Below are 144179 nucleotides of genomic sequence, written 5' to 3'. Positions count from 1 at the left end.
GACAGGGCGAGTTTCCTGCAGGATATCTAGCCTAGGACTCTCCCACCCTGCACAGCTCAGTGTTAGCTCAGCAGAGCATTTTGCTGACAGCACATCCTCCCAGAAGCTGTGCGTCTCCCAACCAGCAGCTCAGTGTCGGGCGGTCCTGCTCCTGAACTTGCCGAGGCAGCAGAAGCGCCTGGAGATCTGGTGGTCCATCACGGGAGACTTGCAGGGGCGGATGATCCAGTAAAAGCCAGTGTTGTGAGACGTAGCAAATGCTCTCCGCTTTCTGATGCAGCAGAACACCGCCTTCAGTGACCCCTACGGGCTGACACATGCCAGGCAAACTTACCGTCCCTCCCATCTGACTCATCTCAAATATCAGCTGGAGAACAGAAACTCATTCTCCACGTATTCAAACCCATCTGCCCATATCTATAGGGCCGTTGAGGACACTCTAGCACAGTGGCTGATTGACGTGAGGAAGGCTGCAGTGCCTGCTTGGAATAAATGGATGCCAGAGATCAGACCACTTCCCATCTATGGCAGCGGCACAGCATTAGTGGGGAAAGGAGGGGAGAGCCCCATCCTGTGTGTGTCACTCAGATCCCCCAGCCCCAGGACCTGCTCCCAAGTCCTGGCTGGTGGGGGTGGGGAGAGGGAATGGGACTGGGAAGCAGTGAGTGACAGCTGCTCACTGAGCTCTGTGCTGGAGGCATGGACTGCTGAAGTCGGCTTCCCGGTCAAGGTGACCTTTGAAATGTTTAAAGGCAGGGGTAGAAGCTGTGCCTGGAGCTGCAGGAGGAAGAGGGGAGAACCAGGAGCGGGCCTGGAGATTGTGGGCTCCAGTGGCATTTGAGGACAGCAGCAGTGGGATCTGAGCATTCGCTGCCAGGACAGATTCTTCGAGCACAGGAAGTATTTTGGGAACTCTCACCACCACCGTGCGCCTTGGTGGAACAATTTCCTCCTAGAACATGTGGAGACAGGGCTCCTGGAAGGACCAGCTTTTGTGTGCATGTGTGTGCCCTGTCTAACTGTTATATGTATTATCCAGATTTGTCCCAAGTCCTGAGGAAATGGGATTGTAATTATTCCCACAGCACCCCACGTTCAAACCCCGTGCCACCACTTACTAACTGCGGGCGGTTTGCCTGAGCAGTTTACCTACGTTCTTTGAGTCTTCGTTTTCTAAGGCAATTGTGACAATTAAGTAGATTAATGCCTGCAAAGTGCTTTGAGTGGGACACGGTAAACACTGTCAGCTGCATCTCCACCACCGCTGTCATCATCCAGAGAGAAAAAGAATGGCAGAAGGGACCTGCACCCAGACTGTCAGGGTTGGAATTCCGGCCCCACCCCTTAGAGACTGTGAGACCCTGGGAATCTAGTTACTCTATCCTCTCTTCTATGCATGAGGTTAATGCTGATGCCCATCCCTCAGGGCTGTTGTCCCACAGAGTCAGTGGATCAGGTAAAGGCCTCAGACCTGGGTCCCAGGGAGCACTCTTAGACGTGTCCAAACGAATAGCTGTTATTCAGCACCTGGGCGGTCTGGCCAATGTCCTTCACTGTCTTCAGCCCACCCCACCGTGGGACAAGGCTCAGCCTCACCTCACGGCCGCACGTTAACCAACCCCCACTGCGCCCTGCATGGAATACCCTGGTCTCTTTCCTTTTGTGTTTTAAGACCTGATTCAAGTCCTACCTCTTCCAGGAAGTCTCTCTCCGACCTAATGAGCTCCCACACAGAGAAGCACCCAGATGTTCTCTGCCACAGGCACCTACTGCTGAGAACCTACAGGGTACTGGATCCCATGAAGATATAGGGGACAAGGTTCTGGATTGGAAAGGTCCCTTCCCTCAGGCTCAGATTAAGGGGAAGATAGATAGATGAGGGGACATTCGCGTCCAATGGACAAATGCTAAGACAGGAATAAACTCAGAGGGTGATGGGACATGGAGAGGGAAACTAGCAGAAATTCCCAGAGAATCAGACAGCTGTGCTGAGTCCTGGAGGGTGAAGGGTGGCAGGCTGAGGTAGAGGGATAGAGAAGAAGGGCTCCCCAGGCTGGACTGCTTTTCTAAGAAGTGCTGTAAAAGCACCACATGTCCGTGGCTAAATGGCAGAGTATGTCACTCCCCTTTCTAGAGGCCTGAAGTTTGAACTCAAGGTGTTGGTGGGGACATACTCCCTATAAAAAATGCAGGAGAGAATCCTTCCTTCCTCTCCTAGCTCCCAAGGGCTCCAATCTTTCCAGTCTTCACATGGCTTTCTCCTCCTCTTCTCTCTCCTGTGTGTGTGCCTGGCAAGAATGCTCAGCATTGGATTTAAGCTAGAATAGTTGCATTTCAAGAACTTGAACTTAGTTTTATTAGCAATGACAGTTTTTCCAAATAAGATCACATCCACAGGTCCCTGAAGTTAGAATGCAGACCTGTCTCTGTGGAGAGCCCTGCGCAGATGTTGGGTCAGCGTGAGTAGGGGGTGGAGCCAGGCAGTGAGTTTGTTTTTCACTCTCCCACATGCCCTCGGGGACTTGGAGTCCAAGATGCCAACAATGACTATGGACCCTTCTTGCCTCCACAGCATCCTCAAACTCACCACTCCTCTCACAATTGCCAACCTGTGCAGTCCTCCCTGTCTTTGTTCTCCCATCAGCACTGCTATCTCTCACCTGCCCCCAGCATGCACATGCTGGTGGTGGTGGTGGTGGGGGGGGTAGCAGGTAGCAGATAGGGGGTGGGGCCAGGCCAGGCCAGGCCAGGCCAGGAGAGCCCCTGCGAAGTGGGCCTTGAGGCTGGGATGGATCAGCTGTGCTGGACTGGATGCTTCTTGTCAAGACAAGGTTATCATTCCAGCTCCTGAGTCTGGCCCTGACCAGGCTGGCGTGTTCCATGGCCAGGAAGGCACATTCCTTCCCTCCCTCTACGTGGGGCTCCAAGCCGCCTCCCCAAAGCCAGCCCTGGTAGGCCCACCTGGAGTGGGAACGTGTGAGCAGTCAGGGTTGGTTGGAAGTTCCAGCTTGGCCACTTACCTGTGGAGAGACTTCAGATCAGGGACTTAACTTCTCTGAATTTCTGTTTCCTTGGCCATAAGCACAGACCGTACATCCTTAATGTGCTGGTCTCAGAAAGCACCTTGTAAAGATACGCAGCATAATGGGTGTGAAAAGCACTTGGCACATTGAACTGAATCACCCTGAGTCTGTTTTGGCACAAGTCACACATGCAAACATATGCACACACAGCACACGCATTCACTTTATCATTGATTGACATCATTGCTCCATGGTTGCCTTCTTTCCTAGTTACCCGCTTGCCATGATTTTAGCCTGTGCTTGTGGATCTACATGTGTAATAACGGTTCCTGGGCTCTTCCCGCACAAGGCAGAGTTCCTCGGCGCGGGGACACCGCCGCTTCTCCAGAGTAATGGGGTTCACTGCAGGTGATGGCTGGCTGACAGACCGCTGTCCCCAGAACGAGGGGTGCTTCCAGGCCTGGTCCTCATACAGCTGCCTCTGCTGACAGCTCAGTGACTTCCGCTCATGCCACCTCAGGTGTGGGAACATGCGTGTGCAGCCCTCCACCCCATCCTGCAGGCCACCCTTGGTGAGGACGCTGGCTCCCTAGGAATGAGAGTGACACAGCCCTGGTCACTCCCTGGGAGCGGAGTGTCTGTCTCTCTGCGGCCACAGTTTCTTTACCCCTCGTAGTGCGGGGCCTGTTGACAGCAGCCGTCTTCACAGACAGGTTTTTCCACGGCCATCCTGCTCCCCGCCTGGTGGTTGAGACCTTCGGGACTCTGCTAGATTGTTTGCCCCAAGTTCGGGAAGAAATCTTACCCCACGAGGAAGGAAGACACTTGCCTCCTTGGCCTGGGAGGAATGTAATATTTTTCTCACCTTTTAAAGCTGAGAGGGTTTAGCGGCCACTGGAACTGCTGAAATCATAGCCTGGGAGCAAGGAACCCGGCTTCCACTGGGCTCCTGGTTGGCTGTGTGATTCTGGGCAGGTTGCTTCACCTCTCTGGGCTTTAGTGCCCCCTGCTGCACACAGGTGGGCTTAGCTCTGATGATTCCTTCAGCCTCTCCTGCTGAGGTTCGGAATCGCTTGTTATCCCGGGGCCTACACTGATCTCGGCGTGTCTGCTGGGTGTTGGGCTCCATTTTGCCGCATCGCCTCCCAGAATTCTCTGCTGGCCTGGAGCGTCCACTAGGAGAGCCAGAGAGGAAACCTCCCAGGATGCTTACACCGTGGCCCACTTTGTTCTTTTTCATTCATTTATTCAACAAATATTAAAACATGTCAGCCCTGGCCTGGGCACAGAGGAATTTGTTGTGACAAAGGAAATGAAATCCCTATCCTCACGGAGCTTATGTCAGGAGACAGATAATAAACAAGGAATGGAAAGATACTGGTATGCCAGCTGGTGGTAGACATTAGCAAGGAGGGGGACAAGAGGTGCCAAGAAAGGGAAGATGGCAATTTCAAATATAGGGGCCAGGAAGCCCCCTCCTCCCGAAAGTGAATACTGATAACGAACGTGGGGGTATCACAGAGATAAAATTCAGAGGAGGGTGTCCCAAGGCTCTAGGCTTCCGTGGAGCCTGATATAACAGGCACAGAGGGCACTGTGAGCTTGGCCTAGGTCATGGGCAGGTAATGGTGGAGAGGCTGTGAGGGGGGGAATGTGAGGGGCTTGTGGGGGGCACAGAGAGCTCTGGCCCTTGTACCCTGCTGATGGAGCCAGGAAGGCAGCCATGCTGAGCTGTGGGCAGCCATGCTGGGCTGTGGGCAGGCCAGGCCTCAGCTCCCACCCCAAGAGAGCAACCTTTCCCAGGGGGCCTACCAGACCCAGGCAGACTGCTCAGCAGCATCCCCACCGGCACTTGTGGGGACTATCATGTGATCATGTGCTAGTGAGCTGGATGAGAGACTCCCTGCTTCTCTGCCTCTTTCCTCCTCTTCCCTCTCCCCTTGCACAGCTGGAGATGAGGGGAAGGGGTCTGGGGGCAAGCAGGCACCAAGAACCCTGATCATCTGCAGGGCAGTGCCAGGCTCCACCTAAGTGCGAGGAGGGAAGGGCAAGGAGGAATGCGATCATCTAAGCTGGTGGAGATGCTCAGGCCGCCCACAAGGAGGCCCTCTGCCGATTCCCTGTGTGGAGAGCGGAGGTAGGAAAGCCTTGGTTGAGTTTCGGGGCATATGCACCAACTCTGTCTGGAATTTTCCACTCATGCCTCCAGCCCCACCTGCTCCATCCAGATCTTGTGTCCTCCCCCACCTTCTCAGTCCCAGAGGCCTTAAGGTGGAAGGCTAAGTGCCAGGAATGGGGCTGGGTGGAAAGCAGCATATATGGGGGCTCTTCAGGATGCCATAGTACCCCACCTGGTTAGCTCTGCCCTCTGAGCCCTCCTTTTCTCTTTTCTTCCCCTTCTTCTCCATCTTGTGGAGCCTGTAGCCACCAGAACTCTGCCTGCTGCCTTCTCTCCACCAAGATTGGAGGCAGCCCTCTAACCCCAGTGATAGTCTGTGCACACCTGGGCTCTTCTCCTCCCTCAGAACTGGCCTCTGGCCCAACCCACTGTCCAGAACCTTCCCCAACTCAGCTTGCCTCTGCAAGGTGCTAAGGTGGAAAGGGAGGTGGAGCGAGACAAGAGACGTGAGTGTGGAAATTCTGGAAAAGTAAAAGCAAATTCAGTAAACCAAATCAATTGCTAGTTGGAAGGCAATGTCATTGCAGGGGCTGGATGACAGAGTCCGACTGCCTGGTCCCGAACCCTGGGTGGTAAGAAGGAGGGGCATGGTGGGTCTTTGGGCTCCCCCTGCCTGGGATCTGGCTCTGCCAACACTCCATAGGCCTCTCCTGAGCACCTCCATCTACAGGAAGAAGCCCACCCTCACGCCCTGGTCTCTCCCACCTCCAAGTCCCATGAGGAGCACTGCAATATTTGGGCTCTGTGAGGGCTTTATAAATAGACTGTGGATCCCCTGAAAAAAAAAAAATCCCTGGCTAAAAATAGCTCTCAGCATCTAGGGAAGGAAAAAAGAAACTGCAGCAAAATTCAACGGGACCAGTGACTTTCCTGCCTCTGATGTTCCGGGTCAGTTACAGCACCAAGAGGGTGGAGGGGATGACAGGCGGGTCCTTCAAGGACAGAGACGGACCTGACAGCGATCCAGAGCAGATGCTGTCTCTGTTGCCTGGCTTTGAGTCATTGGACCCCACTGGTCCCAGCAACCAGGCAGCACTCAAAAGAGCATCAGGGAGCTAGCCATTGCGGCCTGAATAGGACGCTGTGCAGGGTGACCAGGGTACCAGGGGCAGGCACAAGAGTGTCCCCCAAAACGAGAGTTTAGGGGAGCGGTAGGTCAGGCTAGGATCTCATGCTGAAAGTACCTGCCATCCAGACAGCTGCAGAATGGCTGAGGGTGCGATGTCTCAAAGAGCTACTGCTTTTGCACTCAGCAAGGGGCAAAAAAACCCTTTTGAAAAATGTCATTAGGGAAGTCAGAATGTATGCCCAGGACCTCAATGCAGGGGAAGGGAAAGCTTGTGATCTCATGTAAGACCCTCTCTGTGCTGGCAGTAAGAAGAGCTGTGTGGGACTGGCAGCATAGCACAGAGATGTGGATTTGCTTACTGAGAACACTTTAAAAAGAGTGTTCAGGGTGAGAGCTTATAGCGTCACACACACACACACACACACACACACACACACACACACACCTCCTTTGCTAATGCCAAAAAGCCAGCACAAGGGAGTTGGAGAAAGCTCGTGCTGCAGCCTGAGAAGAAAGAGTCTGGCCCTCCAATGTGGTTGTAACGGGGGCGTATCTGACCCACTGGCTTGCCTGTGTCGGCCACAGGCACAGAAGAAAGTTGATAAGCTAACTAGTGAGTTATTGAGGGCCAGGGGAGCACACCTGAAGAGAGGTATGGGTGGACCTAGGAAATACACACCATGTCCCCAAACTAAACTTTTACCACTGATCTGCCATCACCGTGGAGGCTATACACTGGCATGCACACTTATATACACAGAAACATGTAGAAATGTGTTTCTCAGGTGAATCAGGTTTCAGAACACACACCAAGCCCACCGATGATTCCACATGTCCCAATGTTCCCTGGAATCGTATTTTTTCTTCTAAACCACTAGGTGGCCACTTTCATGTCCAGAAAAGAAAGAAAAGGCTTTTTGATGACTAAAATGCAAACCACTTCCAAATAATTTGGAGGAGATTAAGCTCTTTCCAAAGCTCATTCACACTTTAGATGAAGAAGACGTAAGGAGTGAGGAGGAAGAGGCAGGGATGCCACAGAAATGGTAGGTGGCGAGTTTGTGGTCAGAGGTTCTAACATGCATGTCCCCAGATGAGATCAGCTAACAGGGCATGAAAAGGGGACACCCAAGAGCGCCTACACCACACTTCTGTGCCAGAGCAGGGTAAGTAAAGGGCCCTCTTGGTCATGTTATTTCTTAGCTTCTAGGACTGCCTTCCTCAGTCTTTTTCTCCCTGAAGAACTTTCCCCACCCCAAGATCACAACCTGATCAGCATTAGGGCATTGGGATCAACAGAGGCCTCAGAGCTGGCCAGCCCGCCCCAGGCTGTCATTCCCTCCACAACACACCTGGGCAGGAAACATTTTGATCCAGCCAACCCAGCCCGAGTTTACTGTGATCATGTACAAGCTCTTTTCTCTCGCTTCTTCCCTTGTTCTGTCTACAAAACTGGGATGGCAATCTTCATTCCATCTCATACCTACAAGTCATCTATTGCATAACGGGATTAACGTAAATGCATTTTGAGACAGCGAGAGGGAAACCAAATAAGATGAAACAGAAACGACCCCTTCCCCGCTGAACCCTAGTACTTGATGGTGCCTGTGCACATGGAGATTGCAGTGTGCGGAGAGTTGCAGCATTCTCTGAAGGCTCTGCTCACCCTCTCCAGTACTTTTCCTCTTCTCAGTCCCTCAGTCCTGGCTCCCCCTAGTGGCCAGCAGCCCAGAGCACTAACCTGGGATGTTTCCCGCCAAGGTGGTAATTAGCCAATAGTTTAGTTAACAACCACACTCTCTGGTCACTGAGAAGGGGCCATCCCTGCTTCCTTGGAGACTCAGCTATGCATGCACCTATTGCACTGACTGCCCCCTATCAGCTCAAAAACCCCAGGTCATTGTCTGCATGCTGCTCACTGCACTGGATGTAGATGACAGCCTGGTGTCATCACTGTGTCCTAGGCCAGTGCCCTGACCTGCAGCATCAGCATTACCTGGGAGCCTGATAGAGATGCACATTTTAGGGCTCCTTCTCCGACCTACTGAATCAGTAACTCTGGGGTTTGAAGCCCAGGAGTCTGTATTTTAACAAGTTCTCCAGATGTTTCTGAAAAAAGGTCTGGCTTAGACCAAACAAGCCCTCATATTTTTTCCTATAAATGTCCAGAACCTTTTCTTCACTACTGAGGCATTGGACAAAAAGGAAACTGAAAGATACTTCTTCCTTATTCTAACCAATAATGCATTGATTGAAGTAACGTATTGATTGAATAAGGAATACCTCTCCCAGGTTTGCAACTAAGGAAACTCTTCATCCCCTTCCTATTGTCACCCCGCCCCTTTATTTATTTATTTATTTATTTATTTATTTATTTATCAAAACCCAGTTTGGAATGAAGTCTTAGTCATTGAAGCATCTTTGAGCAATGCTTGGAAATTAAGAGCAATGAGGACCCTGTCACCAGAATGTGAGGCAACCTCACAGAATCCCAAGCTGGCTGCAGCCGTCAAAAGTAAGCAGGACTGAGAAAGAAACCAGACAGTAGGCAAGTGATTGCTGACACAGAAAATGTAAACCTTAGCCCTGTTTTTGGACTTTTCTAGTCCTTTGCTGTGAAATGTACCAATTACTGTTGACACGGTTAAGCACAGAGGGCTCCGAATCATTTTGATGAGTTGACTGGTTCTAGGAGGTCAATCTAATTTTATTTTTACTGGTATTTTTAAAAAATGCTTATGCAGGAAAGAAAATGACTTTTAACATGCTTCAAGCATTGAAAAGAAAAGAGTTCGTGACAAATGAGCCACAGTGCAGGACACCACACTGAACTGGCCACTGTCCCTTTCAGGAGGGATCTTGGAGGTCATTGAAATCAACCCCCTGTTTGACTGAGGAGGAAACTGAGGTCGAGAGTTGAAGGCTTATCCTGGAGGCAAAAAAGGTTATGCACAAAGTCCCCTAACCACCTACTCCCTCTTAACCCTGGGTCCAATTAGCAGGCAGGAGTTCAAGATCACTCAGCTGGATTCTTAGCCTGGCGAGATTCTGGAAAGTCTCTTTGGGTGGGTGGTATTTGAATTTGGAAAACATTTTATCAAAAGAACCTGATCTCTTGTCATGTCAGGTCCCAGCCTCAGTGGATAATTTCCCTCCACAGAGAGCAAATTGGGAAATGAGTTCCCAGGATTTCAGGCTTCGGTGTGGAATGTCTAGGACAGTTGCCTGCTGCTTCCCACTGCTCTGTTGCCTCTTCTGGGTGGTTGAGGACACCTCACAGGCAAGGGTTGTCCACTAGACTTCAGAGACCAGGAGACCGGGGAGTCTTTGAAGCCTGGGCTTCCCTTACATCCACCCAGGATCTCTGAGCAGCATGTTTACTACTGTACATGGCACCTCCTCTTTGTCCTCGAGTATGAATAATGGGTCAGGCATCAACCAGTTCGCTGGACACCCAGCCACATCAGGGCTGCTGGGGAAGAGACCGTGGTGGGCCCAGAGGAAGGGCAGTGAGGACTCATGGCCCTGAATGAATTCACACAGTAAGTGTGGTTGGTCATGCAAAGACTTCATGGGATGACCCAAGTGTTGCCTCAGGAGCTCTTCCAACCAGGAGGTGCCATGGACCCCCAAGGGCAGCTCTGAGGGCCTTTGTTTCCCATCAGGCCTGTGGGAGAAATAAAAGTGACAGTGCTCCTTCTAGTGGAGTTGTCAGAAATGGAAGGTGACTCTGAATCTTAAATGAAGAAGGCACCTGCTGGAACTTACTGAGCTGGGAAGGTGGCCCAAAGATTCTCATGCATGTCATTTTAAGTAATAGCTAAAGCTTTTGGAGGAAGTCATTTTGTTTGTCTTTTATCACCTCCAGCATGGAAGGCTGTGGCTGCTGGGACAAGCAGTCTTGAGCTCTGGCTGTAGGTCTCAGGGGCAGTAACAAGCCAGCAGCCAGTGGGCCAGGAGCACTAGTCTCCTACACAGGAAGTCTCTTCCAGCCTTCATAGCACTGGGGACAAATCCCTTTCACGTCTCTGGGGCTTGTTTTTTCTCCATATGTTTATGGTGGTGGTGTGCAGGTCAACCAGCCTCTCTCCCATATCTGAGATGCTCTAAAAGGCCGTGACTCTCCAATGAGCTCACAGTCATTGCTTATCCAGGAGGAAGCTGCAGCTTGACCGCCTCTGCTTGGAGAGAGCTTGACGGTCACCACATACCTTCACAAACATCACTGCACTTTGCTCTCATAATGACCATTGAATGCACAAATTTCATGCACTGGGCCTCTAGTAGTTAAATAGTGATGATGACTGATGATGATTAATACACATATATTTACTATAGATCAGGTATAGTTCTAATCATTGCATTTGTATATTCACTCTTTTAATCATCACAACAAGCTTATGTCATAAGTAATCCATAAATGTGCTATTCTTGCCTGAATATCAGAATAATTTTAACAAGAGCCAAAGTCACCTGGTTATTTTAACTGCCTGCCACCTAGGTTTTTCTTTTCCATCATAAACCTGGAAATCAGTTTGCCCTCAGTTACCCACGTGATGGAGTTAAAAATATCAGAATTACTAGGTGGGAAGAGACATTGGAGATTACTATTTGGCCAAATTCTCTATTTCTCAGATGAAACAGTGAAACATCTTGATGCTTCTCACACAGTGGGTGTAGTGGCGAGGCCAGGACTGGTCCCCAGGTCTCCAGACTTTCACCCCAAAGCTCTTTCTGCTGTTCCATGATGTGGCCACACATGTGAGCTAATACACAGCTGCAAGACATCCCTGCTGTGGCCCTATGAGATCCCTGGTCTTCAGCAAGCACAACTGAGCTCAGGAAGTACAGTCATTCTGATACCAGCATAGGGTACCTAGGCCACCTCACCTAAAACAAAGACAATGTCACCCTGAAATGGTGAATTCCAAAGGCAGACAGATGGGAGAACAGAGACAGACTGAGGGCAGCCTAGACATCAGGCCTTCTGCTCACAGCATGAGGAGTGACCTTTACCCATCTACTTTGTATGAGGCCTCCATGGTCCCACCTAAGGGTTATGATTTTGTTGGCGGTCCCCTGGTCTGAGGGTGCTTGAGAGTTCTCTAGGCACTTTGCTCTGGGTGATCTGACACTTGGTGGAGAAGCAGACTCCTTCTGCTCTAGTTTGAGGGGAAGATGAGAAACATCTTCAGAGGGTAGTGAACAAAATCAGAGGATGGATGTGTGGAGGGAAGGAAGAGTGAGAGCCTGAGCATGAATCACAAGCTCAGATCAGCCCATCCTAAAAGTGGAGTCAGAAAATAAGACAGGGCAGTGACAACTGCCCATGTCCACTGGCTTCAGAGAGAAGGTTGAGGGGGAGGTCACACTTTGCTGGGCCGGCTGAGGTCAGGGAGGAGAGCCTGCTCAGTTGGAGGAGGCCAGCCCGCAGGCCAGCTTGTGGGGGCATCACCAACAACAGCCAGAAAGGGTTCAGCCTCAGGTCTTTCCTTTTTCCACAGAGCTCTCAAACCCACACCCCGGAGTCATCCTTGCCTCACTCTCCCTCACTTACATCCAATTCATTCTGCTGGCTCTCTCTTCACATTCTCCGGAATCTGCCCACTTCTCACCACCTCCACTGTGGACAGACTGGCTCATACCTCCATCCACTCTCACCTAGATTGTTGAAACAGCTTCCTAACTGGTCATTCTCTTAAAATTCATGCCCAATTATGTCATTTTTCTGATCAGACCTGAAGGAATGGCTTCCACTCCAAATCCAAGTACAAGCACAGCCCTTTTAGGCACCTATAAGGCCCTGGGTGGCCAGCCCCACCCTCCACCACCCAGCTGTCATGGGCCTCATCTCCAGCTCCTAAACAAGCATATGAAAGATACAGCTTAGAATATAGATCTTCACACAGGAAATGTAATGTCAGAGTAATGTCGATTCTTCAGTAAGAAGAGAATCCTAGGACAGAAAAGTGTGTGTGTGTGTGTGTGTGTGTGTGTGTGTGTGTGTGTGTGTTTTGCTGGGGTGTTTGACAACCACCTTCATTTGTAGTAAAAAATGTGTGAGTTCTTGGTGATTTGTACATCTGATACTATGATTTATAATAAGGAACACATATTTGGTCCTTGTCCCTATTTCTAGCATAAAGCTCCTAAATCTCTTGGAATTTCCTAAGTGATGAGAGAGATAGAGCTGTCCTATTAAGTGAATGATGTGACATTTGGAAAGCACCTATGGATGGGGGCTGGTGGTCTAGACTAGAGGGTTAGAACTTCCAGGCCCACCCCCTGACATCCAGGCCTATGTGCAAAGCCTCCACAAAAACTCATGAGGTTCAGAAAGGTTATGGTTGGCGAACATTTGGAGGTTGGGAGAGTGGCTCCAAGAGAGGTCATGGAGGCTCCACACCCTTTCCCACACACCTTGCCCCGTGCCTCTCTGCCATCTGGCTGTTGCTGGCTCATATCTGTACTGATACACCAGTGATCGAGTAAATAAAATGTGTCTCTGAGCTCTGTTAGCCACTCTAGCGAATTAATTGAACCCCAGGAGAAGGTTATGGGAACCTTTTATTTATAGCCAGTCATCAGAAGCACTGGACTTGTGCTTGGCATCCAAAAGGGAGTGGGGGGAGCAGTGTCTGAGAATTACTTGTTGGTGTGGAGAAACTCCTCTCCCGGCATTGAAATAGGGTGCAGGTATGAAAGTGTCTTAACTGTATCTACTAACCAGAGTCAATGCTTCAGCCAGTCATGTCCTCACCAGACACTTTGTGAGTGATGACCCCGTGTCAGGAGCTCTGCTGGACATCAGGCAGACATGTGGCTAAGACTCAGGTCCCTGCTGCTGAGACTTCTGTAGCACGGTAACAAAGCCAGGCACTCAGAAGGAATCTGGGGGATTCTTGACATGAAAGTGTACCATAACTCCAGCAACACCACGAGGAAAGTAAATTCAGGGCAGGAAAATCAACCTGTGTTTTGTCACAAAGAAGAAAAGCTACTTGGATGAAAGTCTACTAATGGGAGCAGCCTGGGAGGACCTGAGGGGAGGTAAGTGGGTGAGAAGGAGAAACTTCCCAAAAGTGACCTTGCTGTTCTTCCCTGAGGACCTGCCAGGAGGGAAGGGCTGTCGATGACAAGAAGAGCAATGTGGGTCACACGCTAGGAAGCAGGCCCACCTGCTACTGGGAGACCTGCACACAGTACCTCTGGGCCCTGGGAGAGCCATGGGGAATGGAACTCTGACCTTGACATTTGCCTGCAGTCTTGTGCATATTAAAGGCAGACAACTCCTAGACCAGTGTTTCCCAAACTTTTGACATATGTGTATCCCTTCTATAATTTTCGTAACCAGTACTCATGAGAATGTAGAATTAGGCGCAGCTAAGCACGATGCAGTGCATATCCCCACCAAACTCTGGTGTAACGCGTACCCCCAGCAAATTCTTCCCATACCCCTGGGGGTACACGTACCACACTTTGGGAAACACTGTACCATGGGTTACACATTTTGCCTTCTTGGAGTACCCCCTGTCCGGGCGGGAGCTGCTGCCCAAGGCAATTAAGCACCTATTCTGATGATCTGTAGGCGGCGCCCGGGAAGCTGGCCAGGTGTCCTGGCATGCTGGAGACCTGCCTGATTTTGTCATTCCTACTTAATGTGTCTGCCTAACTTAGCTGTCGATGTGTTCATACAGCAAAACACATAGCCTCTGAGACTTTGCCATATGTTTATTTGTTAGCCTTCCATGGCCACTTTTTTTCCTGGACGGGTCTGTGGCATGCACGTTCTGGCATCCCTTGACCTCTGACCTCCCCGTACCTGGTCTCTTGCCCACACCACCAGCTTTCACTTCCCCATACAACCTCACTCCAGCTTTCTCGGCCCATCTTTAACTCTGGAGGGCTCGGTCTCAGCTTCTCGTAGTCTGTCACTGCAGTGGGAGGTCACGGAGGGGTGCCAGGCCAGATCGCCTAAGGTGGGATCCCGTCTTCTGAAGAGTGAAGGGCCCAGGCCCTCTGTCCAGCTGCTATCAGACCTATGTGTAGGTGTCCTTGCTTGGACCACTGTGCCAGCCTTTTCCCTGTCGGGAGGAATCAGAACATAAGGAATGTAGTTAGTGACAGGAGGGTGAGCTGCAAGAGGAATGGCACCAAGAAACCTGGGAACGCCTCTGGCCTTTCCCTCAGCTGCCCTGGCTTTTGAACAGTGATCCCTCACTCAGCCCCTATTCTTGTTTGCTCAAACCATACCTCCCACCCCACGGGCCCCACAAGGGCCCCTGCAACCCATTGGGCCCTGCTGAGTACATGCAGCCAGAAATTGTCTTTGTATACTGTGTCTTTGGCTATCCTCCGTTAGTGGCCCCTTCATCCTCCAGAGATAGCACTCAGCTTAACTCCAGGCCCTGGGAAGTAAGGCTCCATACAATCTATCCAGCTGGGGCCCCTGCTATCTAACACCCAGCACCATCCACCCTGGCCCAGGACCCATCTCTGACCCTCAGTGTTTGTCAGGCATAACCTCCCTCAGGGAAGCGTTCTCCCCATGGCCACAGCCTGGCTCCTCCCTCAGCCCTCCCACCAGAATGCATGTTTCTCCCTCCCACGCTGCCTCTTCCCACCATCCTCCAGTCCAGCTCCATCCACCACTTCCGTGAGCTCCTTTGGCCATCCCAACATGATCGACCTCTCTCTTTCCAGATATCCCCGATATCCTGCCGCCTTCACAGTCTGCCCCCAAGACATTATACACCACTGTTTTCCATTAGAAAGTATGTGGGATGTGGGACCTAGTGTCCTGCCCTCAAGGGTCCCAGATCCTGGACCAAGAAAGTTGGGCCCCTCGCTTGCCCATCTGCATGTGATGTATGTGACTCTGTATCCACCCTTTCAGCCTTCAAGAGCAGGCCAGGGTTTGGCTAAAAACAAGTAAAACCAATACTTGCTTGCAATTCTGTTCCCGCACGTGTAAGACCGGGATGACAATGTGAGGGGTGTCCCCAGATTCTTAGGGCTACCACAAGAACCAGATGTTTGTGAAACCACTTTAGAAAAGGTAAAGATTTACAATAGGTATTATTGTGCCTGTGCAGTAAACTCCTGTGGAATGAAAAGATTTAGCATTTGTAATATCAATTATGTGAGAGCAAGGCCCAAGATCTGTCACAGGGAGTTAGTAATGGGTGATTTTACTTATGCACAAAGATGACCCAGACACGTACTGAAAGCCTAGAGTTCCGGGGAAGCAGCCTGCTTGCAGCCAAGTGTCACTGACCATCCGGCGTGAGAGTCACAAGGACATCACCCAGTGCTTTCCTCTGCTTTGTCCATATGCAGTCACTTCTGCAAAGCAGTTAAAAACACAAACAAAACAAAAACCCTTGTTTGTTTGTGAGATTCCACTGGTCATCAAGTGGAAGGTAAGGTAACACTGTAGCAAGTGGTACAAATGCAGTTTTTTGTTGTATCAGAGGAGAGTGAAGAGAAATCTGATTGCTTTTCTCGCACGCTCATGTTTGGAAGAAGCCTTACAAGCACATCTGCATTCAAATGTGGGGCTGTGTCAGGTGTCTGCACAACTTCCCAGTGCCAAAGGCCTGTGTTAGGCCCCGCTCTCAGGATGTGGGTGTAAACACGGTGGCCTTTAGCCCAGGCTGCCCTGATGGTCCCACCACAGTGGGTTGAGAAGCTCGTAGAGAGTAATGGTGGATGGTGTAAGAAAACGAAATCCTTATCTTCTATGAAAGATGTCAACTTTTCTAAGATTTGATAGGTAATGGAAAAAGAAGGAATGTAAGTGTATCATTGGAAAACAGCTAAACCATTTAAAGAAATTGTTTCTGAGAAGCGAAGATAGGGATGGGAAGGGTGGAGCCAGGGACTTTAAAAAAATTAATAATATATAACTTGGCTTACTAGCCTTACTGAATATGTATCTTTCTAAGCTCAGACCAATATTTTAATTTAAAAAAAAAAAAAGAAATAAATAATACATGAAAATATCCCTAAACTAAAAGACACAAGTCTTTGGATTAAAAGGTCCAAGTTCCACCCTGGCCAGTGCTGCTCAGTGGTTAGAATCCCAAAGGATTGCAGGCTCAATTTCTGGTCAAGGGCATGTACCTGGGTTGCAGGGCAAATCAATGTGTCTCTCTCACATTGATGTTTCTCTCTCATTCACTTTCTTTCTCTCTCTCCCTTTCACTCTCTCTCTCCTTCTCTCTCTCTTTCACTCTCTCTCTAAAATAAATAAATGGAAATAAAAATAAGAAAAATAAAAGGCCCAAGTTCTAAGTTTGCTGGATTTAGCAAAAACAAATCAAACAGAAGCAAATATCCAGTTAACTTTGAATTGCATAAACAGTGAGTAAACTTGTGGTAAAAATATGTTCCAAAAATACTCATAGTTTATTTGAAATCTATCTAATAATAAAGGAATATGCAAATTGTCCAGGACACAGTAAAGTCCAGCAAGCTGCCTGGGGTGACCAGGCCAGCAGGGGGTTAGTGAGGGATGATCAAAAGACTGAACAGCAGGCTGTGTGGGGAGACCAGACCGGTGGGGGGAAGAGAGGGGGGGTAGTCGGGGGGGAGGAGAGGGGGGGCAGTTAGGGACAATCAGGCAGGAAGGCAGGTAAGCAGTTAGGAACCAGTGGTCCTGGATTATGAGAGGGATTGGGCCTAAACTGGCAGTCAAAGATCCCCTGAGGAGTTCCAGATTGGAGAGGGTGCAGGCTGGGCTGAGGGGACTCCCTCCCTATGCACGAATTTTATGCACTGGGCTTCTAGTTTAATATAATAGGCATCCTCTATGCCAAATAAATGCAGACCAAGATACAAAGTCATGATATTGCAACACATCAAGGATAAAGAGAAGATGTTAACTCTCAGTTGGGGAAAAAAAAAAGGTCACATACAAAGAAATTAGAAAAGTATCAACTTCTCATGGCAAGGCCTGGTGTTCAGAAGCAATAAAGCAATGCCTTCAAAATTCTGAAGAAAAATGACATCTATTCTGAAATTTTACACTGTTTAATCATTAATGAAGTTTGAGAATTAAATAAAGGAGTACAAAGTTTCAAAAATGTACCTGCCCTTTACCCTTCCCTATAAAATTTGTGGAAGGTTTGCCCCACCAAAGAAGAAACACCACGAAAGAAGAAAAGGTGTGCAGGGAAATGGAGACTCAACACAGGAGAGAAGGCAGTGAATCACAGGACACAGCTGTGCTGAGGCTGACACAGCAGGCAAGACTGGAGAGGGAGAATGGGAGGCTCCGGAACGCAAGACTCCAGGGAAAAGGAACCCAGAGAAAGCCCGACACTTCAATCACATGGACAATGGCGTTTAGTTGGGTTTTCCAACTCTGTTGGGGAGTTTGGAAAGAGTTATAAATAGGTACACAGAAAATTAAGCAGGTGAAGAAAATTAGGGAATTATCAACAAAGTGTTTACAAGAGATTAAGTGAACATTGTCATAGTACACTGCTTGGCAATGCAGAAAATAATATTTGATAGTAATGATAAATATATTCATTGACTTAACCAATCAATTATGTTGTAAGCAGAGGAAGTGGGCATATAGTTTCATACAAAGATAAAAGGTAATGTTCCACACCAGAGTAAAGTCAGTCCTTACAGTTGCCCCCAAGGCCCTACACAACAGTGTTGCTCCAACTTTGCATTCTAACCTTATTTCTTATAGCTGTCCCCTTGGCACCTGGCTCCAGCAACAGGGGCTACTTTGCTGTTCTGTTCCTCAGTTACACCATCTGTCCTCCCACCGCAGGGCCTTGGCATTTGCTATTCCCTTTGCTTAGAATCCCCTCCCTTCACACACCCACAGGGCTCTTCCTCCCATCCTTCACCTTAGAGATAAAGCACTAGCCCTTCCACCTTGGGCTCTCCTTGCCATGTCCCATGTCACCCCAGTCTCACCCTCACCATGTTTCCCCATCACAAGGTCTTCGGACACGCTGTTCTCTCTGCCTGAAATGCTGTTTCTAGAACTGTTCCCTATTTACCTCCTGTTCATCATTCAAATATCAGCTAAAGAGCAATTAAGTCAAAGCCCTCTATCTTAGGTTCTTATAGTACAGTTATGTGGATCTCTGTATTTTGTAACACTTGCCACAATTGCAATTTTACTCTTGGGCTTATTGAATTAACATCTGTTCCACCCCCACCACCGACACTAACACCCCCACACAATCATAAGCTCCATTAAAGCAGGAAATTATTTGTTTTATTTATCACTAGAGGGTGGGTCCCTTAGCCTGGCCTGCCTCCTCTCACAGTCCGGGAATCCTTAGGGGAGAAGGCAACCTGGCAATCAGGGGAAGGTGACACACCATCACACCTCTGCTGCTGCCACTGCTGGCAGTGCAAACCTCAGCTGGCCCTCGCTACCTGAGTCTCTGGCTGCTGGGAAGCTGCCAGGTGAGGCTTGCCTGCGCCTTAGGCCAGCCCTGGGAGGCTGAGGGGCTGGGGGGACTGGGGGACTCTGTAGGCAGGTGCACAGAGTGAGAGGGCCCACCTGAGGGTGGGTCTGGCCTTGCTGCACGCCTGCCACTCTGGCAGGACTGAGGGGACTGGGCATCACCATCTTGTGGCTGTGGAAACCACCATCTTTGAGGGTGTGGTAGTAAATTAGCATATTCCCTCCTTATTGGTTGTGGGCACCACCATCTTTGAGGGCATGACATTCAATTAGCATATTCCCTCCTAATTGGCTGTGGGTGCCATTTTTTGGACAGTGTGAGGGACAATAAGCATATTCCCTCTTTATTGGATAGGATTACATCCTTATTGTCTATACATAGTAGAGGTTCAATAAATACACATGGAATAATTTGTTGAAATATTTCCTTTTATTACTGCAACAACCAATATGCACTGCTTGGTTATAACAATTAGTCACCTGTCTCATCTCTACCCTACAATTCTAGGACTAGGAGACTACATGCTTTTTCTCTAAAGCCCTGCAACTCACTCTCTCTAGACATCCAGTCCCGTCTTCACACATAAATTCTGGAAATGTGTATTCACATAAAAGACACAAAAGACTATGTGTTGTACGGGGTTTCTATCCTGGTGAGGTAACATATTATAAACCCTTCCTCACATTTTGCCTTTTAAACACAATCATTCACCATATATCTCCTGCACTTCACATATGATCTTCAAATATATAATCTTCCTTCATACTTCAGCTCAGACTCCATTGGCTGAATTCCAGTACACAACTGATTGAGACTGAAGATTCCCCATTATAAGTAAAACTGATTATTTTTATCTTGTCTCAGTGCTTTTAAGTTTAACACCTATGCTCTGTTTCCCCTTATTTTTATAAATTAAGGGCACAAATGCAACAAAAAGAGAAAAGATGGTGACACTGACTGGCTGACAGGGCCACCATAAGAATGACCATTTGTCAGCAAATGAGCAAAATTCTGAATCCATCATAAAATAGAGGACTCAGGGGTTCTAAATGTGAGCATCTAATGTTGAGCTCACTTGTTTACATTACATGATAATCCAGTACTAATACAAGCCTTTCCTGAGTAAAACAAGTTTGAATCCATCTAATTTTACTTCTACTTATTTAGAACTAGAGACCCATTGCACAAAATTCGCGCACTAGGGGTGTGTCCTTCAGCCCAGTCTGCACCCTCTCCAATCTGGGACCCCTTGAGGGATGTCCAACTGCCTGTTTAGGTCTGATCCTACCAGGTATGATCAGGTAGAATCCCGCCTAAATGAGCAGTTGGACATTCCTCTCGCAATCCAGGACTGCTGGTTCCCAACTGCTCGCTTACCTGCCTTCCTGATTGCCCCTAACCACCCCCTGCCAGCCTGATTGTTGCCTAACTGCTCTCCTGCCAGCCTGATTGCTCCTAACTGCAGATCTGGTCCCCCAAACTGTTCTCCTCTGCAAACCTGGGTTCCCCCACAACTGCCCTTCCCTGCAGACCCGGTCACCCTCAACTTCCCTCCTCTGATGATCCGGTCACTCCTAACTGCCCTCCCCTGCAGGCTTGATTGCCCCCAACTGACCACCCTTGCAGACCTGGTCTCTCCCAACTGTCTTCCCCTGCTGGCCATCTTGTGGTGGCTATCTTGTGTCCACATGGGGGCAGCCATCTTGTGTGTTGGAGTGATGGTTAATTTATATATTACCCTTTAATAGATAGGATTGAGGCCTGGTGCACAGGTGGAGGCCAGCTGGTTTGCCCTGAAGGGTGTCCCAGATCAGGATGGGGGTTCCCTTGGGGTATGGGGTGGCCTGAGCCAGGGGCCTGTGGTGGTTTGCAGGCCAGCCATGCCCCCTGCTCCCCAACAACCCAAGCGGAGGCCCTGGTATCTGAGATCTATCTTCTATAATTGAAATTTTGTAGCCTTGAGCAGAGGCCAGGGCCAGCCAGGGTGTGCAGGAAGCTTGGTTTCCTCCATCTCCAGGAAAACCAAAGCCTCCCTCCTGCTCTTCGTGGCCTCAGCCATCTTGGTTGGGTTTATTTGCATATTCCCTGCCAGTGGGAGTGTCCGAGGAAGTGGCTCGTGCTATCAACAGCAGCATTTGCCAGCCATGAGCCCAGATTCTGGTATCCATTGGTCAGCTGAGTGCCACTCCCACTGTGGAAGTGCACTGACCACCAGGAGGCAGCTCCTGTGTTGAGCATCTGCTCCCTGGTGGTCAGTGCACATCATAACTACCAGTCAACTGATAGAATGGTCAAATGGTCAACTGGTCAAATGGTCACTCAGGCTTTTATATATAAAGATAAGACTATCAGGTGTCTTCCTTTATATTAACTCCCCTCAGACACAAGATAGCCATGGAGAATCTTAATTTTTTTATGCCTGCATTATAATACAATTACACAATAAAGCTGAGAGTTTTCATTCGTGCATTATTAAAATATTCCTTCATTTGCCCCCAGTGCAGTCTCTGACAATAGCTATGAGGGGTCATATCTTCCATTGGGCTGCAGTCCCAGAGCATAGACCTTCCACATCAGCAGGGGAAAGCTGGGACCACGATCTGGACGCTCTTCCCTCCTGCTGGACCCAATGTGAATCACTGGCCCCTTCAATCTCCTGTATATACTTGATGCTCTTGTCACTGTTTTCAGAGTTGGGCTCAACAGCTATTTCACAAGCACTTTTGCCATTTCTATGAGTGATATGGAATCTGGCATTCCTTGAAACCTTGAGCTTGATAAAATTTTACTCCCCTCAGGTACATCACCAAATCCCTGTGCATCCAAGAGAGGTAGAGAGGTGTCGTGCAGCATATTGGGGGACTATGGTTTATATGCAGACACCCACAGGAAAATTGTCAGGATATTGTGTCCACTACTATATATTTTTTACAATTTTATTGATCTAGTAGAGGCCTGGTGCATGGATTCGTGCACTGGTGGGGTCCCTCAATCTGGCCTGCAGGGTTTAAGCTGAAACTGGCTCAAGGTGTCCCGGATTGCAAGAGGGTGCAGGCTGAGGGACCCCACCAGTGTACAATCAGGGCTGGGAGGGACCGTGGGAGGGCTCCAGGGCATGTCCAGCCCATCTAGCTCAGTCCCAATTGGTTGGATCCCAGCAGCAAGCTAACCTACTGGTCAGAGCATCTGCTCCCTGGTGGTCATTGTGCATCACAGCAATTGGTCAAACAATCAAATGGTTGGACACTTAGCATATTAGGCCTTTATGATATAGGACAATTGACATACAGTACAATATAATTTTAAGGTTGACTAACATATATTGTGAAATGATCATCACATAAGTTTAGTTAACATTCATCATCTCATATAGCTACAAAAGAAAAAATTGCTTTCTTCCTTTTGTTGAGCACTCTTAGGATCTACTCTCTTCGCAGCATTCAATATACTATACAGCAGTTTCAGCTATAGTCAGCATGTTGTACATTACATCCTATTATTTACTTATTAAAAACTATCAATAGAAATTTTTACCTTCACCCAATCCCCCTACCTTGCTTCTGATAACCATCAATCTGATCTATTTTTCTGTGAGTTTGGAGTTATTTATTTACTTATTTTTCTATTCCACATGTAAGTGAGATCATACAGTATTTATCTTTCTCTGTGTTACTTACTTCACTTAACATAATGCCCTCAATGTCCATCCCTGTTGTCACAAATGGCAAGATTTCCTTCTTTTTATAGCCAAATAATATTCCACCATTATTTTTCAATTCAAATTTTATATATATCACTCACTATGACATGCTCTGACCCCCAGTGGGCGGTGCTGAATGAAGGCCCCAGCCACCAGCAGAAACCCCCAATTGACTCTGATCACCAGCCAGGCCTAGAGACCCTACCTGTGCACAAATTTCATGCACTGGGCCTCCAGTTGTCAATAAAAATGCAAATTAAACAAGATACTATTTCATGCTCATCAAATTAACAGCCCCCTTCCACAACTAACTTAGATTATTCAGAACTGGTTGGGTAACATAAAACTCATTCAGAGCTGGTGATTTATTTGGTCTGTTTGTCTCTCAGTTTCTATAACCAGCATTATCCTTTTTCAAGATGGAAATAATTATTTCTGGTCCTAAAAGATACACTCTCATTGCAAACAATTCAGGCACTGCATAAAATGTTAAAAAGAAACTGAAAATCATGTATATCCTTTTAACCCAGAAAATTACACATTGATTTTGCAGTTGCACAGAGCTGGTCTTAGCCCAGTCACTTACTTGGTGCCTCATCTGATAAATGGAAATAATGATTGAAGCTGCTCACAGTGCGAAGATTTAAGATAATATTTGTAATTGCTAGTTGTGACCATTACTATTACTGATAGACTTCCAGTCTTTTTATGCATAAATACATATATGTCATGTGCATTTCTTATGTTCCCACAAAGTAGTTTTTCTGTGACAAAATGATTATTTTGCCAATACATTACTTTGATAAATAAATAAATAATATACTAAGGTCCTAAATCTTCAAATCAAGTTCTTCCTGAAGTTTTGAGTTCAACTGACAAATTTTATGACTATTCATAAGCAGGGGTTGCCTGTTTTGTTTTTCAAAAGCCTGCGCTCCTGGAGAGAGTTTGAAAGCAACAATGAGAGAACTCCTTGAAGGGTATGTGTTATGAATTGAATGTTTGTGGCCCCCAAATTCATATGCTGAAGCCCTAACCCTCAGTGTGGCTCTATTTGGAGATGGGGTCTTTAAGAAAGTGGTTAAGCTTAAGTGTGGTCATAGAGTGAGGCTGGTCCCATGGGATTGGTGTCCTTATAGAAGAGTGAGACACTGGAGCTTGCACAGAGGAAAGGTCATGTGAGGGCACAGCACATAGGTCAGAGGTCGGCAGTAAGAAAAGAACAGGGATCCAAACACCACTAGATGGTTAACATCCTGGAGATGGGCAGAATTTGGAGGGTTGACTTTTGGGTGCATACATATGTCCAAACCTAAGGCTCAGACTCCCCACCAGGCAATGAAGCTGCATAGTCACTGCTGAGTTTGTGAACTGAGATCTACCCAGTCTTAGAGTTCTCAGATTTAGCAAATGGAAGTATAAGTGCTGCAGCTAAATTTCAGTTTCAGATCATTTTGGAATATTTGCAAGGTTCTTATACAAAAAATGGGTCACTCTTTTCTGGAATTCAACTTAACTAGGCATCCTGTATTTTATCTGGCCACCCTACCCAGTATGGGAACAATGATCTGAAGGGCATGTTAGTAGTGCACATCCAAACATTTAAGCCATATAAAATTGTTAGCATGACAATTCCACTTCTAAGAACTTAGTCACAAAAAATCATTAGATAATAGGTAAACACACACAGGTAAACATATTATTACCATATTGCTTATACTGAATGAGTAAATAGTTATGGTATTTTTGTTCAAATTTATATAGCATTAAAATTTTATTTTTTAAATCTATATTTATTAATATGAAAAGATATCTAGGATTTAACATTAAATTTAAAAAGCTAATAATGTAATTTTAAGTTTGATTTTATTTTTAACTAAATCTTTTATATGTGCAACTCACATACATGAAAAAATCTGAGTAATTATACCAACATGTTAACGGGAGTCACCTCTGGATCGTGGAATTATTGGTGACTTTTACTTTGCTCTGTATGCCTTCATGCATACATTATTTTAATAATCAAAACAAAACAATTATGCTATTATAATTTTGAAACTAAAAGTACTAGTAACTCTTCAAAGAGAATTATGCAAAAGTATTCTTTGATATTTATATAATCTTATGATCTGAAGCAGCGAGTCCATGTGTAGATAGATTCAGGACCTTCTTACCTAAAGTCTTGGGTATGTTCCTCTTCCTATTTTGGTGTTGATTTACCTAAGCTATGTCATCTTTCTCTTGCCTAAGCCTCAGAAGAACCTGAATGTATATTTGCTATTTTTGTTTATTTGTGCTTTAGGTGGAGGTATTTCTTCTTTTTCTTTTGGCTACCCTATATCTGTTTTATCCCTTCTTTTCATTAAGAGCACCAATATTCCTCTGGAGAAACCATCTCCACACCTCATGCTCAGTCCATGTGATTTGGGTAAAACTAAGTCCAACCTTGGCTCCCAGGGTGTACATGTAACCCAGATAATTCCAATCAGAGCATACCATTCCCCTGACCTAATAATCTGCCCAGATAAGAGAATGAGGTGGAATTCTGAATGATGGAAATCGGGTCATGGATTTTTGGGGGAGCAAGAGAAGTGAACTCTTTCTATTGGACCAGAAAGTGAGAGGATGTATGTCTGTAATTGCTAGCCATCTTACCACCATCAGAAGACAACACACATAGCAGAATTGCATTAATAGAGAGGGGAAAAGTTTACCTCCTGGATCACCCTGTACCTGAAGCTCAATTTTATTTCATTTCTTAAGAAGTTCATTATTTCAAGTAACTTAGCATGGACCTTAGATTTATCACGAATTCTCCAACAAAGATTATCATTAATTTATAGGTACGAGTAGAAATTTATAGGTGGAAATACACTTAGGAGTAGGATTGGTAAGCATCTTGTATGTACAAAACAAGTCTTGTATTTAATGTTTTTGCCTTGTTTTCTGTATTGGCTTTCTCAGGACACCCTAAATGTCCTGTATTCAGCTTTTTTCAATAAATTACAAAAATTCAGTCGTTAGAGCTATATCTCAAATTAATCTGGGCACTTACTAAGTTTAGTGGCTTTACTAAGCAGTCATTCAATTCCTACAACCTCACATGCTTCATCCTGCTCTATAGATGTCTGCCAACTGAAACCCAAGTTTAGACAGTTATATGAGTTAATAAATTGCCCTTTTTTGATTAAGTTGTTTTAAATCATATTTAGTCTCATATAACCAAAAGAAAGCTAACTGGACCCAATTAATTATAGGATCATCAACAACTAAAATCTATCATCTATAATAATAAAAGAGTAATATGTTAATTAGACTGGATGACAAAGCCTGGGCCAGGGGGATGCCAGCCTGGGTCCCTGGTGCCTGCGGGTAAGCCGGAAGGAAGCAGCCCAGGTCCCAGGAGCCTGCCAGCAGCTGGAGGAGAGAAGCCTGGGTTCCAGGTGCCGGAGGGAAGCTGGTGCCAACAGCCGGAGGAAGGAAGGCCTGCTCTCACACGAATTTTTGTGCATCGGGCCTCTAGTCTAATTATAATAATAGCTACATTTATTAATCACTTACTGTATCTGAGACATTTTAAATAGATTATCTTATGCATAAGGACACCCATTCTTTGAAATAGACATTATTTTCTCTATTTCACAGATAAAGAACATGAGGCTCCATGAGGTTAAATAATTCACCCAAAATCACTCATCTAGATAGATGGAACCAGGATGTCAGACTCCAATCTACATTCTTCCACTGCACCATCTAGTCTAGACTTTGGATTCTGCACTCGGATCTCACACCACAGAAAGAATCCTTTTGTTGGGTTTGGGTTCACTACCAATTGAGCTAAAATAACTACCAGAAAATCTAACTTCTCACAATAGCTCTGATTTGAAGCCAACTATATGAAAACTGCATGAACAGAGCCTCAGTTTAAAGTGGGCGAAGGACATCACCCTATTACTACCATTTTCTCTAATTTCCAAACAAGGATCAGGATCCTAAAGCAGCATATTCCCATTTTCTTGGGGGGAAGGCAACCTAATTTTTGGAGGCCTTGTTTTGGCAAGGCTGAAAAAAAAACAGAAAAAACAAAAACAAAAAAAGAATCAAAAGCAACTATTTGGCTCATATGAGTCATGTCAAATATCGATCAGCATCATTGCAATCTCAAAGCATTAATTAAAGTTTAATTTAGGTCAACTCCATTGTTGAAGTTAACTGGATAACTGCAAATTTTCCGCTTTATATGAACACTGCCTAAAACTGTACAAGTTGGACGTGAACATATGCATGCAGACCTGAGACAAGGAAATCACTTGATTCCCAAAAAAATAATTTGTTTCTTATAAATATCTAAAATTCCTATATAATAAAAGCCTAATATGTTAAGTGTCTGATGACTGGTCAACTGTTCAACCATTTTAAGTATAATATGCAAATGATATGCTGTCCTCTCAACCATTCACTATGACGTGCACTGACCACCAGGGGGCAGATGCTCTGACTGGTAGGTTAGTTTGCTGCTGGGATCCGACCCATTGGGATTGAGTGAGATGGGCCAGGCATGCCTTAGAGCCCCTCCCTTGGTCCCTCCCTGGTTGGCCAACCTCCTGCGTCAATCCCCAGCCGGCCGACCCCAATTGCCCTGATCAGGACTGGGTGAGACAGGGCTGCACACGCCCAGGAGCCCTCCTGCAGTTCCTCACTGGCCTTGATCATGCACTGGTGGGGTCCCTCGGCCTGGCCTGTGCCCTCTCACAATTTGGGACCCCTCAGGGGATGTTGGAGAGCTGGTTTGCCCAATCCGATAGGCCACACCCCTTGGGAGAGCACCAGACACAGGGCTCACAGCTGGTGTGAGCCTCTCCCATTGGGACTAATTAGGCCTGAGTCCATGGCAGTCCCAGTGGAATCAGGATGAGCTGAAACTGCAGGCGGCCTTGGACTGTGAGGTTCAGCCTGATCCCTTCAGCCCACCCTGAAGGACCCCACCCATGCACAAATTCGTGCACCAGGCCTCTAGTTTAGAAATGAAATTATTGCCAAAACGGGTTTGGCTCAGTGGTAGAGCTTCAGTCTGCGGACTGAAAGGTCCCGGGTTCGATTCTGGTCAAGGGCATGTACCTTGGTTGCGGGCACATCCCTGGTGGGGGGTGTGCAAGAGGCAGCTGGTCAATGTTTCTCTCTCATCGATGTTTCTAGCTCTCTATCTCTCTCCCTTCCTCTCTGTAAAATATCAATAAAAAAAAAAAAGAAAGAAATGAAATTATTCACACACATTAACCTGTAACATGACATTCTATGTGCAATCATCCTGTGTTAGTTATTTCTCACAGTAACCCAACACACCTCTCAAGAAATTTAGGTACAGCAGATGGAAGATTAGTTCTGCTCAAAGTCACATGGTCAACAGCAAACACATACAATCAAGTTGCTCACTTTCCAGAAGTGACTGAGTTTTTTGGGGTTATCATTTCACAGTTCATTGTGCTCTTGCCCTCCACAGCCTCTGCTCTCCAGCAACAGCACCCACAATCCTCGTTTGCAACCTGGGGCGTCAGTAGCATAACGCTCCTACTTCCCCTGAAAGAACAAAGGTGGAGGCCAGGGGCTACGATAGAAGCCTGTAAAGGTGGGAGGGCGGGGGGGAGAAGGGGAATGGAGGCTGGCAGGCCAAGCTTTTTGGTTTGTTTCTGAATAAACCTATTTGTCAAACATCTCCACTTGCCAGTTTCCTGGCAGCCCTGAATATTTTATGGAGGAAGTTCCAGGAACAAAAGAGACGCTGTTCCTTGCAGCCCCATCCCAGAGGGCTGGGAGAACTGCAGCCTCCCAGAGAGGGTCAACAGGCGACCCCTGTGGATGAAGGGGATGGAACTGGTGACACCACACCCCCAAGGTCAACAAGATGATGACAAGCACCCCACCCCACCTCCACTCCACACCCTCCTTGTGCATATGCTTGCTCTTCTCTGTTGAGAAATGAAGAGAACATTTCTGCAGCCTGGCCTAGCAATACCCCAAATACAAAGGTTCTTTTCAAATCCACCTCTGAACTTCAGGGCCCAACTCATCCCGTCCACCCAGGAGCTCCTGGCAGAGGCTCAATGAGTGACTATAACCTCTTCTGCCTTGATTCCTGCAAGAACCTCTCGTCAGTGGCACGGCAAGGTCAGTGTGCTGAGAGAGGTCTGCCCCATACAGGCAATAAAGGGACGCATTGTCCGCAGAGAATTTAAAGACGAGAATAAAACTGCCTTTTTTCACACATCCCAGCAATCATAAACAATGTCGGCGATACAGTATGCCTCCAGACTAGAATGGACCACCTCTCCCTGCCATGGCGATGCCAGCCACTATTCCCGCTGTCTCCATCCTCTCCTTTCCACTCCTGTTCTTGCTTCATCCAGAGGGATCACTTCGAAATGGGGTCTGGGCAGGCAATGCCCGGGATTTAACACTCTTTCTTTCTCCCACGGACTTCAGAAGGAATCCAGCCTCTCACAGCTCCCGACTCTTCCCAATCTGAGTCCAACCGATTTTTCTAGCCTCCCCTGCATCCTGTCTCCCTCCCCATGTGTCTGAAATCCCTGGTTCATTGGACACATCAGCCCATTTTCAGGCTCCCATGCTTTTTGTTGTTGTTGTTGTTCAAGCCACTCCTTCTATTCAGAATTTTCCTTTGAGTAATCTTCCAAACCCCAAACCCATCTTACAAGGCGTGACTGGTATGTCTACTTCCCCGGAGAACCTCCCTGACTGCCTCACCTGGAGCCCTGCTCCATGCTCCACTGTCACCTACAGCCTAGTCCACCCCCTCTGCTTCCATCGACTACAGCCCCCACGAAACCCCATGCAGTGCCTGGCTACTGAGATTTTCCCCAAGTCTGAGCTGAGTGAAGGCTTTCCTAGGAGATTATTTGTACAGGTGTCCCATCTCAGTCAAGAGAATGAGTGAGCTAACTTTTGAGACTTCAGAACCAACTCTGTCATAAAAGAGCCATGGTGGTCACATGGCCTTGAGCCAATCAAATGATTTCTCAGGACCACAATGATTATTTTTCATTTATAAAATTAGAAAATGAAGCTGGATGGCGGAGCAGACCTCTTTCAACTCCCAGGCCTGGGAGGTTTTCCACAGAGAGACTAGCCCAGGCTGAACCAGAACCTTCTGTCCTAAGTCAGGGCTTCTAGGAAACAGGCTCAGATCACCTCAGCCTCGGCCCTCCACCACGTCAGAGGACAGGTCAACAGTGCCTGCTTGGCTGCTAGAGACCCAGCCTCGTGGGTGATAGGGCAGTAAGGAAGTGACTGCGAAGGGCTCTTGGACCCTTTGGAAACCATTCTAGCTGATGACATCAACCAGAATGCTAAAATTTCACCAAGCCAGCCATTCTGAGCCATGGAAAACTACACCACTGCATCCTTTTCTTTGGGGAAAAGAACTTGTCATTCCCATCCTCTTCTTCCCTTCTCCCAATCCTCCCACCTGGCAGAAAAGCCACACAGGGGTGGGGGGCAGCCTACTAGCAGGTGTTTCTCCAGTAAGTCATTGGGGGTGGGGTGTCAAAAGTCACCAAGGACATTGATTGATCCTGTGCACTAACCCAGCAAATTAACCAACAACCCACGGTGGGCAGGCTCTGGGAGAAAGAGAAAATGCTATTCAGTGCTGCAGGAATCTCTGGTGGTAGCTCTGTCTCAGTCAGGGGGCTGCTAGATGGGTACATAGGGGAAGTCAGGGGTATGGTGTTTGACCTCTTCTCTCCTGGTGCAGCTTGCAGCACTGCTGCCTGCATTGCCTGAGGCAAAGCCCCGCCTCTTCCCATCCCTCCTCCCAGCACCCCAGGGAGAGAATCTGCAGGATTCTGACACTAAGTGCCTGCAGTCGCTGGGAGCCTCTCCAGGACTGGTCTGTGCGAAGGAAAAGGTTTGAACAAAGAGAAGAAGAAAGAGTAAAGGGAAACAGTCGTTGGTTTGAGTCAGGAGAGAGTTTGAACCAATCGTTGGCTGCTGGTGCAGAGGACAGCAGAGGGGTGCATGCAGTGACCTGGTTAGGTTTTTCTTTGCCTAGTTAAGCTCAAATCCATTCCAGATGTCCTGGCTGGGGACGCAGTCCTGCAGGGGCCTCCAGCACTCAGAGCCGCCTCACAGCACGGACACAGGTGGGCTTTCAGACTACTTGGGGGCAGGGCGGGCAGGGCAGTGGGTGCAGGGGAGAGAAGTTTCGGTGGTGAATAAGAGAAATTATTCGGAATGGGAGGCGACAGTTGAGGAAACTGAACTTGGCCCTGAGCAGCTGCTGCTGGAGATAACCCTCTTTGCTTCTGCAATGGCGGTGCTTTCTACAGAGGACAGCAGTGAAGCTCTAGATCTGGGGCTGCAGGTCAGACAGCCATGGGTGCCGTGCCCCGTCCAGGTGCCCAGTCCTCCCGTCCTTAGGTGCCATTATCTCACTGTGAAGTGGGATGGCTGGGATGGTGTTTGGGAGGAAAATCTGACTGCACTTTGCAAGCGGCTCCCTGCAGTAGAAGGGATGTGGATGAGAATGAACAGAAAGCACTAGGAGAGGCAGCTGATGGGAGCTAAATGATTTCATCCTGAAAATCTTCAGGGGGTGGGAGACGGTTCTTTTCCAAAGGGCCTGGCAGGACTGGTCTGGGTTGGGCAGAGAACAGCTGCTGCTGACTGAGGGAGAAGCTGTGCAACCTTGGGTAACTCAGTCAACCTCTCTGGGCCCAAGGCAAACATCGTAATGACTGCTCTACTGACCTTAGTGGATTGTTATGGTGTTCAACCATGAAAGAGATTTGTAAAATATGAAGTGCAAACTCTTTTATCATCCTCCTCAGAATTTCTTAGACTAGTGGTCCCCATATGTGGCTAGACACTGAAATCCCTCCCTTGGGAGCTTTTATTAAAAATGGGATACCTGGGCCCCACCCTAGATCAATTATTCAAATTGGGAGAGGAGTAAGATAAGACAGCAGAGGGGATAGGAAGTGGTATTTAAAAAAAAAAAATTGGGGGGGGATTCTGATACCCTGGGATAGTTCAGACTGGCTGCCCAGACTCCCCAAGCCTCCTGAAGACAAAGCGCTGGGAGCACATCTTTAAAAAACAGCTTCTTGGCTTTCCTCAGATCCCGTGAGTGAGAATTCCCAGGAGGCCTGGCAATCTGAAAACAGTGGGGACGTGTCATCCAGGGGCAAGTCTGTGGGCTCCCCCCTTCCCTGCAGGATGAGCAGTGATGCCCAGCAATGCTCCTGACCGCACCGCCGGGGGCAGAGCAGCAGCTCAGGGGAGGGGTCCTCCTTACATGGTGTGTGCAGGCCTGTGCTTCCAGGATAGGGTGGCACACATGGCCACATCCAATCCCACTCCTACTCCACTGCGGACAGTCCAATTATAATGTGACAAATTTCCCAGCCAAAGAGCCTTAAGATAAAAGAGAAACCATGATGGGTGTTCTATAAGTAACAGCACAGGTTACCAGTGTTTTATTGATTAGCCCAGTGTTTCCCAACCTTCTCTCATGATGAGAATCACCTGGTGGAGTTGTTAAAACACAGATTCCTGAATCCCAACTAAGAAGTGCTAAACTAGAATTTTTGAGAACATATAGGTAAAATTGCATACCTAACTTAGTGCTCTGTATATAACATCTGTGTTAGAGCACTAGTTAAGTATACAATTTTACCTATATGTTCCCAAAAATTCTAGTTTAGCACTTCTTAGTTGGGATTCAGGAATCTGTGTTTTAACAACTCCACCAGGTGATTCTCATCATGAGAGAAGGTTGGGAAACACTGGATTAGCCCATGGATTGTGCAGGCTTTCCTGCCTCACACTCTCTCTGCTGACTCTGTCCCATTCATAAGATTATATAAACACACACACACACACACACACACACACACACACACACGCTGCAACCTCATTAAACACACAAACGGGGGAATGAAGAGGAATAAAGGAGCCGGAGAACTGATACCAGGCAAGTGTGTTACTTGGAAACATCACAATTGTAGAAGTGAAAAAGGCAGATATGTTAGGACCGAGAGGGACCCTGGGGATTATGTTCAATTTCGTTCTCTCCTCTCATAGGGGCAGTATTAGCACAGCAGCTAAGAGTAAGGGTTCCAAAGCCAGAGGCCTGGGCTGAATCCCACCACCTCCCCCCTGGCTGTGTGACTTGGGGTGAGAGGAAATGCCCCCAGGGCTGCAGGAAGAAGACATGAGCTAGGAGATGCAGAGGCCCCAGCAGTGAGCCTGGTACATCTCTGCCGAGATGTGATGGCTGCTCTCATTGTTATTGCTCCTGTTATTTTATGGTAGGTGAGGAAGCTGAAGTCTAGAAAATGATTCATTCAGTTCATACTTTTGATTCTCATAAGAATACAGCCTAAGGAAATAGTCATAAATGTGAACAAGTACCTATGCTAACAATGGTCACTGTAGCATCATTTCGTTTTAGAAAAATAAACTGAATGTCTAATAAGGGGGATAGGTTACCAAACTAATGGTGTGTTTATAGGATGATTATGTAATAAATAAATGCATGAGAAAGAGACATAATGTAAAGTTTCTATAATAAAATCCAATATGATCTTTCGAGAGACATAGATATACTAAGACAGAGCTAGTCCAGAAGAAAAACCTAATAATGCGAACACTGAGTGTCTCTGGTTGTGGGGTCGTGGGGACTTTCATTGTTTGTCCTTATACTGTCCTACAGTATGATAACTTTTTAAAAAATATATATATTTTATTGATTTTTTACAGAGTTAGATAGAGGGATAGAGAGTTAGAAATGTCGATGCGAGAGAATCATAGATCAGCTGCCTCTTACACACCCCCTACTGGGGATGTGCCCGAAACCAAGGTACATGCCCTTGACCGGAATCGAACCTGGGACCCTTCAGTCCGCAGGCCGACGCTCTATCCACTGAGCCAAACCAGTTTCAGTGAGTGTGCTAACTTTTTATGAAAGTCAGAAAATAACATGTTTCTTTCAGGCATTCTGCTCCAAGGTGGGGCAGTGCCTCAGCAGCCCACAGGGCTCTCCATCCCCTCCAGGGCCTGCTGCCTCAGCAGCCTGCGCTGCCAGGAGGCAGGGATGCTGAGTGGGTGTGGGGTGACCAAACACCAAAAAGCACTGGGACCTGGTGTAGCCGGGCAGGACTGGGACCAGCTCAGAGGGCATCCTGGCCTGGGCCTGTAGAGCCAGATGCTTTCTATCCAGCTGAGCCTTCTTTTAGGGCCACTGCGGGTCACCAAGGAGCATTAATTCAATGCCTGCCCCCTGTGTGGCTGAGGGAGGGGAGTCACTGCTTTTCCGCAGAAATGGACAGAGCCAGCTTCTACTCTATCTGAGGATACCAACGAACTGCACCAATTCTCTTACCCTTTGTCTGTTAACAGATTCCATTGCAGTGGGGAGCCAGAGCCTCGGGGGATACTGGTTAGCACCCCTACTGGTCTGCATTCTCTGGCTTCTTTAATATAAAATAGCAATGCCTTTCCTTTCTGTGCCCAACATTTTTCCAATCACGAGGCCAAGGTGCTGACACAGCCGAAAGGAAGGAATGTTTATTTTGCAACTTTAAAGTAAAGAGAGATCTGGAATCGCTTAATAACTAAGATGGACCTCGTCAAAGAAAAATAGGCAGGAGGGAGGGGATGTCAGAGCAGAGCAAAGCAAAGCAAAGCAGTGTATTATACTTGGTATGACATAAAAAAAAAATATTACATTTCTTTCAAAATGGCGCTAAAACTGCTTAGTATATTTTTAAGTGTTAAGTTCTGATCTTTGTCTAAAAAATAAGAGGCTGCAGAAAATGAGCTCTGAAATTCAGCGATTCTGTGTAAAGTTGGAATTTTAGTAACTTCAATGTTCTTTTTAAAAGATTGTTCTGGCTCTGACCGGTATCAGCTCACAGACTGAAGGGTCACAGATTCGATTCCTGGTCAAGGACATGTACCTGGGTTGTAAGTCCAATGCCCGGCCCAGTAGGATAAGTGCAAGAGCCAACCAATCGGCGTGTCTTTCTCATATCGCTATTTCTCTCTCTCTCGTCCTCCATTCCTTCCTTCCAGTCTCTCCGAAATCCATGGGGGGAAAAATATCCTCAAGGTGAGGATTAACAACAAAAAACAGATCGTTCTGGTGGCAAAAACCAAATAATCAAGTGTGCCAAGTTATCAAGGGACCCAGCTATACATTTAATGAATAAGCTGAGCATCCATAGACTTATTTGAGCAGAAGTACAAAAGCTGTCTGACCCGATCATCTCACTTTACAGATGAAGACAAAGCCGGAGAATGATACTGAAGCTAACACTGCTGAGTGCCAGGCAGGCAGCTTGCTCAGACTCATGCAGCAGGTTAGCGATGGACCCAGAATTAGATGCTGTTCCCACCTTCCCCACAGTCCACCCGCTCTGACTTTTAGTGGATTTAATGATGAAAGAAGCAATCATGCATCAGAAACTCCTCCTCAGCCCAAGATGTCCAGAAAAGGATCAGGTACAAAGGCAACAGCAGGCCAAGAATAGCTACATCCTCTCTCCTTTCATCTCTGAGCACAGTAGGGAAGCCCAGGAAGAAAAAACAAGTCCTGGGTCAGCTGGTGGAGGAGCAGACAAGAGCATCAGACCCTTCCTTCGGGGAGCAGACCACCCGCAGGTGCAGGGCGGTGGCTGGGAGGAGACCCATTGGCAGGGAGAGCCACAGCATCCCACCTGTGAATGCCGCTCTGCTCTCTCCCCTCCCTACGGGCAGGAACAGAGGGACATCTCATTATATGGCATCACTCAAGTAGGAGGTCATCCTCAAAGAGGAAATACCCAAACACCACAAAGGTTGCCTGTTTCTCATTTTAATCACTTTAAGTGGAAATCCTTATTTGCATCACACATCTTCCTTCCTCCTTCGGCAGGCAGAGAGCACAACTAAGCAAGTGCCATTCCCGTGAGGCCCCTGCTTTCCAGGCCATCTATAAGTCTGTCCCTCAGGAGCTGTGACTGTGTCTCCACAGGCTGCCAGCCCTCACTCTGCTCTCACTGTCTGTCTCTAACAGTCACTCTTGCTTCCACCCATTTAACAGTCCACTGTGACTCTGTTAACTGGCATCACCCAGCAAGGTCTTGGCGAGCAGGTTCATGCACGGGGTCCACCGAGTCACCAACTGAGGCAGGCTGGGTGCCACTGCCCTAAACATGGCGCCCTTTGGTCTGACTTTCTAACCTGCAGGAGACATACACAGAGGGAAGTGTCTCACACCCACAGGAAAACAACTGTGGACACATGAAATGACAGATGGCCAGGCCTTCGTGGGCGCGGGGCAAAGGACAGCCCACTCCCCACTGAAGGGGCAGCTGCACTCAGCTCCTGCTGTCTGGTGTTGCAAAGTCAAAATGCAAGAACAATGAGACCAGACCTTTAGTTTTCCCAAAACAATAAACATAAAAATCCAGCACTGCATGTGAAGTAGTCCAACACATATTGTATGTTTTCCCAGATTGAGTGAAACGTAATTGTGATATTCAGTATTTATAATGTTGTGTCGCATTGGGCCAGGAGTCAGTGACTCCAGCCCTGGTGTCAGGAGCAGCCGGCACAGTTTTAGGCTATGCACTCTGTCTGCAGCATGTAGAAGTATGAATCAGAGGTTGCAGGTGCAGATAAAATAAAATACAACAAAAAAAGAAATACACTTCCAGATGGGAGAGGGTGACCACCAGGAGCGGAGCCCGGCTGGGTGTGGGTGAGGGCCTGGCTCCCCATGAGCCCAAGTGGACAAGTGGAACCCCTGCGCTGAGCGCACAGAGCAGTCCTGGGGGGCAGAGCACGCCGGACTTCTCTCTTCCCAGCCACCCCAGCCTGCCCCCACAGCGCGGGGGAGCGCCTGTTTGATTCATAGCTCAGCTACCACGGCTTCTGGAAACTTTGCTCTCCCTGTGATTTATAACAGAGAGCTGTAACCCAACAGTAACTTCTGTTTTTCTACCAGGACAACAAAGGGCAGGGAAGAGCCTCGAAGCTGATTCTGCTCCCCGGGCATCAGAAGCCGGTGCTCATGGGTAAGATGCTAACTTTCTGCATTCCTTCCTTCCTCTCTAAAGCAGAGAAGTCTGAGTCGCCTCTGTGTCCCCGGTTTCCAACCTATGACAGTGTCCTGCAGCCCCGCCAGGACATTTAGCAGAAAGAGGAAAGACCCAGAAGGTTGGAGGCCCCTCCCTCAGTGAGGCTGGGAGCTGAGGCCTTAGCCCAGGCCCAGCCTCTCTGCACAGGGTAGACACCGCGGGTACCCTCTGTAGCGACAGCTACTAATCCTTCCTTCCATATCCAGCAGCTGCTTATCTGATCAAGGATTCCTCTAGCCAGGCCTGCTGCCTCTGCACCCAGGAAAGTCAGGGAGGAGAGATGAATTACAAAAGCACTGAATACCCTGTGGACAGCACAGGCAAGGAGTTGGGTTGGGTAGGAAATGAATGAAGTTGGTTTAAAAAATAGTTAAATAATCCCTAGGTTTCTGTTTTCTATGGAAAAATAGACTGAAGTCAGAGTCAGAAAACAGCGTCCTAGACAGCCTTGCCCAGCTATCTTGAGTTGAATTCTTATGTCATATTTCATTTCAATGTGTGTTGGAGAGAACAAAACTTGCCCAGCACCTGTGTGAGGGGAGGCTAGCATCCCACTTCCTGGCCTCAGATTCTGCTTCCATGAGGCAGGCATTTACAGACTCCATACTCTGTCCCTCTGTGGCCTCAGCACTGCCTTTCCCAATGCTCTGGTGCTCCTGGGAAGGAGCAATTGAATCTCTCTTGAGTTAAAAACTGTTGGAAAAACAAATCTATATATATAAAAGCCTAAGCAATCGTAGGACCAAACAAGCAGTACGACCAAAACTAGTCGACCAGTTGCTATAACATGCACTGGCCACCAGGGGGCAGACGCTCAATGCAGGAGCTGCCCCCTGGTGGTTAGTGCGCTCTTACAGCGAACCTCCCACAGCCCCTCCCCCAGGTCCCCTATCCCCCATCAGCCCCTGGTGCTAAACCATTCGTAGAGACCTGCTTCTGGGTTGGAGTTTCGTACATAGCATAGCAGCTCCTTCACAGAGATCTATTGAAAGTCAGCCCTTGGCACAAGGGTTTGTCTCGATCCTGTCCTCTCCCTTCCCTGGGGCCGCCTGCCTGCCTGCCCTGGTGGTAGTGCAGCTCGAGGAAGAAGAAAGGGGGAGGCAGGAAATGGCACGGTGGTGGGAAGCTGATGGTAGCATTGGCGTCTGGTGTCCGTTCCTTCCACACCCAGTCTGGCGACCATCACCTCCTGTCCTGACCCCACCAGAGCCTTTATGCCTGGTCTGGGACAGGGAGCCAGGGGTGGTGACAGTGAACACTGTCCCTTTCCCAAGGGGGCCGAGGGCCAGCTCCCTCCTTGGGGTGAGGCCAACCTCCAGCGGCCGCCCCCTCCTCCTCTCCCTCCTTCCTCCCCCCTTCATGATTTTGTGCTCCAGGCCTCTAGTTACGAATATATCATTCTATCCTTACAAGATATATTTAGATTGCATTTCTATATATCACATCACATGGTAAGTGCAATTATTTAAGGAGATGCTGTTGTGAATCCTTTAGGCCAGTGGTCGGCAAACTCGTTAGTCAACAGAGCCAAATATCAACAGTACAACGATTGAAATTTCTTTTGAGAGCCAATTTTTTTAAACTTAAACTTCTTCTAACACCACTTCTTCAAAATAGACTCACCCAGGCCGTGGTATTTTTTGGAAGAGCCACACTTAAGGGGCCAAAGAGTAGCATGTGGCTTGGGAGCTGCAGTTTACCGACCACGGCTTTGGCCAAAGAGCCTTCTGATAAAATAGCTAGCTATCTTGAGTTGTCGTATTTTGTTTCAATGTGTGTTTGAGAAAACAAAACTGAAGTCGTGGGGACCCTGCCCAGCCCCACCCCGGTGGCTATTCAGCCTCCTGAGCCTCTCCAGCTGCCTGGCCGAGGGAAGAGCCTGCTCAGCCGAGAGTTTATTTCCTGCTAAGCCCGTTCCCTGCAGCCTGGTATAAGCCTCACAACCTCACAGAAACCAAATGGAATTAGTTTTCTTATTTTGCAGATGACAAAACTGAAGCTTGGAAAGGTTAAATGAGGTGCAACTACTAAGCGGTGATTCAGACCAGACCCCTAAGCAAGCCAGCCAAGAGGCTCTGAGCTGAAATGGGAGGCAGTCTCTCCTGGACTGCTCCTCGTGGGAAGCTGTGGGGACCAGGTGAGCATCAGCAGAGCCTTCTGGCCTCGGTGAGACCCCCGATGAGGCTAACGAAGCAATCTAGTCACAGTGGAATCAAAGGGACACAGGGGAGTAGGGGGAGCTGGCTTCTTCTGACCCCGGAGTCTCCAGTCTCCTCCGCCTGAAAGGAGGAAAGGGAACCTGGAACACACCTGAGGCATGTCACAGGTGCCCCCACCTGCAGTGGGGGGGGGGGGGGGCGGTGTGTGCAGTGGATGTGAATGTGACTGGGAATAGATGCGAGAGGGGTATAGGGGAGTGCTGAGGATGAGAACCAGGGGAGGTGGGATTTTGAAAGCTCCTGAGACAGTCTACAAAAAGTCTGAGCTGGGAGTCTGGCTTACGGATTCTGTCCCCAGGGCTAACTGTGAGGCCTTGAATTTGTCCCCAGGAGGAAGATGCCAGGAAATGGGCGAGGAAGGCTCTAGTGGAGTGCCAACCCACTAACTTGTTAGGTGAGGGGAGAGAGAGGGTAGTGAGGAGAGCCCATGGAAAGATATACAGACAGCTATGTGCTCTCAGAGCCCACAGAGAAAGAGGCAGAGCACACACACTGGCTTTCCGTGGGAGAGAAATTGGCATGTAAATAAAAGCTCATGTATACTTCCAGGAACCACAAGTCCATTATGCCTTCTCGCTTGCTGCCAACCAGAACCTCATTGCATTCTGTTCTATTATGTCTCTCCCGAGGACGATGGACCACACATGAGCTACTGCCCTTGATTATGCCCTCTAAGCCTCCATTGTCCTACCTGCTGAAGAGAAAAACAGTGTCTCACCTACCCACCTCATCTGGTTGTTGTGAGATGACAATGATAACAACAGCCAATCTTCCTACAGTGCTTACACATGGTGACATATTACACTATGTACCTAGTGTTACGTATTACATAAACATTATACATATACTAACTCCTTAAATCCTCATAATAGCTCTGTGAAATTGATACTCTTATACCCCCCCCCCCCCCACCTGACAGAGAAGGAAACAGGTGAGATTTCAGAACTTGTCCAATGTCACCCAGCAGGGTGAGTGGCAGAGCTGGGATGTGAACCCAAAAATCTGGCCCGAGTCCATGCCCTTAACCTCTTCGTTGCATGACATGCTGTGCATTTTACTAGTTAATGAATGGTGCATTGTCATTCCTGTTCAAACTACTCCCGCTAGGGAGGGAAGCAGGGTGAGAATTCCCGGGGAGAGAACCACACCTCCAGCCTTAGAACAGGCCGGCTCCCCAGGGCTGGGCCTCCCTGGGAGAAGGGAGGAATGGCAGGTCTCTGGCCCTCCCAGTGCAGGCTGTCTTCCTATGCTCCTTTTCAAAGCAAACTGTCTCTGCTGCCAAGAGCGGGTTTGTCCGTCTCTTGGAGACAGCGGTTGTCAAGCCCAGAACGGCAAGCATGTCAAAAATAGCAGCGCCAGCAGACTGCGTGGCTGCAATTTCCTTTTGAAATGTCGGCTTTGCCCTCGCCAAGAGAGCCAGGGTCTGTCTGTGCTCCCTGCAGCCTGCAGCGGAGGCTGCTGAAGGTTCCAAGACGTTTGCTAGGTGCTGGTGGAGAGTGTCTGCCAGGGAAACCCTCTCCATAGTAACCATGATGAGCTTGGAGTTGTGTTTAAAAGTGTTTTTGTTGTTATAAATGCCACCAAGGGTAGGCCCAGATAGGTTACGTGGTAGCCACGGTGAGATCAGTATGGATGATGCTGACTATGGTGAAGGCCCCTTTTCTCTTCTGTTCTGGAAATAAGGGAGTTGCTGTTCTGCTGGGATCAGTCACTGCTAGGTTTAAACCACTCCCCTTAGGGCCCCAAGGAGATGAGGATCAAGAAGGGATGGAGAAGCAGGGTGAACGCCTCTCTCTGGGAGTTCAGAGCTAATGGACCTGACACGCCCCAACCCCACAGAGTCCTGGAGTCCAGAAGGGGGAAGTGGTTTGTCATGAGGCAGGGTAACTTGAGGCAGGGTAACATGAGAACCAAGAGCTCATCTGCCATTATTCCCCTGACCTGATCCGGGCGCTCCGTCTCTGCTAAGCCCAAGATCCAGGCCCGAGCATCTGTGCAACCTCGGGCAGCGATGTGAGTGAGATGGAGGGAGGCAATTCTACAGCTTAAAGAATGCCTTTCTTTCCCTCCCCTAAGAGACCTTGACAAGCTGGAGTGAGACCACAGTTTGCTTCCTGGGGCAACAACAAGCAGTCAAAACCAATCAGAGCCGGACACCCGTTCCAGCCAGACTGTCCCAGGAGGACAAAATCCTCTACTTGGCATTTACATTTAGGTGCCGTGACAGAAATACTGCCAAGAAACAAGGAAAGATAAGCACAGGACTAGGTGTCATGTGAGGAAAAGCACCAAGGGGAGGAAAGCGGGAATTCACGAGCCAAACGCAAGTAAAGCAAGAGAAGAGAACTGGCTTCCCCACTTCTGTGTGCAGGCAGCACCTCACTGCGGCGGAGGGCGGGGGGGGGGGGGGGGGGGGGGGGAGACACACACACACACACACACACACACACACACATTCCCCCCTGCCCCCCGCCCCGGGGGCTATGAAAGGGATTAGGTGGGGTTTTGGTTTGTTTGTGGAGGTTTTGTAGTTTTTATTTTTGTTTTGCCAGCAAAGTATAAATCCCTTGGGCAAACGCACTGCCTTAGTCCCATGTAATAAACAATGTGCAACATACTTGTAGTTTAATAATGCTAATTATGCTCTGTATCTTCCAAAGGCAGTTTGACCTATCTTTAGAGCAAAAGCAAGCAAAAATGTAAAATCCCACCATGTTTGAATATATATATATATATATATATATATATATATATATATATTCAGTCCTTGGTGCTGTACATGAGTAGCAAGGAGCAACTGTATAGAAGGATCTAAAGTGTCCCCCTGTGGCAGAAGAAAAAAACTACTATTCCATTCTGGATAATCAGTCTGGTCCATCTTTTAAAATGCTGCACTTCTAGATTTAAAAATCCAAATCATTTCCCCTAGCCACGCTGTGACTCTCACAGGTATTAGCTTTGTCACTTTATTTTTTCAAAATCAATGATTTTTTTTCTTTTAAATTTATAGAGTTGTACAACTCATACCACAATCCTGGTTTAGAAAACCTCCAGTTGCCCTCAGTGGATAGAGCACTGGCCTGTGGACTGAAGGGTCCCAGGTTTCATTAAGGTCAAGGGCACATGCCCAAGTTTCAGGCTCCATCCCAAGTAGGGGCTGTGCAGGAGGCAGTGGATCAGTGATTCTCTCCCATCATTGATATTTCTCTCTCCCTCTCCCTTCCTCTATGAAATCAATAAAAATATATATTTAAAAATAGAAAACCTCCAATCCCACCCCCCAAAGCTCCCCCATGTCCTGCTGCAGGCGGGACTTACCCTATGCCCTCCGACCTCCAGCAAGGCGAGTGCACAGCTCTCTCTCAGGCTGTTTGGGGAATCTTAATTCAGCTTGTCAAGGAGGGTCCCCTGCACCTCGCACCATGGGATTCATGTCCTAGCTTCTGTTCTGCCTCCAGTGCACGAGAGACTGCTGGGTACTGTGAGAACCTTCCAGAGGACTAAGGCAATTAGAGGGTCACCCCTGAGCTAAGGCTTTCTCTAGGCTAATTCCCACCTTACACCTTCCTAAGTCATCTTTTCTCTGAGTATTTTACTATTTCTACTGTTCCTTTGTCTTAAACATCTCTGTAAGCTTATCAAGGTTGGGGGACCCTAAGGTGAATATATTTCAGTGCAACATGGCAGAGTATTTTTATCAGACACTTATAAGATTCTCTCAGTGTGTCTCTTTCCCTTCCTTGCAGGATCAGGAAATTCTGGGAGACACCTTTCTGACCCCACAGCAATCTCATTTTGCTTCATAAGTTCAGGACTTCCCTGCACAGAGGTGAGCGTGGTAAGAAAAGGTGGTTCACTGAGATGCCAGGAAAAAGGTTTCCTCCGGCTGGAAAACAACAGTCTCAGCAAACACCGCTAGTTCTAGAGTCCAAAGTGTGAGCTACACAGAAACTCCAGAGGGATTCCCAGCCACAAAAAGGTGAAGAGGGGGAGAAAGACAGACAGATACACACAGAGGGAAGAAGAGATTAAAACAACACAGGAGAGATGTGAGCCGAAAAAATGCAGAGCGAGAATGAAAGAAGGGAAAACGTAGAGAAAAAGAGATGCTTGGAAAGGGCGGGGCACAGCAGCAGCAGGGGGAAATGGAGAAGAAGAAAGGAAAGCGGTGGAATAAAAGACACACAGACTGAGAGCGAGGTGCTGCTGATGTTCGGAAATCCAAATCCTGATTTTGCTCAAATGCAAAATGTACCCTCTCTCTGATCCCCTCCCACCCCACCTCCCATTCTAATTTGGCCCAAAGGACTGAGCACACGCAACATTCCCCAACAGTAGAACCTACCTCAGATGCACAGACGGCCAGCTGCACCTTCCTGTCATCCTGGGGTAGTCAGGCGGGAGGACTAGCCTGCGTTTCTGTGGAGCCTCATGGGTCCAGGACAGCCTCCGGGAGCTGCTGCGGGCCGAGTCCTGGCCTGTGCCAGCAGCTGTGAGATCACATCCCAGCTGTCACAGCAACACGGGGTGCTGTTCTCTTGGTGCTCAGAGCACAAAATCCACGCAGAGAGGCTCAGTCAGAGAGGGATCACTTGGCAAAATCCTCCACAGAAACTAGGGCAGGTCACAGCCTCTCGGTTTTTCTTCGACATCTTAAGAAGAACCACCTCTGAAGTTCCTCCCAGGAGCTAGACTGTTCCCTAGTGGGGAAGGAATATCACTTCCCTCCATTTCTCAGCAGAGAGGAGCCTCTCTCAGAGGAGATGGAGCCTTCCTGATGCTGGGATGGGCTGATACCACTAGGACTCTCGTCAAGGCCCAGGTGGCTGCCTGAGGATCAAGTCCCCTGCAAGGCTCCCCTTGCCATTTTGAAAAAGATCATATTGACATTGGCTTAACTGGCAGTTACTTAGTATTCAAGTTTCTTCGAAGAATCGGAGGTGAGATGAGGCAGCTTCCATGTCTGGGCAGGGAGACCGGGAAGAAAGCTCCAGGTGGAAGTCGTAGGGACCTGCTTTTTCAAAGGTCACACATCCCTGTGCTGGCGCTCCCAGTCCCTGGCCCGGGGTGGGGGAGGTGCTCCCACTTCAGAAGCTGGGGATATGTAGTCTCCCAGTCTCTCTTGCTGCCCAAATCAGAAAATAGAGAGAACAGTCTGGAAGGTTGCTACGGCAACCAGAGTCCCTGGAGAGCCCAATGCTCCACAAACCCTTTACTTCCGGGCATGCTCGGACTTGGAGAAGAAATTCATTAGGAATGATGATGAAGGTGATCACATACACACACGTGGAGATACACACCTACGTGGTCCAACATTTACCCTCAGCGGGGCCCTTCTCCTTTCCCCAGATACCCAGGGGAACCTGAAGAGATTTGGAAAAGTAGCACTTCATGGCTTCAGAGCAGGTGTCTGCATCATGAACTCCTCTGTCTCCCGCTGTATTTCAGGTTCAGAGAAGCTGAGCTCCAACCCAAGTGGCCTCCAGTCCTAAGGATCACAGTGAACCTGCCTAAAGAGCACCCTCCTTTCTGAAGGGTAAGAAGAAAGACTGCAGCCCCGTTCAAGAGGCTGAGAGGGGATTTAAGGAGCTAATGGCCTATTCTTGGGCTTTGGATCCAAGGCAGAAACTCTGTGGGGGAGGCTCGGCCTACGGGAGGTGGGAGACAGGGTAATGAACTGAAGGTCAAGTACATTACTAAAATTCACACATTTGCATAGAATCACCCCCAGCTTCCCAGATGAGTTCATTGAATGCTCCCCATGAGGTAGGGAGGGGAAGACATTAATGTTCCCATGTGATGGGTGGGGAAACTGAGGCATTAAGAGGATGGTGCCAGTTACCCTGTAAAGTTGTGGCAAAATCCAGACTGAGATCTGGCACTCACAGAGCCATAGTATCTCAAGAAAACCCTCAAAAGGCCACCCCTCCTAAGTTGCTCTTCAAGAAATAATTAAAAAAAAAAAAATCTTATCCAAGAGTCTTAAAGCATAGATATAAAATTAAAAATATGTTAACAGTCCTTTTGGTTTCTGAACTGTACCCAAAAGAGCTCAGAACAGTACATCACAGTTTATCAAGGCAACAAACAAATGACGGTGTTTCCAGGAGGGAAGTGAGGGGAAGTGGGCAATGTGAGGGAAGGCAGGGATTTCACGGTGGAGGGAGATGGCTTAGTCCAGGTGGTGGTGACACCACCAAGTTACCTTACCGGTTAGAGCAAGTCGGCTGCAGCTCTGAGGGACAGAGCGGGCAAGCATTTGCTTGACTCAGCCAAAAGCCTCTAGTAGTGTGGTTGTTAGCAAAGAAATAAAGCTCCCTCTTTACTCTAAACCAGCTATTCCATTCCCGATGAGATGGGAAGACAACCCACACTAACATCCAACGTGTGCTTTACCTGTCTGCAGGTCTAAGCTGGAGCTTGTTTTAGAAAGCCTTCAACTGTTTTAAATCAAATTCCCAAGAAGGAGGGTGGAGGGCTAGAGAGGTTGGGGGAGAGCAGGGGAGATAAATTTGCCATCTGTAACAAGAGTCCACTGCCCCTCTGAGATGACAACATCTGTTTAGGTGCCACCTCTCTTCCCATAACATGGACATGCCAGCTGCCTGCCTTTATTCAGCCATTCCCCCCAGCTCTGTGGTTGCCTTTTGCTAGTCCCTCTGCACAGGAAGGCACGTGCACACAGAGCATTTGGCTCTGAGAAAGAACCTTCCTAGAAGCGAGAGAATCAGGGGCTCAGAGTCAGAGGACTAAATGTAGACCAAAGCCAGATGTCTACTGTGCCAGAACACATCTGGAAGAAAACACCGGCCCCTTTAGTCCAGGATTCACACCAATGTCCTCCACATGGCCAAGGTTAACTGCAGTGTTTTTAATTCCGTCTGCGGCTGTGCATCTAAAGGGTCTTCTGCAGGATGCCCAGCAGGTGTTACAGGGCCCTGGGATAAAGCAGCAAGATGAGTACTGTCTCGGTCCTCCAGTTTCTGCCAGTTGCCGCCTGGCCAGAAGCTAAGACAGGTGCATGCCCCAAAGCAAAGGACACTAAAGAGAGAGACAAGACCCAGGTGTAACCTGGTTTCCATCCTACTGGCATCTCTGCACCGACAGCTGTTAGAAGTCTCAGACATGAAGAACCAGAACCTTGAAGGAAAGTCAGACAGAAATCTCATCCACAGAACAGAGGATGGCATGAATGGGTGGCACCATTAGAATTTGAACAATATCACTTAGAGGAATACAACTTGAATGCTGCAGGGAGCCAAGTAACAAGGTTGACAGTCAGGTTTTGGGTCCTGGATGCCATGCACTCGGATAAGGGAAGGAGTCAGGAAGCCAACCGGGGCTCAGGTGAGAGTCATGGAGCATGAGAAGGAAGCCTAGGAAGTTATTTGCTCAGTGTCCCCCTCCTCATGTAGAACCTGCCTGCATCCGTCAGACCTCAGTAAGCATCCTTTTCTCTGCATACATCCGGTGTGGCGTGGGAAGGTAGCTGGGTCTCCGTTCCCGGGCGGCCTCAGAGAATTCAGACTTGCCAAGCGCACCGTCAGCCACCTTCAAGTCCGGCGCAGGCTGCCCACAAGTGACATGGGTGTACTGGCCTTGCTCCTCCTGCTCCGTCTCCCGGTGGTAGAAGTAGTTGAAGTTGGAGACGATGACCGGCACCGGCAGGGCAATGGTGAGGACCCCAGCGATGGCACAGAGTGAGCCCACAATCTTGCCTCCGACGGTCATAGGGTACATGTCCCCGTAACCTACTGTGGTCATGGTCACCACGGCCCACCAGAAGGCATCCGGGATGCTGGGGAAGAGCGAGTCGTCGTCATCAGCCTCCGCGAAGTAGACGGCGCTGGAGAAGAGGATGACGCCGATGAAGAGGAAGAAGATGAGCAGGCCCAGCTCCCGCATGGAGGCCTGCAGGGTCTTGCCCAGGATCTGCAGCCCCTTGGAGTGGCGGGAAAGCTTGAAGATTCGGAACACGCGGACCAGACGGATCACCCGGAGGATGGCCAGCGACATGGCCTGCTGCCCGTTCTGGCCGCCCCCTCCGCTGGCCGACTGCTGCTCCTGCTGCTGCACCAGCTCGGTGCCCAGGGTGATGAAGTAGGGGAAGATGGCCACCAGGTCGATGATGTTCATGATGTTGCGGAAGAAGGCGGGCTTGCTGGGGCAGGCGGAGAAGCGCACCAGCAGCTCAAAGGTGAACCAAACGATGCACAGCGTCTCCACCAGGAAGAAGGGGTCAGTGAAGAAGGATCCCCCCAGAGTACTGAGAGACGGGGAGCCCCCTGCCCCCGCGCCGCCAGGGGTGATGCCAGGGTGGAATGGATAGCCTTCGTCTTCCTCCTCTTCGTCCTCATGACTTCCCCTGGCGATGGAGGAGACTCTGCTCACGCCGCCACCACCATTGCTTCCACCTCGACCGTCCGCGCGGAACTGGGGCAAGGTCTCCAGGCAGAAGATGACGATGGAGATGAGGATGACCAGCACCGAGACGATGGCGATGCCCCTGGCGGGGCCCGAGCTCTCGGGGTACTCGAAGAGCAGCCACACCTGGCGCTGGAAGGGTTGGGAGGGCAGGGGCTTCTCGTCCTCGCCGCCCTCGGGGAGGCAGCCCTCGTCCTCCCGGAAGGCGGCCAGGGCCTCGTCCCCCAGCTGGTAGAAGCGGATCTCCTCCAGGAAGATGTCCAGCGGCACGTTGACCGGCCTCCGCAGCCGGCCCCCGGACTGGTAGTAGTAGAGGATGGCGTCGAAGCTGGGCCGATTGCGGTCGAAGAAGTACTCGTTCCGCAGGGGGTCGAAGAAGCGGACGCGGCGGCCGGGGTCCCCCAGCAGCGTGTCCGGGAACAGCGACAGGGTGCGCAGCTGCGTCTCGAAGCGCAGCCCAGAGATGTTGATCACCAGCCGCTCGCTGCTGCAGCAGCCCTCACCCTCGCCGGCCTCCTCCGGGAAGTCTCCCGCATCCTGTTGCTCGCCCTCCGGCCCGCGGACCTCCCCCGGCGCCGCCAGCGACAGGGATTTCTCCGACCTCATGTCCTCTCCGCGGCGCGCTCCCCGCCACGACCACGGCGCCCCCGGGGCCACCTCTGGAGCGGCCGCGCTTCCCGGAGCCCTCGGTCTAGGGTGGGGCCCGCGCTCCTCCTCCGAGCTAGCGGTCTGACCTGCGGCTGGGTCCGCGAGCCCTGGAACCGCGGTCCCTCCAAGGCGAGGTCAGGGGAGGTGCCCTGGGCCCTGGGCGCTGAGGATCAGCCCCGCGCCCCCAGCGGTCCGCGCCTGGGGCTGGAGTTAACTGGGGTACCTGGAATCGCAAACTGGCGCGTGTGACACCGGGCGGCCGGGAAGATGGTGCTTCACCCCCTCACCTCCGTGCCTGAGGCTGGGCTTCCGGACGCAGGGTTAGTACTCCCCAGCTCCCACCGCGCTCCTCCAGCAGCTCAGCCCCGCCACTGCCGCCGCGGGAACCGGAGCGCCAGATGCGCCTCCCTCCGGCTCCGCAAAGACTCCTGGCGGGGCTCGGCCTCGCCCAGCGTCCACCGCGGGCTGGCTCCGGTCAGCCAAGGTCGCTGTTCCCGCGCCACAGCCGCCACCTCCTTCCTATGGGCCTCCCCTCCGGCCTCCGAGAGGGCCCTGGGCTGCCCCGGCGCCAGGATGCGGGGACCCACCTCCCCACCGCTCAAGCCTTTGCTGCAGCCACCACAGCAGCTGCAGCGGCGAGGCTCTCTGCTCTGTCCTTCCTTCCCAACACACACTCCCCCAGTGACGTGGCAGGCCCCGCCTGCTGCCCCCTCCCACCCCACTCCCACAACACACCCCTCGCCCAGCCAGGGGTGCCTAGCCTGGGCGCTGGGAGAAGAGACACACACTTGCCTCACCGGTAATCTTTCCCGCGCTCTGCGGGCACGCCCCTCCTCTTCTCACGTTCACACTCCTGGCCCCCCTAAACAAGCACTAACAGCCTCACACCACACCCCCTCCACACCCGCAATCAGCCTTTCTTAATGTCAGTGTACAGCGTTGACCTGCGCAGTGCATGTCATCAATAAGAAAACACACCCCACCCGCCACACGCACAGAGCACTGTGCCTCCACTCATCCAGAAATTTAATGAGAAAATCAAATCCTATTTTGTCCGTCTGTGTTTACAAAGACTGATTTGCCAACATCCCCAATCTCTACTGGGAAAAAAATAAAGAAAGAAAAGAGTAGAGGAAGCATTTTTGAGATGCCTTGAGAGCTTCCGATTTAAATTGCACTCCATGTAAGTCCCCAGAGAATCCCATACCTTCCTTTGCAAAACTGGGAGGAGGCAAGTCTCCTTAGGCATAGAGCTAGTAAAGGAAGGGGTAAGGGGGTCGCCCATTGTCTTTCCCATCATAAGTTTGGACAGGAGTCCTGGGAACTTGGGCAGCAGACCAGGTAAAGGAAAAACAAACAAACAAAAACAGGAGATGGTGGCTTCTCAGAGGTATTGTGGTCCAGGGGAGTGCGGCCTGGAATTCATTTGCTCCCAGCCTCCCTGGGAAGGCACCTGGAATGTCTGCTTATTGTGCAGACAACAAAGGGGGAGAGTTGGGAAAAATGTGTAAGTGTGTTAATAATAAATAATAATAACTGTTTACTGAACATCTACAATGTGCCAGCTACAATCTACAAGCAAAGTTGCCTGTGCTCTCTCCCTTGGGCCTCACAACCCTATGAGAAAGATGCTTGTGATCTAGGTTATAACACCCAGTTGGCCATATTTGGGTAGGGACCAACGTTTGTTGTCAAAGATTCCTTCCCAAACTCTCCAGGAAGGGGTGGTGATAATGGTTTTCCATCCATTTTGGCCAAAGACCATATAGTCTTTCATCACTGGAACAGACAGGTTAGTGTCTGGTGGAGGAGAGGTGGTCTGATTTTTTAAGAATGCCACTTCCAGGTAGGCTTAACAATTGTTTCTCTGTGCTTCAGTTTTCTCTTTTGGGGGAATCTAGGGACAAATTGGCTGGCAACTACGGGGTGTTTCTGTGTTTCTTCTTCTGCATATTAGATCGTTAGTAAGAGTTCACTGGAGATAATGATGGGAATGATTCATAAAAGTACTCTCAAACCACAAGATACATGTAAGAATGCTTTGCATTATACCGTGTTTTAAAACCACAGTAGCTAGTTCCCAGGGGAGTAGGGGAGAAGGGGAGTCAGGGAGTCGGAGAGTGGGGGAGTGGGGGAGTAAGGGAGTGGGGGAGTCGGAGTGGGGGAGTAGGGAACTAAGTTTCCTGGATGTGTAGAGAAGAGGTCCCGTGGTGAGGGGGTAGGAGAGAGACCAGCATCTCACTGCATCTTTATTCTCCAGTCTCATCCCTCGCCAGGCTTGTCTGCCTCCTTCCTATGTTTGCACTATTCATTCCCACTCCCTACTCTCACCTTACATGTTTCAGTGAAAGGTGAGAAAGAACAAGTCCAAGTCACCCAGTTAATAGTTTTCCAATTTACAGGCTATGTAATTGGGCAATTTAATCTTCACCCAACTATGTTGTTTCCATTCAGAAATAGTTTTTAAAGGAAGGAAAAGAAAACCACCACCAACAACAACAACAACATAGAAGATACTCTTTTACCCTCGTCCAGTTATTTGTAAGTATTTTCTGGGTTGTAAATTGATTACTTATGATTCTTTTTGTCTTTGTTTTCAAAATTTATAATGAAATATTCATTTGCATTTTGTTATTGCCATTTTTACCCACCAGTTTATCAACTAGGCCAACAACTCTTCCAAACAAACCTTGGAGAAGCACGGGGAAGACCCTGCATTCTTCCAGAAGGCGCTCAGTCTAACGTGGTGGCAGTAGCCACCATTTGAGTGCTCCTCCAGTTAAGCCTGCCAAGTATCAGCAGAGCTGATGTTCCATGGTTACCTTCACGTGAGGCATAAGGCTGTGCCCAAGAGAGGTTTCTCTGTGTATAGGAAGGTTCCCTTGGAAGAAAAAGCCATTAGCAGAGTTATGAATCAGAATCTGTTCTTAGTTCTTCTGTGAAAGAGACTCATTTCTTAGCTTTAGAAAAGCCTATGCCTAGATCATCCCTGCCTAGCATACAGTGAGGGTGAATCAAATCACACCCTCAGAAATGCCAGTTCCAGGTGAAGGATAAAAAGGAATACAACCCCCCTCACAGCAGCATTTCCCCAAATGTCATGACAGCACAGATTTTTCTTGTTGTGTCTAAATACACAACAAGAGTATTTGCAAGGGCAGTAGAGGTCATTCATTCACTTAACAAACATTAATTGAGAATCTACTGGGGTCCCATCATGGTGCCAGGTGCTGGAGATTTAGGAGTGACCTAGATAAAATATCTGTTCTAATGAGTTTACATTTTCATTCATTGAATACACGCTAGTTATAAAAGTTCAGCAGTAAACAATAAAGAAGATATTAATATAATATAATATAATATAATATAATATAATATAATATAATATAAAAAATGACGTTATGTCAAAAATGAATCCAAGGACTCAACCCTGAGAAAGGTAGCTAGGAAAGTTCCCTCTGAAGAGATAATCTTTCTTAAAAAAATAAAAATTAAAAAAATAAAAAATTTAAAAAAATTTAATAAAACCATATATATATTATTGATTTTAGAAAGAGATGGAGGGAAAGGGGAGAGGGGGAGAGAAAGAGAGAAACATTGATGAGAGAATCATTGATTGTCTGCCTCCTGCACAACCCCTGCTGGGGATCGAGCCCTTACTCAGGCATGACTGGGAATTCAACTAGGCATGGGTCGATGCTCAACCGCTGATCCACAACTGCTAGACTAGACAATTTTTCACCTGAGAATTCAAAATCAAGAACGAGGCAGCCTTGCTGAAAGCAGGGGAAGAGCATTCTGGGCAGCCAAGTGCAAAAGTCCTGAGCTAGAAAGGTCATGGGTGTTCAAGGATGACAAAGAAGGTGATGTGCTGGGAGGAGAATGGACACCAGAAGGAACCTGCAAGACAAGGCTGAAGAGGAAGCAAATGGTGCATTCTTGCAGGGTGAAGTGCTCAGGTTTTAATTTAAGGGTGATGGGTGTGGAACCATGAGGGTTCTCAAGCAGAGGAGAGACATAGAGGATTAACATAGAGGCTGTCTGGAGAATAAATTATGAAGGGGGAGGGGAGAGAAGAAAGAAAAAGACCAGGAAATTGTAGTCATGTGGGGGGAAAGATGATGGTGACTTGGACAAAGATGAAAGTAGGATGAACAGAGATAGCATGGGGAGGAGGCAGAAGAGAGGATGGAAGGGTATTTAGAAGAAAAAAATATCAGGAACTGATGACAGAGCATGAGAAATAAATAATGAATGCCAGGTACAATTTATTGAGAAAGAGGAGAGTAGGGGTTAAACAAGTTGGGATCAATCAAGATCTCATTTTTTAAACATATTAATTTGAAGAGGCAAATTAGACATGCAAATGAATGCATCAAGGAGGCAATTGCTTATTATGACAGAGGAATTTATAATTTATATATTTAAAATATTTAAAAACGTTTAAACTTATGGCACTAAAGTCTCCTAGAGAAACAGAATATGGACAATGAAAAGAAACATACCTGAGACCAAGTTCTTCACATATTCAACAATTTACAGTTCAAGTTTAGGAGGAAGAAGAACCATCAAAGGAAACCAAGGGAACATCATGAGGTAGAAGGAAAATCAAGAGAAGGGGATGTCCGAAACCAAGAACTGGGACCAAACCCCCGGGCTCCACCCCCAGGCCAATGCCAACCTTCCAACACAAATGATATCGGATATGGAATACATGGTGAGAAGAAAAGGGTACCATCAGGGAGGCATCATTTAAAGGTGGATGTATGTTCCAACCAAGATGAGTGCATATAATGTGCACATAATTTGATAATTATTTATATTGTTATCTCTGCCCTGAACCTTAAAATGTACTTATTCCAGGTATGACAAGTGATTGTTTTATTCAATTTTACAGGATTCTCTTAGTACGTTTGTAGTCTTACCCTGCACGTGTGTGTGTATGTGTGTGTATGTACATGTACACTCACTTGTCATTACCCAGCAGTAAGATCCTTTCAGTTTTTCTCTGGTGACAGAGGATAGTAGTCATAAGCTTAGCCTTGTTCCTCTGAATAATCTCTGGGAATGGTTCTTTTCAGGGTCCTAGCACCCACCCACAGGCCCCCGTGCTAACTCCCTCAGTTCCCAGAGTAAACACCTGCGCACAAGTATACACACACCCGCGTTAAGAAGAATTGCCTCTCTATATAGCTTTTCACTGTAGAGGGCAAGCCACACAGTGATTGTTGAGGGCAGAGGTGATGAGTCAGACACTGTGTCCTTCATCTTACTGCCTAGCCTCTGGGCAAGGCTCACTGCCTAGACCTTCTGTTCTTCAGGATGGGCAATGTGCAAGTTCCTCTGACCAGAAGACAGTATCCCTCATGATCCAGCCCCCTTCTTCTCAGGTCATTTATACTTATTCTCTTAACCTTCCCCCACTTTCTTTGCTGGGGAGATGAGGGAAGGAGGCTTTGAATCCTGGAGTAAATGGGAGAATAATGAGCAATTCTATAGTTTGCACTGGATTTTTGCTATTTTCCTCTTGTTTTTCTCCCTCTACACACACACACACACACACACACACACACACAAAATTGACATCAATAAATTACATTAAAAAAATAAATGTCTTGAACTTTGAGGTCTAATTTCCTGCCAATAGCACATACTGATTATTCAAATTAATTGATGTCCACTGCCCATGGTTGATAGGAGAACTCTTATACCTAACATCCATTCTATTAATTTAGTCTTTGGAAGCACCAGGACCACTTCCCTCCCTCTGGATCTAAAGTGGAGAAAGGGAAAGACAAATGCAAATATATACTCTATCAATAAGCATCACTTATAATTAACTGCTTAGCTAAAGTTTGATGAGAAGGAGAAGGAAGTGAAGGAGAATGAGGTTTATGATGATGATGAGGAGGAGGATGATATCAACTACAAAGTGCTGATGGTGATGATGAATTCACCAGAGGAAAATCTAACAGCTTTTTTCTTGAGTGAAGCTGTATAATGAAAAAAGGAATGCATTAGACATCTGTGCCATGTAAATCACCAGGCCTGTGAAATGACTAACCACGCCAAGAAGCAAATTTGTAAAGGACTCCTTATCTTCCAGGGAGCATCCCATGAGAGCTTCTTAGCAGCACAAGTTTGCAATCTGCTCCTTCACCTCATTTCCCTACTGCGGTAGTCATTAGTGCTGTTTTCTAAATGTCTCCAGCTCTCTAGCTCACTTACAGTTGGACCAGGCAAGCAGCTCTTACTGTAAGCTGAAGTTATATGTGTCACTTTCAGACCAAAACATTTAATTACCAATGAAGAAGCCTCCAGAGATTTCTTTATCCCAGACACAATGGCCAGTATGGCTCAAGATGGTGGCTGTTCTTTAGAGTGAGATGATTCCGGAGTGAGGTGACATGGAGATGGATGCCCAGCTAAAGCAAAAGCAGTGTTCATGAGTGAGAAACAATCCTTCATTGTTCTAATTCTCTGATATTTGGAGATTGATTTGTTACCTAAACATAATCTAGTTCTACAAACTGACTCAGTAGTAGGACCCAGAAATGAGGAGCAGCTATAACCAAAAACCTAAACTTAGTGGCATTGGTTTAATGGCCAGAAACTTTACTGGAGGCTGCTAAGGGAAATCCTTGTCATTAGTGGCAAAATATTTAAAAATTGTCATCTGTGATAACTTAGAAGACATATAATCTACCTAAAAATTTGCATATCTTGGGAGAAGTTCAAAAGCAGGCTGTTCGTATTATGTAGTGACTGCTATTGGCTGACTCTTACACGGTAATACAAGATATTGATGAGTTCAGAAAAACACTGGTCAGTTAACAAGCAGAGATGAAATGGAAAAGAGAATGTCCAAAAATATGTGGATTTTTAGGGTCAACAGAGGCAACTGCTTCTCATCCCCAGTAGGAAATTAAAAAATAAAACAAACAAGCATACAAACAAAAATATCGCTGTGTAAGGATGGCTGATTGTGATTCAGGCTTGATTTTATGGAACAAATTGGCATAGCACAGTCATGCCCACTGCTAATATCTCTGAATGGAATAAGGTGTTTTAGAGCAAAGCCTAATTAAAGTTTTGAAACTATAGCTTCCAGACAAATTGTTTGATTGGACAAAGTGGTGTGTTTTTTGGGGGGATGAGGGGTGCGACTAGAGGTTTAATCTCCTACAGAAAACAGATTCACTCACATTTTCTACTATTAGATTCCTCTCAAGAAGAACTATGGGTATGGTTATTAACTCTTGGCTCACAGATCTGCCTGGATAGATAGGAAAAAGTCTGAGAATATTTAAGTCAATCATATTGCCAAAGGAAACATGACCTGGACTAAACTATTCATGACCATTCAAGACTGAAAAAAAACCATTAGGCTCCTACATTTTTATGTTCAAGAAGCAATTTGAGAAAGTTGCTCAATTCCCACAGAGGGTATCACCTGCAATGTCAATCTCAGTCATGACCAAGGAGAAAACAATGGAGAAAAAAGAATGTTCAGGAGGGAGAAACTAAGCGGCAGAGAACAGTGGGTGGGGAGCCCCTCACATGCAGCCAAATGAGGCCCAATTTTACTTAGCAGGGTTTCAGAATCACTACAAATCAGCGATGGCTGTGCTTTCTTCTGTCTTCCCATCTCTGAATAGGAATATTGATTAAAGCTTTTCTTTTCCAAATCAACCAGTGTTTGTTATATCTTGGGAGAGGGAAAGATAACTTGTCTTTTTTATTCTCTCCATTTCTGAATTAGGAGAAGCCACATTCATTACTGATGTAGAGACCAGAACATGTCACCCCCTAACATAACATACTTCATATTACTAGAGATCTTAGAATTTCAACTCGATGCCAGGACTGGATAGGACTTTGGGGTGTTCTCCCTTAGGGTGTTAGTACATTTTGCTTGTGGAAGCCAAACATCTTGTGATCCAAAGGACAGTTGATTATTGTCGCTCTTTACTAAATACATCCAACTTTCCACTCTGAACATGTGCTAGGATTGTGTCCTTCCTTGTCCACGTATGGTTGAGTAAGATCATGTGGCTTGTTCTAGCTGCTGAGTTGTGACATGTGCTATATCTGGCCTGCAGCACTTCATTACCAGAGCTCTTTTCTCTGCCATAATGATCCAGAGCACTCAAGAGGGTAGAGAATGTGGCTGCTCCACCAATCTGTGACCCAGATTGGAAGACATAAAGCAGAATCCCAAGAACATCAGACATGATATGTACAGTAAGTCCTCACTTAACATTGTTGATGGTTCTAAGATTAAGTGAAGCAACATATTACACAAACAACTTTACCACAGACTAATTGATATAAACAAGAGTTAAGAGTTATGGTATTTTTGTTACTAGAGCAAAACCTAGCCTTTCCTGACCAATACACTTACTTGCTTTCCTTCTTGGAAGATACATATGACACAGAAGTCATTAATGTTCAATGGCTACAAAAGAAAATTGAACATGGCTCATGAAATTAATTTCAAAAGCTTAACTTTAGCCAACTCTTTTGTTCTTATTGTTGATTACTTCTTGCCCTACCTATCATTCTGTAGAGATTTTCTCATGTGTTTATATGGAACTAGTCTCCATTTTTGTCCCAGCCCAAGATTAAAATCAGTTAAGGAGGCGCCCTGCCTCCCACTGTGCGAGGAGGAACCCTGCTGGCTGAGGCACCCTGTGGGCTGCTGCAGGTGGCCAGAACCCCAGCTTGACTTCTGCCCCAAGCCCATCCCCAACCCCAATCTGGGCCCCCTGCCTGTGTCCATTCCAGGCCCATCTTAGCTTCAGTGCCAACTCAGGCAGGCTCCCCTGTCTCTGACTCTGTCTCTGTCTCTGCTTCAGGCCTCACATGCAAGCACAATCTCCTCCTGATTAGTCGTCCGATAACAGAGTCCCGGCCTAATTTGCATATTACTTCTTTATATATTAAGATAGTGTATACATAACCAATGGATACAGACAATAGTGTGGTGAAAGCCTGGGGTGGGCAGTGACTGGAAGGAGAGGGGAAGAGGAGAAACTTGGGGGACATCTGTAATACTCGTAACAATCAAAAAAATAAAAAGGCATCGATACACCCCTTAACACTATTTAACCCAATTACGGGATCCTATTTTTCACTGAAGCTTTCATTTTGAAAGATCTGTGTGTTACAGAACATAATTTGAGAAAACTGAATAATAGAAACCAAGCATTAGGAGTTATATCACATCACTCAACTGCATTGTTTTGCTGATGCTGGAACAGGACTTCAGCAGGAGTAATCACTTCTCCACTGAGGCACCGTGATGGGAATCCAGATCTCTCACTTCCTGTCAGCATGGTTTCTCTACCCCAGGTTAGCAATAGCAAACGCTCCTGCGGTGAAGTGCAGATCAGAAAAAAGTACAAGTCATTATGAGGACAAAGACCCTGTCTATTATATCTATTCCTCCTGGCCTACCACACTACACTTCACATAGCAGGTGCTTCTCAGGTTGGTTGATGAGTAACAACAAGGAACAGGGAGAGGATAACGTAACCAGAAAGAAGATATGAAGAGAGCACGTGGCCTATGCAGAGAGTGTGTTGGTTACTAGACAGGTGACGTAAGGTCACAAGATCCAAAAGTATCTCTCTTCACCTAGAATAACACCATCCTTCTCAGGGCACTGATGGAGCAAAAGCAAATCCTGTAGAGCTGCATATGTGAACATGAGTGTGTGTGTGTGTGTGTGTGTGTGTGTGTGTGTGTGTGTGTGTGTACAATCACAGAGCAAAGGGTTGGATGGCAGAAGAAAGGAGCAGCTGGACAAGACATAGAAAATCACATCTAACTAAAGACATCGCCCCCAAATAACGGGTATACAGGTAAAGGGGTGCCAAAGCCAGTCAGTAATGGAAGAACAAAGAGCCATGACTTGCAGAATAAGGAAAGAAGGAGGAAATGTATTACTGCCTTCCAGCATCAGAGTGAAGTACAACTTCTTTGAATAAGAATAAGAGCACAAAGAGATTGGTCTGGATCCTTTGACACAGTTAAAGAAAATGAAGTCTCAAAGTTTATATCTATTGTTGATTTTGCTAAATGTGGAATCCATGGAACAGAAAGTTCTTTTGGTTCTGAAAGCTGTTTTTATATTGAAGAATGGCCAACCTCAGGGTATGATTTGTGAAGAAGACCTTAAGACAAAAGAAATTAAACCACTTCACATCAAAACAAAAGTGAGATGATTTTCTTTATCCCTCAGGGTGGGGAATTTTTGGAAGCCTACAGGTATAGAAGAGTTTAAAGAAGGCTCTCTGTTGAATAGCACAAGTCCCCAAAATAAGATGGGACACCAAGGTCTCTAAGTCAGTACACTGTAAGGCGCTGTGTCCGGTGAGATACAGAGATAGGAACAGGGATGTCTGATGTCCATTTTTAGGCTGTTCTCTCTTCCGGGCTTGAGTTCCCCTTCCAGCCTTGGGGAATGCAAAGGCTGCCTCCTGAGAGGAGAAGGGGAGGGGAAGGAGGATCCTAACAGAAAGAGGAGGCTCCACCAGCATCCCCCACTCCCCTCCCACCTTTCTTTGATGTGAACACATGAGAGCAGTAAGGGGAGGCTGGGTGGCCCGTGCCCAGGCAGAGGGCCACTGCTGCTTGCCCAGTGAGTCTGACTTGCGAGGAGTTGGGCCTCCCAGATGCTGCTTTCCTTCCTGAGGTGCAGAGGGTGTGATTTAATGTTCTGGTTCTTCTGCTTTACTGATGTAATGAAATAGCTGGGCCTAAATAATGCAAAACTCCTGGCCCACTGATGGTAACTTCTCTCTTTTTTTAACTACAGATTCTAATTCACTCCAAGTAACAGATTATGTTTTATGGCCTTTTATAAAATATTCATTCCTCCTCCCAGGGCTCTGGGTAGTTCAGGAAGCCTGGTGTAAGGAGGACCTCACTTTCTCCCAGATACAATTTACAGAGGCCAGCTAGGCTCTGACCACCGAGGGATGAAGGTGCTGACCTGAGCCAGAGTGAGGATTCCAGCATTCCGCTCTCCACGGGGCTGCACCCCCAGGTCACCGGGAGATGGGGACCAGGAAGATGCACTTCTTTAGCATCCTCACACTGAACAGGTCAAAGCCACGCCAAGCACCCTTCATACTCTTTCTTCCCTTCTGCACCCTCTTCTCTGAAATGTTCATGTGCTTCCACCCAGGCCTGCATCCAGAACAGCAGTGAGGGGCCAGAGTCCTGAGACAGGGGGGCCAGTGTGTGGAGGGGGCAGTGGGAGAAGAGGGCCGGGTGAGGTGGTCGCAAAGTTGGAGTTAGGGTGCCTGGCTTCCAGGCCTGGCATACCCACGACTCACCCACGCCACCACTTCCCTGAGCCTCAGTGTCCTCTCTTGCACAGAGAAGAATTTATAGCAGAGAACTCTAAGGCCTAAAGTAAATATAGTTCTAGTTCCATAACCTCAGATTCTGGATACACTTTCAGAGGTCTCTGGGCATCTGCCCACTGACTGACAAAAAGAACTGCATTTTCCCAAAAGCAACAGTGGCAGTGATTCCTGAAGAGAGTTTTTCTACTGATACTGGGACCCCAAATGTCACCCACCAGGCCCTTCACATCGGGTGAGGAGAGAGCTTTCTGCTCCCCTCCTGGCAATACCAGGACCTGATGTTTAGAGGCTGTGCAGAGGACACATGTTACTAGCTACAGTGTACAGAGCCACAGAGAGAGGGAGGGAAAGAAGGAGGGAAGTACACTTAACCACCCCAAGTGGTGCCATTCCCCAAGTATTCCTGTCACTTTCTGGATTAGCAGGTGCTCATCTGAGGATAAGATGAATGGCAGAGGCTGAAAGATCTTATACTAACAGCCAAAATATGGAGAGGTAAAAATTATAGTAGAGGACATTTCCAACTGATTTGTCATCTACAAATCACAAAGTACTCTGCGTCTCCCATTTGTTCCCAGAATTTATTAATCTGAAAAGCCCAAATTAATTATTGCAGGCATTTTACATTGTCCTAGGCAATAGTGTAGATAGGACTCTGTGAGCCCTGAACTCCTCAAGCTGTATTAACTAAGAAAGAAATTCCATGTCGGTGAATTGAGCAGTGCTTGTGTTAGTGGAGAGCACAGGGAGCAGGCTCCTTGAAAGGGCTATCCATGCTGACTCTCTACTCGTTGCCTGCTGTCTCTTCCCATGCATATGGAGCCTTAAGTGGAATTCATCCATTTATTCAACAAACAATCATTGAGCATTTCTGTGTACCAGATGCTTTATTAGGCACGGAATATACAATGTGAACAAAATAATCATGGTTTCTGAACCCAAGGACAGTCCATATAAGAGTGCCGTCCCACCCCCACTCCCACCCCACACACACCCATAGGCTTGGTGTTTCAATACCTTATCACCAGAAGTGGAGAAAGGATATACCCTTTCTCTTATTTAGGGGGAAAGCTTAGCTAATCCAAGAGGCAGCCAACCTTCAGATGCCAGATCTGTCTCTAGCCATGCTCTGTAGCACAGAGGAACCAGACATAAGGTTCCAATTTGAATTCCATTTCCATGAAAAAGGAACAGAAAACTTCCAGCCTAATCCTTGCCAGGAGGGGCCCTGCTCTAGGGAAGTGCCCTGCATCCTCCCAAAGCAGGTTCTTGCTCTCTTGTCAAAAATAAGGAGACCGAGAATGGAGGAGCAGGTGCAAATGGAGGGCAGGCCCAGTGCTGTCTAGAAATTCTGTGGTTGGCATTTTTTATTTTTTACAGCTAGGAATTGGAAAAGGAAGGGGCAAAACAACATTTTGAGCACAGGAAAAAGAAGTGGCAATATTTGACACTTTCCATGTGTCCAGATTCCAGTTCCCACAGCTGCTTAGGGAAATGTCAAACCATGTGAGCTGCTGGGTTCCCTGAAAGCCATGAAGATAGATGGGAGTGAGCAATGGGATTTGTGTCCCAGTTTGTAAAGGAGAACATGGAGTGGATGTGGAGTAATTTACAAGGCCAGGGACAATGTCTTACTCATCACTGCAGCCCTAAGACCTAACTGAGGTAGCTGATAAATAATAGAAACTCATGGTTTGTTGAGTGAATAAAAAATCCCTGTACAGCCGAAAACAGTTTGGCTCAGTGGATAGAGCATTGGTCTGCAGACTGAAGGGTCCCAGGTTTGATTCCGGTCAAGGGCATGCACCTTGGTTACGGGCACATCCCTGGTAGGGGGTGTGCAGGCGGCAGCTGATCGATGTTACTCTCTCATCGATGTTTCTAGCTCTCTATCCCTCTCTCTTCCTCTCTGTAAAAAAAATCAATAAAATATATATTTTTTAAAAATCCCTGTACATTGGCTTGATGCCCAGTTCCTAAACCTTTCAGTAAGGGGCTGGCTTGCCTGTGACCTTCTGGGAAAGAGCACAGGACACTGCCCCAAATGCCAATCACCAGCTGGGTGCCCCTAGGCACATTTCTTAACCTCTCTGAGCCTTAGTGTTTTAAAATTTCTCTTTCTCCTAAATTAAGGTGAATATATTTAGAATACTTTACATAACGTGGAAACTCAATAACTTCCTCTCTTTACCTTAAGTTGCCACAACTCTAGGAGTAACATTTTGCCATAAAAATCCATGATCCTAGGTTTCTCCATTCTTTCTGTGTTTTTCACCTCCCTGCCCTTACAACCTTGCATACAGATTCCCTTTGGAATGTGAGGCTATGCTGAAGTGCATTTGAGGTCCTGATGTGAAGCAGACTCGTAGACTTATGTTTTTAAGGAAGACTGTCCAAGGCTTTGAGACTGGGCCAACTGGGTTTAAATTCCAACTCCTCTATTTCAGGCAAGTGACTTTAACTAATATAGACCATCGATTTTTCCTCTATGAAATGGGAGCCGTGATGTTACCGTGGCTGTCAGCATTGTTGAAGGGTTGCCACATTATGAATTGGCAGGTTACAGAGTGAGGCCGAAACCCGGACATCCAGCCTGAACTCCGCACACTACACCTGGCACAGGGCTGCTCACTGCCAGGGGAAGGGCTATCTTTTTCTAATTCGCACAAAGGTACTCTATGGCCTAAAGGTGGCCCTGCGCTGGTCTGAGGTTTAAGAGACATAACAAGAACATCACTTACTCTGGTTTACAACAGAAGGAAACTTTACAAATAGACCTCAATCTCACTCCTTTTTCTCACCATGCTGCTACTGCTCTAGAAGTCTCTCTGTTGGTGTCCTGCCTCACAGAGTCCACTGCTAAGCTTTTGGGACTTTTGCCAGTCTGTTGGTAGTTTTAAATGGGCCATGGCAGGAGCATTTACAAACCACAGAAATGAGCAAATATTACAAACTGGGGTCTTTCCCTTTTTCTTATTTTTCCAGAGAGCTGGTTTACCGACATTTCACTCATTCCACGATCAGAGTAATTTAAAAATGTGAATCAATTTGCCCTTTCAAAGATTCCAGCAGCTTTCCCTCACACTATAGAATCTGAACTCCCACCCGGGGCCTCTGGGGCCTATGTGCTCTGGCTTCAGCCGGTGCCTTCCTCTGCGACGCCAGTTCCTAACATTCCTCCTTGCCCTTTCAGCTCAGCCAGGGTTTCCACAGCTCCCGGGCCCTGGAAGCTCTCTGTGGCTTTGGTCCCTGCACTTGTTCCTTCAACCTGGCCCATTCTCCCCCCACATATCTGAGAGCTCGCTCCTCTCCCTTCCATGTCATCTCTTGAAGAAGCCCTCTCTGGCGCACTATCTAAATAGCACTGATCCTTGCTGCTGCTTTATTCTCTTCATAGGACCTATTCTCTTCACCTGATATTATATTCATTTGGGTTTTTTTGGTAACAGCTCTATTGCGCTACTAGAGGCCCGGTGCACAAAATTCGTGCATGGGGATATTGGTGTCCCTCAGCCCAGCCTACACCCTCTCTAATCTGGGACCCCTCAAAGGATGTCTGACTGCCTGTTTAGGCCCCATCCTAAACCTGCAGTCAGACATCCCTCTCACAATCCAGGACTGCTGGTTCCCAACTGCTCACCTGCCTGCCTTCCTGATTGCCCCTAACCACTTCTTACTGCCAGCCTGATCACCCCCTAACCACTCCCATGCCAGCCTGGTTGATGCCTAACTGCTCCCCTGCCAGCCTGTTTGCCCCCAACTTCCCTCCTCTGCCGGCCTGGTCACCCCTAACTGCTCTCCCCTGCAGGGTTGATCGCCTCCAACTGCCCTTCCTTGCAGGTCTGGTCCCTCTCAACTTCCCTCCCTTGAAGGCCTGGTGCCTCCCAACTGCCCTTCCCTGTTGGCTATCTTGTGTCCTCATGGGGGCAGGATCTTTGACCACATGAAGGCAGCCAACTTGTGTGTTGGAGTGATGATCTATCTACATATTACTCTTTTATTAGATAAGATAATACACAAAACATACAATTCACCCATTTAAAATGTACAATTCACTGGTTTTCAGTATGTGCAGAGTTGTGAGCCATCACCTCAATCCACTTTAGAGCACTTTCATCACCCCAAAAGAAACCCCTTCAGCCATCACTTCCAAAGCCTTCCTTACAGCTCCCTCCCTTTCTCACCATTCCGGCAACCACTAACTACTTTCTGTCCCTATGTACTTGCCTATTCTGTACATTTCACGTGCATGGAATCATATAGTAATTTGTGATCTTTTATGACTGGTTTCTTTCATTTAGTGTAATATTTTCAAAGTTCACCTATGTATGTAACATCTATCAAAATTCATTCCTTTTGGTGGCCAAATAACATTCCATCACAAAGATACTTATATCACATTTTTTTAATCCATTCACCAAGGAGGTTGTTTCTATATTTTGGCTATTATAAATACTGCTACAGAGAGCATTCATACAGGAGTTCTTTGTAGACATGCACTTATTTTTTTGGGATACATACCTAGGAACAGGATTTCTGGGTTTTATAGTAACACTATATTTAACATTCAGACTGTTTTCCAAATTAACTGCTCCATTCTACATCCCACCAGCAGTGTAGGAGAGTTCTGATTTCTCTATACCCTCACCAACAATTGGCATTTTCTGTGCTTTGTTTTTTTGTCTTTTTAATTATAGCCATCTTCGTGTGTGTGACGTGGGATGTACCTGGTTTTGATTTGCATTTCCCTCATGGTTAATGATGTTGAGCATCTTTTCATAGGCTTTTTGGTCATTTCTACTATATCTTTTGATAAATGTCTATTCAGATTCTTTGCCCATTTTTAAAGAATTCTTTGTATTCTAGATACAAGTCCCTAATCAGATATATAATGTGCAATATTTCTTTCATTTTGTGAGTTTTTAGAAACAATGACTAGACTTTATTTTTTTAGAGCAATGTTAACTGTACAGAAAAATTGTGGGTTGTCTTCACTTTCTTGATAGTGTAATGTGAAGTACAAAAGTTTTTAGTTTTATAAATTCAAATTAATCTATTTCTTAAGGTGAGTGGAATGAGAAGTACATATTGGTAGTTACAAAATATTTATGGGGATGTAAAGTACAGCATAGGAAATATAGTCAATAATATTGCAATAATTTTGTATGGTGCCAGGTGATACTGAAAATATCAGGGAGAATACTTTGTAAAGTGTCTGATTATCTAACCATTATGCTGTAGACTTGAAACTAATCTATATATCTATACTAATAAAAGAGAAAGATTCAAATTGACTGCACCTTCACAACACCCACCAGCCAATCAGGAGTGAGTATGCAAATTAACCCAACAAAGATGGCAGGTTAATTTGCATACACAGGGCCCAAGCGGCCAGGGGTGAGGTGGGATGCTTACATCATCGCCATGGTGGTAATGCAGGCGTTCCTCACCGCCCCAGCTGATCTGGGCCTCAGTGCAGCATGGGAAGGTGGAAAGGTGGCACTGGGCCAGAGTGAAAATGGTGTTGACAGCCAGGGGAAGGAAGGCCCACTCTTGCACGAATCTTCCTGCATCAAGCCTCTAGTATAAATATAAAAGGTTATTATGCAAAGTCCCCTCTGGAGTTTGACTGGGAGACCAGGAGTTTGATAGCTTGCTATGACATGTGCTGATCACCAGGGGGTGGTATAGAACATGGGAGGCGACCAGCAGCAGCACCAGGGGCACTGAGAGAACAAGGGAAGGAGGAGGCAGGGAGGTGGGGAGATGGGGAGGTAGGGAACCTGATTGACCCTAATCACCGGCCAGGCCTAGGGACCCTACCCATGCATGAATTTCGTGCACTGGGCTTCTAGTACAAAATAATATTGAATATAAACTGGAATTGAAAAAAAAAAATTTAATGTTATATAAAAAGAAGCAGAAAAATATTAATCAATTTCCTTTTGTCACCTGTGATTTTGGTACTATAACAATCCATTGCCAAATCCTAGGTCCCAAAGATTATGCCTGTGTTTTCTTCTAAAAGTTTTATAGCTCTGTGTTTTACACTTAAGCCTTTGATCCATTTTGAGCTAATTTTGTATATGATGTGAGGTAAAGGTGCAACTGTGGTTATCCAATTTTCCCAGCAGATACACTTATTTTTAAAACTTGTTTATTTTCCTGGTTAGGCCATTGGCTCCATGAGGACAAGAATTATTTCCTGTTTTGTGCACTGAGGTGTCTATTTCTAGCCCCTACAACATTCTCGGCACATAGTGGTCTCAAGACTTGTGGAATAAATGAATAATAACTAACTCAACAATGTTATTTACTATCATTACTTTACACTTTTAATCCATATAGCCTTCAGCCCATGTAACTCAAAATCCCTCATATAAAACAACCTCCCACATGAATCCTACCTTCACTCTTGTTCCTGAAATTTGATTCTTCCTGTCTATAACCCTGACCCAGCAGACAATGTAAGGGTCATCTCAGTCCCTCCCTCTACTGTCTTCCAGTTTTCTAGCATTTTCTCTCAAACCCTGTCTTCTCCCCACTTGATCTTGTCCCTTCCTAGTCATCCTAGCCTCCCACTTCCAGGGTTCACCATTTGTGAGTGCCCCAGTCACCCACCTTAGTGCCTCCTGATGCTTGCCTAGATTCTTGCCTTTCACAAGATGCTCTTGAGTTTGCCTATGGATACCCAGGAGACCCCCATGAGACAGATCAAGCACTCATATCACCCCTATTTTATTTTTTTAATTAAATCTTTATTGTTGACAGTATTACATATGTCCTCCTCTCCCTGCCCCCCATTGACCCTTCTAGCCCATGCCAGGCCTTCACCATACTATTGTCTGTGTCCATGGCTCATACATATACTGTATGTATACAAGTTCTTTGGTTAATCTCTTCCCATCCACCCACCTTCCCTCTGAAATTTCACAGTCTGTTCCATGTTTCTGTGTCTCTGGATCTATTTTGTTCATTCGGTTTATTTTGTTCATTAGATTCCACATATGAGTGAGATAATGTGATAATTGTCTTTCTCTGACTGGATATTACCCCTGTTTTAAAAAATGAGAACCTGAATCCTGATAGGCTTACTCTATACTCAAGTTGTCTGCAGACTCCCCTGCTTCTTAGTGATGGCACTACGACCAAGATCGAGGTCTGACTCCAATGGGGGCAAATCGGTCATATTTTTGTTTACATGAGGATGACTCTATAATACTGTCTGGGATGCCTTCTTAAATTTCCAGTCATCTCCTGGATCAAACTAAGCATTTTTGACAGCACCAGTTAACTTTAGACCAATGATTGCTTATGTGCCAGACACTGATGTTTTACATACATTATTCTTTTAATCACCACTGTTCTCTGAAATTAACGAATTTCCTCAAGTTCATCTAGTTAACAAATGGTAGAGTTGGAATTCAAATCCAGGTTTTTAACAACCACACATTGCAAACCCCTTCTCTACAGAGATTCAACACAAGGAAAAGCAACACTGGACAAAGGGAAGGACAGTCACAGAGCTCTTCTCCACCCCACAGTGAAGACGGCCATGCATTGGTCCCAACCACTCTCTTCTCAGAAGCAAGGAGGGCTGCTCTGAGGGCTCTAGGACTGGGATTCTGAGGCCTGGGTCCTCTGCACTCACCTTCCCAGCTACTCCTCCAGCTTCCCTCTAGCTCCTAGGCTAATCCCTAACCTCTCATCCTCCCATTCACCCAAGACCAGGCCTTATTCTTTTTCATGTTCCCACTCTGAAGCAGAAGCCTGCAGCCCTATCTCCCCCAGGCAGAGCAAGAATAACTCATGGCTGAATAAAAGCTCTGAGAGCTGAGCCACAATCATTATTTCTCTTTAACTTGCCATGTCTGTTCTTTCAACTAACCCCTATACATCCCTCTCTGCAGCCTGTCCCTAGCCCTCTCTTCTAATGACCCATTCATGGACACCTTCAGAGAGGGACTTGCTTTCTAAGCCACCATTAGAGCCCCTCCCAGCCAGCCCCAGCCTGCAGACCACAGAGTTCATTACCGAGCCTGCTGCAGCTTTCAACAACTGGATGCTTAATGGAGACATATCTCTCCCCTGGGATGGCTGTAAAAGCAGCACACGCCAGTTAATAGTTTCTTCCTGATGTTTTTTTTTTTTTTTTTTTTTCCCAAGGTAGGGCTTGAACTGGTGAAAGGGAGAAGAAATAATCTTCTTATTATGTCTTTGAAAAAAATAATAATAAAAGACTTGTAATAAAATCATCATCCCCAAAATATGCAAGAGAGTGGAATTTTTCCATTCCTAATTCAGATGCCATCATCACGTCATCACGGAGGACAGGGAACTTGAAGTGGATTGGAAAGGCATAAGAGCCCCTAGCATTTGGGGTAAACAAAGTCTTATTTCATTACAAAACATTTATATTAATGTTCCCTCTACTCTCTGTTCAGTTGTAGAAGCTTGAACCTTTTAGTCTGAACCTTTCTCAGGCCGAATTCCATTTAATTCTCCATTAGATGAGCTATTTGGTCTTATTTATTCCTCCAAATTATCCTCTCTGGTTTAACCCACCACTCCCCCATTATTAGGTCCCATCTCAATGAGGGAAAGCCTTTGTATGTGAGTTGGGAATGGAGGGGTAGGGGTACAATAAGTAGGAAAAGTGGCATCAAAGGAAGGCGAGGAAGGCTGGGGACACTGGCTGGTCAGGAAGCAGTGCTCTGTCCGACTAAGAGCTCTTTCCCAAGTGCCGGGGCTAATAAATTATTTTCTTTTGAAGTTTTCTACTGATACTAATGGACAATTTCTTACTGAATATTGTTTCCTGATACACTCTAAAAGAAACCCTGAAGTAGGACTGCTCTCACAACCCACAACTTACATTTCCTTCCCAGAGCATTTGTTGATTGTTCTCTGAGGGATTCTTTGCAATGCACAAACCCACACTCAACATTCACCATGTACAAGGACTGCTCTCAGCACTAGCACTTACTCATCTAATTTAATTCTAGAAACAATTTAATCCCTATAGTTGAATAGTCAAAAGGACTGGCCAGGTTTGGCAAATGGTTCGGTAAACCATTTCCTTTCATCCAAGACACACAGCTAGCCTACATTTCCAGCTTCTCTTGCAAATTGGGTGCAGCCATGCGACTGGGTTTTGCCCAATGGGATGTGGGTAAAGGGATGTGAATCACATCCTGGCCCATCAAACTACCAACACCTTCACAATCTCTCACCTGTCCCCATCTTTTAGCCAAATGGAGAGGACACTGAGGATTGCAGGGTGGAAGGGCTGAGGGAACCACAGACAGAGGGATCTTGGATCTGAGTCACAAGTTGGAGGAGAGTTATTCAGAAGAGCCACCAGACCAGGAACATGTGTGTTGGATTATTGTGTGAGTAAAATATAAACTTTGTTATGTTAAACTGTTAAAAGTTTGGTTATAGCAGTTAAGCTACCCTGACTAATATACCCCCTACTCTATAAATTATGGAATTAAGTCTCAATAAATTTACATGACTTCCCCAAATCCAAATAGCTACTAAATGGCAGAACTGGAATTTGGGGACAGATTTTCTGATTAAAAGACGGTGCTTTAGCCAATACACCAGAGCTGCTTCATATTGTTTCTGCTACATCCTTCAAAGACGCATCAAATCTGCTGAGACAAGCAGTTATTTTATACAGTTCATTGGTGTTGTCCTAATTAGGACCTTAATTAAGATGGCTCTGGGGAAAATGAGGCTGAAAGCAGGTAGGTAATTGAGGCCAGGTCCTGGGCATAAAATGGGAAGAGATGCTGCAAAGTCACCTTTGATAACCTCAAAACATCCTTAGCCAACCAGCAGCAGCAGGGTTAGCCCCCAGAGGTCAGCACCAAGGGTAGAAATGGCAATGCTCTGCTCAAACTAGAAAAAGCTAGAGCATGTGTGGTCCTGGAAGGAAGGAGGCTTGCACATGCAAGAGAGAGCTCATGGAAAGTCATTAGGTAGAGCCAGCATCTCAGCCCACCACCACTCCTCTGTATGACACTTCAGTCGCTTCCCGGTGGCCATAGCATAAAGTCCAGCTTCTTACCTGAACACAAGGTCCACCATTATCTGACCGCTCTTACCTTGTCAGTCTCAAGTCTCCTCCTAAGGACAGCACAGGCAGCGTGTGGGGAAAGTGATTTACGCTTCAACAATCTAGACTAGGGAGGGGTGTCGAACTCAATCAGAGAAGGGGCCAAAATCTAAAATCCAGCCTAAATCGTGGGCCGAATGGTTTACTGAACAGTCATAAACTGACAATGTTAACCAGAAATGTGAATTTAAAATGAGTGGAACAATCTCTTCCTTAACAGTGCTGTTAACCAACTCACATGCTATCAAGCAAAACAGTAATATTGGTATCAAGCAAAACAGTAATATTGGAATGTACCTAAAATGCTCATTGTTTTGTTTTCTGGCTAGATGTCTGACACCGTTTTCCCCGGATCAATGAGTCAATGTTTGGTTTTATTTCTTGGGCTGTAGCAACCCGCAAAACAGCATGGAGGTTGTCATCGGTAATGCGTGATCTGTGCTTCTTTTTGTTCAGATTCATTATTGAAAACATCTGTTCACAAAGATAGGTGCTCCCGAACATGGATAGAATACGGGCAGCATGAAGTCGGAGCTCTGGCATTGAGTCAGGGGGCAGTAGAGGGTAGAAGTCCTCAATTTCAACATCCTGAAACCTTGATTTCAGGCCACTGTCAGACTGAAGCTCGATTATCTCCATCTGAAGGTGATGGGGCACATTGTTGACATCAACTGTAAAAGGATTGGCAAAGATGTCAAAGCCTGAGTGCTGTGTTCTAAAGTCAGAGAAGCGCCGCTCAAATTCACTTAGTAAACGGCTAACTTTGGTAGCCAGCCGACTGCAAGGAAAAGTACCAGAAATAGTGGTTGAGATACTCAAACAAACGGGAAAGTGGGCAAGATTGTCCTGTTCCAGTTGGGACTTCCATAGTTGAAGTTTACACTGGAATGCTGTGATCATGTCAGACATCTTCGTGATGACTTGTTTGCGTCCCTGCAGCTTCAGATTCAGTTGGGCGAGATGCTCGCATATGTCACACATCATAGCAAAATCACATAGCCAGGCGGGATCCGACAGTTCAGGCAAGGGCTTTCCTTTACTTTCCATGAAAAGAGCAATTTGTTCTCTGAGCTCAAAAAATCTTTTGAGGATTGCGCTCTTGCTCAGCCATCTTACTTCTGTGTGGTATGGCACGTCTCCATGCTCTGCACCCACCTCCTGTAAAAACTGCTGGAACTGGCGATGATTCAGGCCACGTGCCCGTATAAAGTTAATAGTTTTAATGACTGTGGTCATTATGTCATTCATGTCCAGAACTTTTCCACACATAGCCTCTTGGTGGATAATGCAATGATAAGTAATCAAGGGTGTGTGGCAGTGACTTTTTTGCATTCTTTCCTTCATTAGTCCAACCAAGCCTTTCTTTTCTCTGCACATTGAAGGTGCGCCATCGGTAGTTAGCCCCACCAACTTTTCCCAGGGTAATTTAAAATTATTTATAGATTTCTCCACAGCCTCAAATATATCTCTACCAGTCGTCGTCCCATGCATGGCAGCTACATCCAAAAGTTCCTCAGTGACAGAGAGGTCGGTCTTCGTAGCACGTATAAAGATGGACAGCTGTGCTGTATCAGTGTTGTCTGTGCTTTCATCGATAGCAAGTGAAAAAGCGAGATAACTGCATGCCTGTTCGGCCAGCTGTGATGATAGATTTCCTGAGAGTTCTTGAACTCTATCTGCAATGGTGTTTCTTGACAAACTGACATTTTGAAAACTCTGTATCTGGTCTGGGCATACTTGCTCACACACTTTTAGCATGCATTGCTTCAAAAAGGCACCCTCTGAAAAACACCTTGAAGTACGGGCAATTTCTTCAGCCACTATAAAGCTTGCTTTCACTGCAGCATCATTTTTCGCTGTAGCCTTTGTAAACATTTGCTGCTGTGATTGTAGTTTGCCTTTTAGTTCTTTAACAATTTTATGCTTTTCTTCCAAAGTATATTTGCCATACTTAACATTATGTTTGGTGTCAAAATGACGACGTATATTGTACTCCTTCATCACCGACACTGTCTCATAACACAATATACACACTGGTTTGCCCTCTCTAAGCACAAACATGTATTCATTTTCCCATTTGTCATTAAATTGTCTGCCTTCACCGTCAACTTTTCTTTTCCTGGACATTTTGGGATCAATATTGGCAGTAAAAGATGTAGTTTATTGGAAATCTGCGTTAGAAGGAAAAAGTTGAAAACTGCACAGGGATAGCTTGATTTGGCAGATGGAGTGGAGAAAAAAAAAGTCAGTCAATAAATGCCTGGCTGGGTACAGATAGCAGATTCTGTTGCGATTTTTATGCCTGCACTTTATGCCAGGAACTGGCAGCTTCTGCTGTGTATTTTTTATGCCCGCACACTCACTCTCTCCTCTGCTCTGCCACCCGCACAACCACATCGGATGCCGGACAATAGGTCACGCCTCCTGGATCTCACGTGACTTGTTATCTATGCGCATGGTAATAGATAGCAAGTACGGCGGCCGGCGAGGTGGCCGGCGAGATCACAAGCCTCCTATGTCACCGTGCGTCATTGTGATGGAACGCAGCGGAGTGCAGTGATGACAGCGCGGTGCGGGCCACATTGCAAGGCCTGGCAGGCCGGATTTGGCCCTCGGGCCTTGTGTTTGACATGTGTGATCTAGACTATCATAACTCCAGAGCACAGCGCTGCCTTTGCAAATGCTACTCCTCTACATGTCCCCCATCCTTATTCCAGCTCCTTTAAAGCTCAGGTCCTGGCCAGACTCTTTCTCCAGTCTGGGATTGATGCTCCTATGTACCCCCACAGTTTCCTTCACACACCAATTATAGTGCTGGTCAGACTGTATTACAATTGTTCATTCAGCCTCTGATGAGGCTATGTATTGCACATCTTTGATTTTCCAGCACCAGCAGAGCACATAGAACATGGTGACAGCTCAACAAATGCTGGCTGAGGGCATGACTGAACAAATAGAACCCTGGAGGAAATCACTTGGCACCATAGTAGGCAGAATGATGGCCCCCAAAGGGTTCACATCCTAATCCCTGTGACCTAAAGCTTTGTATGGTACATGGCAAAATGGAATTAAGGTTGCTGTTCACTGACCTTAAGATAGAGAGAATCCTGGAGAATCCAGGTGGGCCCCATGTAATCACAGGGGTCTTTAAAAGATGGAAGAGGGAGGCAGAACAGTCAGTGGCAGAATGATGCCCTGTGAGAGAGATTTGACCAGCCACCAGTGAATGCAGGCAGCCTCAAGAGGCTGGGCAAGGTAAAAATAGAAGAAACAAACATAAAAGCAGGATTTCCCCCTAGGACTTCTAGAAAGAAACACTTTCTGCCAACACCTTGATTTCAGCCCAGCGAGAGCCATCTCAGACCTTTGACCTCCAGACTGAAAGGCAATGTTTTTATGTTGTTTTTAGCTACTGTTGTGGCAATTTAAACAAACAAATGCAGGTACTTTTAAACCCAAGCAAAGACATTCCAAAAGAGAAAACTCTATTAATTCTTCCACATGAATTGAGCATCTTCTTTGCTCAAGGCAACATGCTGAGATCTGGAGAGACACAGGGCTGAATGGGAACAAGTTCTGATCTTGGGGTCTAAACTTCCAGGGAATTTGAACATGAGAAGGGTTAAATCAGGTAATGACCTGCCACCAAAAACAAAAACAAAAACAAACAAACAAACAAACAAAAACCCAACTCAAAACACTAGAAAGTATTGAAAGAGGGAAGGAACTAAACTTAGGAGGGAAAAAGAACTGGAAGCCGTTTCAGAGCAGACCTCTCCTGGCCACTGGCAGCCTATGGGAAGGTGCCTACGGGGCCACTGTCACCCTGCAGCAGAAGGGGACTGTGAAGGCAGCTGTGCAATGTGGGCCCAGAGCAGACTGCCCATAGACTACATATGTAACACACATGTAGTTTCCTACATGTGGAAAAACGATGTCCTTGTTGACAAACCCAGGTAACATCAGGGAATGAGAATGAGAGAATGCTAAAGTCAGAAACCACTCCTGTCCAATTCCTGCCTTTAACAGGTGACAGGATCATGGCTCAGAGAAGGAAACACCACCTCCAATTTGAAGTCTCCTTGGCTCTCGCCAGGCAGGGTTAATCTCCTCCCACAGCCGCTTTCCTCAGCCCCTGGTTCGGATGAGGCAAAAATCCTTACAGGTGACCCGGTGCATACTCGGATGCCTAATCCCATCGCACTGCCTATTTCTTGAAGGCAGAGGCTAGATCATCTTTTTTTTTTTTTTTTTTTTTTTAATTCCCTTTAACAGTGACTGAACACAGTCTGAAAATTCAGTGTTTGTCAAATGAATTAATGTAAGATCATGACAGGGAAAGTAAGATATGTAGAGACTTCTCAGATTATGTACCAGAGAAAAGAAAGAGACCAGTAGCAATTTTTCTTCAGAAAAAATATTTAGCCCTTTTACAGTCTTGAAAGAAAGTTGTGTTTTAATAACAATGATTCGAATTTGTGATTTTTGTTTACTTTGAAGCCTATATTTTTATATTCTTCTAACTCTTAGAAACCCAGCTATAGTCCTCATACAGATGTTTACCTGCTGTGTCAGTTAATCACTGAGAGCCTTAGTTTCTTCACGTGGAAAGTAAGGCTGATAACACCTATTTTTGTCAGGTTGTTGGGTGAATGGCAAATAGTATCTGCACAGCCCCTAAGGCCCAGTGCATAGTAGATGCTCAATAAATAACTGAAAGGCCATTCCCCTCGTGGGGTCCACCCCTCTGCCCTCAACCAGGAAGCTCTGAACCCACCATGACACAGCAGTTCCAGCCTTTTGAGCTCCCACCCGCCTTATGCAGGGAGAACAAAGCTCTTTTTCCTAATATACCTCCTTCTGCCTTCTTCCTTCTCAGAACAGCAGTCCCCTGTGCTGGGCTGCCAAGCTGAGGGAGTGCTCTGCTCCACCCAAAACCTGCACCTGAGACTCACTAATACCATTTTTCACAGAGTTAGTTTCCAAAACCTGTGCTAGAGACGTCTGTCCTTTGGCAGATGACTCCTCTAAACCCATAAATAACTGACTAGTGAAAAATTCTTGATCTCTAAATAAAAATTACATTTAAAAAATCAAGCTACAAATATATAAAAGGGATGGTCCTAATTTCATTAAATGTATAACTATATCCAGACACAAAGTCAAAGAAAAAAGGTAAGAAGGCAATAAAAAGGAATGTACATAATTAGTACCTCAAAGTGATAAGATAATGCCTGTTATTTGTTTGTGTATTATTTACTTATTTTTGCCTTTATGTGTTTGGAAATGTTTACAGTGAAAGATAAAACGTAATTTTTAAAAAATATGTTTTTATTGATTTCAGAGAGGAAGGGACAAGGAGAGATAGAAACATCACTGATGAAAGAAAATCATCAATTGGCTGCCTCCTGCATGCCCCCTTCTGGGGTCAAACCCAAAACCCAGACATGTGCCCTGACCCAGAATTGAACATCAACCTCCCAGTTCATAGATCAATGCTCAACCACTGACTGGGCCATAAATATTATTTATTCATTTGTCTTGTTATATATTACTTAGGAAGACGACATCACAGAAGACTTTTTAAAAAAATTTCACCTGAGGACATGTTTATTGATTTGAGAGAGAGGAAGGGAGAGAGAGAAACATCGACTGGTTGGCTCTTGTATGCACCCCTACTGGGGATTGAACCCATAACCTAGGTATGTGCCCTGACTGGGATCAAACATGCCAACATTTTGGTTATTGGGCTTGGAAGACACCATTGTTGGCTGCTGTGTTCCTTGCAGGCCCAACACTGTCCCTCCCAGGACTTGCCCTCATCTCTTCCTTGCCCTTTCACTCCATCCAGGCAAATTTATTTAGAGCTCTTTTCTCCCAGGTCCACCTCTCTGTTCACCTGGAGCCACATCCTTGGGACAGTGCCGGGCCTCTGGAGCAGGAGTCCGCTTCTCACTCACTCTTCAAATCCATCCTTGTTAGGAAGCCTTCTAAGCCTAGGAGGCCCCTCCTTCCCCAGGGGTCCTGCTTCCCACTCTGTACCACTGGAGCTGACTGGGCTGAGTGTCCGATGAGTAGAAATGAAAGCTAGGACTGAAGGTGGAAAGGAAGGGAAATGGAGGGAATTATAAAATGGAAAAAACTAAGTTGGCATCACTTGGTGTATCTAGGCCAGGCATTCAGCAGCTACAAAGTCTCAGAGGCAGCAGCAGAAAGGGCTTCAAATGGTCTTTTTCTCTTTTCTCTGACCCTCATGGGTGGTGGCAGGAGAATGTGTCTGAGAGGAAACACTGGGCCCCTTCAGGGAGGATGTGCTCTCTCCAAAGAAAAACAGGGTCACAAGGTCCCTCCGGGAAATGCCCCGCCCCAAGGTGAACAGAGCTGTGCCCCAGCCACCTGAGGGAGCTTATTTACCTGCATTTCCTATTCTCTGACTCTTGGGTTTAATTAATCTTGTCTCTCTCTCTCTCTCTCTCTCTCTCTCTCGCTCTCGCTCTCGCTCTCTCTCTCAATACACTGTGTTTTTAAGGTCTCTCTTCTCTCTTTTAATACACTGTGTTTTAAAAGTCTCTCTCTTTCCCTCTCAATACACTGTTTTTAAAGTCCCAGGGGTGGCTTCAGAACTGATTTACATCCCCAGTCTTGAGAGCCATTTATAATCACAAATAGCAGGAGAGTGGTGACAGAGCTGAAGGTGTTACTTATTAAAATAACATTACATGAAAATCCATGATTCAGTCCAAAATTTTCTTTTTTAAAATGGGATATTTGTCTCTCTTCGTGTTGCTATTTCAGGGAAAAGAACTGCCAAATGGAGTTTTTCCATATTTGACTTGAAAGGGGGTGGGGGAGAGGTAGAAGTGGATCCTTGTTATAACACTGGTGCCAACGCCTGGCCTGGAATAAGTGTTCACAGCCAGATTTTCAAATTCCAGGAACCAGGAGCCCAAAATGAAAAGACTCGTACAAATCTCTCTGAGGCCCCTAGCCAAGAAGAGTGGGAGCCTTTGATCTTGTTTGGAGCCAAAGGGCCCTGAGGATGGGGTGCAGACAGACGAGGGTGCTGGCGGAGAACCGGCGGGGGGCACTTATTGGCAGAGTGTCTGCGATGAAGTCTCTCCACCACTGGCTTGGCCAGCCGCACCAGCCGTGGGCCAGGCAAGCTGGATGTCAGAACAGTGGCCTGTTTATTCTACCAAATTGTGTTCAAGGAGGGACCGGCCAACTGGTCTCTTTGCCCAAAGAGGCCCAACCTGACCACAGCTGCCCTCCCCCAGGAGGCTTTGGCTGCTCCCTCAAGAACCTCGCTTCCCTGTCTTCTGCATAGAACTGGTCCTAGCACCTTTATTTTTCTAAGCCCTCTATAAACAAACAGGATGCTCGGAAAAGCTCAAGAGAGCCAGGGTTCTGCTGTGCTGGCCATTGGTTCTCCGTTGGAAGGCAGTTCTGGGCAATACCCATGGGCCTGGTACTCCAGGCTCTGGATATTGCCAAGAGCAGCTGTCCAGCTAGCTCTCTCTCTCTCTCTCTCTCTCTCTCTCTCTCTCTCTCTCTCTCTCTCAATCTCTCTCTTTCCTACAGGGAGTTCACAGTGGTAGAGGTAAATGGAAGAGATGCCTTCTTCAGTTTTTAAGGGTGTTTCCTACCAGGGCATTAGGAACTCTTTCCTGCTCCGAGAGGCTTTAGAGGAGAAAGGTGAGTCTCAGAGGTGGGGAGCTTACTCTTTACAGAGCTCTCTTCATGTTCCTAGAGGTTGGGGTAGGCCCCAAAGAAGAATCCTCTATGGATAACAGCCAGCTGTGATTACAGGTCCATTGGGCAAAGGGTTTAGGAGGAAATACCCTCTATCGCTCCCTTCTGACAGAACAGAAAGGTGCGCAGGAGAGGTTATCTCATTGATCAACAGCAACCAGTGCCTGCTCCCCTGGAGCGGAGTTAATCCCAGATGTAAGGATCCCAGCATCTGAGGACAGAGAAGAAAACCACAGGCACAGAGGGAAATCAGAGCCCTCCTGCAGGGAGGGGATAAGAGCCCTGGCAGCCTCTTCTCCTGGCTCTTACACAGCCATCCTCCTGGCCAATCCCCAGGCTCAGCTATCAACACTTTCACACTGAGCCATTGCGCGAGTTCCCTGAGTGCTGGCCAGCACTGGAGGCAAGAATAGGCTGAGCTCACCCCACCACTTTCATCACCCCACAAGATCTGCTGTCCTGCTGATGGTGTCCTAGGGCATGCTGGTACCTCTGCTGGCACCCCTGGTGGCCATGCAGCCACACCCATCCCACAGCATCCACCCAAACCAGCTTTGCAGTGCCCCCTCCCCCCTCAGTCGGTGCCCCTGAGCCAGTGCTTTTCTGTCCCCTCAGTCCAGCTCCCCTGTTCCCTAAGTCAAGCTGCGCAACTCAGGAGTTCCCTGTTCCAGCCCTGGGAGCAAAGCGAGGCCTGGCAGGTGGCAGTCCCCAGAGCAGCAGCCCTGCCCAGGATCCTGCAGCCAGCTCTGTCTGGGGAAGAGAAGCCTTCCTTGGATTTAACAAGCCTTCCCAGAATTTCTGTCTCAGACTCTGATGGCACCTCCCTGCACTCTCTACCAAACTCCAAGGAGATTCAAGCAGCAGGTAGGGGTTCCATGACAGGGCTGGGGTGGGACTTCTGGGACAAATGGTTTCCTGGTTCATGATGCTAGAGTACATGCCACTCCTGGATTTCCCTTTTTGCCATTGATATTGCAACCCATGTTCCTAGATTCTGCCTTCCCCGTGGGGCAGAGGACACTGAGAAAGCACATGTTATTCCACTCCTCTTCAGTGAACTTCACCTTCAGCAGAACTCCCCTGCCCTGGGGAGAAGCTCATGCAGATTAAAAAGCCCTGGGAACCAGTAGTTGAAGATCGGTACAATCATGAGAACCACTGTACCCAGTAAGAGCCCACAGACACTGTATCCAGGCTGCTGTCCACCCAGCCATAGTTCTCACAGTCAAGCACAGCACGTAGACACGCAGACACGAGGAGAAAAGACTGCGGAAAACTACTTTGTCAAAGTCATTTAAGAGAAGATAACATTTTTTTAATGGAGGAAAAATAAAGGCATTTGGATCAATAAGTGAACAAATAAAAATAAATAAAAATATGTAGCAAATTTGCAACAACATAGATGGAACTGGAAGATATTTTGCTAAGTGAAATAAGCCAGACACATAAAGACCAATATTGTATGATCTCATTTATATGTGGAATCTGAAAATAGTCAAACTCACAGAGATAGTTAAAATGGTTGTTTCCTGGAGTTAGGGAGGGGGACATGGGAAGATGATGGTCAAAGGGTACAAAGTTTTAATTATGCAAACTGAATAAGTTCTAGGGATCTCCTATATAACACAGTGCCTACAGCTGAAAAATACTTATTGTATACTTAAAATTTTTCTAAGAGAGTAAATTCTTTTTTTAATTCTTTATTGTTGAAAGTTTTACATAGGTCTTATTTTCCCCCCATTGACCTCTCCCCACTCACTCCTGCTCCTCAGTACATGCCCCACCCCCCCTATTGTCTGTGTCCATTGATTGATCTCTTACCCACCCATCCCCCTAATCTTCCCCTGCCTTCCCTCTGAGATTTGATAGTTTGTTTGATGCTTCTAAATCTCTGGGTCTATTTTTGTTCATCAGTTTATGTTGTACATTACATTCCACAAATGAATGAGATCATGTGATACTATCTTTCTCCGACTGGCTTATTTCGATTAGCATAATGCTCTCCAGTTCCATCCATCATGTTGGGAATGGTAAGAGTTCTTTCTTTTTACAGCAGTGTAGTATTTCATTGTGTAGATGTACCAACATATTTTAATTCACTCATCTGCTGATGGGCACTTAAGCTTTTTCCAAATTTTAGCTATTATAAATTGTGCTGCTATGAACATAGGGGTGCATATATCCTTTTTGATTGGTGTTTCTAGTTTCTTGGGATATAGTCCTAGAAGTGGGATCACTGGGTCAAATGGGAGTTCCATTTTTAACTTTTTTGAGGAAACTCCATACTTTTTTCCACAGTGGCTGCACCAATCTGCATTCCCACCTGCAGTGCATGAGGGTTCCTTTTTCTCCACATCCTCAACAGCACTTGTTGATTTGTTGATGATAGCCATTCTGAGAGGTGTGGAATAGTACCTTATTGTTGTTTTGATTTGCATCAGTAATCAGCAAACTCATTAGTCAACAGAGCCAAATATCAACAGTACAACAATTAAAACTTCTTTTGAGAGCCACATTTTTTAAACTTAAATTTCTTCTAATACCACTTCAAAATAGACTCACCGAGATCATGGTACTTTGTGGAAGAGCCACACTCAAGGAGCCAAAGAGCCGCATGTGGCTCGTGAGCTGCAGTTTGCCGTCCATGGTCTTAGATGATTAGTGATATTGAGCATGTTTTCATATCTTTCTTGGCCTCTGTATGTCCAGAAAAGTGTCTATTTAGGTAGGACCTTTGCTCATTTTTTGATTGGGTTATTTATCTTCCATTTGTTAAGTTGTATGAGTTCCCCTAACAAATAACTCAATCCCTATAAATTTTGAAGATTTAAACCCTCATCAGATGTAACATTGGCAAATATGTTCTCCTATGCAATAGGCTTTCTTGCATTTTGAGTTTATTTTTGTTTATGGTGTAAATTGATGGTCTAGTTTCTTTTCTTTTTTGTGTGTGTGCATGCATCTGTCCAATTTTTCCAACACCATTTATTAAAGAGACTGTCTTGACTCCATTGTATGAGCTTGTCTCCTTTGTCAAATATTAATTGGACATAATAGTTTGGGTCAATTTCTGGGTTCTCTGTTCAGTTCCATTGGTCTATATGTCTATTCTTGTGCCAGTACCAGGCAGTTTTTAGAACAGTGCTTTGTAGTATAGCTTGATATTTGGTATTGTAATTCCTCCAAAAAGAGAGTAAATCTTATGATAAGTGTGCTTATCTCACACACACACACACACACACACACACACACACATACAATAACAACAAGAACAATTATAAAGAGGACAAGAAGAAACCTTGAAAGTTGGTGAACATGTACGTCTATGGCCTTGATGGTAGGAGTGGTTTCATGGGTGTATTCTGACCCCAAAACTCATTGAGTTGTATACATTAAATATTTACAGCTTTTTACAGGTCAACCAGACCTCAATAAAGTTGTTTTAAAAAACACACTTAATATTAAAAAAATAGAAAAAGGACACTATTTTTATAAAGAAAACCTGAGAAGAAACTAGCTTGATTTAATGGAAAACCTAGAGCAGTAAGTTGAGGGAGACTGTCCAATAGGTTTCAGCAATGTTAACGTAGTATTCCCAGCATTTTCCCACAGATAATATCTTTGGGATTCAGGAACAAAAAATGAGAACTCTCAGGAATTTTCAGGAATTCCTCAAATCATAAGTTATTCTTTTAAGTATTTCTAAAATTAATTATTCTCTTTACTCATTATTATGGATATCTAAAATTTTGTTTAATACATACAAAGTTTATTAATATTTACAAAAGCCATAATTTTAATACAAAAATATTCAAACACTAGAAAACACCAGCAAACATTTCTATGTTATATTCAAACACTGTAGCATTCAGATTATCCTGGAAAGAGGTTAACTAGGTTAACAGCACTAGCCAGAACATGTTGAAATTGCCAATTTTAGTACATATTTTGCTTCCAAAATTTGTTTTTTTAAAACACCATTTATACAATTTGTATTAAGTACAGTATGCATAAAATATGCATTAATATGTATCTTTTATTTACAACAATTACCATGAGAAGCAGGTAGGCCAGAAACACACTTATAACGGCAATTGCTATTTGCACAGCCAACTGATCAGATCTTGACTGCTCTTATCTGCCTGCGCCTGTACTGCTTTCCAAAGCTGTCACCCTTCCCTTGGACTCTGTGTGTGTTTCCTGCTCTCATGTTCCATTGGACTTCAATGGTCTCCTTCAAACTGGTAACATCTCATTGTTACTTGCAGGAGACTTATAGAGCTCTTTTCTGTTTTTCTAATTTTTCAACAGATTTTTCTTAGAATTTGAATTTTGAAAAACAAATTTCCTGAGCAATGCTGGGAAGGAACCCTTAGATGGAATTGCTCAATGGGCTGCAGGTCCAGTGGGGAGGAGCCACCAGCAGGCTCTGTGGAAGGGAAAGCAAGGACCAGGGCTGCAGCCAGTCCCAGGACGACTGGCCTGGGAAAACAGAGAGCAGAAGCCCATCTTCAGCTTAGCCTTGCCTAGAAAATGTACTGTAAGCAGATGCCACCAGGCTCACTTAGCAGTTAAGGAAGCACCTTTAAGGGACGGAAGATCCACAAAGTGCTTGGAAAAGGCAAGTCCTGACCTAGCCATGTGCCTTGCTAGAGAGAGAAGGAAGTTAAAACTGAATTTACTTCTTACCTTGTTGTGACCTATTGGCTAGGTCTTCTTGTTAAGGTAGTCAAACAGCATTCTGATACTATTGAGAAATTAGTGTTTATCATTCCAAGGTCAGTTGATTTGTAATTCTGATACAAGAATGTAATACTTGAAACTACATTCGCCAAATGATTGAGGGAGAAAACTGTGTTCATCCATATTAAAACATAACAACTTAAAGTTATGAGAAATAGATTTTATCCACCAATTCTTGTGATAATCACTTACCATGACCTAACTCTATTTCACTAAACTCTATTTAAAAAAAATTAGCTAAAAGTACATCTCCTTTTGTAAAAAAAATAAATAAATAAAAAATAAAAAAATGCTTACAAAGTAAAATAAAGGAACTCTATAAAAGGTTAATTTTTAAAACTCCTAGAATCTCCATTTGTTATGATACAGCCCTTAGCCCTTTACCTGTGCTGCCGGTGAAGGATGAAAAATAAAGACAGACGAGAGAATAAGCTGGGTCTAGGTGGATCTTCTGTGCCTGGCTGAGGCCACAGAACAGATCCAGACTGCAAAACTGATGCTTTATTTATAGTCAGGGGCAAACAAGGTAATTTACAATACAATGTTCTTATAAGTTTCACTTGTTTTGGCAACACTTGCTGCCCCTCCCACAGCCCATTAGCTACCCAGGAAAGATCTAGGGAGCAGTCACAAGATCAAGCTTTATGCTTAGAGGACTGTGCCCTCTAAGCTGGGACTTGTTTGCGACTTTGCCAGCAGGTCAGTCTGAGGCTTAACCCTATAACCGCTCCCTACATTCACCCCTTGGGTTTTGCACCAGTAAGGAAGCTGCCTGCACTAAGAAAAGCACTGGGTTGCTTGGGCCTTGTGTGGAGGATGCTTAGGGCCTGGAGCAGAGGGACTCCGTGGTCCTGATGGGGGAGACTGCAGGCTCCTGGCCCATCTCCCTTTAGAAAGGGCCACAATCTCATTGCAGAGAATCAGCCGCAATAAGGAGAGGGAGAAATCCCAGCTATACCCCAGGGCTTCTGTGGGGACTTGAGGGGACCAAGCGCAGCTGCTTTGTGCTTTTAGCTTTGGACAGAGGGCATGAAAAGAGGGAACAATTCTGCCACAGGGCAGAGAGGAGCATGTGGTAACAGTGAGGCGTGGTTCCTTCAGGATGCTTGTCGGTATGGCTTCTCTGCATGGCCATGAGGGGTCAACCAGGGACCCACCAGCAGACCCAGAGGCAATGCGGGTTGGGGAGAGAAAGGGACATGTGGGACACCCCAAAAACTATCTCTATCTGAGCAGAGGAAAGGCACTGGCAGGACCACGGTTCCAGGGATCCGACTCATGGGGCCAACACAGAATTACTTTTCTGTTGGGCTTGTATGATGCCTTGTGTGTCAACCTATCATATTTCTGCATCTATTGTATAAGATAACTTTTAACTTATAATAGAGCTCCAGCAGTCCCAAAATCAGAGAAAGAGAAGAATCAGTGAAAAATGAACTTGGTTACCAAGGGAACAGTCTCCAGACTAGACTAAAGATAGTCACTGAGGTGACCTTCACAATTTTCTGGCCAACGAAGGCTGGTCACAGACAGTGAGCAGAGAAGCAGCATTTCATGCAGAACTTTGGACAAGTAGATAGATGGTTTCAGAGCCAAGGTAGCACATGCACACCATCCTTGCCTTACCTTCAGAGCAGCTGCAGGAAGCCGAGATCTGGCACAGTGGGCGCCCAAGCTGCTTTCTGTTGTCCTAGCTGTGGTACGAGAGAATCACAGATTCCCTCCTCGAACAAGGAGCACCAAAGTTAGCCTGAGCAGCACAGCTTACAGAAGCAGTTCAGCAGGAAGAGATATTTAATGTATATCTAGACAGACATTTTAAATCTTTTTATTTTAAAACAATTTCAGACTTACAGAAAAGTTGCAAACATAGGACAGATAATATTTGTATACCCCTTACCTTTCATCCAGATTCACTTTGCCACATTGTTTTATTATTTCCTGCTCCAATTGTTTCATCTGGTGGTTTGTCGTCCACCTGTCCACCAACTGCTATCTATCTATCTATCTATCCATCCATACATTAAAAATCTCAGAGATAATTTCCCCCAATCAATCTTCCAATGAGTACTTCATAAAATCAAGAACATTTTTATATAGGTAAAGGTACGATGATCAAAATCAGGAAGGTAACATTGATACAGGATTATTACTAATCACCAAGTTTTGTTTACATTCCACCAGTTATCCCCTGCTATCCTTTACAACCAAAGAAAAAATAATTTTCCCTCAGTCCCAGGTTCTGGTACAGAATCACACATTACATTTAGTTGTTATGTCCTTTTAGTCCCCTTTATTCTGGGGATTAGATCTTTCTTTATAGTTCCCCAATCTTTATTATATTTTGACTTTGAAATTTTTGAAGCATGTAGACCTTTTATTTTGAAGAATGTCCCTCAATTTGGATTTAATTGAGGTTCCCTCAAGATTATAGATTCAAGTTCTGTATTTCAGTCGGGAATACCATAGAAATGATGTATTCTTCTGGGTGAATCATTCTGAGGGGCACGTGATATCCATTTTTTCAGTAACTAGTGATGTGAACATTGATCACTTAGTTAGGATGGTGTCTGCCCAGTTTCTCTGCATTGAAATTGCTATTTTTTCTTTGTAGTTAATAAATGCCTTCTGGGGAATTACTCTGATGCTGTGTATGTATCCTGTTTCTCACCACCCACTAGTTTTAATATCCATTGGTGTTTCTTGCCTGAAATAACTTTAGTTATGTGGTTGTCAAATAATTTTCCAAATTTATAATTATTCTTACAATTTTAGTTGGCATTCTGCCATAAAGAACTTTCTTTTTTCCTTGTTTATCCATTTGTTCATCCATGCATTCATTTGTATGAACTCATAGATTTTTATTTTATTGTATGATTTGTCATCTATATATATAAAAGCCTAAGTGACTGTTTGACCAGTAGCATTGATCACCAGGGGCAGACACTCAACGCATAGGCATGAAAACATGGGACAGACTGATGAATCTTAGAGGGAAAGGGGAAGGGAAAGGACAGGAAGAGATTAACCAAAGATCTTATATGCATACTAGAGGCCCAGTGCACAGATTCTTGAACCGGGTTGGGGGTGGGGGGTCCCTTAGCCTGGCCTGTGGGAATTGGGCTAAATCCATGCATCAGGCTTCTGACATCAACCAAGGGTTTCCAGATTGCGAGAGGGTGCAAGCCAGACCAAGGTACCCCAATGGTGCACAAATCCTTGCACCAGGCCTCTAGTATATTGAATAAAAATCATTTATTTTAATTCTTCCAATTAGCAAAGATCTGGCCAATGAGACTTACTGCTGTGAATTGTGACATGTCCCCATCAAAACATCCCTGCCCTTCCAAGCCAAAAATCAGCAATATCTCCAAGGAGCCCTAGTTCCTCTTATTGGAAAATATTTCAGAATTGAGATCTGGAGGCTGACTGCTGAATGTGATTAGAGTGAGTGTGTATTCACTTAAACTAGAGGAATATAGTTAAGTTCACTTGTGTTTGCATCCCCTTTGTGTTTCCCTCTTTCCCTGCTGGCTTTATGTATTTCTGTTTGAACGTACAAAATATAACATGGTTTTAAAACCCTAGACTATAGAAAAAAATGTATATTTTGGAAATATCACTCCTCACATAGCCATTCTTCCTTATCCCCCTCCCAAGCTCTTTCCACACTATTTCTAACTACCACCCATCACTGAGCAATGCCATTTCTGGTTTATCTTTATGTTTCATTTTGCATAAATAAACTGGTGTATGTATTTTTTTTCCTTATTTCTTACCTAAAAGATACCTACTATAGATGCCATTTTACTTTTTCATTCTGGAAATTGCCCCCTATTAGTACAAAGAAATGTACCTACTTCTTTTTGTAGCTGCATAGTACTCCACTGTGGGGATGTATTCAACCATTCTCTGATGTTTGAGCATATACTTTGCTTCTAACACTTATCAATACTGCAAATAATTATTTTGTACATAAGTATTTTCTTCTTTTTGGAGGTGTAAATTCCTTGAAGTAAAATTAATATGGCACAAATTAAAAATATAATCTTTTTAGCTATTGCCAAATATCTCTCCAAAAGGATTGAACAAGCTTGCACCCCTACATCACAATGTGAGGCTCTCTGTTTCTCATAATCTTGCCAACAGAATGTGCTGTCATGCTTTCTAATTTTCACCAATTTAAGTGAAAAATTATCTCAGTGCAGTTTTAATTTGCATTTCTCTAACTATGAATGAGATTAAACATCTTTTCATATGTTTAAGATACTGTGTCTTTTGTCTATTTTTCTATTGGATATGTGATTTTTTAAAAACTGCTAGGAATTGCATTTTTCCTTCAATTTGCTAGGGAGAAGCTAGAAGTTAAACATTTGCATAACATTCATCCTGATCTGTAATTTTTCATGGTAAAATCTTATCTGTGGCAATGTTTTCATTTTTGATATGGTGGTCACTGTTGAAAATGTTGTCAAGCTGTACAATTATGACTTGTACGCTTTTAAAAGCTTATTTAAAAAAAAAATTCTGATTTAATTCTGTACTCAATTAACAGTGTCTTGCTTGCCAATTGTCTATGGGAATTTCATGATTCCCACATAGCTCTGACATGAGACAAGGGGGCAAAGTGACCCCTGGAGAAGGGACTCTATAAGTTCATATTTGAAAGCTGAGCCCACAACACACACACACACATAGTCATTCTACCTCCCCTCCCGCCCTGGAGCTGGCTCCCATCCTCTAACCTGACTTCCCACCTCGCCAGCTGGGGGAAAGGGCTCTCCCAGTGATGTCAGTGAGGAGTCCTGGTTTCAAGTTTGTCCTACAGCCAATCCTTCCTTTGTGTCCCAGTAAGTGATGCCTCTCCGTTTCAAGCCTCATTTTCTCTAATTTTCAGGATTGTGGGAGGAAAAGGGTAATCAAGTCTATTAAATAGTGTGAGCTACTTGGAGAAAGATCCAGATACTTGGATGTCTCCACCATTCTCTCTGCACTGTGCAGAGCAGAAGAGCTGCGCTCAGCCTCTGGAACCTAGTCTGTGCTGGGGAGACTGGGTAATCGAATAAAACTGCTGTGAGTGAATAAACGGAGGAATTTTTAAGATTCCTTATCTATTTTGTTGTATCTTTCAGAACAGCCCAGAAAAGAGAGTAGGAGCAGCGACATGGCTTCAGAGTCTGGGCGGCCCCTGAGTAGGTGTCCTGCTGCCCCTGGTGATGACTGGGTCTCTGCAGTGCGGCAGCCCTAAGGCAGCAAAGTCTCCGAGCCGATGAGGAGAAGGTGAGGGACAGATGACAGCCGTAGTTGTTAGGAATGAAGACCAACCAACACTGGCAGAATTCAAAGATAATCTTCCACCCTCCTGCCTCTCTCCCTGACACGCTAGCCAGATGAAGGAGTTTCCAAGAATGGTGTTTGATATATACAGTATCATTCCAAGGGAAGCTGGGGGAGGCTTCCTTGTGTCCTTACTCTGCCTCCAGGACACATGCACAGCCCTCCCCTCCCCCATCCTGTGTGGCACAGGCCGAAGTCACATTTGCTTAACACGCACACACACACACACACACATTTTCTTTCTCTTACCCTCTGGCACTCTGAACAGCATTGGGAGTAGAAGCCATTCAGCGACAAAAATTGGTGTCTCAAATCTAGGCTCTCTGAGGATCACTGGATGCTAGTTGGATCCCCAGTCTCCGAGGGTGTGCTGGATTGTCCACACTTGTGTGGTGCAGGTCCGCAGCACAGGCTTATAATAGATGGAAACCTTCTTTATCTCCAGACATCGTTTGGTGGCCCTGTTTATGATGGCTCTCCCCTGGATGGGAAGAGAGACAATCAAGGTATTGAAATGCCCTAGGCGTGCCTCACCGCCCTGCGCCTACACTCTCTGCTCTGCTCACAGGAAAGCTAGGCGGGGGGAGGGGGGAGAGAGAGTGGTTCTCTGAAAGCCACCCAGAGGACAAAGGGAGCAAAGTGCATCTTCATGTCACCCAGAGCCTTCTCTCCCAGCCCCACGGTAACCTAATCATAGACCTGAGGTAAGCACTGCAGTGCTGGGTTCCTAGTTAGCGGCTGCCTCTCCTGAGATTGAGCATCAGGTCAGAGTGACTGACAAGACATGGATAAAATAAGATTTGTGAGTAGAACATGAAAGCTTAAAGAAAAACTAGAGGTCTTTAATTTTTTACTTTAATAAATTAAACATTAATTTTTAATGAAAATAAACCTGAAATTGCATTTTCTACTAAAGATATCATTAAGGATGTCAAAAACTCACATTAACTTCACTAGCTGCCAGATGCTCAGACATGCTTTGCTTGGTGACTACTATTGACAGAATGCTCTCCACCTGGCCAGGCAGCCCATTCTTTTGTAGGATAGTGTAAACCATTAGGCTGTTAGAAATTCCTCCCCTGGCCCATTATGTTAAGTCAAAGTCCTTGACCTCCAATAACTGGTCTTAGTTCTGCCCTCCTGTAGACATTGAACAAGTTCACTTCCTCTTTCTCATGAACACAGCATCATTTTTTCTCTATATTCGCCTCTCCTCTACCTAAAGGTCTGCCAATCTTTTATTTGTTTACAACCATTTCTTGAATATTTGCAATGTTTCAGCTACTCTGTTAGGTGCTAGAGAAAACAATACACAAAACCCAGGCCCTGCCCTCCAGCCTACAGTCTAGTGATCAAAAGAAGCAAGTGAGGAGGCAATTAAAACAGACAATGAGACAAGTGTAGAAGAGGGGTGCTGATAGCACATAGAGAATTCAGAGGAACATTTTGCATTTGGCTGGGTAAAAAGGTGAAAGGAGAGAAAATAACACCCACAAAAGTGCCTCAGATAAGTGGAAGCATGGCCTTTCGTAGAATTATATATATTTCCATACAGTTGGAGCTTAGAGCAAAAAGACAGGACTTACTCCCTTCCTCCTTTTCACTGATGTTGTCTAGTTAAGAGAGACTTAACCTAAGATCCAAAACCCCTTTGAAATTGTAAGCAAAATTGTGCCCATAGTTGTATATGTTTTTTCTGGAGATAGTCCATTTCCATTCTGCAGCAGATTTCCAAAGAGATTATGAGTTTGAAGTTAGGAATTTCTGAGTTAGATTGTCCATATCCTTTTATATGAGGTTCCTGAACCTCATAAAGTACCAACATACTCAGAGGTATGTCCATAGACAAAGCATTGCCTCCCTCCATCAGGACATCACAGTCCTGCCAGTGTGGTTTAATAGACTTGGTCAACCAAGTCCCTCATGCCACTGTCATGTAAATCTGCCAGATTCCCTCTACCTTGTTCTTGCTCAATTGATGTTGAAGTTAAAGTCGGGACTTTTATATAGTCCCTGTCAAATTTCAGCCCAGTGCTCCAGACTCTCTGCTTAGTATTAACAATAAAACTGATCACAATGGCTAATCTATAATAATAAAAGTATAATATGCTAATTAGACCTAACAGCTAAACAACCTTCCGAACATCATTCTGGATGACCTTCTGGATGAAGCCGCAGCTGCAGGGGCCAAGGCAGAGGTGGCTACCATGGTGGGTGGAGGCTGAGGCTGAGGAGGTTAGGGGTGATCAGGCAGGCATGCAAGCAGCTAGAGGTGATCAGAGGGGCAGGCAAGTGGTTAGGTGCAATCAGGCAGGGTTACAGGCAGGCAAATGGTTAGGGCTGATCAAGCAGGCAGGCAAGCAGATAGGGGCAATCAGGCAGGCAGGTGAATGGTTAGGGGTGATCAGGCAGGCGAGCAGTTAGGAGTCAGTGGTCCTGGATTGTGAGAGGAATATCCAACTGCCAGTTTGGGCCTGATCCCGCAGGTATATCTGTGAGATTGGGCCTAAAGCAGCAGTCAGACATCCCCTGAGGAGTCCTGGATTCCAAGAGGGTGCAGGCCAGGCTGAGGCACACCCTCATGCATGAATGTTGTGCACCAGGCCTCTAGTATTTATTAAATACTTTCTATGTGCCAGGCACTATGCTAAAATGCTTTACACACATTATTTCATTTTATCTTCCCAACCTATAAAGTCAATACTATTTCCATTTTATAGATGAGGAGACTGAGTCTCAGAGAGGGTAACAAAATTGCTAAATGTGCTGAAACCGGTTTGGCTCAGTGGTAGAGCGTCAGTCTGCCGACTGAAAGGTCCCAGGTTCGATTCCGGTCAAGGGCATGTACCTGGGTTGCGGGCACATCCCCAGTAGGGGGTGTGCAAGAGGCAGCTGGTCGATGTTTCTCTCTCATTGACGTTTCTAGCTCTCTATCTCTCTCCCTTCCTCTCTGTAAAAAAATCAATAAAATATATATTTTTTAAATTGCTAAATGTAACAACTATGCTTCAAACCCAAATGCTTACCTGTTAAGCTATAACAGATTCCAGATTTTTTTTTTTCCCCCTTCAACACCCCACCTTAGTCAACAGACTCAGTGTTTCACACCCAGTTCCCTGTTTTTGGTGTTTTCCCTACACAGTGTCACAAACTGAGTCTTTCTAAAACACTACGAAATCAAATATGAATCTCTCAGATTATATTTGAATATATCTATCCTTTAAAAAGTACACAACTCACCGACTTAAAATCCCAATATATATGTAGTCCATTTTTGGCTGCCTTGGAACATGGCTCCAAAGTAGGATTCTCCCCACTGCCAGGGTCTGTCAGGCAGTTGTCCTCAGCCACTGCCTCTGAAATCAGTCCCATGTACAACTCCCCAGTTAGACGGTAGTAGATTTTCTAAAAGACAGCAAAGGGATCTGCTGTAGGCACAGTCTGTGGAGAGACCCTTGACCCAGATAGTGGACATAAAGACTGCTATGGGTCCTGTGGACACTCAGTCACCAGGGGGAGCACTGAGTAACATGCACTACTCTGTGTTTCTTTCTCCCACCACCCCCAGTTGATTTTAGGGAGAAGACCAAGCATGAGGTGGGAGCACTAGCTTGCCTCTTTCCATGCAGGGAGCCCAACAGAATCATGGCTTGCATGGATGAGAGAGCTTATCTTTGGGGCTGGGGGGAAACGCAACTGAACTTCCTAGGGTGTCATCGGAAGCCTCCGCTATGAGCTTGTTGTCAGGAAACCTTTCAAATTCTCAATCTGACCCTCCCTTGCTCAGTGAGTTCGAACAAGTAAGTTGTTTTGTGTCACAACACTTTTTTTTTTTTTCATTTGTCAAGTGGAAATGCTATCTAGCCTGCATCCGTCAAGAGGTTCCTGTGAGGGCAATATGCAAAGTAACATGATAAATGTGAATAGTCTCAGGGAAAAAGAAGTCCCCTGCTACACCTCCCACTTGGTGCCAGATCTCTCTATCCCCTGGAGGGACTCCCATTCCACCAGTGACTCTCTAGCCCATGTTTACTTCTCTAAGGAAGAAGCCAAGGTAATGCCAGCTCTCCACCTTCCCACACAAGGAGCAATGGGGATGGGGGGGGATGGAGGGAGGCAGTGGGAAGAAGGAAAAAAGAAACTGAAGGTTTTGTCAATGAAAATATTAGCATGGAGAATGAATGCAACAGCTCAGAGCCTTTCCACCTACCCTACTCATATCTGAAATAGAACTGTCCTGCCATAACTTTTTAATGAACTTTGAAGTGCTTAGTTAAAAGTTCAGGTTGGGGTTTCACCATGACACATTACCCAGGATTCCGAGCTCCTGCCTTCCTGACATCTCACACTGAGTCAAAATCTGGCAACAGTTGCTAGGGCTGAACCTCAACAGACTCATCCTGTCAGGGCAAAGAAGATTGTGGAAGATACCTGTGGACTGTATTCATTACAGAAATACATGATGGGGGTCTTGCCTGTAATAGGGCCCCGATCCAGGCAGTCATTTTCATTTAGTGAGTTTTTTATCTGAAGGAGCAAAACACATGACAACATGATTGGAAAGAGTCTGAGAAAGAGAGCACCAAGCCTCCCAGACCCTGCATTTTCTCCAGTACTCCAAGGTACGAGGAATTACCAGCCAAACGTCCAGCAGTTTGATATCTTGACAGCAATTTTCTAAGCAAATTTCTAAGACAAATGCTGAAATGAAGCATTGCTGTGATCCCCACTTCCTGGGAATACCTGCACACCAGGACCAGCATTTATATAAAGAAGTGACACCATCTCAGCCTCCTTCAGGTGGGTGAGACCAAGCACCCTGATTGGCTGAGAAACGGGAGAGGCAGAGCAAGGGCTTCCAAGTAAAGGAAGTGGAGGCAGAGAGAATGAAAGGAGAGGAGAACTGGGAAGTAAGAGATAACAGGAACTGAGAGGACCCAAGGGCAAATCACTGAGGAAGGAGTTGGGGGATAGGAAGAGAATCTTGGATGGGATGGTTTGGGAAACCCTTTTCTGGGTAGTCATGTGATTCAGGTTTCATTGTCTGTTACAGTCAAATATTTAAAATCTGAAATGCAATTTCATTATACGTACTCTTCCGTAGCCTACAATGTTGTGGATTGGCTTCAGGGCTGGATAAACATTTTTCAGATACCAATCAAACGTTTTACATTTCAGGTTTTCCCGGAGTGCCATTCTGGAAGAAATGTTTCCATAATCTATTCCAGAGTTCTGTAAGTAAAACATGGAGTGTTTCTGTGTAAATAAAATATGAAGTGTTTCTGTGTAATGTTCTTTGCTCTTCAAAGGGTGTGGATGATGCCTGAGGGAAGGGGGTATTTTTCTGATGGCCCATAAAGTAACCTTGATAATGTATAGTTTTCTGGGGAAAGTAAAGAAAGCTTTAACCTTAGGAATCACCTTTGGTTTCAAAGACACTTGCAAGGCCTGTGTAGTGGGGTCACTCAGGTTTCTTTCTCATCATTAGCAAGCTAATGCAGACTGCTCCTGTTAGAGATCATATTTATATCAGTAAAACAGAAAATACTATTTATGATGGCCAGAAAAAGGCTTTCAAAAGGAATATTCTGGCAGCAAGATTCTGATGGTTAAATGGCATTTTCTAAAAGTGATTGTCTGTGGGGAATTAAATTGAAAGAATGTTTGAGTCCAAAGGCACAGTTCAGAAGCAGAAGATAGCAAATCACCCTGACCTCTGGTGGCAGGAACAATGTGCGGCCTTAGCCAAGAAGGTCATCCGCATTCATGTGCATCAACAGGATTATAACCTCTATTCCCACAATCTCACATCCTGCCTACCATGTTTATCCTAAGATAGTGAGTTCCTGATGTCCAACCCAGTACCATAAAGATTCCACCAGTAATGATGATGGATAAAGAACAAATAATGTAGAGAATAACTTGGTTTGAATCTTATCTCGGCCACTTACTACATTACCTTATCACCTTAAACAAGTTTCTTTCAATTCTCATGCTTCAGTTTTTTTTTAATCTGTAAACTTAGAATAATAAAAATAAAGCTACCCAAGGAAGAGTCTGCACTTGCTTCCTCCCACAACCACATCAAAACTACAAGTAAATTGTAGAACAATCACTCTTGAGAACCACCTGAAGACTAGCTCACCAGAACTCCTTTAACTAAGGATATACAGAAGAAGGATATATAGAAGGAAGAAAGGGCACAGATGCAAAATGGGCTGGCCCCACACCCACATGTGGTGGGTAAGACCTTCTCAGCTGTGAAGGTCCTCACTGAGGAGTGAGGGTCCTCACTGAGGAGTGAGGGGTCCTGGCTCACACCTCACTCTCCAGCCTGAAGAACCAGTGCTAGGAATAGGAGTCCCCACAATATCTGTCTGTGAAAATCAGGTGAGGCAGAGGGCTGCTGTAGACCAGATATTCTTTTAAAGAACCCGAGCAAAGACTCACTCGCTCACACTTGCCCTAAGCTCCAGCAAAGGAACAGCAGCTTGGAAAACACCAGGGACATATGGGGAGAAACTAAATTAACTGACTTCAGGGAGAGGGAAGGAGGGGCAGCTCTCTCATGGACAGAAGTACTGACAAGTGCCATTATTCCTTTATTGAGCCCTCTCCCTACACAGCAGGCAGACACATGTATGCACTAGATCTGAATCTCCATCAGCCTGGCTAACCCAATTGCCCCTCCCTGGTGATTCCCTGAGACCTTACCTCACTGAACTCTCTTTCAGCATGAATCTCTTTCCAAGACTGTTTCTCACAGACAACCAACCTTGGCCTGAGCTGTGGACTTTCCTAAAATCTCTCAAAGATTTACAAACCCCAAACAAGCAGTGGGTAGCCTCTGTATGTCCTGTACCTCTTGCTAATCAGCTCAAGCTTGGCATGAGTGGCAGTCACACTCAGTCCATAGCATAATCGGTCCCAGATGCCTCCAACCCAACAGAGGGAGCTACCAACCACCGATCATTTTGTAGTTCCTACCAGGTGGCCCCAGGCCAGGCAGGCAGCAGCTCACTTTGGCTAACACTGGAGCTCTTCTCAAGAGGCCCCAGAAATAACACACCCAGTGGCCAGCTTCAAACCACACCAGAGCACCACCCAATTAGTTCCACAAATGACACACTAAAAGGGCAAATTCAGCAGTACCAGAGTCCCAAATGAACCCCATCCTATGGGTCATTCACACACCAATAGGTGGTCTGTTGTAGTCATGGTCAGCCTTCACACCCAGTCAGCTTGGGGTCAATCTCACCCACTGATATGCCAACAGAAATCAGGGCTCAGCTACAATAGTAGGGCACACACAACCCACTTAAAGGACAGCCCTGGCACACCCATCTCAGGTGACCAGGAAGACTGTGCCACTGAACCCATTAAGACACCTACTATATAAGGTGACCCTCCCAAGATTGGGAGACATAGCAGATCTACCTAATACAATACATAAAAACAAGCACAGGAGATAGTCAAAAGGAGGAGGAAAAAAAAAATATCCCAAATTAAACAAGACAAAACTCTAGAAAAAGAACTAAACAAAATGGAGGCAAGCAATAGAACTACCAAAAACCCAGCAATTCCACTTTTGAGTTTTTATTTGAAGAAATCTAAGACACTATTTTGAAAAAAATATATGAGCCCCTATGATCATTGCAGCATTATTTGCAATGAAGTCTGAAAGCAACCTAAGTGTCCATTAATAGACAAATGGGTAAAGGATGTGGTACATATTCAATTGAATATTACTTAGCCATAAACAAGAATGAAACCTTGACATTTGTGACAACATCAATGTACACAAAGGGTATTTGGGCTAAGATAAGTATGACAGAGAAAGGCAAGTATCACATTATTTCACTTCAATGTGGAAAAGAAAAACCAAAATAAATAAACAAGTAAAACAGAAATAAACTCATAGATACAGAGAACAAACTGATGGTTGCCAGGTGTGAGGGGGTTTGGGAGCTTTGTGAAAAGAGGGAAGTAATTAAGAACTAAAAAATGGGCAGTTACAAAATAATCACAGGAATGTAAAGTGCAGCACAGGGAATATTGTAATAATTATGTACTGTGCCAGGTGGGTGTTAGACTTATCACGGGGAACACTTGGTAAGTTATGTAAGTACCCTAGCACTATGATATATATCTGAAACTAATATAACATTGAATGTAAACTGTAATATAAAATTTTTTAAATAAATAAAATTAAAAATAAAACTTACCCTCTAAGTATGTTGTGATAATTAATGAATCTGGGACATAGTATTACTTCTTAAGTGTTGTGTCATTATCATCACACCATCTGGACTTTACCCTTATTCTTTAGAGCTGGGATGATACTTTTGCTGTATCCCTTCCCATTTCCCACCAATACCACAACCTCCTGGCCCTATTCAATGCCATGACAAACCTGGATTGGTATATTCCAAGCCAGGTAGACCATGTATTTGTACTCATCCATCCAGATTTCGGCCACTCTGAGAGCATTGCGCTTCATGGCAGAAGTCAGATCCAAGGCATAGGGCTTGTGATGTCTCTCTATGTGAGCAATCCGGGAGCAGGGCAAGACCTCAATTCTCCCTCCACACTGCCACACCTACAAGAGAAGGGGGGAAAATCATCTGGACAATCTTGGCCCCATGGCCAATAAGTAGCATTGCTTACGGATGCACAGAGACCAACATTTTGGAGCCATTTTTTAAATAATGTAAATTCAGTCCTCCCACTTGCATCTTTATGTTACCTCCCAAACCATTTATCTAAAACAATCTTCCTTAGAAGTTCACCAACCTTCTTCTCTCCTTGGTTTCAGACAGTTCCAGAAATCCTACCCACTTTAGGAAGTCTTTCTGAACAAACCAAAGGAAGGTCTGTTGTAGGAAGTCACCACTTGCCAATACTTTCATGAGAGTGCACCAAGGAACGCGGAAGGCCAATGGATCTAGCACGTTGGCAGGGCTGAAGCTAAGCACTGATTGTTTGTGTTGAGATAGTGGTGGCTCAATAGCCTCCAAGCAAATGTTTACTGGACCTTACTGATCTTTACTGATCTTTATTGACCTTGGAGACAGTTTGTCGGCTACCTGTTTGCCGTGCTTTACCGAGGGCAAGATGTTTTTTTTTTTTGTTATTTTTTTAAATCAATCTTTATTGTTCATATTATTACAAAGGTTCCTCATTTCTTCCCCCCTCCACCAGGTTCCCGCCTCACCCTCCGCCCCCTCTCCATCCCCCATTGTCCTCATCCACAGGTGCACAGTTTATGTTCAGTCTCTTCCTCCCTCCCTTTCCCCGATAGTAAATCCCTTTTCAGATAGTAAATCAGTTACTTAGCATTTGCTAATATCAATAATACCTCCACATGCCCAATGATACACTTCCCACAAAAGACATTTCCAAATAGGTCAACCAGCCTCATCCAGGCCCCACCCAAGGCACTCACAGATCAACACCCCAGTGCTATACTAACTCAACACATCCAGATCTAAGCCTTCATCACTTGATTCAGCAGACCCTCAAGTTCCCGCAAAAGTTTCCAGCCATGTCTGAGAGGCAGCCATGGGGCAGGGGCAGGCGAGGAGCGAGCTGTTTCGGGCCTGGCTGCTCGGGGCCTGGCCTCTGTTGCTCTGGTTCATTCCACAACCAGCTGCTCCGGGTCTGGTCACTGCCGCTCCCGACCTAGTTGCTCTGGACTTGGCTGCTGCTGCTCCGGGCCTGGCCGCACCCAACCCGGCTGCTCTGGGCCCGGCTGCTTCAGGCCCGGCCGCTCCGGGCCTGGCCGCTCCCAGGAGGGCAAGATGTTTATCTAAAACTAAATAAAAGCAGACAGGACCCAGTTTCCGTGTGTCTCTTCAAGAAAGAGGTTCCACCTGGCCCCCAATGCCTTCTAAATTCATATTTCTTGTATAGCATTTTCATTTTTGCATCAGCCCCTCCTTCAGATCCTAAACCCCACTGCAAAGGTCATGGCAATCTGTCCTTGCTCATTTATCCTCAGGAAAAGTGCCAATGTCTTGAGGAGCACCAAGCCCTGAGCTAATCACACTGGAGTTAGTGTCCTATGACCCTTCCTGGACCTGCATGCCAGATATTATGCACAGGTGGTCCACATGATCTATGCCTCCTCATCATACCCTTCTTTGCTCCTCTCCCCTTGAGTGTGGGTTTGTGATCTTCTAGCCAGTAGAATATGGAAAAGGTATGTACACAATTACATGTGTGTGATTACATTACATAAGATTGTAGTGTCCATCCTGCTAGGAGATGCATTCTTTTACTGGCTTAGAAGAAGCAAGCCACCAAGTTGTGAGCCACCATACGAAGAGTGCAAGAAACTAATGGTGGCTTCCAACCTGAATGCCTCCTCAGTCTGGAAGACTTCAAGGAGCTGAATGCTGCCAACACCAACATGAGCCTAGAAGCAGATCCTTCTTCAGTCAGTCCTAGCTAAGAACCCAACCCTGGCCAACACCTTGACTGAATATAGGCATGACCATCTGACAAGTGCTGAACAATGAAATACAATATACACAATTGCAGGTAGAACTGGTTAAAAAAAAAAAAAAAAAAAAAAAAACCGAGAGAGAAAGAGCATACTCTCTTTTTCCCTACTTTCTCTTCCTGCTAACTAGAATATGGATGTGATATTGAGTGAGGCAGAACCACAAGATGGGAAAGTCTTGGTCCCCATCATCCTGGAGCTGCCATCTCAAACCTGAACCACTTTTGTTCAAAAAGTTATGGAAGAAAACAAATTAATTTCTATTTTATTTAAACCTCTATTATTTTGACTTCTGTCCCAGAATCCAAATAAGAATTCTAATTCATATCTTCATAAATTATTTCAAATTATTTATTACATTTTAACTGTACAATCATTCTTATGAGATAGTTAAAACAAGGACACTTTTCTTCATTTCACCAGTGGAAAAGCTGATCAAGGCCACCAGGCAAAAAAGTAATAAATCTCTCTGCTAGAGAATGGTTGTGGCTTAATGGAAAACTCAGACAGGGACTCAAAGTTCATTTGTTAACACAAAAATGTGGGATCTTGATTGGGTCCTAAAAGGGTGCAATATGTGGTCTTCAGTCTCAATTGGAAAGAAACTGAATAGAGTTGGACAGAATAAGCTTTATATAGGAAATTATCTTGTTCCTTCAGAAAAAACACAATGGGCCAGAGGTCACCTTGACTCAGGCAAAGAATTTTGGAGCTGGCAGTTGTGGGGGAGAGCATTTTATAGAAATGGAGAATTAGCAGAGCCAGGATTAGAACCTAGGTCCAGCATTTTTTACAATGCCATCCTGACATCCTTATTATTATTTTATTATAAACTCATTATCAAGTGTAAGCCATATATCACTCACCATGCTAGGTTCTTGGTGCAGCAGATATGGCTTAGGGAGTTTGTATCTGGCCAGGATAGCACAAACTTTCCAGTTGAAAAATAGGATTTGGAATTAAGATTTGCAAGAGACCTATTCCAAACTGATTGTGATGTGTTGAACTTATTGCCCCAGTTCTCTGTCACTTCATTGTAGATAGATATTCCCCACCCCTTGACTTTGGGCTTGACCATAAGATATACTTTGACAAATTTAATAGGACAGAAAAAAATAATGCACTAGTTCCAAACTGAAGCCTTCAAAGCCACCCCATCAAAGCCAAGCTAGAGCAGAGAAGAGGCATCATTGCTGAGTAGCCAGTGCACAGTCAGAACGAGAAGTGGTTCTCGTTTTTATTTTATTGCTATACAATCCATCACTGGCTATTTGTCCTCGACTAAACCACATCTCAGCATGACCTATGCCATCATGTCAGCTGTTCTAGCTGTCCATTCAGGAGCAATTTGGCTACCCACACATCTGTATCCCTGGACCTTCTGCCCAGTTTCTCTTTGGTCTTATAGAAAGCTGTCTGCCATAGAGTTGTTTGATTCTAGGAGATGCTTAAAAAATGTCTCGATTCCTCAAGACAATGGAGAACACCATCTGCTGAGCCTCAATTTTATCCTTTCCCTAATAAGTCCCAGATTATATAAACCTACATAAAAAAGACGCCACTCCTGAAGTCCTCTTGCCTTCCTCTAGTGACCTACAAACATGAGGATTTTTCCACCTCTTGAACCAATGACAACCAGCCTTGTTTCAGGATCCCAGAGATACTACTACCATGTTTCCCCGAAAATAAGACATCCTCCGAAAATAAGACCTACTTACAGGTTTCCCTTCTGAGTGAAATATAAGGCATCCCCCCGAAAATAAGGGCCCCCCTAGGCTAAACATGAGAGATTTGGTCCACTGATTCTGAAAGAAATGGAGTTACAAGAAATTCACCAGGAAATTTAGGAATTGGGTTGTTATGATGATGTTCCAGAAGATGATGACATGATTGTCATTGAATAAATGAGTAAATTCTTGATACTGTAGGATTCACAGTTTGTCTGGTTTGTGTTGACAACTACCGTACTACCGTACCGTATACAGGTAATAAATTTCCTTTATTTTCATTTAACAATAAATGTGTACCGTATTCTTCTTCATGGAAAAATAAGACATCCCCTGAAAATAAGACCTAGCACATCTTTGGGAGCAAAAATTAATATAAGACACTGTCTTATTTTCGGGGAAACAGGGTACCCTCCTATTTTATTCCCTCTGCTTTGTCCCATAAGAAGAATGGAAATATACCCACCCTCAGGCTAAGTTCCACATTCTCTCCTCCATAGACCAGCATTCCACCATCCACAGACCCGATCTTTCCCAGGAAGAGCCTGTTGGCTGCCAAGATGCCCATGATGGAAGGACTCCTGTGGAACACAAAGCAAGAGTTACTAACCTCTCCATAGTAAATGGGTTAGGAGGGAGATGAGCATTAGGAAACACAGTCATGGTTTGGCCTTTGAAACTCTACCCAGACCTCTTATCCGTAGGGTTTCCTTAAGCCCTCTAGCTGAACTAAGTGTAACTTTCCCTCACCCTCTGTGATGTCATAACCCTTCTCAAGGTATATTAAAAGCACATCTTTTTCATCTGGATATCCCTACTTCATAGCTTAATAAGTGCTTAAAATTGCCCAAATGTTTTCTAAAACATTTGCTTTATTTTGCTTGAAAGCCCTCAGATAGCCCAAAGTGTCTGTGAATCAGCGTTTTTTATTTTTATTCTCTTTCCTTCTTATCTGGAATCAGCGTTTTTTTGTTTGTTTGTTTATTCCCTTTCTTTCATTCCTTCATTCCTTTCACTCTTCTTCCATTACTACCACTTCATTCTTGACTTCCCATGTGCTAACCATGTTTCTGAGACCTTTCAGACTTACTTAATTGGAGCAGTGACATCATGCAGATTAATCCAGGCTTTTGGCAGTGAATCATAACGGCACCATAGTTCCCAGTTAAACCCATCAACTGCCAAAGAATACTTTTCTAATTCAAATGTGTCAAAGAGAATCTTGTCAAACACAGGAGACACAATCACAGTGTGGTCTTCCTGAATCCGGGCCAAGATGGGCTCTGCCCTAGAAGAGTGTGTAACAAACCCAGGTTAGGTGTGTGGGTAAGCAGCAGGAGCCAGCAGATAAAGGTGTACCAAGCACTTTGCCCTGACATTTAGCACTTTCTTCATTTAGACTGAGCTGGATGGTGAAAGGAACGCTCCAGAGTCCAGAAAAGTTCTGCAGCTTTTGGGATAGCTGGGATGCTAGCAGCTGACCCATGTCAAAAGCATATTTGAAATTAGTATCCAAATACTACCCCTGAACTACTTTGAACCAGGACCATCAGTATTCCACCTGAATGTATATTACCTTTGGGCTATGCTGTTTCCAAAATAATAACTCTTTACTATCTGATTCTCCACCTTCTCCAAAGGACAGAGCTCTCTTTATGTCATGTAATTTTGGAGCTGGGAAAAACCTTAGGAAGTACCATAAGGTAATCTCTTCCATTTTATGGATAAGCACATGAATATCAAGTTAGATGACGTGATGTATACAAAGTCCCAAAGTATTTAAAGTCAGGATTGGGTGCAATGTCAATACGCCAAGCCCATTGTTTTTGCTCCAGCACTATCCTTAGCCAACCAAAATCCTCAAGTAAAAGCATCTGTCTTTGTAGCTTCCCTGTGTTTAAAGTCTGATGTAGGCTTTCCCTATTTCCACTCTATCCTGTCTTATATTTAGAATTACAATATGTCCTTTTTCCCCTTTTTTCAGCAGAAGAAACCATCTGGAGCCTTACCACCCAGCGTTCACTTCAATATGAGCATCCAGGATGGCTACTACTTCAGCTGTGGCCACTTCCCTGCCAGTGTTGCGGGCTTGAGCAAGACCTTGTCTCTTGGTATGCCGTACTATTTTCAGTAGTCCTGGATACTTCTGGTTGTAAAGCTTAATATGCTCATCCAAGTTTGCCTTTAGTTCTCCTGCCAACAAAATACACAGCTATAGAAATTCTGAATGTAATGATGAATTTGGTACTGAAATTTATTTCTTTTTAAATATATTTTATTGATTTTTTACAGAGAGGAAGAGAGAGGGATAGAGAGTTAGAAACATCGATGAGAGAAACATCGATCAGCTACCTCTTGCACACCCACCACCGGGGATGTGCCTGCAACCAAGGTACATGCCCTTGACTGGAATCAAACCTGGGACCTTTCAGTCTGCAGACCGATGCTCTACCACTGAGCCAAACCAGCTTCGGCTGGTACTGAAATTTAATACTATTCTATAGCTAGTAGTGATTGAAGTATCTCCAGGTTAGGATGTGTGATTCTACAACGTTGACTGTGGGATAGGGAGAACAAGATGGCGGCCGAACAGATGGACTTGTTCTGACCATGGTCTCAGAACAGATATAAGCAGTGTCTGAGTCGCTCAGGAAATATTGATTGGCAGCTAAGGGTTAGCAGAATTCTAAAGGAAGGAAGGAAGGGTCCGCTGGACAGGATTTCCTGACCAAGCAGCCAGCACTGCGGAGGCAGAGAACTCTCCCAGAGCTACGGGCGCAGAGGGAAGGCTGCACCAACTTAACAGGAAAGGAGGATCTTCTCTGAGGCCTGGAAAACCCACAGCAGAGGAGACAATCGAGCAGCTGTGACGCCCCAATCGGCGCAAATACGTGGATTCAAGGGAGTTCTTCAATCACCCACGGAAAGGTCAGAGTTTGCGGGGAAAGCGTGAGGGTTCTGGGTCCCTGTGGCACAGGCAACAACTGTAGCCGCGGCGCTCCTGAGCGGCCCCCCAGAGCGCAGCCCCACAGCGATTATAGCCACGGAGCACCCAAGCAGCCCCCGCACCGAGTTGAGCCTAAAGAAGGCTGCAGCTGCAGAGAGAATCCTCCCCTGCTAGACCCAGTGCTGGGTTTGGCGTAATCTTCCCAAAAATCAGGAGTTTTTTAAAATGCCAAGGGACACGGGACAAATTGTTAAGAATCGGGACTGTCCCTACAAGGGCAGAACATCTGGACACCTTGGTGCAGACCCACCCTGCACGTAATCCCCTTCACTCCCTTGCTTCTGAGTACTAGGGAAGGACTGCCCAGTTGGACATATCCTGAAGACTGCAGGGGGAAATTGCCTTCCTGGAAAGAGCCAGAAGAGATAGTCTGGCAGCCTACCAGAACAAAACATAGAGCCATAGAGAAAGAAGGCTAGAGCAGCCAAAAAGACTGGGAGTTCAAACCAGAAACACTGCCACCCAGGGGTGGAATTACAAACTGTCTTTTTTTTTTTTTTACTTTTAATTAATCAAAAATAAATGGACACAAATAACTAAGATATAGCCTACTTAAAATTAAGGACTACCTTACAAAACTGAGGTGCAGTGGAAAGCTGGGAACTGCAAGACTGTCTGGTCTGAAAATCAGGCATGCCAAATACAATAACAGAGGAAGTGAATGACCACTAGTGGACATTTTTATGCTAATTTTACTATTCTTTATTTTATTTTCATTTTTTACATCTTTTATTTTGTTTTCATTTTTTACATCTTTTACTTAAGAAACAATTTTTTTCTTTTTTCCTTACTTTATTTTACCTTTTCAATCATTACAGTTTTCAATCTCAATCATCATTATTACTACTGCTATTTTGAATTTTTTGTTTCCTTTTTCTTCTTTTTTTTTTCTCTCCAGTACAATTTTATTTTCTCTTTATTTTACATTGGGATTAGTCTTCATTCTATTTTAATCTCTACTATAGCATTGTTCAACCCTATCTCAACTCGACCTTTACACCATCACTCTCTTACTAACCTTTACCCTTTTTGTCTCCTGTTTATCTTATCCCTTTCCGGCTTTAGTTTTTCCCCTATTCTTTCTGTATACCCCCTGCTAAAACTCTCACCATACTTATAGGCCTAATTTCCAACCCCCTGCTCCAAGTGTATAAATACCACTCTCTTCACTATATTAACTAGTTAAAAAACAAACAAACAAAAAAAAAAAACTGTTCTCTCTATCCTTTTGTCATTGTTTATGTGAATGGTGATTACAGTGAATTTTTATGCTTTTTAGTGAAATTGTTATGCTTATTCTTGTGTTGTTATTGTTGCTTTGTATTTTTTAAAAACCTTTGTTTTTATTTGTTTTTTACTTCTGTATATCATAGCCTTACTTAATAATAGTGGATATTGTAGTTTGTATTAATCTCCAAGTATTGTTGCTGGCATTTGCAGGGATTAGTGGTTGTTGTATGGGAATTTTCTCCATATATATATATATATATATATATATATATATATATATATATATAGTTTGTTTCCCCTTTCTCTCTTAGTCTGCTGCTTCTTCTTCTTCTCTCTCTCTCTCTCTCTCTCTTTCTATCTCTTTATCCTTTTTTTTTTTTTTTTTTTTTTTACCTTTCTTCCTTCTCTCCTATCCCCTAATTTGTCTTTCTCTAGTGGTCACCTTTATTAGAGGTTATTAATATCACAAATACATTCCTGTTAAGTACCTTTTGTGTTGTACCGGGTAGTGTTGTATTTTGTGCCTTTAAATCAATGCAGGAGAAGGAATACCGCATAACCAGACATCCTGAAAAGACAGACCATGGGGAGACAAAGAAATAGCCGGCACATGAAAAAAAAAGCAGGCATCACCAGAAAAGGAAGTAAACGAGTTAGAGGCAAGCAACCTACCAGAGCAAGAATTCAGAGTAATGATCATAGGATGGCGAAAAAGAATGGAAGAGAAATTTGATGATATGAATAAGAAACAAGAGGAAATGAAGAAGAACCAAGAGGAATTGAAGAAGAACCAAGAGGAAATAAAGATGAACCAAGAAGAAATGAAAAACGATATCGCTACTATGAAGAACTCAATAGAAAGCATCAAGAGTAGACTAGAAGAAGCAGAGGACGGCATCAGTGAGCTAGAACAGTGTTTCCCAACCTCTCATGATGAGAATCACCTGGTGGAGTTGTTAAAACACAGATTCCTGAATCCCAACTAAGAAGTGCTAAACTAGAATTTTTGGGAACATATAGGTAAAATTGTATACTTAACTAGTGCTCTAAGACAGATTTTATATACAGAGCACTAAGTTAGGTATGCAATTTTACCTATATGTTCTCAAAAATTCTAGTTTAGCACTTCTTAGTTGGGATTCAGGAATCTGTGTTTTAACAACTCCACCAGGTGATTCTCATAATGAAAGAAGGTTGGAAAACACTGAGCTAGAAGACAAGGTGGAAAAAAATACCCAATTAGAGCAGCTTCTGAAAAAAAAAAATTAAAAAGCAGGAGGAGAGCCTAAGGGAACTTTGGGACAATACAAAACAAAACAATATTAAAATAATAGGGGTTCCAGAAGGAAAGGAAACTGAGGAAGACATGGAAAATGTATTTCAAGAAATAATGACAGAAAACTTTCCTGAGATAGAGAAGAAAAAACCCACACAAATCCAAGATGCTTGCAGAGTCCCAAGCAAAATGAATCCCAGAAGACCAACACCAAGGCACATTATAGTTAAAATGGCAAACACCAACGACAAAGTAAGAATCTAAAAAGCAGCCAGAGAGAGACAGAAAGTTACATATAAAGGAACCCCCATCAGACTAGCAACTGACTTCTCAACAGAAACTCATCAGGCCAGAAGGGAATGGGATAAAATATACAAAGTCATGCAAAGGAAGAATCTGAATCCAAAAATACTGTACCCAGCAAGGCTATCAATCAAAATTGAAGGTGTAATCAGGAGCTTCACAGACAAAAAAAAAAAAGTCTAAAGGAATTTATCTCCACCAAACCAGCAATGCAAGAAATGCTAAAGGGTCTACTGTAAAAATAAAGAAATAGAAAGTGAAGAAGGAACACAGGGGTATAGAATAAAAATGGCATCAAATGAGTACCTATCAATAATATATTTAAATGTAAATGGATTAAATGCTCCAATCAAAAGACATAGGGCAACATATTGGATAAGAAAACAAGACCCATATATCCGTTGTCTACAAAAAACCCACTTCAGAAAAAAAGACGCACACAGACTGAGGGTGAAGGGATGGAAAAAGGTTTTCCAGGTGAATGGAAATGAAAAAAAAGCTGGGGTAGCAATACTTATATCTGACAAATTAGATCTCAGAGTGAAGGACATAACAAGAGATAATGAAGGCCACTTCATAATGCTAAAGGGAGCAATCCAATAAGAAGAAATAACCCTGGTAAATATATGCACCCAATACGGAGCACCCCAATATATAAAAAAAAAAAACTGCTGGAGGACATTAAGGGAGAAATGAATAGCAATACAATCATAGTAGGAGATTTTAATACCCCACTGTCATCCTTCGACAAATCATCTAAACAAAAAATCAGCAAAGAAATATCAATCCTAAATGACTCACTAGACCAGATGGAATTAATCGACATCTTCAGAACATTCCACCCCAAAGCCACAGCATATACATTCTTCTCAAGTGCACATGGGACATTCTCAAAGATAGACCACATTTTGTGACATAGGCAAAGTTTCTTCAAGTTCAAGAAGATAGAAATTATATCAAGCATCTTCTCAGATCATAGTGGCATAAAACTGGAAATTAACTACAATAAAAATAATCCAAAGAAATCAAACACATGGAGACTAAATAGCATGTTATTAAACAAGGACTGGGTTACCAGAGAAATCAAGGAAGAAATTAAAAACATCCTGGAAACAAATGACAATGTAAACACAACAATCCAAAATCTATGGGACACAGCAAAAGCAGTTTTGAGAGGGAAGTTCATATCCCTACAAGCCCATTGAAAAAAAAAAAGAAAAAAAAAAAAAAACCAAGAAAAAATGGTAACAAATTATCTAACTCTACAAATCAAAGAGTTAGAAAAACAGCAACAAGAAAATCCCAGTTTAAGCGGAAGGATGAAAATAACAAAAATCAGAGCGGAGATAAATGACATAGAGACCAAAGAAACAATACATAAGATCAACAAAACCAAGAGCTGGTTCTTTGAAAGGATAAACAAGATAGATGAACCTCTAGCCAGGCTAACTAAGAAACAAAGAGAGAGGACTCAAATAAACAAAATCAGAAACAAAAGAGGTGAAATAACAACAGACCCCGCCAAAATACAAAGAATTGTTACAAAATACTATGAACAACTCTATTCCAACAAACTGAACAACCTGGAGGAAATGGACATATTCCTAGAAAAATACAAACTTCCAAAATTCAATCAGGAGGAATCTAAAAATCTCAATAGACCAGTGACTTGGGAAGAAATTGAAACAGTCATCAAAAAGCTTCCAGCAAACAAAAGCCCAGGGCCAGATAGCTTCACAGGAGAGTTTTACCAAACATTTAAGGAAGAACTGAAACCTATCCTCCTCAGACTATACCAAAAAATTCAAGAGGAAGGAACACTTCCAAACTCCTTCTATGAATCCAGCATCACCCTAATACCAAAACCAGATAAAGAAAACTCAATGAAAGAGAATTACAGGCCAATATCCCTCATGAACATAGATGCCAAAATCCTCAACAAAATTCTAGCAAATCGGCTCCAGCAGAACATCACAAAGATCATACACCATGACCAAGTAGGATTTATTCCAGGAATGCAAGGATGGTACAATATCTGCAAATCAATAAACATGATACATCACATAAACAAAATGAAAAATAAAAATCATATAGTCATATCAATTGATGCAGAAAAAGCATTTGGTAAAAATCCAACACCCTTTCTTGATAAAAACTCTCAACTAGGTGGGAGTACAAGGATCATACCTCAACATAATAAAAGCTATATATGAAAAACTCACAGCCAACATCATACTCAATGGACAAAAACTAAAACCATTCCCTCTAAGAACAGGAACAAGATAGGAAAGCCCACTATCGCCACTCCTGTTTGACATAGTACTGGAAGTACTAGCCATTGCAATTAGACAAGAAGAGAAAATAAAATGCATCCAAATTGGAAAAGAAGAAGTAAAGTTATCCTTATTTGCAGATGACATGATATTATACATAAAAAAAACAAAAGACTCCATTAAAAAACTAATTGACTTAATAAATGAATTTGGCAATGTAGCAGGATACAAAATTAATGCCAAGAAATCCATGGCATTTCTATACACCAACAGTGAAATTACAGAAACAGAGACTAAAAAAGCAATTCCATTTACCATCGCACCAAAAAAATTAAGATATCTAGGAATAAATTTAACTAAGGAAATAAAGAACCTATTTGCAGAAAACTACACGACACTGAAAAAAGAGATAGAGGAAGATGTAAACAGATGGAAGAACATACCATGTTCATAGATTGGTAGAATCAACATCATCAAAATGTCCATACTTCCTAAAGCAATCTATAGGTTCAATGCACTCCCCATTAAAATACCAACGGCATATTTCACTGACCTAGAAAGAACTCTCCAAAAGTTCATTTGGAACAATAAAAGACCCCGAATAGCCACAGCAATCCTGAGAAAGAAGAGTAAAGTAGGAGGGAATCTCAATACCAGACTTCAATCTGTATTACAAAGCCACTGTTCTCAAAACAGCCTGGTATAAGAACAGACATATAAATCAATGGAATCGAATCGAGGACCCAGATATCAACCCAAATCACAATGCTCAATTAATATTTGACAAAGCAGGCATGAATATACAATGGAGTCAAGACAGTCTCTTCAATAAATTGTGTTAGGAAAATTGGACAGATACATGCAAAAGAATGAAACTAGATCACCAACTTATGACATTCACCAAAATAAACTCAAAATGGATACAGGACTTAAACATCAGACGGGAAACCATAAAAATACTAGAAGCATCCACAGGCAGCAAAATCTCAGACATGCCAAAAGAACTTCTTCACTGATACTGCCCCTAGGGCAATGGAAGCCAAAGAGAAAATAAACAAATGGGACTACATCAAAATAAATAGCTTTTTTACAGCAAAAGAAACCATCAACAAAACAACAAGAAAGCCCACTGTGTGCGAGAACATATTTGCAAATAATACCACTGATAAAGGTTTAATCTCCAACATCTACAGACAGCTTATACAACTAAATAAAAGGAAGATGAATGATCCAATTAAAAAATGGGCAATGGACCTAAATAGAATAGTCTCAAAAGAAAACAGAAGGAAGGCCAAAAGGCACATGAAAACATGCTCAAAGTCACTAATTATCAGAGAGATGCAAATCAAAACAACAATGCGGTACCATCTCACACCTGTCAGAATGGCCAAAATCAACAAATCAACAAATGACAAGTGTTGGCGAGGTTGCGGAGAAAAAGGAACCCTCGTGCACTGCTGGTGGGAATGCAGACTGGTGCAACCACTGTGGAGAAGAGTGTGGAGTTTCCTCAAAAAACTGAAAATGGAACTCCCATTTGACCCAGTAATCCCACTCCTAGGAATATATCCCAAGAAACTAGAAACACCAATCAGAAAGGATATATGCACCCCTATGTTCATAGCAGCACAATCTACAACAGCTAGAATTTGGAAACAGCCTAGGTGCCCGTCAGCAGATGATTGGATCCAAAAACTATGGTACATCTACACAATGGAATACTATGCTGCCATAAAAAAGAAGGAATTCTCATCATTTGCAGCAACCTGGATGGAATTGGAGAGCATCATGCTGAGTGAAATAAGCCAATCAATGAAAGAGAAACACCACATGACCTCACTCATTTATGGATAATAAAGAACATTATAAACTGATGAACCAAAAGATATATATAGAGACAGTAAAGCAACAAGCAGGCTATCAAATTACAGCAGGTAGGGTAGGGAGATCTGAGGGAGATAATAGATCAACCGAAGGACTTGTATACATGCATATAAGTACAACCAATGGACACAAAACTCTGGGGAGGGAGGGTATGTATGGGAGGGGGAGGGAAATGTTAAAATATGTATACAGATAATAATTTAATTAAAAAAATAAAATGGAAGTGGTATCGAGAAAATAAAAATAAAAATAAAAAAATAAAATTTAAAAAAAATAACTAAATTTAAAAAAAATGTTGACTGTGTCCCCTGCACCTTCCTCTCTATTCCATCCTCAGACTTAATAGCACCACTCTAATCTCTTTTCCCTCAAAGTTAAACTACCTTAGAAACTGCTTACTATGTGCCAGACACTGTTATACAAGGTTTATATACACTGAATTTTTTTTAACAAGAATGAGTAAGACAACCCTAGCTAGCTTGCCTCAATGGATAGAGCATTGGCCTGAGAACTGAAGGGACCCAGGTTCAATTCTGGTCAAAGGCACGTACCTAGGTTGCAGGCTCTTGACTCTGCAGGAGACATTCAAACAATGTGTTTCTCTCTCACAGCAGTGTTTCTCTCTGACTCTCCCTCTCCATCCCTCCCACTCTCTCTAAAACTCAATGGAAAAAATATCCTTGGGTGAGGATTAAAAATAAATAAATAAATAAATAAATAAATAAATAGTATGTTTAGAGAAAAAAAAAAGAATGAGTAGGACGGACCTGATCTAACTAAGATAGAAATGTTGGTGGTCAGACATTGCAGAGATAGCTCACAACATCTCCACAACTAAACACTCAAAATTTTTCTAAAGAATATATTTTTGATTTTTCAAAAGCAACTGAAATTGTTTTGTCTTGTGTTAGCTATTCCTATTTGGCCTACTCAAGTGCCAACTGGGACAGAATGCCCAACTAATCCCTTTTCTAACTTCCAGCTAATGAGTATATCCCCAAAATTATGCAAACAAGGTTCACTATTCCAAGATTGCTGATAGTTTTCTTTCTCTCTTTCTTCTCTTTTTTATAAAGTTTGTCTGTGCATTTGTTCTTTGGGTGAGCCTACTAGTTGACTTTCTCATATGTATAAAGATAACTTACATACAAATCACTAAGCAATGTTTAAGATATCTAACCAAATGACTCCCTGATAATATTAATTCATTTAATTCTCAAAAAATTCTATGAGGAAGGCACTTCAGAAAAAAAATGAGGCACAGAGAGGGTAAGAAACTTGTTTAAATCACACATCAAGTAAGTGGCATACCTGAGTGTGAGCCCGTGTTGTATTTAACCACCACGCCATGCTGCCTCAAGAACTACGTAAGTACTCGTTGGATTTATCAAGATTTCCCTCTATCTCCTCTTCCCTATTCACACCCCACAATGACCAAGAGATTAGATCATTTCTGGTTCCTTTCTCAGGAGAAGATTATATTTGTGAGTCCTGGAGTTGTCAGGAACTGGAATCAATACCTACGTGACTATGGTTCTAAAATCATACTCATTTTAGAACTTTCCCTATTGCACAGGATGATGAATCAGTAATTCAAAGTGTTAAAGAGAGCCAATGGACCTGAAGGCTGTTTGCTCCTATTGAAAAGAATAAAAGGTTGAAATTCCCTACATTCACTCTGTCATTAATTTTAGAAAGTAATCAGAAGGGGTGGACTTTTTTTTTTCTTTCTGCTTTTGTTGCCACCATGGCATCTGTGGAAAAGCTTGTGGTGAAGCAGGACAAAAACAAACAAAGAAGCAGGCTGTGTAATTCATCTTTGTCTTCACGCATCCTATGGAACATGGAATCATGACTTCTGCCATTTTTGAACAATTTCTTCAAGAAAGAAAAAGTGAATAGAAAAGCTGTGACTCTCAGTAAAGGGTTGTAACTATTAAAAAGAGCAAGAGCAAGATTGCCGTAGTTTATTTTTTAAAACAAACAAACATGTATTTATTGATCTCAGAGAGTCAGGGAGAGGGAGAGAGAGATAGAAACATCAATGATGAGAGAGAATCAGAGATCGGTTGCCTCCAGCACACCCAACACCAGGATCAAGCCTGCAATTTGGGCATGTGCCCTTGTCCAGAATTGAACCTCGGACCCTTGAGTCCACAGGCCGATGCTCTAACCACTGAGCAAAACCAGCTAGAGCCTGAGGTTGTTTTTTTAAAGAGATATTTGAAATATCTCACAAAAAATATTTGGAGAATTATCTATGAGATTGGTTGCATGTGGCAAAGAGAGTTAAGAATTACATTAGTTCCAGATAAACCAGGATGAAAAGGAGAAAGATGAGAATCAAAATTCATTTATCTGGCATATTTTGCACAAGTTCTTGAATTAACCTTTGGAACCAAAATAGTGGGGGGAAGGAATAAAAGAAGGGGTTGCTAGAGACTCTGGATATCTAGACTATAATTTGGGCTCCCTCACTAATTCTGTCACTTCCCATTGGGGAATTCTATTTCCAAAACTTAAAGAAGGCTGGATAAACATATCAGTACCCTTCCAATTCCAAAGTCCTATGAGCTGTAGATTTCTAGGCACCCTTTCAGAAATAATACCTATAGTCCAACATAAGAATTAAAGACCCTTCAATGGATCTTCTAAAGGAAACCTGTGTTTCCTTCTCAGTCGTGCTCTTCCATTGATAGCCCCCTTACCTCAACCCTCAAAAGATTATTTATTTCAAGCTGGTCAGCTCAGGGTGCTTCTGGCTTCTGTATCTTTGCTCACATCTTTTTTCCCTCGCCCTCTCCGCTCCCTATGTAACTCAACCAGAGCCGTTCAGACTTCCTTTGTTTTATTTGCCTTTTCAAATCCTACCAAGCTTTCAAGTCCCAACCCAAGGCCCTTTCCTCCAGGATGCCTCCCAATTACTTCTCTGGGATTTCTCACATTCACTGATAGCTCACTCAGTTTGACACACTACTTTTCATATATCAAGTTGTCTTTTCATAGGTTTGTCTTGCCTTATCAATTAAAATGGGAACTTCTTGAAATCATTGACATTCTCTTCCATGCAGAATGCCTGGCACATGATAGAAACTTAATAAATAGTTGTTGATTATGGAATTTGCCTAAAACTGGGGAGAAAATAAAGGGCTTTACCTATGTTAATATAATTTCTGGAAAACTTAGATTAGCTTCATTGACTTGAAACACTTGACATGATGCAAATTAATATTTACATCTAGGGAAATAAAGGAAAGGGGACACTCCTCTAATACCAGGCTATGGCATTTCAATACTACAAATGGTACTGAGATAAACAAGGAGTACAACACTGGCTAACGTTTATTGGGAGCAAGCCCTGTTCTGAGGACATTACAAATGTTATTTAATCCCCAGAAAGGTCCTATCAGAAGGTCAGTGTTATTTCCCCTGAGTTATAGATGAGGAAATGGGGAATAATGCAGCTGAGTAACTGACCCTCCCAGTCACATGAGTAAGTTTATCTTGTGTCATGCATGGTAGAGACTTCCAATTATTTTTCTCAGTGTAGCACAAAAAACATTTTTGAGTTCTGTTCAGTGTAGGCCCAATCTAACTGATGTTTCCATGGTTAATGAGAGAGAAATTGATTCCTGTCCCAGTGACAACAAAGAAAGTCTAACAATTCCCTCTTCTGTGCCCATCCAAAAAAATTATCTCTATGGAAAACATAAATGAACTCTCAACTCAAGTGAGAGGGATGCATTATATGATGGGGGCACAATGGGACAATCAAGGACTGTGTTATGTGCCTACCCTATGTTTGTAATTTTGTATCTTTAATTTCATTGGTCCACATGAAAAAATCTTGAATTATTTCTTATTTCTCCTCATGGAATTATTTCTTATCTCTCCTCATTTTTTTTTTCATAGAAAAAGATACCTTCAAAGACCCTTTACCATAACCCCTGCATTTGCCCCATGAAGAAGCTGAGTACCATAGAGGTAAGATGGCTTAACTTACTTCAGGTCTTCTCAGAGAGCCAGGGAGTGGAGCCAGGTCTTCTCAGGTGTCCAGAACAGAGGTCTTTCTAATTATACTACTATTTCTTGCTTGAAATAGTAGTATATTAGGTATGTAAGTTGATATTGACCTCCATTTCCAGAAATGAATGAAGTCAGCCATTCTCTTTTCTTTTCTTTTCTTTCTTTCTTTCTTTTTTTTTTTTTTTTTTTTTTCAGGTGGAATTTTGCTTGGGAATTGTACTGCCTCATTTTTTGTGCAGTTATATTGGAAGGACAAGAAAGGAAGGTATTTAAAACATGAAAAGGATACCTAGCTGGTTTGGCTCAGTGGATAGATTGTCGGCCTGCGGACTGAAGGGTCCCGAGTTCAATTCCGGTCAAGGGCACAAGCCGAGGTTGTGGCCTTGATCCCCAGTAGGGGGTGTGCAGGAGGCAGCTTATCAATGATTCTTGCTTATCATTGATATTTTTCTCTTGCTCTCTCCCACTTCCTCTCTGAAATCAATAAAAACATATATATTAAAAAAATAACATTAAAAGGAGTATTTTTAGTGTCTGGAAATAAAAAAACGAAGGTTTCAAAGGTCATTTGTCTCTTTTCTTCTGGTGAAACAGCCCTTAATTTGAAGCTGAAATAACCTGTCTGGTACTTAAAGATCCTCAGAGAGGGAGAACTATTCCTTTCATGGGCTGCCACTTTACAGTCCTTACTATTTGAAATTTCTTCCTAATTGTTAGCCCAAATCTCTGGTTTTGTGATGTAATTCTAGTTTGTTTGTTTTTTTATTAAGTGCCCCAAATTCATAAAACTAAGAGCTAACACTTGCTGAGAGGTTACTATGTGCTAAATGCTGTTCATAATCCATGTATTATATCAATAAAAACAGTGGCTAGAGCTAGGGCTCCAAGATGCTAAAGTTTATGGTCAAATCTCAATTCCATCATTTATCAGCTGTGTTGGCCAAGTTTATGCCTTAGTTTTTTGTATTCGTGAACTAAGCAAAGAAGGGGCTCTTTCCTCACAGGATTTATAATGGTTAAAATAGTTAACATATGTAAGGTGCTTAGAACAGTATTAGTACCATTATTATCTCATTTAATTCTCGTTACAGTCTATGAAATAGTTATCCTCATCAACATCCATGTTTGCAGATAAAAAAATAGCAAGTACAACTTAAGTTGCTCAAGGTCATAGAGCTTATAAAGGAGGAACCTGGATTCTGAAACCCCAGAAACCCCATGTCTACCCACTATCTCCCAGTTCTCCATGTGTCCTCCTTGCAGGGGGGCGGGAGTTAGACCAGGGTGGGGAGGGAACATTGCCACTATAAAGAGTCTCAGCATTCAAATCTCATCTTTTCTCTGGGCTTAACTACCTGAAAGATTTTTTTTCCCCCATAAGGAAGGACTTAAATTCAACCTTGGTGTCTGAGACCCACCTTTGGACCCCAGCTCACTCCTTCAGGCCTCTCTCATGGAGCATGGACAGGGCACAGGTGGCTTTGGAGTCATACAATCCTGAGTCTGGCCCAGCTCCACCACTGACTGGCCACGCAATTTGGGCACACTATGTGTTTGCTGTGTCTTCGTTTCCTCATCTGTGTGATTGAGATGATGATCCTCTGTCTTGACTTTGTGAAGATTAATGTGCCCATTGCAAACTGGGATCAATAAATGAACCCTTTCTTCTTCCTATATGAGGAGGCCAAAATGTCCTAAACTCTAAGCTAAAACCCCTTTCCAGCCTACCACAGCTGATAAATGGTCATTTTACTACTATTTCTTGATCAAGTAGCTCACCATTTGAGCTAAAATCGTCCACCAAGATGATCTCCTTTAACAAGTGAGAGGGGGTCCGGTTGATGATACTGGTGATGGCCCGTTGAATAATGGACAGAGCTTCATTCATGAATATGAGAATGACACTGAGGGATGGGAGTTGTGAAGAATACGTCTTCTGAAGACACCTACGAGAGACCATTTATAATATAATAACCAGTTTACTTTTTTAAGTTAGTTAACCATTACTACCCAATTGATATCACTCCACTACATATAATCTTATATAATAAAACCCTAATACGCAAATCAACCGAACGGTGGAACAACCAGTTGCTATGATGTGCACTGATCACCAGGGGCCAGATGCTGAACACAGGAACTGCCCCTTAGTGGTCAGTACACTCCCACAGGGGGAGCACCACTCACCCAGAAGCCTGGCTGATGGCTGGTGAGAGCAGGGGCAGTGGAAGGAGCCTCTCCCACCTCCAAGGCAGTGCTAAGGACATTTTGGGGGATGTCCGACTACTGGCTTAGCCCCACTCCCCACCAGCAGGTGGACATCCCGGACTATGAGAGGTCACAGGCTAGGCTGAGAGACCCCCTCTCCTCCAGTGAACAAATGTCGTGTACCAGAGGCCTCTAATGTTATTACATCAATCAACTCACCCAAGAAATCTCTCTCTTGCTTATCATAGTAGCCAGAAGATTTTATATTTGTTTTTCACAAATTCTCCTGTTCTGAGGATAAAATTTATTATTGTTATTATTACTCTTCAGGAGAAATTTCCACTTGAACATTCAACATGCCCCCAAAGAAATTCTTATTTCTCCTCCATCCCTAAATTAGCTTACTTGCCAGAGGACTTCTAACTTTGTCACTACCCTTTCCCTATGTTCTCAGACCTTCAGTCATTTTTTACACAGCCCACTACAACACCACTATGGAGAGATAGCAAACTGTCCAAAGAATTGTGCTTGACACATTTTTTAAATGTTACAGTTTAAATTTATTAAATTCTTACCATATGTGAGGCACTGGCTTATTCTTCTCTTAACATTTTTAAAAAATATATTTTATTGATTTTTTTACAGAGATGAAGGGAGAGGGATAGAAAGCTAGAACCATCAATGAAAGAGATTCATTGACCAGCTGTCTCCTGCACATCCCCCACCAGGGATGTGGCCACAACCAATATACATGCCCTTGACTGGAATCAAACCTGGGACCTTTCAGTCCACAGAATGACCCTCTATCCACTGAGCCAAACCGGTTTCAGCTCTCTTAACATTTTTATTGAGATATATATTACATGCAATAAAATGCACCCATTTAAAAGTTTACAATTCAGTGTTTTTTATAATATTCATTCTAGAACATTTTCATCACACTATAAAGAACCCCATACCCTAGCCTGTTTGGCTCAGTGGAGAGAGCATCGGCCTAAGGACCAAAGGATCCTGGGTTGAATTCCACTCAAGGGCACATATGTTGGTTGCAGGCTCCTCCCTGGCTCAGGCCCTCTCTCTTCCACTCTCTCTAAAAATCAATGGAAAAATATCCTTGGATGAGGATTAACAAAACAAAACAAAATATTGTAGAAACTCCATACCCATTATCAGTCATTCTTTATTTCTCCCCAAACCATTCTACTCCCACTGAGCTCAGTCATAAGCAACCACTGATTAGTGGATTTATTTTGTATTTCTGTAGAATTGCCTATTCTGGACTTTTCATATAAATGGAAATCTATATCATAAAAGGCCTGTGGTCATGACACTGTAAGGGCAGAATTGCCAAACAACAGGTCACTAAGAGGTGCATGGAGCACCTCTCAGGGGCCAGAACTCTCAGCTCCTTCAGCGGAGCTGGCGTGGTGGAGTGGGGCGTGCGGCTTGTGCAGGGTGGGTTTAGGGGTCCGCTGGAGTGGCAGGTCTAAGTCTCACATGATTTTGTGTGCTGGGCCTCAGGTATACAATATGTGGTCTTCTGTGACTGGCTTCTTTTGCTTGGCATAATATTTTCAAGGTTCATCAATTTTACAGCACAGACCAGTGCTTCATTCTTTTTTATTGTCAAATAGTGTTCTATTGCATATATATACCATATGTATCCATTCACCAATTATTGGAAATTTAGGATTTTTCCTCTTTTTGATGATTAATACCACTGTGAACAAATTTTTGTGTTGGCATGTTTTTATTTCACTTACATACACACCTGAGAGTACAGGTGTAAATCATATGATAACTCTATGTTTAACATATGGATGCTGAGAAGAAAGATTCACTTGGTGTGAATCCAAGAAGAAATTTACCTGCTGAGAAGAACTGCCTGCCTCTGGTCAACTAAGGGCCAAAATTTTGCAACTAAGAGCCTAGTGGCCATTTGCTGGTTGGGGCTTGTTACATACTCTGAACAGCTAGGAAGAACCTCTGACTGAACTCTGGGATTCGGGACTGTGCCCCACTTGTTTACACCATCTGAGTCAACCACTGCAGGGAAGGAAACTCTGGCTTCATCTATCCAACAACAGACAGATCGACCCAATCAGAACTGCACAATTTGGATACCTCATTTACATACAATGGACCTCATTAAGAACTGAGGGTGGGTGTGAAGTGGGGGGGGGACTATTGCCAAAGATGCTTCCCCTTCATCTTTTTTTTTTTTTTTTAGGTTTTTATTTATTTTTTTCTATTTTCTTTTTTCCCTTCATTTTTTAAATTAAGGTATTATATGTGTACATACCTTACCAATCCCCACCCCACCCCCACTCCCATACCTGCCCTCCCTTCCCAGAGTTTTTGTCCATAGGTTATTCTTATAAGCATGCATACAAGTCCTTTGGTTGATCTCTTATCTCCCCCATATCTTTCTCCCCTCCCCGCTGTAATTTGACAGTCTGCTTGTTGCTTTACTGTCTCTATATATATCTTTTGGTTCATCAGTTTATAATATTCCTTATTATCCATAAATGAGTGAGATCATGTGGTGTTTTTCTTTCATTGACTGGTTTATTTCACTCAGCATAATGTTCTCCAATTCCATCCAGGTCACTGCAAATGGTAAGAATTCCTTCTTTTTTATGGCAGCATAGTATTCCAATGCAATTTAGATTGTTACCTAAATGTGTCTGCTGGGCTGCAGCTCCTTTTTGTTCAAATAAATGTCTTCTATTCTCTGTTAAAGTTTAAAATGAATTTTGTTTTACAATTTGATGAGCTGCCCTCCTGTTTTCCAAAGTGGCTGCACCATTTTACATTACTATCAGTAATAAATGAGGGTTCAAATTTCTCCACCTCTTGAACAACATTTGTCATCTTCTGTTATTTTGATGATGGGCATCCAAAAAGTTGTGAAGTATTAGCTCACTGGTTTTGATTTCCATTTTCCTTATAACTAATGATTTTGAGCATTTTTTCATTGCTTCTTGGTCATTTGCATGTTTTTTGGATCAATGTCTAAGTCCTTTGTTTATTTTAAATTTTGTTATTTGTCGTTTTGTTATTGAGTTATAGAAGTTATTTATGTATTCTAGGTTCAAGTACCTTATTGGATATATGGTTTGCAAATATTTCTCCCACTTTGTGAGTTTTTTCACTTACTTGATTATATTATTTGTAGAAAACAAATTCATAAGAACAAAGATGCTTGTAATCTTACTTAGGAATTTACAAGGGTTTGGGAGCTCTGTGTCGGGAACCAGGCAGAGAGCGATTTAGTATATTTTCTCTTATCTCACAAGAATATTATCATGAGGGTCAAATGCAATGTGGTTAAATTGCTCAGAATAAAAAAAGAAAGTGCTCAATGCTATTATTACTAATTTGGAAGTTCTTTCTCTTGTTATAATTATGACTTAAACAATGACCCATTCACTGAGCCAGGAACAATGAGAGGAAAAAGTTTTAAAATTAGCCACAGGGATGTAAAGTATAGCTATAGGGAATCCTATGTAATAAAAGGCTAACCACTTTAATGGTGTAATGACCAGAATAACCAATTGACCAGTCGCTCTGAGGTGCATTGACCACCTTTCGATCCCTCCCCCAGTCCGCAGGCTCCGATCACTCGATGGCCAACAGGGAACCAGGAGGAACTGGGCTGGGTGGCAGCAGGGTGGGATTGGGGACTGGTGAGCAGGCGAAGGCAGACCTCTTGGTCCCTCCCCCTGGCCCACAGCCTCCAATCAATCCTCAGTTTCTTCCGAAAGGAAAGGAATGTGGCACCTCCACTGCTCAGCCTCTCAGGATGTGGACTTACTGTTCTAAGAGGCTCTGGAGTGGGGACTTCAATGACTTTAGCACCTGCAGCCCTCAGCCTTCACTGCTGGTAGGTGGACAGAGAACATCAGCTGTAAAGAACAAACACCCTCCTCAGGAATAATCAATCCACCACTTCCCTACTCCACAGCTGCTTCAGAGTCTGCAAGAAACTGCATGCTCCTCCCTGTGGGATAGGTGGAGCCAGAGCCTGAGCTGAGTGGTTCTGTGATGGGGGTGGGGTTGAGCCAGGTGTCTGAGCCAGTGCAGGGATAGAGGGAGCGAAGGTGGGGAAGGAGTAAGGGGGCAGCCTTGGTTCCCTGCACCTCCTCCCACAGGCATAGCCCCTCCTGGTTGAGTTTCCCACATCATTGGTAGGGTTTTGGCCAGTGATGCCAGCTGTAAAATGATTCACAAGGGAGAGAAGAGACAGGTGCAGAGAGAGGGCATTTATATTACTTCTTTAAAGGGAGCAAAGGGCCAGGTGCCCTATGATGGCACAAGGCACCTAAGGCAGAGTGGGTTGTTCTTTAATTACTGGATGGCGAATGAAGAACAGGGGTGAGTGGTGGCAGTGGAGCTGGACTGGGGACTGGCGAACGGGGGAAGATGGCCCTGATCACAATCTAGGCCTAGAAACCCTACTGAACACAATTTCATGCACTGGGCCTCTAGTATAGTCAATAACCTATAATAATATAGTGTAATATGCTAGTTAGGCCGGACATCTTTCCAGACGAAGCTGGGGCTGTGAGGGAAGCCTGGGGTCTGGGTGCCTGCCAGTGGCCAGAGCAAAGCCTGGGTCTCAGGTGCCAGAGGGAAGCTGATGCCAGCATGTGGGGGAAGGAAGGCCTACTTTTGCACGAATTTCCTGCATTAGGCCTCTAGTATTGTAAAAACTATTAATGACATCACATGGGTACTAGACATGAGGGGAATCTCTTTGTAAGGTGTATAAATGTCTAACCTCTTTTTTGTATACCTGAAACTATTATAATACTGCATAATTGAGAAATAAAAAGATATTTTTTAAAAAAAAGAAATTGGTACTTTTATATTTAGCCATGTTGAGTCTAAAATGCCTGGGTCACACTATGAAATTCCTCAGCAGGTCATTGCATCTGTGGTCCTGAAACTGCAGCTGGACAATATGGGTTGGCCATGTGTGAATTTGGGGGTCATCACCATGGAAGTGATGGTTGATTCATCAGATTTGGATAAAATCACTCAAGATACATACAGATAAGAGCCTTGAGCTAACACCTGACAATCTTCAATATTTAAAGCTGAGGCAGAGGAGCCTGAGAAGTGAACTTTAAATGATTTCAAGCTCAGCCCTGGTTGATATGGCTCAGTTGGTTGAGCATCATCCTATGCAATGAAGAATTTCAGGTAAAATTCCTGGTTAAGGCATATATCTGGGTTGCAGATTCAATTCCCAGTCAGGGTGCTTACAGGAGGCAACTGATGATGTTTCTCTCTCTCTCTCCTTCTCTTTTCCTCTTTCTAAAATTGATTAAAATTTTTAAAAATAAAAATAAATTATTTCAAGCTCAAAGGCAGTTCTTAATGCCTTATACAGAGTGGTTATATAATAAATATGTATTTCATTGAGAGTAGAATTGATAATTATGTTACACTGAAAACTGATTAAAATTCTGCTCAGCTTCTCTTACTGCTAATCCACATAATCCAATCAGCTACCTTTACATTTTATTTCCTCCACCCAGTCTCTCAGACAGCAGTTTGAATATTTTCTTGGCTATATTCTAAATGCACTTCTCTTACTAGTACATATACCCACATTCTCTTCCCCACCTTATATGAAGAAAGGCAGGAAATGTGGCTCCTACAGTTCCAGAAAGAATGATCTCTCCTTCCTTCTTGTTTCCCAGCACCTGACCCAGAATATGTAGACCAGATGTGTCCAATAAAATTTTCTGCAGGAATGGAAATGTTTTTTATCTGTTCTATTATGATTGCCATGTGACTATTGGTTATAGTGTGGCTATGTAACCAAAGAACTAAAATTCAATTTCATTCTATTTTAGTTCATTTAAATTTAATTAGTCACATGTGACTTTTGTCTACTATATTGGATAGTATGCTGAAAAATATTTATTTCTTGGATGACAGCTAGAAATACTGATTGTTAGCAACTCCTTCCAATATAGAACTACAGTCTCCCCTTACTTCTAGCAACAAGAGGGCACAATGGCAGAAACAGATAAGTAAGTTCTAGGAATTAGAGTTATAAAGATAAACTTTATGATGCATATTACAACTTTGCTTGCAAACAATGTTATACACATGCAGACTGTAAGGAACTACACAACAGATTACACTGGGGTTTCCCCAGGCCAGTTATGCCAGCAGCAAGGCCCACTTCCTGATTGTGCAACCTTTGAGTTCACTTGGCCTCATACTTTGCTATCACCATCTTGAAATTCTTAATAATTTTTTAACAAAGGGCCCCACGTTTTATTTTCACTGGGTCCTGCAAATTTTGTACTTAGTCCTGGCCACAACATTTTGGTGGAAGGCCTATTAGAAATTAACTTTCAAAGCTATGCCTTTTCATGTGTTTATTTCTTGGTATTTAATAACTATATAAACTCAATAAAGTGACTGATTGATCATCCATTTCTGGACAATACTCTCCTGAGTAGCTTTTTTCTGGTCTCTAAAAGGTAAAGAGAGGGCATGCAAGGACTGGCATGTTTTTGGTGTCAGACAGCTATCCAGAAAGCTGTGGAACTCAATAACTACAATCAGTTTGCTACCTAACTTAGCAGGGAACTATTCTTATATAATCAAACTAGAGGCCCAATGCACAAAATTCATGCAAGGGACTCTGCCCTCTAAGCCCTGGCTTTGTCCAGAAGGTCATCCGGAAGGACGTTAGAAGGATATCCAGTCTAATTAGTATATTATACTTTTATTATTATAGAATAGAGGCCTGCTGCACAAAATTCCTACATTCTGGAGGGTTCCTCAGCCTGGCTTGTGCCCTCACACAGTCTGGGACCCCTTGCTCCTTACCACCTGCCTGCTTGCTGCTCCTTACTGCTGCTATGGAGGCAGGAGAGGCTCCCATCACCACCACTGTGCTCACTAGCCAAGAGCCCAACTTCTGGCTGAATGCACTGACCACCAGGGGTGAGCTCCTGCATTGAGTATCTGACCCCTGATGGTCAATGTGCATTATAGCAACCGGTTGTTCCACCGTTTGGTTGATTTGCATATTAGGGTCTTATTATATAGGATAATTCAAGATTCTATGTCATAGCTAGGATTCTCTAAATCACTTCTCCCTCAAAGAAAGTTAATGGAATGGCCTTCCTATAGTTCTCTAAACATAATGGTTTTCAGAATGTTTTATCTCTGAAATCCATATATGTCTAAAACATATATGTGGGTGTTTTTTTTTTTAATGTACATCAAAGAAGAAGAATACTCATTTGGTTTATAAGTATCAGATGTGTCTCAGATGTTAATTAAATATATAAAGATAAGTTATTCATACATATTTTTATCTACAATAATACTTTCTAACAAGCAGTTTCATGAGTTAGTCCCTAATGCAATTAAGTATAAATGCTCCAAAATTAAATAAGTACAAGTAAGTTTAAATAATCAACTGATCCCATCCCTAAAGACCTAAATTATGTAACTGATACAGAAGAAAGTATATTATATCTTACTGGACTCCTAATACACAAGTGGCAAATACTGGCACACATACACCCAATCTCTCCTTGCATGATGGCAGGCAACTCTAACAGATCATGGCACTCATGCCTTTGACTATGGTCTCAAAATCTACCCACAATAGTATACCAGGGAGTCACTACCAGTCAATTGGTGCTGGCATCAAAGATGAGACTGCAGAATACATATTTCATAACTTCTAAAAGAAATATTTATACTCAAAAACTTCTAGGCATATCCAAGAAGCTCAATGAACCACAAGTACAATAATGGTAGAGGTATGCACCCAAATGTATATCTCATAGTCCAAATGCTGAAAAGCCAAAGATAAAAAGAAAATCTTGAAAGAAACAATAAAATACCAAGAAACAAGAAAAAACACTTACAAGGAATCTCCAATAATATTAACAGTTGGCATCTCACCAGACACAATTGAGCCAGAAGACAGTGAGATGACATATTTTAATAGTTGAAAGGAAAAAAAATCAACCAAGCATATTTTATCTTATATCTTTCAAATAGGAAGATGAAATGAAGATATGGGCAGATAAACACTGAATTTGTTGGTATCAGACTCACCTTACAACAAATATAAGTTCTTTAGGCTAAAAGCAAGTAATCTCAGATAGTAATCCAAATAAACACACACACACACACACACACACACACACACACACACAAATAAATAAATAAAAAAATACCAGTAAAGTGGGGCATGCAAGATGTAGCTGATTAATGATTCTTTCTAATCATTAATGTGTTTATCTCTCTCCCTCTACCTTTCTCTCTGAAATCAATAAAAATATTTTTTAAAAGACCTGAAAACCTAAAGCATTGTTAAAAGAAATTTTAAAATAACTAAACAAAGATTTCCCATGTTCATAGACTTGGGTGGGGCAGCAACTGGATGGAGGGGAACAATCTATACAAATAATAAAGGAATATGCAAATTGTCTGAGATGCCATATAACAACCAATCAGGATGGGGGCAGGGCTGCACCGGAGAGCTCTCAGCACACCTGCCTTAGGGGTATGAAGAGTGCAGAGAGGAAGGGAGAGCAGATAGGCAGTTAGGGGTATCAGGCAAGGAGGGGAGAGCAGATAGGTAGTTAGGGTGATCAGGCCAGAGGGGAGAGCAGTTAGGGGCATCAGGCAGGCAAGCAGGTGAGTGGTTAGGAGCCAGTGGTTCTGGATTATGAAAGGAATCCTGGATTGAAGAGGGTGCGGGTGGACTGAGGGCTCCCCCCCCCCCCCCCGCCGTGCATAAATTTCATGCACTGGGCCTCTAGTGAGGTGATAAAGGGGGACATCTATAATACTCTCAACAATAAAGATTTTTTTAAATAAAGAAATAATTTTTTTAAAAAAACACACACACAGAATAGAGAGTCCAGAAATAAACCCATGCCTATATGGTAAATTAATATTTAACAAAGAAGGCAAAATATAAAATGAGGTAAAGACAATCTTTTCAATAAATGGTGCTGGAAAAATGGAATAAATACAAGGGAGAAAATGAAACTAAACCGCCATCTTGTATCATATACAAGAATAAGCTCAAGATGGATTAAAGACAAATGTAAGACTTGAAATCACAAAAATCCTAGAAGAAAACATAGGCTGTAAAATCTCTGATATTTCTCAGAACAAATTTTTTTCTGACATATCTCCTCAGGCCATGGGGAAAAAAAAAGTAAACAAATGGGATAATATCAAACTAAACTTTTTTTGCACAGCAAGGAAACCATCAACAAAACAAAAAGACAACCTACTGAATGGGAGAACATATTCACCAATGATATATCTGTTAAGAGGTTAATATCCAAAACTTATGAAGAACTCATTCAACTCAACACAACAAAAAACAAACAATCCAATTTAAAAATGGGCAAAGGACCTGGATAGATGCTTCTCCAAAGAGAACACACAAATGGCCAATAGTCATATGAATAGATGTTCAGTGTTATTAATCATCAGAGAAATGAAAATTAAAACCATAATGAAGAATGAATTTTTTTAACCACTTTGCTGAATATCTGAAACTGGTGCAGAATGGTATTCAATGTATACCATAGTTGAAAAAAAATTATAAACAAATAATTAAACAAACTACAATGAGATATCACCTAACACCTGTCAGAATGGCTGACATCAATAAATCAAATAAACAAGTGTTGGCGAGGATGTGGAGAAAAGGGACCCCTCCTTCGCTGTTCGTGGGAATACAAATTGGTACAGCACTATGGAAGACAATATGGAGGGTTCTCAAAAATGTTAAAAATGGAATGTCTTATGACCCAGTGATTCCACTTCTGTGTATATATCCAAAGAAATTTAAAACACCTATTTGAAAGAATATATACACTCCTATGTTCATTGTAGTGTTACTTAGAATAGCCAAGATATGGAAGCAACCCAACTGCCCAATAAGAGACAAATGAATAAAAAAAGGTGGTATCCAAATATATAAAAACCCATGGTGTGTAACATCCAAAACAACCAAAGGCTTGACCAACTGGAAGTCAGTGCTGGGTTGCCATGGAGACCCAGCACTGACTGCTGAGAGGGGTGCGGATCAAGTCCAAAGAGAGGCCTGGAGAGAAAAAAGTAGGATCTGATCTGTTGCCTCTGTGGCAGCTATTGATCAGCACTTGCCTCTCTCTCTCACTTCGGACTAGGCCAGAAGCCACACTTCTCTTTCTCTCAGACCTCTGCTGGGGCTGCTGATCAGCCCTGCCTCTCTAATCAGGCCCTTTGATAGGCCCAGAGACAGTGATTGGCATAGATACCAACCAATCAGAACCAAATCTGGTAAACTACAAGGAGCCAATAGCTGCCTAGGAGGCAGAGCTTTTGACTCTAACTGGCATAGAAACCAATCAACTAGAATCAAATCTGGGTGAAGTGTGAGGAGCCAATGGGTGCCTAGAAGGTGGAGCTTTTGATGCTGACTGACATAAAAAACCCACTAATCAGAACCTAATCTGAGTGAACTGCAAAGGAAGAACCTAAGGTGGGGCCTGAGGAGGGGTTTTAAGGGCAACAGCTGTTTGGTGTAAGGTGTAAGAAAGCAGTTCAATTTTTAATGACCAGTTTGGCAGTATAGTGCATTTGACTGGCTATCAGTCCAGATATAGGGATTATGTATTTTTGTCTGCCAAGAGCATCTCCTCTTGATGAAAAAGGCTCCTCCCACCCCCATCCTATATAATCTATCTATACTACTAAAAGGGTAATATGCTAATTATACCGGGTCAACTGGCCATCTTCTGGATAGCAGACTTCCTTGAGGACAAAGACATGATGGTGAGAGCTGAAGGAGAGGCCATTAGGGACAATCAGGCCAGCAGGGGAGGGCAGTTGGGGGTGAGATCAGGCTGGCAGGGGAGGGCAGTTGGGGGAAAGATCAGGCCAACAGGGGAGGGCAGCTGGGGGTGAGATCAGGCCTGCAGGGGAGGGCAGTTAGGGACAAGATCAGGCCAGCAAGAGAGGGCAGTTTGGGGCAATCAGGCAGGCTGAGGCAGTTAGGGACAAGATCAGGCCAGCAAGAGAGGGTAGTTTGGGGCAATCAGGCAGGCTGAGGCAGTTAGGGACAATCAAGCCAGCAGGGGAGAGCAGTTGGGGGCAAGATCTGGCCAGCAAGGGAAGGGCATTAGGGGCAATCAAGTAGGCAGGAAGAGAGGTTAGGAGCGATCAGGCAGGCAGAGGGGTTAGGGGCAATCAAGCAGGCAGGCAGAGGCAGTTGGGGGCAATCAGGCAGGCAGACAGGTAAGTGGTTAGGAGCCAGCAGTCCCAGATTGTGAGAGGGATGTCCAACTTCTGGAAGTTAGACATCCCGTGAGGGGTCCCAAATTGGAGAGGATGCAGACTGGTCTAGGGGCACCCCCCTCCCCGCAATGCACAAATTTCATGTACTGGGCCTCTAGTATATATATAAATGCTAAGCAACCAGAACAATACAAATGACTGGAATGACCAGTTGCTATGATGCACACTGCAGCCAGCCAACTATCCCAGTTGGGGTTCGGCCCCTCCTCCTGGCCAGCCCTGGCTGGACTCGGGATAGGACTAGCTTACCAACTTTCCACGGCCCCACCCTTGGCCGGCCCAGCCCCCAATTGGCCCCCCCACCCTGATTGGGGGCAGGTCCAGCCAGCCAACCACTGGTGGCCCCTCTCCATGGCAGGCACACCCCGATCAGCCCCCACCACCCTGATTGAGGGTGGGGCTGGCCAGACAACTGACTGTGGCCTCTCCCTTTGGCTTGCTATGGTCCCTCTTCTGGCTGGCCCTGTCCCCCAGTGACCCCCCCCCCCATTGAGGGTGGGGCCGTTGGCCAACCTCTCCCATCCCCTCTCCCCTGATGGCCCAGTTTGATCGGCCCCCATTGGTCCAGACCAGCCAGACCCCACCTGTGCACAAATTCATGCACTGGGCCTTTAGTATACACTGAGAATATATGTGGCCAGATTACTATGATCTCTGAATGCATAATAATCTGGCCACCCATTTTGTGTGTGTGTGTGTGTGTGTGTGTGTGTGTGTGTGTGTGTGTGAGTGTGTGTGTGTGTGTGTGTGTGTGTGTGTGTGTGTGTGCGTACACACATACTAGGGGCCCAGTGCACAAAATTTGTGTACTGAGGGTGGGGTTATCTCAGCCCAGCTTGCCTTCTTTCACATACTGGGAGCCCTCAGGGATGTGGTAGTGGGCCTAAGCTGCAGGGGAGACAACTTTGCGGGAGGCAACTGATCATGGGCTAATCATGGGAAGGCATGAGCCCCATTACCCTGCTTCTGCAGCCACTGCCAGTCACCACAGCCACCAAGGTATTTTCATCAACATGGACTCCAGTCCCTTCACCAAGAAAAAATGACAACTTTCTTTAGGCATTTTCAAGATGTGTCTTTTATAGGATATGCATTTCTTCCTTATTTTTTTTTATTCTCACCTGAGGATATGTTTCTATTGACTTTTAGAGAATATGGAAGAGAAAGGAAAAGAAAAAAACATCAAAGTGAGAGGGACACTTTGATTGGCTGCCTCCTGCATGAGCCCTGATTTGGGCCCTGGCCAGGGAGGAACCTTAACCTAGGTGCATGCTCTTGATCAAAATCAAACCCAGACCCTGCTGTCTGCAGGCTGAGGCATTATCCACTGAGTCAAACTGGCTAGGGCAGGATATGACTTTCTTAGCCCTCCAGCAGCGGACCTTCATTTTTTTCTCCAGAAGTGTGGTGGAAAAACCCTACATCACCTTTTTGGATTCTTTTTACCCAAGTTACTAAGAATATTACCAGTGGCGTACAGGGAGCTTAGCCAATGAGCAATCAGAAAAGGTGTTTCCTCTATAGTTCACATCATTTGAGGCTGGGCCCTGCCCAGACCTAAAACCTCTTGTGGAAGCTTTAGGCCTGGGCAGGGCCCCTCCAACTCCCTCTGATCACCGGCTCCGTCTCTGCCCAGGCCTGCATGGGCCAAAAGCCTCTTGAGCAGAAGCGGACCCCCAGCTCCCTGAGATTGATCACGGGGGGTCCACTCCTGCCTAGGCCTTACCTCACAGTGACCTGGGTGCCAGAATGTTCCTGGGACATAGGCCCTGGGTGCCATTGTATGCAAATTAACCACCATTTTTTGTTAATTTGCATAGTCACTCTGATTGGCTATAGGAGTAGCAAAGGTATGGTTAATTTACATGTTTGTCTATTATTAGGTAAGATGAGGCCTGGTGCATGAATTCATGCATGGACTGGGTCCAGCCAGCCTGGTCAGAGGGAGGGGACATGGGTGATTGGCCAGGCTGCTGGTTGAACTCCTGGTCAAAGGGACAATTTGCATATCAGTCTTTTATTATATAGGATATACACTGAGTGGCCAGATTATTATGTGTTCAGAGATCAGAACAATCTGGCCACTCAGTGTGTGTGTGTATATATATACAGTATATATATATATATATATATATATATATATATATATATATATATATATATACACAATGATATGTTATTTGGCCATAAACAATAATTAAATCTTACCATTTGTGACAGCAAAGATGGACCTAGAGAATATTATGACAAGTGAAATAAGTCAGTCAGAGAAAAACAAATCCCATATGATTTCACTTAGATGTGGAATCTATAAAACAAAATAAGTAAACAAGCAAAACAGTAATAAACTTATAGATTCAGGGAATAGAATGCTGGTTTCCAGAAGGGAGAGTGTTAGCAAGACTAGGAGAAAAAGATTAAAGGGTTAAGTACAAATTGGTAGTTACAAATTCTAACTACCTGAAACTAATCTATACTAGTAAATATTGTATACCTGAAACTAATCTATACTAATAAAAGGGTAATATGCTAATTAGATCAGATGTCCTTCTGGATAAAGTCACAGTGGTGAGGGCCAAGACAGAGGCAGTTTAGAGGGAGGGGAGGGCAGTTAGGGGCGATTGAATCAACAGGAGAGGGCAGTTAGGGGGTGATTGGGCTGGCAGGGGAGCAGCTAGGGGCATCAGGCTGGAAGGGAGAGAGGATAGGGCTGATCAGGCAGGCAGTCAGGCAGAGGAGTGGTTAGGAGCCAGCGGTCCCAGATTGCGAGAGGGATGTCCGATTGCCGGTTTAGGCCCGATCCCACTGGTAGTTGGACATCCCCCTAGGGGTTCCAGATTGGATAGGGTACAGGCCAAGCTGAGAGACAACCCCCCCATGCACGAATTTTGTGCACCAGGCCTCTAGTACAAAATAATATCTAATGTAAACTGTAATTGAAAAATAAATTAAAAACAACAAGAAGTTTGCTCAGGCAACCTGCTAGAACTTTCTATTCCCTGAAACCTTCCCCACCAACTTTTCACTCCTCCAACCCTCTTTTCAATCCTTGACTTTTCACTTTCCCAAAGTTCATCCCCCCAAATTAAAGTGAGGTTCCTAGGAAGCCAAACATCCTACCTGGAATGCCGCGTGTCTGGGATGGACCGGTTCAGGGGCAGCAGGTTACTGAGGTAAACATTGTAACCAAACTTCTGGAAGAGGTTCTCAGCCCTTTTCTGCTGGGCCTCAGAGAGATCCTCACCCCACTGCTTGAAAAGCGCTGAGTTTGGGAAGAGTTTCTCTCTGGGTCTGTGTTTCTGTGTCTCGCTTGCCTTGGCTTCCACTGCCTTGTCCACATTTTCTTGTTGCCTCTTAGACAATTTCATACTTTCTTCTGCAAATGAAGGGCAGGGGAAAAAACATTTCAGCCAATTCTTAGCTACCTGGGCACTGCTTTGCATTCAAATTTCACCACAATGTTTTCCTTTCCAAATTCTGAAATTGACCAGCTCTTGTCCTAGAGGATACGATATGTCAAGGAACTTGTCAGAGCCGTGCCAAGCTGTCCTGGCGAGGCATGCACTGAAACACACCTCTTCTTTGAGCTCTGTCAGAACTTCTCTATCCAAAGTCCCAAGCCTTCACAGTTCCTCCAGGAACTGTCATCTGAGAAATATATCCACCATAGAGAACCTTTTTCAGAATAAGACCTGAGAACCATTTACATCAGAATCATCTGTTGGATTATTTTTAAATGCAGATCTACAGGCTTATCTCCCAAATCAACTAAATCAGAATCTCAGGTCAGACAGGGATAGGGAAAGATGCCAGAATCAGCACTTTCTTCCCCCCAATCCTCATTTTTCCATTGATTTTAGAAAGAGTGGGAGAGAGGGAAAGACAGAGAGAAATACCGGTGTGAGAGAACACAACAATAGGTTGCATTCTGCATAAGCCCTGACCAGGGCCCTGGTCAGAGGGGAGCTGTAGGCTCCAAGGCACGTGCCCTTGATCGGAATAGAACCTGGGACCCTTCAGTCTGCAGGCTGACACTCTATCCACTGAGCCAAACCTGCTAGAGCCAGAATCAGCACTTTTAACAAAATGCACTACACTATTAGTGACTACTCCTTCCTAGCTGTGTGACCTTGGCCAGGGTCTTTCTCTTCTTGGTGCCATAGATTTACCAAGTACCTCAGAGCATTGCAGTGATAACTATGTGGCTTACTGCCTGTGAAGTGCTTATGACAGAGCCTGGCACACAATAAAGTTTGGCTATTTTCTCTTTTCTCTGGTTTCTATATTTCCTCTACTTAGGGGTGGGGGGGGGAGGTGAGGAAGGATATTGAAAAGAGTGGAAAACTTTTAAAATTGTTATGCTAAGAAATGGGAGTAAGATTTTAATTGTAAAACAGAGTACTGAGGGCCTAGTAGAGGGCTGGCTGAGGCAGGGCCGTGAGTGTGAAGTGGCTCAGGTATGGAAATTTTTCCAGCAGTTTTTCAGCCCTTGGGTGAAGGCACAGTGAAGACAGAGAATTGATTTCACATGATGTAGTGGGGGACCCTTAGGAGGGTGCAATAGAACAAGTGTGCAACGGAGTTGTGGATTGTGGCAAAGAAAAGCTGAAGAAATGGTACTGTTACAGAGAACAACTGAGGGAATATGCTGCAATCATGAACTTGTGATCAGCAAAGGACAGCTTGAATTTGTCATTTCACAGGTGAACAGGTCTGGATGATGACAAAGTCCAACATACAGAGTAGAAGTATGGGAAGGTGGAATGGAGGTAATGGACTACCTGGATGGGAAAGCAGGGCTGTTGAATGGGTCATCCACAGGACATTGCAGTGGCCCAGGGTGACAGCAGGATTTGGGGCAGACCCAAAGACTGAACCAGGAGCCATGGCAAAGTCTGTACTGAGTGAGGAAACTTGTCAGGGAGGTCAACGGAAGAAATGCTAGAGGGCAGCCAGGTTTGCATAACAAGGTAAGCGCTATCATCATAGCTGTCTTACTCTCTTTCTGAGATCAGACCAAACCTAGAGCCCATCAATTGTTCCCAAGTTCAACATTGACAATGACACTCCTCAGCATCAGGTCCCAAAGTGGTCACCAAGATACTCCACCTTGGGGACTCACTTAGCTCCCACTCATCTTCCCTTAAACCTATACTGCATTCCTGCCAGACTGATAGGATCACCTCTAGCCCATGTAGTATATTTTTTTGCAAGTTGAAAGAATCGCCGCCCCCCCCCCTTTTTTTTTTTTTAACAGTTACAGCCCAAGGATTACCAGTTTCACCAGGACACATCTCCCTGTGTAAACTGCCTCTGGGCAGATGCAACCCCAGGCACAGCACATGGCTTTGTGAGCTGAATTTAAGGGAAGCAGGAAAGTACGCAAGTGGGAGGAGGACACGTTTGGAAGGTAGCAAAACCAGGCCTAAGAAGAAAGAGAATCAATTACAGAAGTGCTTAAGGCTAAATAAATAAATAAATAAATAAATAAAATGGGTCAAAGAAAACTCAGAAAGAACAAATAAATATAAATGGAATGTCTTTCAAAGAAAGCTCATGCAAATACCCTGCATATTTGCTTAGGTAGACAATCAAACTGAGAGCAGAAATTTTACAGTATTCCAAATTAAATGGTATTTTTATTCAAAATCTTCTGTACTAAGCATTGGGGGGAGGGGGGGGGGGCGGGACGTGTCACAGGGTAGCTTTGAGTTCTCTGTTCCTTTAAACTCCTGTGTTCCTCTTTGGGGATTTTCCTCTCTTATTCATTGCTGCCAGTTGGGAGATTGTTTGGACTGGGACACCTAGAGTCAATTTGAGTAAGTGCAGAGTCCACAGGATGAATACAGTGCCATTAGACCATTCATTTCATACAGAAACTTTCCAGGATCCAAAGGGCCCCACCCAATGTCACCATTCTGCAGAAGCCTTAAAGACGCCCTGGGCAGCTTCCAAAAAATTCATTCAGAGTCATCAAACCCTCTGCTACAGGGATTTCATTATCATTATGTGTTTGCTTTTGTTCTGTATGTGTTATGCCCAGACTTCGTGATCCCCAAGGACCACCAGGGAGCCGAGTCCGATGCAATAAACAAAAGAGCCTGTTCCATGCTAGCATGGGCTCCTCCCACTCACGCCGGCAGCATGGCGGAAGAGAGCGAATTTCGCCCAGTCCAGGGGTTTTACTCTGGTTGGTGGTGATGTTACTGCCTCAGCTAACCCTGATTGGTTGGGTGAGGGCTAGGGATAACTCCGCCCTGCGTGGCGGAGTCAGGAGCTCATCCTCGCCCCGCCCTGCCCTTTCATTCCCCCCTTGTCTAATGTGCCTAGTCAAATCATTGACTTAGCCTATTTCCTTTCAGCATAAACAACAAATACAGTTACCAAGACCCTTAGTACCACAGTTCCCATCAATATTGTCCTCACTGAAGTCCAGTTCCCCTCCTGCAGGCATCAGTTCTCCTCCTGGCCTGTAGTTGCCAGGATCCAGGCCATGCAGGAGTTGGGAGTCATGTAGTCAGGTCTGGGTGCCATCTACTTCAACAACAGTGGGCGTGCTCAGGATAACAGTGTAGCGTCCTTTTGAGTCCTTGGGCAGTGAATTTCTTTACCCACATTGAGTTACGGGGCTACAGGGTCTGCGGTGGGCACTGGCAGTGCATCTGGAACAAGCAAACTGCAGAGCCTGTAAGGACTTGAGCAAGGGAATGGTTACCATACATGATCCCCTCCCAAAAAGGGGAAACTTGTCCCAGTAAGGGGTACACCTGGCCCTTCAGAAGGCGAAGGACAGGGGGTTGGTCCAATTTTCACCGATTCTAGGACACATTTAGTTAAACCCCTTTTCCAGAGTCTCACTTACTTGTCCTAAGGCTAGAGCTATACTCTGAGATACATTAGCTACCAAGGTGGGTCTGTTATCTGATACTGGCAGCCCAAATCTAGGTATAATCTCCTGGAGTAATCTCTTGACTACTATAGAGGCAGTTTCTGTCTTAGTGAGGTAAAAATCTGAAGTGTCTACAAAAACTAGACCTTAATGCTGGTGGTTTAATCTCTGAAATCCACCTACCAATGCTCACCTGGGAAAGTTCCCTGGACCCGAATTCCCAGGGGGACCCCCTTACCTTGCTTAGCATTTACCTGTGCACAGACAGTACTTCTAGCAACTCTGCCTCACAGAAGTTCAGAAGTTTTGGTGACACTTAACCTGGTGTCACCGGGCAACTCTGACCTAGAGCCTCTGGGACCAACAGTCTTGTCATCTGGAGGGTCCACCAATCATCTGGTCTGTCAGGGGCTTGCTTCTGTTCAGCTGATTCCTTCCGGCTGCAGTTGGTATCCCTTTTCTCTGTGGATGGCACAATGTCTCCATCAAAGGGCCCGGATTAAGGCCAAAAGTTCTGGAGCTGTGCCCAAATGGTGTGGTCCAGGGTGACTACCACTGCCCCTGCATATCAGATCCCATCCTGAATGTAACTGCTCCCATCCATGAACAGTACCTTGTCGTCTGTTACCTCTGTGCAGTCATGAATGGGTTCCTCCATCATCATCTGGAAGCAGGCTGGCAGGGTTGATGGCCAGAGTCTTATGAATCCGGACACAGGGCTGGTCCAGGAGAAAAGCTTGGCCCATCCAGGTTGGCTCCTGGCCCAGAGTCTGCTTATCTGCCTCCTTCACCAGCAATGCTGTGGTGGCCACTGCCTGGAAGCACGCTGGCCACCCTGCTGCCACAGGGTCCAGTCTCTTAGACAGATAGGCAACAGGTCTCTTCCAGGGACCTAGAGTCTGAGTGAGAACCCCTTTGGCAATGTCTCTTACCTCACTCACGTAGAGGTGGAAGGGCTTCGCGACGTCTGGCAAGGCTAGGGCAGCTGCTGAGATGAGAGCCTTCTTTAGCTCCTCAAAGGCCCATTGTTCCACTTTGGACCAGTTCAACAGCTGCATTCCCCCAGTACGTGTTCTTTCCAAGGACCACAGTCCTTCTTGATGTCCAAGGAAAACAGGCAGTTTGTCCAGTGGCTTCCTGGGCTGATGTACTGGTCCTATTGGCTCTCTCAAGACTAAATAAGGTGCCCCAATGACCATAAGAAAACTAACAGGCTTGCCTCTCCTAGCTAACCTGTAAGGACATTCTCTTTATAACTTTTATAAAAATCTTATCTTCCAAAAATACATAACCATGCCTCAAATTTTAAAGAAAAGGCAAGGGAGGAGGGAGCAGGTCCAGTACACTGTTCCCAGGCCTCCAGCCGCTTGAAATTTAAAATGCCACATTTTCCCTACAGATACAGATCTATCTGCATTTCTAAGCCTCCTCTACTCCCCTCCCCCCCTCCCCCCAGCAGAACATCGGTGAAAATTGTCCAAGCAGTCTCGGGGGGTTAAATCATACAAATAATTGTTTTCACATTGCTTTAACACAATTCTAAATAAATTATAAACCTTTGTGATGAAGTCTACTTAAATCTACACACATGACTGAAACCAAAAATGATTCCCAAAGTTTAAACAAAATACAAGATGCGGGTACAAGCCCAAATTCAAACTTACAATGCAAAGCAAAACAAAACAGATCAAATATAAAAGTTTCATGTTACATTAAACATTACTTCAGAAAAACTGACTTCAAAAAAATACTGCATACTGCTTATTAACATGTGGTTACTGCAATTAATTTTTCCTAATTCAATTTATACTTTGAATTTTTAAAACTGGCAATTCAAATATATTTGGCATTTTTTAGATTAATAACATTACATTTCTAACACATCCTGCTTACTTAGGGTAAAGTTTCAGCAACAGATCTGGTCATACATTTTTTTCAGATCTCAAAAAAAATTTTTTTTTTCCTGAAGTTCAAACAAAGCACTGAATAATCTCTTTGCAGGAGAGCTAATAGTCTTGCGCTCTCCGGCCTCCCCTAGACCTCTCCGCACCAGAGACAGTTTACTAAGATTCAAGACAATGTCAGAAAAAAGAATGAATTTTGTTCATAGGTCAATCACAATTCATACTTAAGTAGCTATATGACTCTGCTTAGCTGAAACCAATGACAAGGAAGACAAACCATTGTAAGCAAGGCCATCTGGGCTGCTTCACCAAGGAATCACCAGCCACTCCCTGCAGATCACTGGAGTAGCATTCAAATGCAAATGAACACATTCTTTAGCTGAAGACTCCCGGCCATTCGTGGCCATTCACGTAAACTTGTTACCATTACCATCTAGTTTCCGCCTCATGGTGGGGAATTTCAAAAGCTGCTTACAATGACTTGGGAAACCAGTTTTAATTTATCTCCCAGTTAATCTCCACCATTTTTAAAGTTCATTCTGTACACAGAAAAGCGTTTTAAGCACAGCCCAAAACTATGCGCACTCGTTTTGAACTGGCCTTTTTTCTTTACTGAGCACAGAAATTCTCCCTTGAGCTCTTCTCCCGTACCCTATGCTGCCACGGACCCGAGGCCTCCTCGCCAGCCCATGCCCCCCCGGGCCCAGGCCCCCGGAGCAAGGCTGCTGCCGCCGCAGCAGCCACCCTACTCAGGCGGCCCCCAAGGAGAAAGCGCGGGTCACCCCAGCGGCTTCCCAACTCCGCCTCTCCTTCTCCAGGCAGCCAGCAAATTAACCCAAGTGCCTGCTCCCCGAGCGAGGCCACCACTGCCCAGCCGCACTCCAACGCGCAGACTGAGCCATGCGGGAGCCCCACCTCCAGCCCAATGCCACCAGGAGGCCCCACACCGCCACGCCAGCCACAGTTCGCCGGCTCCATCCTGGGGCACCATGTCGCCTGCAGATACCAAACTCAGACCTGGGAAAGGTTTCCGCAGGTGAGGCAACGGCTCACGCCGCTCACCTCGTCCCCATACGAGGGTCCCTCTAGGGCCCTCCTGAGAGGTCAGAACATCTTCTGATCCTCCTGCCCGTGGTCGTATGGCACGTCTGCCAGATGTCTTCGGGCACCAATTCCATGAGGGGTTTTACGTCCCTCCAGAGTGCTCACACACCTACCGCGGCCAGTCAGGCTCTCCGGATTGGGGGTCCCTCATGGTCCTGGCTGGGGATCCCGGACGAGCCCCCATATGTTACGCCCAGACTTCGCGATCCCCAAGGACCACCAGGGAGCCAAGTCCGATGCAATAAACAAAAGAGCCTGTTCCATGCTAGCATGGGCTCCTCCCACTCACGCCGGCAGCATGGCGGAAGAGAGCGAATTTCGCCCAGTCCAGGGGTTTTACTCTGGTCGGTGGTGATGTCACTGCCTCGGCTAACCCTGATTGGTTGGGTGAGGGCTAGGGATAACTCCGCCCTGCGGGTCGGAGTCGGGAGCTCATCCTCGCCCTGCCCTACCCTTTCATATGACAGCTTACATCCATGTCTAAATATTGATATATGATATCCTCTGGACTTCCTAGAGACAATGAGCAACCGGGATGCTGCATAACTGTACAGACTTCATTTCAGGAAGCCCTATCAGGAAAAAGCCTTTGTGATCTGGAAACAGGGTCCAGAAGACATTTTGAAATTCACCTCAGCTGGTAGGGAGTGCCTGACACCACATCATTCTAAAGTGAATAAAATGGCCGGGACCGGTTTGGCTCAATGGATAGAGCATCGGCTTGGGGACTGAAGGGTCCCGGGTTCAATTCCGGTCAAGGGCATGTGCCTTTGTTGTGGGCATATCCCCAGTAGGGGTGTGCAAGAGGCGGCTGATTGATGACTCTCTCTCATCGATGTTTCTAACTCTCTATCTCTCTCCCTTCCTCTCTGTACAAAATCAATAAAATATATTTAAAAAAAATAAAATAAAATAAAATAAAAAAATAAAGTGAATAAAATGTGGGGAGCATCAAAAATAATGAAGAGCCAGAACTGGTATGGCTCAGTGGATAGAGTGTCGGCCTGTGGACTGAGGGATCCAAGGTTCGATTCCGGTCAAAGGCATGTACTTTGGTTTCGGGCACATCCCCAATGGGGGGTGTGCAGGAGGCAACTGCTTAATGTTTCTCTCTCATCGATGTTTCTAACTCTCTATCCCTCTCCCTTCCTCTCTGTAAAACAATCAATAAAATATATATTTTTAAAAATAATAATGAGGAAAGGAGGAGCTGGTCATTGCAGAGGAAAAGGGAAGCACACTGGTGGCTCCAGATGACTGGTGGAGGCATAATGTGCTCCAGCTGCAGGCAGAACTGATATGGGCAGAAACAGAATGTTGGGGAACCAGCTAGAACTGTGAGAAACAGTAATCATGCTCTGTTAACTGTGACTGTTTTATTCTGATTGAAGAAGGCACGGTCTAACCTGGCCGGCAGGGCACTCTGGACCTGGGAGCTCACCTGCAAATGCACCCCATCCTCCCCATTTGGAGCTGCCTATTACCATGCAAACATTAACAACTTCCTGGTAGGAACCAGAATCACCAGCTCTTTGAAGATCCCTCTCACCCTTGCATGTCACTAAGCACTTTGAAGATCCCAGCCTTTTGCATACCTGTGGGCTTTTGCAAATTTCCAGCCTGCTTATACCTGTTAACTGCCCATTTGGCAAACCCTTTGCCTATTTTCCCATGTGATAGTTATCCTTCTACCCAATATAAGCAGCTGGCTTATGGTGGGGTGCAGAGCAGAGTTTTATGGATGAGTTGCTGCTCTCCCATCCTGCCAGCAGTATTGAATAAACGCTCATATATAAGTCAACCTGTCTCTGCTGAATTGGCTCAGGTAGTGACCGGCAGCACAGGCCCATTGATTGTCTGGTTACAGAACTCCTGCCACTTTAAGGCCTGAGGTGGCTGAGCCCTGGGGTTCGGTGAGCGAGTGGTGGTGTGGTCTGAGTAGGCTATCAAGAAATGACAGTGATTGCCCAGGTACATAGGCATCCTCTTGGTGACGCCACACTGAGCATATTTGCAAGTCAATGTCCACCTCAGTGGAATGCGCTCAAAGCCAGGGCTTCCAAGAGGGACAATCTTATCTGTTTCATTACTCTCTTACCGGGTGTCACTCTGCCCTCTCTCCCTGTCTGCCTGTCCTCTGTCCTCTTTTTCCAATATTCATTCATTCATTCATTTACTCACCCATTTAATTTCTATGTGCCAGACACAGGGGATTAAGTGGTAAGATACTCTATGCGACATCCCTGAAACTAGTGCCTATGAAACATGCCTTCCAGAAAATTATACCACAATAAAATATGAAGAGTCTTATCAGGGAAGATGTAGAAGGTGCTATGGTGCTTAATGATTCTTTTTTTCTATGCCCATCCACATCATTTTCTTCTTTTCTGTCTTGTCTCCGCATACCAGATAGTCCTCGGGTTACATCAGACTCGTCGTTTCGTGGTTACGTCACCATTTCCCATATATATATATATATATATATATATATATATATATATATATATATATATATGTATGTATGTATACATACATACATACATACATACATACATACATACATATATGTATATATATGTATATATATATATATATTATTGATTTTTTACTGAGAGGAAGAGAGAGGGATAGAGAGCTAGAAACATCGATGAGAGAGAAACATCGATCAGCTGCCTCTTGCACACCCCCTGCTGGGGATGTGCCCGCAACCCAGGTACATGCCCTTGACCGGAATCAAACCTGGGACCCTTCGGTCCACAGGCCAACGCTCTATCCACTGAGCCAAACCGGTTTCGGCTATTTATATTTTTTAAAAGTTCGGTCATTTCAACGTATGTACATAGGTGCTTTATGTTTTTATTATTTATTTACCACAAGTAAAGGTCAGGAATTGTTATCTTTCTTTTAAATCTTTTTTACTGTTTCACTTCATTACTGCTGTGTATGTGCTCCATGTGAGTGGCACAGGTGCTTATGTAGGTGGGTTCCGACTTATGGTGAAAATGCATTACGTTGCGCTGTAGGAACGGATCTCTGACGTTAACCAAGGACCTACTGTACATTCTTTTATTCCCTTGCTCTAGGCCAGTGGTTCTCAACCTTTCTAATGCCGAGACCCTTTAATACGGTTCCTCATGTTGGGGTGACCCCCAGCCATAAAATTATTTTCGTTGCTACTTCATAACTGTAATTTTGCTACTATTATGAATCGTAATGTAAATATCTGTCATGACCCACAGGTTGAGAACTGCTAGCAGGGTTGCCTAAGACCATCGGAAAACATAGATATTTACATTATGATTCATAATAGTAGCAAAATTACAGTTATAAAGTAGCAATGAAAATAATTTATGGTTAGGGGTCACCACAACATGAGGAACTGTATTAAAAAGGGTCGCGGCATTAGGAAGATTGAGAACCACTAACATAGACTTTTGCTCTTTGCTACTTTTTTGTCCTCATCTCTTTAATCCTATATTGCCCTCTTTTTCTCTCTCTCTTTTCCTGATTCAGTCCTTTACTTTTTATCCTTCCTCTGTCCTTCCATCTATCCCTCTGCCTCGCCCTGAACCTGGGCAATGTTCAGTTTTTATATTAAAAGACACTTTCTCCACCGCCAGCCCCCACATGCACACAACCACGCATCTCTGCAGCCATTTCCCTGCTCATACATTCAACCTCCCTTCAGGGGCGCAAACATTTGACCTCTGCAATGACAGGGATCGGGGTAAACATGCCTGCCTCTCTTACTGGAGTCAGATGCTGAGACACATAAAATTTATAGAGGTTAGAGTCAGAATCAAAAGCAAGCCCCAGAATTCATGTGAAGAAGTTAAAATGTGGTAGACCTTACGGGCATTAGGTTAAGTGAAATAAGTAAGAAAGAGAAAGACAAATACCATTTAATTTCACATATATATCAATCTAAAAGTGGAGGAAACAAGCTCATAGTTACAGAGAACAGACGGTTGGTTGCCAGAGGTTGTGGGGAGAAGGGAGGCGGTATGTTGTGAAAGGGGTGAAAAGGTACAAACTTCCATTTATAAAATAAGTAAGACCTGAGATGTCTTGTAACATACAGGATGGTGACTACAGTCAATAGCACTACACTGTGTACTTGAAGTTGCTAAACGAGTAGACCTTAGAGGATCTCTCATCACAGAAAAAAAAATGCCATTATGGGCGGTGGCGGGTGTGATCAGTCACAGTTAGTACAAGAATTGAACCATTACACTGTACACCTAAAACTAACATAATGCTAAAGAACAATTATACCTCAATAAAAGAAAGAGGTTAGTATGTGACACTGCATGGATTTCACAACCATGGGACGCTGGCAGGTACGGTCTCATCATCTCTCCTCATAGGCCAGGAGCCTCACTGGGAGAGAAGTGCTGGCTTCAGGCCACTCAATCAGCATGTCACATCAGGTTCCACCTCAGGTCCTCCAGCAAGCCGCCATGAGTCCCTGACAGCAGCTGACTGCAAAATGGAAATGCGGCCTTAGCCCCAGAGATTGTTACCTCCATTTGTCAGCCCTGCCACTCAAAGTTCTAAGGGCAGGGCTGTTCGGAAGAGTCCTGGGCCTCTCTGGGAGTGTTTGTCTGAGCCTTTTCCTGCCTGCATGTATGCGCTTGTGATTATGAGTGTGTGCCAGCATACACACACACCACTCACATCATGTGCACGAAAAAGCCCCACATGCTAACTGACTAGCTCAGGGAAGGCCTGCATGGAGGCCTTGCAAACTAAGACACCTAAAGTAACCACAGAGTATGGTCTGAAATTAAAACCTTGAATTTCAAGAGCCACTAAAGCAGTTTATAGTGGCTCTTCCTGTCCTAGGCCAGTATCTTCCCCTACAAAGATCAACTTCAATCTTTCTGAGCCTATTGTCTTTTACATCCAAGATACCACACCTGTGGAATGTCCGGGTAACTTGTAACTTCCCTTTTTTTGGACCCTTCAGGGCACAACTAACAGGGCAGAAACCACAAATTGTTATTGTTATCATGTTGTCAACTGTTAACTGTACGGTACCAACCCACCTATGTAAAAGAAGCATATGTCTATTGTTTCCCTTTGTACCCAGTCCAGAGGTTTCTCTGCTTTGCTTTCTCCCACTTTCCTAATCTATTACCAATGGATTTCATGTAACCCACCTATAACAGGATTAGGATTCATCATCTCTGGTTCTCTCTTTCCTCTAAAAATCAATTGCTTTGACTGTGGTTACCCACTTCCTCCCTCTAAAAGAACTCCTAAGAGAGGCGAAAATATAACCAAAGGAAAAGAAAGAGCTAAAGCCTAATAACAGAGAAGACATGGAAAATAGAAGACAGGGGACATCCACCAAAAGGGAAAATGGTTGGAAGAAGTTTAAGTTGGTAGAGAATATTTAAAATTAAAAATAAACAAATAATCCTGGCCAGATTGGCTCGGTGGATGGAGCGTTGACCTGCAGTCTGAAGGGTCCCAACTTTGATTCCGGTCAGGGCACATGCCCGTGTTGCGGGCTCCATACTCAGTGGGGGGTGTGCAGGAGGCAGCCAATCGATGGTTCTCTCTCGTCATTGATGTTTCTATCTCAAATCTCTTCCTATGATGAAATTTATAAAAGTGAAAAGCCGCCGTTTTTCAGAGCATTATCTCAATACGCTGAGATTCTTTTTCCCGGCAATTGTTGACAGGTTAGCTCAAATAAACTCACAAAAAAATCCTTCAATGGTTTTAATGTTTTCTTATACTGCAGCTCGGATTCCCTCTAATTCTCAACATTTAATGCCCATTTGGAAGCATAGAATTCAATTTCAGATGCTAAATTGAGCAACTGAGAGATAAAAACGTGAACTCCTACTCATTTTATTCTCCACACCCCTTTCGCCTAAGAGTTTTTAAGTGTGCATAAGCATGTGTGCGCACACGCACACACACACTCACACACACACACACACACCATCCCCTCCAAGTGACTTAGAAACTTACTCAGATGCTGCAACTCCAACTTTTGTAAACTCATCTTGGTATAAAATACCAGGACGAGATTGTAGACAATAATGAGAGTCAGTCCAATGCAGAGAATTTTGCAGAGACGTCTCCTGAGCATCATACTTCAACTGGTTCTGCCACTCCCTGCGGGGCTGAGTGTCACTGCTCCGGCAAGCTAAGGATCAGAATCAGCTGAGCCTTGTCTCCTGGGTGCAGAGATGACACCCTGCCTGCTGAACCAGATGTTCTCCGACTGAAAAATCTGGCACAGGCTGCCTGACTCCTCCCTGCACAATGTCAGGTGTGGAGTATGTCATGGCAGCCACCCAATGACTGGCAGGCTCCCTGGGTACACTTGGCACTGTCTCAAATGTTACAGCCAACAAACTTGAAGAAAGCTTTTTGAGGTGGAGGTGAGCTCCAGGCGATGGCCCTGCTTCACTGATCTGTGCCCTCTGCTAGCTATCAGCACACAGCTCTGCACACTGAGGTTCTGACAGTGGGGAATGGCACGTAATAAGAATAGAGCCACGATTGTTTAATGAGTATTCACCTTCCTAACTATAGGTAAGAAGTTTTCTTACAGACCCTGGGAAACTGGAGGATTTGCTACAAGGAGAAAACTAGAGCTGTAAAGAGACAAGAAACACCTTGGCACCCTGATGGGTCCATTGCTCAGAAAAGAAAATGCACTTTGAAAACAAAGGACAGGACAGTTTTGATTTGGTTGCTGGGCCTGAACCTTGTTGTCCTCTGGGAGTTTGCCTCAGGAATGCTGACCATTCCCTTAAATATCCTGGAAGGAGACACAGGGACCACGGACCCTGCAGCCACTCCCTCCCATTCCCCTTGCATGCAGCCTTTATTCCTTATTCCTATGTAATCACCCAGCTAGTAGGGGATGGGAGAGCAGATTTTTGTAGATGACCTGCTGCTCTATCATACTACCAGCATTCTTGGAATAAACGCTCATATATGGTTCACCCCTGACTCTGCTTAATGCATTCAAGTAGTGACAGGCAGCTGGGAGCCATTGATTGGTTTCAGTTCCACCCTGCTCCAGCTTCCACTAACTCTTCTGCTCCCACACCTCACACTCACTATATGTTTTGGACAAATCATTTAATTACCATCATTATAGATTAAACACTTGAAATTGTTCCTCAGAGCCAAAAGTTCTAAGTCTAGTGTTGGATCCCTTCATAATCATATCTCTCACTGTGTCCCAGCTTTAGGTCTCCAAATCAATAAGAACTGGGGAAGAAATTTAGATTAAAGTACAGAGATGTGGCTTTAGAAAAAGCAGGTAGAACAAAACAGAA

General features: G+C 44.7%; 2 protein-coding genes across 2 annotated transcripts; both read right to left on the bottom strand.

Annotated features, from left to right (window-relative positions):
* Positions 1–44743: 44743 nt before the first annotated feature.
* Positions 44744–47933, bottom strand: KCNA6 (potassium voltage-gated channel subfamily A member 6). Its single transcript, XM_084880340.1, has one exon. It carries the CDS (start codon positions 47802–47804, stop codon positions 46206–46208), a length of 1599 nt encoding a protein of 532 aa, XP_084736466.1. The 5' UTR covers positions 47805–47933; the 3' UTR covers positions 44744–46205.
* A 39586-nt stretch (positions 47934–87519) lies between these two features.
* Positions 87520–142978, bottom strand: GALNT8 (polypeptide N-acetylgalactosaminyltransferase 8; the record flags this gene model as incomplete). The annotated part of the gene is made up of 12 exons (XM_084878243.1): positions 87520–87660; positions 90420–90584; positions 91611–91706; positions 92274–92411; positions 95593–95778; positions 98550–98614; positions 99873–99991; positions 100501–100698; positions 101420–101603; positions 115189–115355; positions 130093–130348; positions 142855–142978. 12 exons carry the CDS (start codon positions 142976–142978, stop codon positions 87520–87522), a joined length of 1839 nt encoding a protein of 612 aa, XP_084734369.1.
* Positions 142979–144179: the final 1201 nt, after the last annotated feature.

Source organism: Pipistrellus hanaki, assembly GCF_964339955.1.
Source record: "Pipistrellus hanaki genome assembly, chromosome: 3".
Taxonomy (NCBI): Eukaryota; Metazoa; Chordata; class Mammalia; order Chiroptera; family Vespertilionidae; genus Pipistrellus; species Pipistrellus hanaki.
Note: the sequence above shows the minus strand (reverse complement) of the source record. Positions and strands in the feature narration are given on the sequence as shown.

Coding starts and splice junctions, on each gene's coding strand:
- KCNA6 (XM_084880340.1), bottom strand. CDS start 47,804: ATGAGGTCGGAGAAATCCCTGTCGCTGGCGGCGCCGGGGGAGGTCCGC.